The 103,507-nt window shown below is 32.3% G+C and overlaps 12 protein-coding genes, 1 non-coding gene and 1 pseudogene across 25 annotated transcripts; 10 read left to right on the plus strand and 4 right to left on the minus strand.

Annotated features, from left to right (window-relative positions):
* Positions 1-2,392: 2,392 nt before the first annotated feature.
* On the plus strand, positions 2,393-7,465 carry LOC100792205 (bark storage protein A-like). Its single transcript, NM_001289303.2, has 5 exons — positions 2,393-2,925; positions 3,075-3,142; positions 3,316-3,471; positions 4,581-4,832; positions 6,447-7,465. Exons 1-5 carry the CDS (start codon positions 2,601-2,603, stop codon positions 6,807-6,809), a joined length of 1,164 nt encoding a protein of 387 aa, NP_001276232.2. The 5' UTR covers positions 2,393-2,600; the 3' UTR covers positions 6,810-7,465.
* Positions 7,466-11,496: 4,031 nt separating this feature from the next.
* Positions 11,497-17,377, plus strand: LOC100792736 (casein kinase I). Of its 2 annotated transcripts, none has more exons than XM_003526439.5 (15): positions 11,497-11,731; positions 11,911-11,951; positions 12,426-12,495; positions 12,595-12,743; positions 12,971-13,066; positions 13,188-13,258; positions 13,818-13,879; positions 13,962-14,025; positions 14,149-14,233; positions 14,441-14,567; positions 15,162-15,244; positions 15,702-15,756; positions 16,193-16,326; positions 16,534-16,710; positions 16,791-17,377. In XM_003526439.5, exons 1-14 carry the CDS (start codon positions 11,656-11,658, stop codon positions 16,705-16,707), a joined length of 1,287 nt encoding a protein of 428 aa, XP_003526487.1. In that variant the 5' UTR covers positions 11,497-11,655; the 3' UTR covers positions 16,708-16,710; positions 16,791-17,377. The 2 variants fall into 2 exon arrangements, with proteins under 2 accessions (XP_003526487.1, XP_006581440.1); XM_006581377.4 differs by having other exon boundaries at positions 11,525-11,731; positions 15,162-15,211.
* A 742-nt stretch (positions 17,378-18,119) lies between these two features.
* On the plus strand, positions 18,120-21,989 carry LOC100815080 (VAN3-binding protein). 2 transcript variants are annotated; one of them, XM_006581380.4, is made up of 9 exons: positions 18,120-18,364; positions 18,566-18,840; positions 19,216-19,269; positions 19,641-19,709; positions 19,826-20,195; positions 20,542-20,706; positions 20,839-20,888; positions 21,610-21,667; positions 21,759-21,989. In XM_006581380.4, coding segments are annotated over exons 1-9 (1,242 nt in total). In that variant the 5' UTR covers positions 18,120-18,363; the 3' UTR covers positions 21,959-21,989. The 2 variants fall into 2 exon arrangements, with proteins under 2 accessions (XP_006581443.1, XP_006581442.1); XM_006581379.4 differs by lacking the exon at positions 18,120-18,364 and having other exon boundaries at positions 18,389-18,840.
* Positions 21,554-35,882, minus strand: LOC100815612 (uncharacterized). Its single transcript, XR_005891850.1, has 10 exons — positions 34,418-35,882; positions 24,839-24,965; positions 24,595-24,745; positions 24,372-24,481; positions 24,159-24,261; positions 23,540-23,729; positions 23,399-23,446; positions 22,898-23,005; positions 22,645-22,785; positions 21,554-22,204 (listed from the first exon to the last, which is right to left on the minus strand). It is a non-coding gene; the product is annotated as an uncharacterized protein (transcript).
* Positions 27,222-28,770, plus strand: LOC100793258 (aquaporin TIP4-2). 2 transcript variants are annotated; one of them, XM_006580945.4, is made up of 4 exons: positions 27,222-27,353; positions 27,465-27,624; positions 27,710-27,948; positions 28,265-28,722. In XM_006580945.4, exons 2-4 carry the CDS (start codon positions 27,498-27,500, stop codon positions 28,637-28,639), a joined length of 741 nt encoding a protein of 246 aa, XP_006581008.1. In that variant the 5' UTR covers positions 27,222-27,353; positions 27,465-27,497; the 3' UTR covers positions 28,640-28,722. The 2 variants fall into 2 exon arrangements, with proteins under 2 accessions (XP_006581008.1, NP_001242569.2); NM_001255640.3 differs by lacking the exon at positions 27,222-27,353 and having other exon boundaries at positions 27,485-27,624; positions 28,265-28,770.
* Positions 35,883-38,983: 3,101 nt separating the features above from the next.
* LOC100816668 (putative RING-H2 finger protein ATL12) lies at positions 38,984-40,484 on the minus strand. The gene is made up of 2 exons (XM_006581382.4): positions 39,820-40,484; positions 38,984-39,659 (listed from the first exon to the last, which is right to left on the minus strand). The coding sequence occupies exons 1-2, from the start codon at positions 40,482-40,484 to the stop codon at positions 39,092-39,094; spliced, it is 1,233 nt and encodes a 410-aa protein (XP_006581445.1). The 3' UTR covers positions 38,984-39,091.
* LOC102664390 (ISWI chromatin-remodeling complex ATPase CHR17) lies at positions 39,509-47,288 on the plus strand. 3 transcript variants are annotated; one of them, XR_414629.4, is made up of 6 exons: positions 39,509-39,648; positions 39,868-42,414; positions 42,646-42,782; positions 42,867-42,972; positions 43,386-43,486; positions 46,954-47,288. XR_414629.4 is itself a non-coding variant. In XM_006581383.4 (5 exons), exons 1-3 carry the CDS (start codon positions 42,154-42,156, stop codon positions 42,907-42,909), a joined length of 411 nt encoding a protein of 136 aa, XP_006581446.1. In that variant the 5' UTR covers positions 41,305-42,153; the 3' UTR covers positions 42,910-42,972; positions 43,386-43,486; positions 46,954-47,288. The 3 variants fall into 3 exon arrangements, 1 of the variants encoding a protein (XP_006581446.1); XR_005891956.1 differs by lacking the exon at positions 39,868-42,414 and having other exon boundaries at positions 39,511-39,648; XM_006581383.4 differs by lacking the exon at positions 39,509-39,648 and having other exon boundaries at positions 41,305-42,384.
* Positions 47,289-47,769: 481 nt separating this feature from the next.
* Positions 47,770-52,478, minus strand: LOC100817207 (carotenoid 9,10(9',10')-cleavage dioxygenase 1). Its single transcript, XM_026128782.2, has 13 exons — positions 52,347-52,478; positions 52,117-52,254; positions 51,932-52,034; positions 50,310-50,572; positions 49,821-50,000; positions 49,558-49,636; positions 49,361-49,442; positions 49,180-49,242; positions 48,943-49,081; positions 48,579-48,828; positions 48,393-48,457; positions 48,126-48,287; positions 47,770-48,028 (listed from the first exon to the last, which is right to left on the minus strand). Exons 1-13 carry the CDS (start codon positions 52,455-52,457, stop codon positions 47,918-47,920), a joined length of 1,746 nt encoding a protein of 581 aa, XP_025984567.2. The 5' UTR covers positions 52,458-52,478; the 3' UTR covers positions 47,770-47,917.
* Positions 52,479-55,408: 2,930 nt separating this feature from the next.
* Positions 55,409-60,688, minus strand: LOC100817738 (carotenoid 9,10(9',10')-cleavage dioxygenase). Its single transcript, XM_026128851.2, has 13 exons — positions 60,497-60,688; positions 60,264-60,404; positions 60,028-60,130; positions 58,030-58,289; positions 57,550-57,729; positions 57,382-57,460; positions 57,180-57,261; positions 57,027-57,089; positions 56,781-56,919; positions 56,405-56,657; positions 56,234-56,298; positions 55,811-55,975; positions 55,409-55,711 (listed from the first exon to the last, which is right to left on the minus strand). The coding sequence occupies exons 1-13, from the start codon at positions 60,605-60,607 to the stop codon at positions 55,592-55,594; spliced, it is 1,761 nt and encodes a 586-aa protein (XP_025984636.1). The 5' UTR covers positions 60,608-60,688; the 3' UTR covers positions 55,409-55,591.
* A 3,603-nt stretch (positions 60,689-64,291) lies between these two features.
* On the plus strand, positions 64,292-68,808 carry LOC100818271 (probable glycosyltransferase At5g20260). Of its 7 annotated transcripts, none has more exons than XM_041016351.1 (8): positions 64,400-64,633; positions 64,946-65,034; positions 65,188-65,329; positions 65,423-65,425; positions 65,956-66,772; positions 66,864-66,994; positions 67,414-67,762; positions 67,911-68,808. In XM_041016351.1, the coding sequence occupies exons 5-8, from the start codon at positions 66,005-66,007 to the stop codon at positions 68,574-68,576; spliced, it is 1,914 nt and encodes a 637-aa protein (XP_040872285.1). In that variant the 5' UTR covers positions 64,400-64,633; positions 64,946-65,034; positions 65,188-65,329; positions 65,423-65,425; positions 65,956-66,004; the 3' UTR covers positions 68,577-68,808. The 7 variants fall into 7 exon arrangements, with proteins under 7 accessions (XP_003527839.1, XP_040872285.1, XP_040872287.1 ...); XM_041016353.1 differs by having other exon boundaries at positions 64,989-65,034; XM_041016352.1 differs by lacking the exon at positions 65,423-65,425.
* Positions 68,809-70,236: 1,428 nt separating this feature from the next.
* LOC100818812 (probable glycosyltransferase At5g03795) lies at positions 70,237-74,612 on the plus strand. Of its 2 annotated transcripts, none has more exons than XM_003527792.4 (5): positions 70,237-70,409; positions 71,705-72,509; positions 72,618-72,748; positions 73,175-73,520; positions 73,740-74,612. In XM_003527792.4, the coding sequence occupies exons 2-5, from the start codon at positions 71,754-71,756 to the stop codon at positions 74,406-74,408; spliced, it is 1,902 nt and encodes a 633-aa protein (XP_003527840.1). In that variant the 5' UTR covers positions 70,237-70,409; positions 71,705-71,753; the 3' UTR covers positions 74,409-74,612. The 2 variants fall into 2 exon arrangements, with proteins under 2 accessions (XP_003527840.1, XP_006581449.1); XM_006581386.4 differs by lacking the exon at positions 70,237-70,409 and adding an exon at positions 70,524-70,810.
* A 957-nt stretch (positions 74,613-75,569) lies between these two features.
* On the plus strand, positions 75,570-79,137 carry LOC100819352 (probable glycosyltransferase At5g03795; annotated as a pseudogene).
* Positions 79,138-80,974: 1,837 nt separating this feature from the next.
* Positions 80,975-84,888, plus strand: LOC100527341 (uncharacterized). The gene is made up of 4 exons (XM_003526441.5): positions 80,975-81,913; positions 82,312-82,443; positions 82,552-82,622; positions 84,451-84,888. Exons 1-4 carry the CDS (start codon positions 81,740-81,742, stop codon positions 84,695-84,697), a joined length of 624 nt encoding a protein of 207 aa, XP_003526489.1. The 5' UTR covers positions 80,975-81,739; the 3' UTR covers positions 84,698-84,888.
* Positions 84,889-95,822: 10,934 nt separating this feature from the next.
* On the plus strand, positions 95,823-96,909 carry AP2-1 (dehydration-responsive element-binding protein 3-like). The gene has a single exon (NM_001254427.2). The coding sequence runs from the start codon at positions 96,062-96,064 to the stop codon at positions 96,644-96,646; it is 585 nt and encodes a 194-aa protein (NP_001241356.1). The 5' UTR covers positions 95,823-96,061; the 3' UTR covers positions 96,647-96,909.
* The last annotated feature ends 6,598 nt before the right edge of the window (positions 96,910-103,507 follow it).

Genomic DNA, 103,507 nt, shown 5'->3' on the forward strand with positions numbered 1-103,507 from the left:
ATAAGGATTTAATTACTTTTTGGCTGAATCACGCTACGTTAATATGTATGGGAGGGTGAATACTGAATACTGTACTGTAACTGGTTTATATGCATTCTATTTTTGAGCTAATCTGATACAGATTTTGTATTTTCTGATATGGCTTGGTTTTGATCGCCTCTTGTGCTCAAACCATGCTATTTTTCTTAATAAAATATATTTGTCTTTAAAAAAAATTAAAATGTGTTTGTTAACAATAATAATTGAAAATAAGAATAGTATATTATAAAAATAGTCAAAAGTGCTTTTACATCGTGATTATAAAAAAATGTGTTTGGTGAAGAACAATGCATTATTAAATTCGTTACTATGTATTATTGGACTCAATTTTTTTAGACATTGAAATTTTTTGTTGTGCTCTATTTCTTGATGTTCAATTTTCTTTGTGCTCTTTTTTTTTTTTTTTTTCCTTTCTGTAACATTGCATGAAATAAAGATTTTTTTGCTCACTACCCAACCACAGTGTCATCTTTATGCGATGAGAAACCCAACAAGGATATGACACCCACCGATCAAAGAGTTCCAATTGGCAATAATTATATTTGTAATTTTCAAAACGGTTTTCAATCATGAAGACGCCAAACGATAAACTCAGCATCCAACGGTAAAAATTCTAGAGGTATTACCCAACCGTCTTCTGATTAATAGGCACGTTGCACCATTTTTATGAGTTTTGTTCACGAATTTTCGATATTCCTCATAGCCTTTGCATCTTGTGCAAAACTTTCACTAAATCATTTGAGGCTCGTGTAAGTTTAGTGAAAGAGTTAAAGTTAGGAGATTTTTCTAATGGAGATTTTTTTTGAGAAGCAAAAGAAAATTTCATTATACACAAGCCACAAGCCAGAAAATAATCATCTTAATTCCTATGCTACCCTTTACCATAAACACTTCCATAATACCAATATATACAAACCTCAACCAAATAAAACACCCACCAAACATTCATATATAACTACCAAATAACACTATTCATTACCTAGTATACATTATCAGTCCATATATATCAACAATAACCATCATGAGCCTGAATGTCTGATCAACTTATCATCTCTGAAAAAAGAAGCAGCTGCACTGAATAAGGCAAGACACTATTCATAATATATCCATATATTCATCATTCTGCACTATCAACTGTCTACAAATACAATACTCCTATCAAACAAACCTTGACTGCAACCAATTTGAAAAACGTCATACCTTACCCATCAATAATATCAAATGATCACCACACCTTCACCCCAAAGAACACCATACATATATATACGTACCTTCGATCAATTCAAATACCACAGCAACCCAAACTCAAACTTTTCCCATGCATGCCATATATCCACCATCAATCATTCACATACATATCCAACAGTCCGGCTCAATTAATTCATTTGGAAATAATTTTCCTTAAACATTCCATAGGATTAAGCATCCAATCTGCAGTCAGAGAATAAGAAAAACCTTTTTGCCCCGACTTCATTCATTTCCACGCATATACACCTTCGCCTCTTCTAAAATGTCACTTAATTGAACCTGCTGTTGCCTGAATATATATGATTCTATTTCACTTTGGAGTTTTACTAGATAGCAAAATCAATGAAAAATAATTCACAGTGAAAATTAGTTAAGAATTTTACAATTAACGAGAATTGATCCTTTAATAGAAAAACATTATAAATATTTTTATATTAATTTATTGTCTTCTCCTTACTATATCAATTCTGAATACGGGAAAAATTGGCTTCCTTTACTCAGTTGGATCAAAGCAAAGCTCCTGTGAATTGGGTAAATTTCAGAACACGTAAACAATGGGTGATCTTTCCCTTACAATCAATTCATAGTCAAGTAATATCAATGCTTCCATTCCCAATTAAGATCAAAACAAAGCTAGGTTTCATTTCAACACAGAATAGCAGGCAACACAAGAATTGTTCTTTATTCAAGATTAAGAGATCAATTCAGAACACGTCATTGTTTTCAAGGCAATTCAAATCAAGATTTTGTTTTCTTTGCTAGTAGCCAATCAACGTATCATCGATAAATTACGATCAAAATAGAGGAGAAATTTGTTTTATTACAAAACGGATCTTGATGCAAAATAATGCTCTCGATTGTGAGAGAAAGACTACTTAGGTTGAAGAGGGATGAACAGCGGTGTAAGCGGTATTAGGGATCCGTCAATGAGTGTGAGGAAGTAGGAAATGTACACTTTATTTTTTTAATCACGTGTCAAGATTTTATTGATAGAACATAATTTGAGACATACTAGTCAGACAAGTGATTTGCGTCCCAATTTTATACGTATTTTTTTATTATTTATAAGCGCCCAATTTTATACGTTGATTCAGATATTTTTATCTTTAAATATGTTAATTATTAATTAAAATATTTTCCAGTAAAATTGAGATCATTAATTGAGAATAACAAAAGTTCAATTTCTTAATTGATTCATGACCTGAGATTTAGGTCCTTAATAAAGTAATGTTTCACTCCTTGATAATGCTTGCTTGTCCTAACTATGCTTGAGATTCTTTTTGTAGAGGATTTTTTTCTTTCCGTAAGTGTCAATGCATAGTTATGCTTCTGGTCTTTCTTTCTATAAAAACCAACCCTCGGGTCTTTCATTTCACATGTTCCATAGTTCTTGCTCTGGGTGGGTAAAGATGGAAGGTGCTAGTAGAGTCTTATGCTTGTTTCTGGCGGCATTTTTGTGGTTTAATGCTCAACATGCTTTTGTAAGTTGTGCTTTGACATTTGAGTTGCAAAGCAAAATTGCTAAAGCCAACCAAGAGGGACCTTACCTAGGTTTAATCATACCAAATTCTTTTGAACTAGACCCTCTTCTTCAGAATCCTGGCTACACAGCTAGTGACACCATCATAGACTTCGCTGGTATATATTTTTCCAAAATATTATTATAATTTTTTTAGGGTCTCCTGAACATGAAATTTTGCGAAAAAAAGGATAAGCTATATATGTATTAACTTATAGTACTTCTTAGTTCTTATTTTAAATTTTTTTATGGGTGATAATTAATGAAGGAAGGAGATTTCGCTTTGGAGCCATTGGTGACAAGCCTGTTATACTGGTCATGACAGGATTGAGCGTGGTAAGGCTTCGTTTTCCTTTCCTTTTTTTTGGTAGATTCACTTTCCTGTTTTACTTGGTTCTATTTGCCTTACTTTTACGTTGATATATATTTTAATGCCCTTGAAGAACTGTTTTGACTTTTGTGCAACATAAATTAATTGGGATTAATTTCTTTTTCATCCACTGATGTAGATAAATGCAGCTATAACGACTCAGCTTCTGTTGAGTTTATTCACGGTAGAAGGAGTGGTGCATTACGGCATTGCTGGAAATGCAAACCCGTCCTTGCATATTGGAGATGTAGCTATTCCCCAATACTGGGCTCATCTAGCACTATGGAGCTGGCAGGTATTACAAAAATCTACCCCTGATCCGTTTCGTTATATATATATATATATTTTTTATTTCTATCTTTATTAATGTTGTTATCATCATAACATTAGTGTAATTTTGATGACTAATATTTAGTAAGTCTTTTCTTTTAACCATATTGATTTTATTTATTGATTTGAACTGCTTTATTTGGACTCAAATTGAATAATAATAATAAAAAATTTCTTTTACTGGGTTTAATTTTAAAATATATACCTACACTCGGTATTCTACTAACTAATCTACAAGCTCGGTAAGAAAAAAAAAACTCAATGGTTCTTGCATCGTCTCTTATGATCTTATTTAGTTAAAAAAAAAAAACCTCACAATATTATACGTGACGTTTGTTATTTCGTATAAGAAAGGATTAAAAATATACATCTCATTTTGGGAAGATTTAGTCAGGAAGGAAGAAAGATGAGAAGAAAAAAAAAAGAGTAATTATATTTATATGTCTATTTTTTCTTTCGTCTCATCTATGTTTTTTCCAAAAATAAAAACAGGTTAGAAAGAGAAAATGACACAATTAGTATGATGAGAAAAAAATAACAAGATAAAAAAATGGAGTAAAATGAAAAGAAAAAAAAAGAGAAAATAAATATACACTTACAGTATATGTAAGGCAAGGAAGTAAGAAAATTAATGCTTTTGCAATTGTACCTTGTAGAAGAAGTACGAATAACTTCTTTGCAGAGCTGGCTTGCTTATTAAACCTGCGCGATATCCCTCGGGCGGGCACATGGGGACAAAATGAATTTTTGAAAGCAAAAATATTGCAAAATATTGTTTTAGAACTTAGAAGTGGTAAAGTTTGGAGAAATGTTTTAAAAATTAGTACATAATGTCAGCCTTCAGATATCGTTAGTTTTTTATTACTGTAAAATTTAAAAGTGCAATCAGTATCGATCGTTTTATACACCTTGATTCTGAGTATTTTCTACGAAGTTAACTAATTAATCGATGCGATCTGACACAATATAAATTCATCCCGTTTTGTATTTGATGGTTCAATTAACTAAATCATTATAGAAACTTGAAAGATTAATGATAGATTGATTTGGGTGTTGTATATATATGTTGTGCAGAGGTATGGGCTAGGGCCTGATGACACATTACCCTTGGAAGACAATGGAGACTACACCAGGGAATTAGGGCACTTAAATTTTGCAAATTTCACCTCAAACGTAACTGCTGATAGTCCATTTGATAACCAACTCAACAATATATGGTACCAACCAGAGGAGATTTTTCCCATTGATGGCGTTCCGGAAGTAAGGCAGCATGTCTTCTGGGTTCCGGTTGATTCCAAGTACTACCACATTGCCAAAAAGTTGAAGGTAAACGACCCTAACCCTAATGCTGATAGGAATCAAATAGAAAAAAATAAATTAATAAAAGTAAAATAAAGTAGAAATTATATGTTATTTGAATGAATAAAAATAAAAAAGTAATGGAAATTTTTATTTTTTTTGTGTTTACTTGGATGAGTAAAAAAGAGACTATATATAGGAATAAATAAATTATATGAAAATATTTTTATATTAATTAAAATGTATTTTTAATTTATAAATTTTTCTTAACATAAAATTGTTTACTTTTTTTTTGTGTTATAACAAATTATTCAATTTTTTAAGAAACTAAAAAAAATAAGATAGAGATAATCTCCCTTTCATTTCATGCCAATTTTGAAGAAAGTTTTTCTTCTCTTTTCTATTTTTCTTTCAAAATAAACAATAAGATCGCTCTTTTATTTTCTAATTTTACTTTATTAAGTATTTTGTATAAACAAACGGAGAGTAGGTGGGCTGGTATTAGAAGTCAAAACAAATTGTTTGTGTCTGAACATATATTAAGCGGGTATTTTTTTTTAATTTATTAAGAAAGTGGCAGAAAATATTTGTGCTGACTTAAAATATATATAAAAAAGTAACATTTTCATAGGTGAGTACAATTATATTGTCACTGTGGAAGAATAAAAAAACATATGCGTAGTTAAATAATTAATCGATTTGAGATAATGCTTCGGCCCGCCAATAATGTATTCTAAATACATAATTTCAATTTATTCTAAAAATGACATTCAGAGCGTGGAATCAAAATTAATGTTCAATCAATAATGTATATAAGTTGTTATAAATCTTGTCGATACCTTAATTCAATTTTTACGAATAAAAGAAAATTCTCAACATATTTTTGTGTTTTTCACTACTTAATGTTTTATTTTTGTAGAATACTAATTTAATTAATTCATTGGTTGTTGAATTAAAATTTTGTACAAAGTAATTGATATATATATATATATATATATATATATATATATATATATATATATATATATATATATATATATATATATATATATATATATATATATATATATATATATATATATATATATATATATATATATATATATATATATATATATATATATATATATATATATATATGATAAGAAAGATAATATAAAATATATTTTTGGTTAAATTTGTATTCTAAAAAAAAACAAATATTCTAAGACAATAGTATTAGGGACTAATTTTTAGTAAAATGTTTTTAGTTTTCTTTTTTAACTTTAATAAATGCATTGATTAGAATTTCAAGGCCACAATTTATGTTTTAATGTTTCATTGAAAACTGAAAACAAAAATATTGATTTTTTAAAATGTTAAAACATCAATTGATTTCTGATAATAAAAAAAATCATTTAATTTGGAATTGAGGGAGTATTAAGTGATTTAAGTATAAAAGTTTAATTGTTGCATCTAGATCAGTTTGTCAGTGTGATGTTTCAGTGTAGGGTTCTAGTTTTTGTTTTATAGTACTACCATTATTAATGGATGCCCCAAAAAATTATAGTCGTGAATTGGTTATAGGGTACGTTGTGTAATTAACCTAACATATTATGGTAACAGCAATTAATGTGGTAAGTATGGCAATAAAATGTTCAGGACTTGGAGCTAGAGTCGTGCATAAACTCGACCACATGCTTAACAACGACACCGAAGGTGGAGCTTGTGAATAGAGGTATTAGCCAAAGCATCTACCTAGACAATGCAGCATACAGGTCTTTCATCTACAACAAATTTGAAGTGAGCCCAGTGGACATGGAAAGTGCATCGGTGGCTCTTATATGCCATCAACAAAGGGTACCCTTCATTGCTATTAGGGCTCTCTCCGACTTGGCCGGTGGCGGCTCCGCCGAGTCCAATGAGGCCGATACCTTCTTATCAATCGCTGCCACCAATTCTGTCACTGTGGTCATTGAGTTCGTGAAGCTCTTGTCACTCCACTCTAAGTGGTGGTCCATGTAATATTCCGTGTATGGTGCACATGTAGACAACTTCATCGTACGTTGTTTCAGAGTAATAAGAATCTGTGCATTGATCTATATAAATGGCGACAACAACTTTTCCCTGACCATACTATCAAAGACTTTTTCCTAGTTTTAAAATTAAAGACAACACTAGCTATTAAGTTACCTTATAGTACAAAGTTTCAAGTTGATCAGGGTTTTTTGGACAAAGTCACATGAATTTTCTATAGAGAGGATCATGCTCAAGTGGAATAGAAATATTAATTATAAACAACGTACTAAAATGCGATTGCTATAGAAATTTTGCGTCTAATACTCTCTACAATTGCTAGGGATGCAATTGCTATAGAAATAGTTAAAAGACCAATTCCTATTTTTTGTTTTGCTCCTATGCATGCGGGGGACAGGTACTAAAATGCGGTCATAGATTATAACCCAAAGTACTAGAGATAAAATCATAAATGTCACAAAGGAGCCTGAAGGAATTTCAAAGTTCGAAGTAATGTGGCGGTCCATGGAGGACGCCTCTAGTACCAGAAATGAACCCTGACTGATGCTCACACCCATCATGATTCCTGTTGTCCAAATTGGGACTATCTTGATAAGTGCCTTGAGTTCTTCAACTTGGTCTACTGTGCAAAGGTTCCATGGATTCAAAGCTCTTCCCTCGGGGTGTTAGATCTTGTAAGGGATTTCTAATCATGCATGCTTTGTTGAGAAACCTAGCAAACACAATTACTGTATAATTAAGCCTTTGCTCTCAATTTATTAGATAAAAGCATTTTACAGCACCATCCACGTGAACTAGAAATTCAACATAGCATATATATGCTAGAGTTTCAGTTTGATGCACATCATAATTATTAGCTAACAACTACTACATAATCCACTAGACCAATATTGTAAACACTAGTTAAAAATAGCATTCCTACTTAAAGAAGCTCTAATAACAAGTAATGGACTTCTAAGTAAGTATGATAATGAAACTCGTAACCGTGGATATCCGTCTAAATTCATCTCGATTTTAACGAAAAATATCTAAGTTGACTAGGTTTGAGTTCAAAAATTACCTAACTTTTTTAATCGAGGTCGGAGTTGGGGACAAGGATGTTACTACCCGTCCCATATTCATTTCTTGTACCCACCCGATGATTACATTATTAAAATATTATTAATTACTTGTTAATTTTTTTTATATAATTTTTACATAATTTAAGATTGTTTTCTTAATGATTTTTGTAGACAAATACGCTACAAATACTTGAGCTAGCACACTTAGCATGTTCCTTTTAACCTCCACCATTACATAAAAATGGAGAAGCCAAGAAAAAAGATACAGTTGCTACAAACATTAGGATAGCGGGAATTCAAACCCCACTGCCCACCCCATGTTATCTTGAATGTAGACAACAACAGTACGTTAAACCTATCAGTGATGACAATGCAACAATAGCATAGTACCAGCTGAAGTAGCTCTCTTTGATTCCTGCATCTTTGTCCCTCTTACTCAACTGATCAACACCAAAGGCCAAAGAGGATGATCTTATGCCTCCAGCTCCAATGGACATGAGGGCAAAAGAAGAATGCAAGATCATGAGGTGAATTGTTGTAGGAGAGTTATTGCAGCTGTTGGTAAATTGGTTAGTGGTTACAAAGTGGCTTTGACAAAGGAATCATAGTTGTTAACCATAGAAGAATCACTCCCTGCACAAACCAAACACAAATAAGGGCCAAAAACCAATTTTAATTTACTGATATTATATATGCAAAAGAATCATAGTTATTTTGTCAATTTTAGACTTGAATGTGTATTTTTTTTATAAATTAAGCTTGTTAATAATTAAATAATTTTAAAAAAATATTTGCCACATGAATAATAAATAGACACGTATTAATCAACATTTACAAAATATATAAATAAATATTTAAAATTGACTATAAATACTAAAATTATAAATAAATACTAAAATAAGAGACTAAAATTATGAATTTAAGAAAATAAAAAAATAAAAATCATATTTTAGGCATTTTTTTCTTTTCAAACTCTTTTTTTCTTATTATCATGTGAAAAGTTTGAATTCCATTACTTAACATTTCTAAGATAGACAAATTTAATTTTTCAAACAAAAAATAATCTTGCATCCTAAAATATATGATGAACAATCTAAAAAAAATGAAATAATTTAATTATAATATATTGATGATGTAAAAAAAATTATATTTTCATCTAATAATAAATTATTAAGTATGATACCATCGTTAATTGTTATATTAATTACTTAAAAAGATATTTATGTGATATCTAATTATTGATAATATGATCTTTTTACGCTGAAATATATATAAAATTAAACTCAGAGTAAAAAATAATAAGTATGTCGAGATTCATATTACAGGACATGATTCTCATGGGAAGTGCTTAACTGCTGATTGCTGAACGTAGTTTATTTACTGAGCCATTGAAATAAATATAATATGTGCTGCTGTCCAAAGATTGGATTATTACATCCGCGTAGGCTAGAACTTTGGAAGTTACTTGTAAAGTTCCATGACGTCGATTACTTATTAAAAAAAATGACGTTGATTACTTCATTAGTTGTTAGTTTATTTTTTCTTTTGTTTGGTATTACTGTGTCTAAATATTTTTTTTTTCTCTCCAGAAAATAAAATATATTTTGTCCTCATACTGACGGTGTATTTTTTTTTAATCATTATCTGTAAAACTGTAACTGCATAAATGGTCATCAAGAGCTTTAACATCTATAAACCTCAAAATATGATATACAGTAGTATATTTTTTCTTTTCTAACTCTTTCTTTTTTTAAAAGAATTAAAATAAAAATACCAGTATTAGAAATAGGATCAATTTTCCTTCTTTCTTGGATTTGAAGTTGGAGTATCTAATCTGACCATTGGCAGCCTTATCCGGTTGGATTCCCTGCCGCAACAAACACGAAAAACATTTTTTTTATTATTTAAAATTTATTAAAAATTATAAAATTCTATAATACTTTTTATTTAATCAATCTTACTCACATTTTAATAAATAATATATATTAAAAGGACTGTTCGGAACATATATTAATTTTTGTAATAGTATTACTGGTTGTAATACGGCTAAAACATAAGACAAAGGAGTATATTTGATTATTGGGTAAATAGTTATTTTCGTTTCTAAATGGATAAAATATAGGTAAATTTGTTTTTGAAAAATGAAAATTTAAATTTTAGTGATCCAGAGTGAAAAAAGTACAACAGATCTATCCATCCATTAATTTTGATCTGTTACTCTTAATAAAAGAGTCAACGTAACACATTTAAGAATGAATTTGTTAACGTATTACGTGAACGGAAATGATTATTTATCAAAATTATATTTAATTTTCATCTTCTCTTTTTTTTAATCATTGCAAGCATAACATTATATTAAAGAAATAGAAAAATAAGTATAAATTAGAACAAACATAATAATAAGAATGAATTTATTAGTGCTTTATATAATGACAAAAATAATTATTTATTCTTGATTATTTTATTGATTAATTATTTATTGATCATAAGAAGTAGCAAGAGAGAATGAGAGAGCAACCACACTAATTGAGAATTGAATTATTAGAACAATTTTAATGTTTGAGTAAGGATCTTTAGTTCAAGATCTAGTCTTTTGTAAATATTTCAATAAAAGATTAATAGATATTTCTAAGGTGAAAAATATGTTCTTGTACAAGAACTCTCAAGATCTTTGCACATAATTCAAAAATAAAATATTTTTACTTAAAAATCAGACATGATCAACAACAACACCCAAGAAACACCAATAAAAAAGAATAATGATCAACAAGAAAATAACCAAAAAACAAGAAAGAAAAAAAAAACAAACAAACCATAAAACCAAAACAAAATATACATACCTGAAACCGCAAAGGGAGAGAAGAAGAAGAAGAAAGAAAAAAGGAAGAAGAAAGAGGTGGATGATAGGAGAGATGGAGAAAAAAAAATCCAAAAAAGAAAGATAAATGGACAAAAATGACAACAAAGGAAAAAAAATCAGTCGACGTCACTACAATGAGATCTATAAAAAAAACATCCAAGATCTTAAGAAGAGATTTATTACTAAAAAAATGATAAAAATTTTAAGAGATCTTAAATTTTGTGTGATACTTTAAGATCTATCAATGAGTGATCTAAGATACCAATTTAAAATCTATCACTAAATATCCACTTAGATCATCCTCTTGGATCATGCTGACTCATATTGCGTTTATCCAATGCAGATAAAGCTGAAAAAAATATTAATTAATGTTCCTTAGTGAGAAACAGAGGAGTAGTCGGTTATCTCATTTGTTTATACTTTTCCGTTTTCACACCAACAAAATTCAACCGCGTACAATTAATATTTATTTTGATGTTACTAAAATCAAAATCAACATTATTATTCTATTGATTTTTATAACCAATTTTATCGTGTAAATGAATGATTAGTAAAACAAAACTCCAATAGTTAAAAAAATTATAAATATTGGAAATGTCAAATGTGGTTGACAAAAAGAAAATAAAGTAATAATAAACAAACCGAGTTTTTGAAATTACACATGTGTTGGAACTGTTACTTGGGATTGGTTGATTGAGTTAGGTAACAGCACAGGAATGTTAAGCTGAGCTCGCTGGATTGGACAGGTCAGCAACCTACTTTTTATAAACAAAACAAAAACCAAACCCTACAATTTCCAACATTAATCATACAATACAACTTCATTCTTTCATTCTATTCCTCGTCTCAATCATTCTGATTTGTGTTCTCCCTCTCTCTCTAAAGCGCGTTTCAGCATCCGTAACCGGCGAACATGGAGAGGGTCATCGGAGGGAAGTTTAAGATTGGTCGGAAAATCGGAAGCGGTTCGTTCGGAGAAATTTATATTGGTCAGCAATACCACATATATGTTTCTTTCTGCTTTCTTTTTTGTTTTTGAACTTGATTTGAGTATGCATGTATATTATAATTACAATTATGACATGATAGGCATAGTTAACTGCTGTTTTATATCTATCTATGTACTGTTGTATTCATATGCTGATTGATTATTACTTTTTTTTTTCAGCATCAAATATCGATACCTCTGAGATTGTCGCCATCAAGATGGTTAGTCTTTTTTTTTTTTTTTTTCTGGGTTCTCGCCCCTTTATTATGTCACTCAAATTTCGTTTGTTTTGAATATTAGGACCTGCTTAGGTTGAAGTTTTGTTTTTACAAATTACTGTAAAAGTATTATTATTTTAATTGTGTCTTATATAGATCCTTGGAAACAAGAAATGGACTCAAAATAATGTTGAAACAAAAAATGGAAATGCAAAATAGGTTCTTAATTTACATAATTTTAGTCTCAGTTTTATTTTTCATGTGCGCTTCGCCAGCATGAGGATGCTGGATATGAGCGGTTGATTACATGGAGTTAGGGATAAGTGTTGGAATAGGCGTAGTCCCTTGTGCATAAATGATAAAAGCTTGTGTCTAGTTTTAATAGAGAACTTTACTTGTTAGATGTCATATTCAATTATTCAAGAAATATACCAATGATCTAATTGTGATTTATGGTGCTGTGTTCTGATCTTGTAGGAAAGCAAGAAGACCAAGCATCCGCAGCTATTGTATGAAGCAAAGTTATATAGTATTCTTCAAGGAGAAAGTAAGTTATATAGAAGCCCCTCAATAATTTAAATGCTCTCAAAAAATTTTCAGAGCGTAATGCTAATTCTTTTATTCCTCTTACTCTTTTGGATTTTAGGTGGTGTTCCAAGTATGAAGTGGTGTGGCACAGATGGAGACAATAATGTTCTAGTTATTGATCTTTTGGGGCGGAGTCTTGAGGACTTTTTTGTCTATTGCGGGAGAAAGTTTTCATTAAAAACGGTTTTGATGTTGGCCGATCAGATGGTAACCACTTATTCATGTCAGCATTGCTTGCTTCAGTTTTCAAGGAACCTGCATTTGTTCCATACTGACTTGTAATTTGTCTACTGGATATTGCTATGTTTTCTGCAAGTCACTGTATCAGTTTTGTCTTTGAAATTACATGTTTTAGTCAATGCTCACATCCATGGAAGTTTTCAATGAAAGTGCAATAATAGAAAATTAAGTCGATTTCATTAACTTGACTACAGCTGACAAGAATAGAGTACATGCATTCCAAGGGATTTTTGCATAGAGACATCAAACCAGATAACTTCCTTATGGGTCTTGGGAGGAAATCAAATCAGGTAACAACCTCAAAATTCTTTCCATGTAATGGCTAACTAAGGTGGATAGTTTTCCTCTCTGATAATCCTTTTATGCATACAATTTCTTATATATGTTTTCTGCAATTTGTTACATTTACAGGTTTATATTATTGATTTTGGACTAGCGAAAAGATACAGGGACCCTAACACAAATAAACATATTCCTTACAGGTATGTTCTGTTCTGTTTAGTTTTACTTAATATTTTTTGTATCTCTTCATGTTATGAATCAATGTTTTCCCAGGTCTGGCAGGGTCCTGTGTTATAAGGTTTTCTAGTGTCACAAATGTATTTGATTACTTTTCTGTCTCCCAAGATGCCTTTTGATTTTCAGTATATATAAGCTTATTTTTATGATATTGTGTTAACTAAAGTGGTACAGTTTTTCTTCTTTCTTCATTTTTCTTGTTCAAAATTTGTATGGTTAAAATCCAGTAATCATCATGATCATTTTTGTAACTGGTAGAACCGTTGCCTATATTACTATCCTTGCAGTGTATTTTACTAAAATAGATATTCTTTTGCTTTCTGATTTCTGATGTAAAAGTACATTGTTTTTTTAGCAATGGGAAGCTTTCGAACTTGTGATCTGTGGAATCTCAAATAAATCTTTTTTTCTGAATTCTTCTGATTGATTCATTCTTAGTATTGCTTGTGCTTTACCAGTTTTAGTTTAATTAGCAAGTATATCATTTCCTAATATTTTTTTAACCTTGATAAACTCTTCCAGAGAGAATAAAAGCTTAACAGGAACTGCACGTTATGCAAGTTGCAACACTCACATGGGAATTGGTGAGTAGAAAGAACTTTTCCTTCTCTATAACTACAACTTATAACCTACAAATTTCCCACAAATTGGTTTTTATTTTGTCAGAGCAAAGTTGTCGTGATGATTTGGAGTCTCTTGGCTATGTTCTTATGTACTTTTTAAGAGGAAGGTGAGTTTCTTCCTATTCATTGTAATTTTACAGGCATCCTCATTGAAAAGCAAAGTGGTGCATGTAAAGTACCAATGGCGCAGGCTTTTCAGGTAAAAATATGGCTTGACTATTGCATTTCAGCCTTCCTTGGCAGGGTTTGAAAGCTGCTACCAAAAAGGAAAAATATGACAATATTTGTGAGAAGAAATTATCAACTACCATTGAGGTATGTAAATATGAAAAACAAGAAAAAACAACAGCAATCCTTAAACTTAACTTTGAATATTTGACTCCTTGACTAAACAATTAAATTAAGAGCTTTTAAGGATTGCTATTATTGGGTAAATCAAATTTTAGTTCTTCTCTTGTAGATTTTCTTATTGAAGTTTTCTGTTACTCAGAAGTTTACTGATTCCAGATTTGTTCTTATTAGATGCTTTGCAAGTCGTATCCTGCGGAGTTTGCTACTTACTTTCACTATTGCCAATCTTTGACATTTGATCAACACCCAGATTATGGATACCTGAAGCGCTTGTTCCGTGATTTGTTCAAAAGAGAAGGTATTGGCTGTCTGTTTTATCATATTCTTGATTTCAAATACTTTTTCTGCTAGTGGGGAATATAGCCCATTGTTTCTTAAAGATGACACCTCTTTTATTGGTTGATTGCTTTAGATACTAAATGCAGAAGTATGATATTTTAAATGAATGCCATCAAGTATGATATTTTAAATGAATCCCATCAAGTATTTAACCTTTCTTCCTCTTTCCTCATGCCATGCCGCATTTTATGCCAAAGTATCTTTACTTTGGCACCGAATTATTCTTCATATAGTATAAAGCTATAGGTTAGAGATCAGCCCTACTTCAGTACAAAGCCATCTATCCAATTTTTATGGTTTATTGTTTTCATCCTTTATTCTTCCTCCAAAATCGTGGATTCAAAATTTTCAGGCTGTGCAAAGTTTATGAATTATTTCATTTAATTCTTAATGCTTGTCTGTATTTATGGGATTTAGTAATTTTAGTTGTATCATGCATTACCAATCTTAGGGTTTCAAAGTTTTATTTATCATGTTTTTGCTAGTCTCATGTTATATTTTTTATCTTCTCTTTTGATATAACAATTTTTGTTTGGCTGAATTTAATGAGCAGGATATGATTCCGACTTTATATTTGACTGGACCATCCTAAAATATCAGCAGGTGCAACAGACAAATAAACAAAATCAATCATCTGTTAGTACTTGGACTATCTTGAAAGTTTTGACCTCCCTTTCCCCCCTCCTCATGCGAGTCTGTGACTAATTACTTTTGACTTGAATGGGGCATATCAAGTGAGAACTTCTCTTATTGTGAGAAATGATAACTAAAAAGTTGAGCCATATATGATACATGGATGATCAAGATTATAAGTTAGTCGGTGGTCACAATGTCACATGATTACTCAAAAAGTGATGTGTTTTTCTTTTAATCTTGACCATTCAAATATGATTTAACAGCCTATATTTATAGTTCTCATTTCTCACAATAATAAGAGTTTTCATTTGATATGCTCCATATATATATATATATATATTAATTATGGTCTAACTTGCATTTACTGGAATGTTTTAAGTTATATAGATTTCTTTTATGGCTTGCATATTAAACTTTCCTGATTTTATCCTCTTATGTATGTTGTGACAATGTGCAGCCTTCAACAGCAGTGCCTAGCAGTCTAGAACCAGTAGTTATGGAAAAGCATAAAGGTAACTTCAATCTTGTATCATGTGGTTAAAGGTCTTTTTCCCAAAAAAAAAACAGTATTCTACTAAGTTTGTGATTTGTATTTTCTTGTAGATTGGGTTGAAATTTAAAGTGACTTTTAAGCTTTTAACACTTTTTTGAAAAAAAGAAATAATTGGTGCTTACACTTTAAGTGAGGTATTTTTATTGGAACTTTGTTGTCTTGGAAAGCAAACATAAGATATGCAAAGATAGTGGCCAATGCGCAATATGAATAGATATTTCCATAATAACTGTTTCTATTATTATTATTATGGTCGTTGCTGTTGTTATTGTGATAAGGAGTTTTTATTTGCTGTAATAGCGTTGAACTGATATAGCCTTACAAGTTTGAGTACAATGAAGGAATGCTCTCTATAGATCATGTTCTTATGCCTATGGTTTACATTCCCTTTTCAGGAGTAAATGATTCAGCTCATGTTACTGTAACAAAAATGTTGGCCAATCTTGAACGTCCAAGTGCACGTGCACGTGTGCAGCCTAAGCCATCTAATGTTCGGAATCTGGATGCCAAGAATCATACTGAGAAACATGTAAGCCACCTTAATGAAATTCCTGCCACTGGCTTTCTTGCCTCTATTCAATCTTTTAAAAATAAATAGTAGACCATCTATGGATTACGAACATATGGTGATATTGCTACTTTCTGCATGTTAGAGTAGTTAGTTCAATTATACTGATCTTTAATTTGAATTTTGTTTAGCTGAAGAAATACATTTGATTGACATGAATTTTTGCAGGGTGTGAACAATAGTCCATCTACTTCCTCTGCCATTCCCAAATCCTCTACAGAAAATGTCTCAAAACCAGAAAGGCCCACAGGAACCTCAAACCTTGGTCGTGTATTTGGGAGTAATGCTCGTGTTTCAAGCAGCTGGATTCCTTCGCTACGCCGAATTTCTTCTGCCAAATAGTAGGTAAGAAAATCACTTGTCTAGAATATGAAGTTGAACTCTGTTGTATTTTGACTATAACAACACTTTTGTAATAATTGTAGAATATTTGGCTGTGCCACTGCCTTGGTGTGTTTCTCAAGGCGTCACTTAGAGCTCTTTTTCTCTTTTGCAAATGTCATGTACATATGTAACTCCACCAGAGGAACATTACACTGACATGACAAGCAAGATACACTGACATGACAAGCTTCCTGCACATGACACTATTACCAAATGTATTGGCAGATACATTCTTGTTGAGTGAGGTGGATGCTCTCATTTTTTAAGAGTTGGAAAGAGGGAAAGGGAGTGTGAACGATTTTGAAGATCGAGGTATGCTGGTGGATGTCCACACGAGGCTCAGGGTAATTGGTTGGTGGGCCTTAAAATGCGAGAGTTTGGCAGGGTTACATTTTATTTTTATTTTTCTAATGATGATGAATCTAACATGTATGAGTGAGGGGAAGCATTCTTATTGTACCCGTCTTTTTTTTCTATTCATCTTTTGTTTTTTCAAACATTCACTATACAAATTTGGTTATCTTTTCCTTTGTACAGTTATTTTGTCAGCATTATAATCACATTGTACCCCAATCCCAACAAGGGAATTATTCACAAGTCAATCCCATTCATAGTTATTTGATACTAATCAGAACCATTTTTGTTCTTGTTGAACTGGTGTTGGAATCCAATCTTTGGACTTGGGTTTGTATTCTAACTTTTAATAAACCTTCCCGTGTTAGTTAGGATTAAAAGAAGTGCGACAACAAGCAAATATTATACATTTAAAATTAATATGGGACTCTACATATGCTGGTGCATGCATGTCTCTTTCAATTTTGAGAAAATGATAAGATATAATTAGACTTAAATCAAGGAATGAGCGAGTTAACTTTGATGCCTTATGCTTGGTTGTTTATCATGTAATGCTCCCCCGAAGGATCACCAACTGATTGATAAGTTAGAATGACAAATTGTAGTAATCTAAAAAAACTGTATTTATCTTAGTAATCAACTAAAGAATTAAAGAAAAGATATAGTAAAGAAGGAAAGAAAAACACCCTTTGTCGTTTACTTTAATTAACAAGACATAAGAGCCACGAGAGAACACTGTAACCAAAAGAATGACATTGTCTCCATGGTCAAGGGAAACAATGAAAATAGCACATACCTGTATAGGATAAAACATGTACCTGGATCCAATTTGCAATGCTAAACTGAGGCTTATCAAGCTATCAAAATAAAGAAACAACGTACATATGGGTCCCAAAACTCTACTTTAGAAAGTTATAGTGGTGACAAAGCCGAATCCTAGTAATGATGAACTCCGCTGCCATAAAAAAGGTCCTTAATCAACTCTTTGTGCATGAACCACTGAGAGATGGAAAATCAAAAGCAATAGCTTAAGTTGGAGACAAGAATGAGTGGCCTTTAAATTGGGTCCTTTTGCTTAGCACTAAGAATCTTTTACATTGTTTTCATTTTCCTTAATAAAAAAACTTAGAAACAACGTCAAGTTTTCTTGTTATATATCACTGTTGCTCATTAGTCTTCTCAGCATCTTGCCCTCGCTTCTTCAATTTGATTTTTCACCCTCCTTCTTCTTGAGTGATTGCCACCTAGTAAATCTTTACAAGTGAGTGGTAACATTCTTTGGTTGGTAAAACTTCTTTTCATTTCAAGACAACAATTGAATTGTCTTCTTCAGACACTAAAAGTTATCATATGAATATATAGAAACTTTGACAGAATATGACCAAGAAGACTTCATGCTTCTTGTAGTTCTTATGATTAAGTTTCATTCTGATGAAAGCACCTAACTCGTTTTCAATTTCAGTGAGCCCGAGCGCCTCTAACTCTATATGCTTAGTTCATCAGTTGGAGAACATAGAAGAGAATGCTCCTGCAGATTGGCCTGCATCATCCTGTCCCCCTCCTGATACTCCAACTGAATCTATGGAGTTCCTTGCTAGATCATGGAGTCTTTCAGCCATGGAACTCTCCAAAGCACTGCATAGCACCAACAATTCGATCTCCACTGGTATAGAGATGCCACTTTCATGCCCTTCAGGCCACCAATTTGATACCAAGTGTTCCACCGCTTCAAAAGATGTAAGAACATTGGCTGTGTTTAATTTAAGAGTTATTTATATTAGGCCATTAGCACTTCTTTTAGCTACTTTTTTCTTACTTGGCAATGCAACATGTAAACCGACAATCATGCAAAAGCTATGTTAGTTCTCTTAAAAGATATTCTATTTCTATGCCACACACACACACCTGCACGGGGGAAAAAGAAAAAAGGAGGAGATTCAAAGCCTTCCAAAAAGGGAATTTCAGGGGAAAGAATTTTTCCATAACCTAGATCCCTTTTGTTCTGGTCCTAGGATTCTTCAATATAAAGAAACATCTAATACTGCAGTGTGTGTCTGTCGCTTTTATAAGTTAACATTGGTTCTGAACTTCTGATGAAAGATTTTTGTGCAGTTATCTAACGGGTGTTTCCCTCCATTTTCGCCAAAAGACAGTAATGAAAAGAAGGTACGTTACTGCTACGTGTTAACTTATAATAGTGATAAATATGATCATAATGCGCAAGAAACAATTTGGCCCATTTTTCAGTTTCAATTAAGAATTTGAAGCCTATCATTTGGCCTTAGCTTGCTTTCATGACAAACTTCTTTTTGTTGTGGGCTAAATGAAATTTACTTTTCACAAAAAAATCATCTACTAATCCTTGGGAAATTCAGGCAAGTCAATCATCAAGTGCAGTAGATTTATTTTCCTCTTGCTAATAGCTGTGAACCATGAATTACAAACATTCACAGGCCACAACTACCAAACCTTGTTTTACACAGTGAGTGAATCTTTAGTGTGTATAAATTAATAACACAGTAATCTGTCATGTACAGGATTTACTTTTACTCCATCAAGCACTCAATCCAGAATTCCTTTCCAGTCAAAATTTGCTCAGAAATGGGGTATCTTGCAATCAACCTCATGATTATCTTCATCATTATACTCAAATACCAACTCAATCTGTTACTACTTATTTGTTTCATTTATTTTGTTATTGGTGCAAATTATTGCTCCCCAGCTTTACAGGAGCTTGCTAAGAGGGAGGACAATGGGTAGGTGGTTGAAAGATCAAAAGGAGAGGAAAAAGCACGAAATTAGGACCCATAATGCTCATTTACACGCTGCAGTATCTGTGGCTGGTGTTGCTGCCGCTATTGCATCAGTTGCAGCTTCAATGGCATCGCCTGAAATGCCTTACGCAAACCAAAAGAACCCTCCCCTGGCTTCTGCTGCAATTGCATCTGCAGCGGCTTTAGTAGCCTCTCACTGCATCGAGATTGCAGAAGATATGGGGGCTGAGCATGACCAAATCTTAACAGTAGTCAACTCTGCGATTAATGCAAAAACTAATGGAGATATTATGACTTTAACAGCTGGAGCAGCCACAGGTATCAGAATTTAAAGTTTATTTCTCAATCTTTGACCAAACTGAACTATAAACAGCTTCACTTGGTAGTTGATATAAGTAGGATGAAAGGATTCGAGTAAAAGGCATACACCAAATTAATTTTAATCTTCAGGTGGATTGCTCAATCTGCAGTTTTTACCAATTCATCTTGATCCATAAATCAACGTATGCCCAAATTAAAAACAAATGTAAAGAACAATAAATATACTTAATGAGCAACATAATGGTAAGAAAAGCTGGGCTAAAACATGTAATCTGAGTTCATTTCACATAGATATCGTCTAATACTAACACGAAATATAATGAACTAAATGCTTGGTTGGCAGCCTTGCGAGGAGCGGCTACTCTAAAGGCAAGGCTGCAGAAGGGGCCTGGAGCTACTGCAATTCCTCTAGCTGAGGAAAAGTGTAATGAAAGCAAAGAAGCAAACATCTTGACAGCACTGGACTACGTCTTTAGAGGTGGAGAACTTTTCAAACGTACAAGAAAAGGTATGTTTTTACTAACATGTTTGCAATAATGGCTTCATAGAAATGGAAAAGAGTAAAAGAAAAATGCTAAATGTTTAAAGCAATTTGCATTCCTAACGTCAGTAACCATGCTATTTTAATTGTTAATACCAGGAGATCTTCACTGGAAGCAAGTGTCTTTCAATATAAATTCAAATTTGCAGGTAATTGCTAGAAGACACTTCATATATCCATTAACAAATCATATGCATGAGTTCCAATAATTTTGAAGTTAGTTACGAGGGCATAGGGACAAGAAAATTTGACTAAATTTAAAAAAAAAAATCAATTTTGGATACATTGTCAATGTATTGGAATGAATGCAGTAGCAGCTTTAAAATTAAATTTGAAATAGCATATAGAAACTAGGTATGGCCATCTTACTATAATCTCATCATATCAATCAATTATACATTTGTTTGATATTGAAGCATATGTTAACTATAGTATTCGTAAAATTAAAGGCATCAATCAGTCAATATTTTTCTAATAAAGACTCGTAATTTTTTTCTACATCAAAGTATGAGCTGAGATTCAAGGCATCAATTTAGATACTTGTATTGCATGTTATATGTAAGTTTCTTAATACTATTTAATGAAATACTTTTTGTAAAGATGGCTGCCCAAACAGCCTCTCTCAACTCAATTGGTAAGGCTGGTTTAACTGATCCTCCCCAGATTCCACAATGGTGGGAGCCTCATGAGAATTCAGAACTGGACTTATGGCAATAATGTAATGTATGTAAAACTATTTTTATATACATTGACAGACAATCAACTATTAACTCTGTGAAAATCACTTTATAGATCAGAGAGAATCATAATTATTGGTTGTGCTACTATCTCCATTGCGTAGTTATTTGGACTAATACAAATTGACAACAGGTTGTCATCAAAATGAAAAGCAAGCATATGGCAGGAACATTCACGAAAAAGAAGAAATGTAAGCAAAGTTTCATACACAGCATCTATTTATTTTATTCTTGCCACTCTCTGTCAACAATGTTAAGGTATGGTATGGCCTAAAATGGCAGATATAGTCACCGGAGTTTGCAATGATATCCCAGTTTGGCCCGGAAGGGAGAAGGAAGACATCAATGAAAAGAGGGCATATTTTGGAATAAAAACAAAAGACAGGACAATAGAATTTGAATGTGTAAGTAAAGGAGACAAACAGTTCTGGCTTGAGGGGATCCAGTATATGTTGAATTGCCGTGTCAAAGTAACAATATAAAAAAAAAAGGATTGACATTGGGATTGCTGTATATATGCCTCTTTTTTTTTTTTTCTTTCCTTTTCCCTCACACAGTGATTGGAGGGGTTACTTTATAAAGGAGTAGAGTTGACAGTACCACTGTAAGATTTCACTGACAAAATTGTTGAGACTACCATTTCAGTGGAGATGTAAGGGATCTAGTCATCTAGAACCATGTTATTTTCACTCTAATTCCTTCAGAAAATCAACATTATCAACAAATGCCTGCAAGAAGTAATAAACAAGTCAAGTCAGGTTATAAAACAAATAGAGGCTCATGTGAATTTGAACATTTTAGGAAGGATTTCATTAGTGCATTATGCCATACAAGAAGTATTTCAACTTTCAAGGTAAATAATTAGAGAACTCTAAGTAGACAGGTATGGAAAAAATTGTGGTAACAATATCAGAACATTTGAAGCACAAATCAAACTCTAAATTTCCTCAGGTGTGTCCATTTTGGTGCTGTGCAAAAATCACTAATTTATCCATGTCATTCCTCTCACAATTACACTATCTCATTACGCATTACACATTCCACCCATCAATTCATCAACTAAACGCTTGTGACTTCATTAGTGGATGTAAGACAATTTTTTAGTGACAAAAAAAGTCTTAAAGCACATGATAAAACACATACAAGCAAAAAGATTAAAAGGTAATACCAATTTCCAACCATCAGGGTCCAGGCAAGCTACAATCTTGGTGTTGATACCTGGCAAGGGCCCAGGTTCACGGATAATCTTCCTTCCACATAATTTGATTGCTTCTGCAGTCTTATAGACATCATTTGTGCCTATGGCAATCTTTTCAAACACAAAATGAATTGCATTCTTACAATGACATGCAGAAAACATTCACGGAGGCCATACAAAAATAAAAAAATTACTCTTGAAAATAGAGAAGAATAGAATCTACCTGTGCATAACCATTTCCTTTGTCATAATTAGTGACGCCATAGTTATATGTCAGTTCTAGAACACTATTCATGTATTCAGGACCATAGCCCATAAAAGCTACTGTGTACTGGAAAACAATCACAACCATTGATCAGCAACGTCTATAGGTGGACATGGAAAGGAAAGCATAGCAGAGAATTATCACGAAAAGCATTTCACAAAATCCAAATAAAGAATTAGCACAAAATATTCACCAGGTACTAAATTTCTAAAACTCGATTATCACTTGAACGGAAATCATTAATACCTAGCCTTCAAAAATAGCAAACAGATTTCAACAGGGACAGACCTATGTCATGTTCATGATTTAGGTAGGCTAATAAGATGGAAAGCACAACTATATAGTCAGCACATCACACTGTAAGCTTTCTTATGTAGACATTATAAACATAAATCTAAACAGTTATGTTAGGAACACAAATAACCATGCAACTGATAAATAACTGCAAGTAGAAGTTACCTTCTGCTCAGGGTTGTCCCTCTTGCGGAGAAGTTTCATTCCAGCAGCCTTTGAAATCAAACAAACACAAGGAAAAACATTAAGCTACTAGTGATGAAGGAACCTTCACGATAAGCGGATAGGATCATTAAAAACTACTCACTTTTCATAGAAGGCTATGACACGATCAATATCACCTACTCGAAGCATCACTTGGCATAGGGGTTCAGATGTAGGTCTTCTCTCCAAAAGTTCAAACTTATAGCCATCAGGATCTTCAATGAGTGCAATTACTGCACTGCCATCTTTAACAGGCCCTGGTTCCCTTGTAATTAACCTTCCCTCCTTTTTCCTTTATTAGATATATTCTCTTGTAAATCTACGAAGTTGCAGTACAAAACCATAATAATCTTAATTGTCTCAGAAAAATCATACAGCATATAGATGAACACTGAACACCAAGAAATGGAGATTTTGTGCTAAAAGTCGCTCTTAACTGCCATTTAGTTGTTAAATTCCTAATTTCATATAGGAATTTTTTTCTGTGACCATAAAAAAAGAATTTTAACAACTCACCTTAACTAACGACTTCATTAATTCAAGATAAATGCTTGACAGTCATTCAACAAGTGCAACCAAAAAATACAAGTTTTTTTTGGTATTTAAAAATTTAAAATAACAGTTGCATATACATATTGAAGTAAAACAAAACCCAGAATGCATTAATGAAAATCAAACAGTTTCTGTCCTTTGCATTGCATATATGTAGTTCCAGTTGTACACAATAATGAATTATTATGTTTTAAAAAAATGGCTTAAATCTTCAACTGCAACACCAAAATGACCAAAGCCACTTCCAATATCATAGTTATCCACTCCATAATCTGCAATCTCCATGAAATAGCAAGTATGATGAGAAGGCATTTTGTGATAAGTTGAAAGCATACGCATACCGATTATGCAGAAAGGAGTGGCATTCAAGTCTGAAACTCACTGTAAGTAAGTTCAACTGTAAAATTGGACTCTTCAGGCCCATATCCAAGAAAAGCATTAGAATATCTGTCTTCTGGTATATCACGTTTTCTCAATAGCTTCATGCCAAGGCATTCAGTGTAGAACCAGCACCCCAACAATGTCATCAAATTGCATACAACATCACCGAATCGAATTTCACACACATTTATACTAAAGCATCAATGAAGCATCATTTCCAAAATTAAAGTACAGCATACTTTATAGTCTTCTCCAAGTCTCCAACACGGTACACAACATGGAGAAACCTTCTGTTGTCATTTTTGACCCAGTCAAACAAATTCTTCTCTGGTTGGGCTATTTTTTCTGCACCAAATAACTGAGCTTGTGGGAGAGCTGAATAACCAAATGGAGAAGCAGAGAACCAAGTTATAATTATGCTATTTCAGGCTTTCTGAGTAAAATGGAGAAGAAAGGTGCATAGATTACCAATGCCACCAGTGGAGACAAGGTGAAAGAGAGCAAGTCTTCTTGATGAAGCACATGATGATGATAAAGTGGTACATGGTCTCAGCATTGAAGCAGCTGGTAACATTAAGGATGATGCCATAGCTAATCAAATAATGTTGTTCCTTAATTTTCTCAGTAAGTCAGTGTACACTTTCACACTCCACCCAACATCCGTGTCTCTCCTATGTGAGTTGTAATATGGTGTACTATTTTCTTATTGGCTATTGCTATATCCAATAATCCAAATTCATGCTGCATGTGTGGGTATGTAAGGGACACAATTTACAGACTTTCATGGGATTTGGCTTATTATCCCGTGCTTAAACTTAAACCCAGAATATATATATATAGGATTATAGGATGAGAAGAGAGTGTAAACACCCTTCATTTTTTGAACACGGAATTTTTGAGTTAAAATTAAATTTCAGCTACAAGATTTTAATGTTTAGCTGGATGAACATGTCATTTGTCAATAGCCACCACGTATTCAAATCCCAATCACTTCAATTATTTATGGTAATACCGTAATATTCTTATACCGCAATTTAAAGAGTGTTAGCTAAGTAAATAGTAGGTTTATTGTCTCTAAATTAATTTATATGGTGACTAAATAACTTTGGTTTCTAAATCAGTTTCTAATTAATAAATTTGTAGTAATGAAGAAGCTTAGCCCGCCATAATGGTTGAACCTTTTTGTTGGGAGAAATAAAATTTATTTCAATAATTTATACGTCAGTTTTATGATTTTTGATTTTTGGCTATAGGATCTTGTTTTTAGAAAAAAAGAATATAGTAAAAAAGAAGCTTAGCCCGCCGAGATGATTGACTTATAAGGTTTTGCTTTTAAGTTAGCCATATTTTATTTAATTAGTTTACATGAAAGTTAAAAAAAAAAATGTATCGTAATTGAGATTTTTTAAATACCAAATATGTACATGATATCTCAATAATGTGCTGTACGTAGTAGGTAGTTTACGTGTCTGCTGCTTTTCCTTTATTATTTTGGCTCAAAGTGGAGGGGGGAAAGTAATATCGCAATAATGTGCAGTACGCAGTTTATGTGTCAGTGCTGCTTTTTCTTTATTATTTTTGGCTCAAAGTCCAAGAGGAAAAAGTAGAATCTCTGCTTGTCCACATATATCATTACTAGCACCAAATGTAACTTCAACCTTTTAATTTATATGGAGTAATTATGATCAATACTGTAATTTATAAGGACCGGTCCTGTATCTGAAATTAAATTTGCCTATAATTCCGTTGACCTTAGTGTCATGCTCTGGCGTCGGAGAAATTCTTACAAATTAGTATTAGGAAAGGATTATTCTCTTTTAAAGAAAAACTCGTCCATAAAAAATTGAGGTGGGTACAGTGACCATGTAGTGACAGATCAGAAGAGAAAGTAGTGGCATGGCACCATCGTCATCATGCATGTGAAAATACTAATTACTAAATTAAAGTCAATAGTTTTTGTTTTTATTTATCTATTTATTTTAATGTTGAACTAAAGCAGAGAGTTGATGGCCCTCTGGCTAAGTTCTAGCCCTAATTCTCTCCCTCACACAGTCAGAATTGAGAATTGATAATATTAATATGAATTTAGTTTAAAAATAAAGAAATTATAAAATAATAATAATAATAATAATTTGTTTAGATAGGGGCTATACTGACTGGTGACTAGTGAGGCTGAAACCATTTTTCTCCCCTGGCGGGGATGGTGTAAACTGTAAAATATGAAATATATTAAATTAATTGTATATTTTAAATGTAATATAAATATACTATTATAAAATATATACATCTTTGAGCTATCAAATAAATCATCACATTTTTATATACTTTAAATAGATGTATACACCCATTAGAGTGGTCAAAGTCTTTATCAATATTTTTTTGACAAAATTTATTATTCGTCTTCTTTTTAAGGTACTTTATTCATTTTTTTTATATAGAATAATTGAGCCAGATCGATATGTAACGGCATATCTTGAACTTGAATATAAATCACCTTTAAGCTAAAACATGAGACACTTTTAAAATAAGAAATCCTATTTAATGTTTTCAAATTTAGTGATTATTAGAAAAGAGAAAGAAAGAGATATTCTAACAATCAATGTCTAGTAAATGCATTGCTAAATGTAATAAGCATATATATAGTATATATTTTTTATCTGTTAAAAAAATAAAAGCATGAAATATTTTGAAATTATTATAACTTAAGTAGTTGGCTTGAATTGGACATGCAATTATGTTAATTAAATATTTAGAAAAACACTTTATTGTCCATAGGGAGTCGTCCCCCATAAAGAATAATGAAACTTACACAAATTTATAAATTTCAATAGTTAAAGAATATGTTTAAAAAAGTGTGTAAGAAGGTTATGATATTAACACTAGTCTGTGTTTGATAATAATAATTGATATTAGTCAAGTGAGGAGGACAGCATGTGCAGTACTAGCAAGCATGCAATGCATTCAGATGACTGGCACATGAGAGGTTGGACAAAATTATTAATATCCTTTTTGTTAGAGCATAATAAAGCTATTAGTCAACGATTGGATTTCTAAGCTGTGAAAGGTAATTATTAATTTGCATATAAATTGGCAGGATATGGGAAGCAAGTAATTGAGCAGAGTAGCCATGGCCAGAATCGCACTTGGAAGCACCCGAGAGGCCACTCAGCCAGACTGCATTCAGGCCCTCATCGTTGAATTCATAGCCACCTTCCTCTTTGTCTTTGTTGGCGTTGCTTCTTCCATGGTCGTTGGTATCTATCTTTAACACTTTTTTTTGTTTTCAAAAACTCTTGTTTAACTCCTAGTATAACTTGCTTTTGGTCTCCTTAATATTAGACAAGCTTGGTGGGGATGCACTAGTGGGATTGTTTGCTGTGGCCGTGGCACATGCACTTGTGGTGGCTGTAATGATCTCCGCCGCCCACATTTCTGGTGGCCACCTCAACCCCGCCGTCACCCTTGGCCTCCTTGCCGGTGGTCACATCACCATCTTTCGTTCCCTGCTCTATTGGATTGATCAATTAGTAGCAGCTGCAGCTGCTTCTTATCTCCTTTACTACCTCTCTGGAGGACAGGTAAAAATCTCATTTTTATTAATTATTTTAAATAACAAAATCTATAATATTTTTCAAATCAAATTTACCCTTAAGCAGCTCCTGGTCAGGACTTCCATCTCTAGGTTCTTGTATATGAAAGAATATCTGGTGAGAAATATTGTCCCTTAAATCAATCTTAATAATTTGAGAATTTAACCTCTAAATTTCTATTGTGAATTACTTTAATTTGCCAGATCAAATGCATCTAATGAAATGATTTAGGACATTTTAAGTAAATTCATGCACTTATGTTGTAAATTAGCATATGTATCAATGTGTATTATTTGTTTTGCAGGCAACTCCAGTTCATACGCTGGCCAGTGGTGTGGGATATGGTCAAGGAGTAGTTTGGGAGATTGTGTTGACGTTTTCTTTGTTATTCACTGTGTATGCGACCATGGTGGATCCCAAGAAGGGAGCACTTGCTGGGCTTGGGCCCACACTGGTTGGGTTTGTAGTGGGGGCCAACATCCTCGCTGGTGGGGCTTACTCCGCTGCTTCTATGAACCCCGCAAGATCTTTTGGGCCTGCTTTGGTTACTGGCAACTGGACTGATCATTGGGTTTACTGGGTTGGGCCTCTCATTGGTGGTGGCCTTGCTGGTTTCATCTATGAGACTTTCTTCATTGACCGATCTCATGTTCCACTTCCTCGTGATGAAGAAAGCTAAACAATATGATTGGCAACTTGCACTTTCTTCATTGGCCTTGCTGTATTTTCCTACTTAAGTTAATAAAATAACAATATTTCTTTTGTGTGTTGTGCATGTTTGAAAAGGTTTATTTATATATAACCATTGTTAATAATCTTTCTTTTTAAAATTTCTTCTTAAGATAGGATCACCCATTTAGTTCAGAATTGATATTTCTATCTAAACTTTTATAGATAGGAATGATTGAATCTTATATCATGTTTGGATAAATTTCTCTATTAGTATCTATAAGATAAAAAAAAAGAAATAAACCTATATATAAGTTAAAATTAGCTTATTATAAATTAAAATAAACTTTTTTAAAAATTAATATAAGAGATTTTCTACAAGTTAATTTAGGGGGGGTGTTGTTTGATAGTCAAATGTAGTCAACTAATTAACTTGTCTATAATTATTTCACACACAAGTAAGAAATGCTTCATCTACATCATACACACAAGGATGGGCCTAATTATTTTCTTTAATATGTTTTGTCGTTTTATATGTCAGAGAAACATGTTTAATTATTCAATATGGACTTTGTGATCTGATGTTTACCTAATTAAACACGACAAGATATAAACACACAGTTGTACGTTAGGCTTGTTATTCTTGTACTATACTATATGTCTAACCAAAATTAATTTATTAGCACTAATTTTTTTTTTTTTTTGAAAAAAATTTGTTAGTATGAATATTATGCGTTAATATTAACATTATTATACATTAAAAGTGTGTATAATTTTCTTACTACCAGCAAATATTGTAATTGAATCATAAAATACATGTACAGACTAACAGACGTATAGATTTAGTTCTTCAAGCTTTTTGAAAAATTATAATTTTGTAGTTTTAAAATAATTTAATCATGCATTAAATTAGTTTGAAACCATTAAGTAATATAATTAATTCTTAAATGCGGCGGAGCTAATAATCGTTGATTATTCAGGCTCATGGGAAACTTTGCTCTCACTCTTGTCAATATCGTGTTATTTATGTCCCTTTCTACTATTGGAAACGCTGAGAAGATGGGGTATATGTTTACTATCCAAAACCAGAGAGTCCAATAAGAATGTTGAATTCAATATTTTCTCTTCCAAGTTTGAAAAAGAATGTTACTATCTCTTTCCAAGGGCAGGTTTTGAAAACCCAACTCCTTGCCAAATTTAGAGCGGAATGCACTCCCATGGTCTCCACATAATGGGGTAGAAACTAGGTACGTAGGGATAAATTTGGATAAATTTATTTATAAATAAATTTACTGCTGATGGATTCTTATTCTTGTTTTTGTTATTAGCTTCAAAATATGAACCAGATGATCGAGTAATCCTGGTTGAATTTGAAACACTTTGTTTATTGGGGATCTGAATGTTAGGTGACTAATCTCCATTTTTGTTTGGGTTTGGGGATATCATTACTTCTACCTCCTTTGTTTGGCAACATACTTCATCTCTTGCATTCTTTTGCCATTAAGTTCTGGTTATGAGTCAAGCTCATTTGTTGGTTTCATGATTTCATCTAGTTTTGTTACGAGCCATGTGATGAACAAAACAAAAATCCATCAGTTTGAGAGAATGGCTAAGATTTATGTTTTATTTTAATTTTATGTAATTATATGCATTATATGAAACTAATTCATTGACTCTACACTTGACTTCTGATTAACTTTTACATGTAGTTTTACCTAACCCAGAAGCATAATTTTTCCATAGTTGTCAGTGTTACAAGCTTTGGCTTCTTTATAACTTTAGTATCTCAGACCAGAGATGATTGTTTTGGATGTTGCATGAATTTTTCTGAGTTTTGATCAAGCTCTATACATATTGCATCTACACTTTCTAAAATGGAGCTCTATACATATTGCATCTACACTTCTTTATAACTTTATTGCGGTGTGATTGTGTCTACTATTGCATCTACACTTTCTAAAATGGAGCTTTATACATATATTCATTGTGTGCAACAATGAAGAGATCGATGTGAGTCATCCAGACTTTTCAATGCGGCAAAACTCAATGGTTATATTCCTCCAAATAAAGAGATCTTAGCACTTTTCTCTTGAAGTTCCCTTTAAAATAGAATCATTCCTTTTAATTTCAATAGTAGATTTATCTCCTTAAAGCTTAAGCTATTAGGTGGAGACCATGAATGATTTTAGGAGAGAATATATAGCTGAAATTTGGTTGGAGAAAATGTTTTTATTTGATTAGCCTTGTTGTTTCTCCTAGTGTTTTTATTTAATAGGTATAGGTTATGCTGACAAAATACCAAACATCTGGACATAAGTTGTTGAAGAAACCCGTGGATATGTGGCTTTAAATGTAAATCTTCATTTTATTTGAACATTGTAGGTAGTGAAACTGTGGCAAGGGAAAAGATATAATGGAATAAGTTATAGGAGACAGGAAGACCAGCAAGGACCATTAGGTTATCAATCCCTTTACATGATGCTCAAGAATTTTTGCCTCTACCAACTTCATTATGCTTTTCTAGGATTAGGATAGGAGATTTTGAGCAACCAAACACTCGTGTTATACATATGACTACCTGTAATAATTTTATTTCGATAAAAAATTTAGGTGTAAGCTGCCATATAATTATGCATAATGATTTCAGTTGTATGACATAATTTTTTATAGTATATTAATTTCATTGCAAAATTTTGATCAAGATAGTATAATTTCATTGCTGAATTAAGTCTCATATGAGACAATTAAGTATAATTATATTTGCACATATAACTACTGTCATTATTGAACAAAAAGCACAAAAAAAAATTTAATAATTCTACATCGATTGATGACAAAAACGATATAGAAAGTACTTCATTCAACATCGGTTATTAACAAAAATCAATGTAAAATGGTACAGACTTCTATGACGGTTGAGGCCACAAACAATGTAGAAAATACACCATTTAACATTGGTTATTAGCCAAAATCTATGTAGAATGGTTTAATATCTACTACGGTTCCCACACACATGATGTAGAAAAATTGTCATTCTACATCAGTTATTAGAACAACTGATGTAGAATGATTTATGATACTATTATGATTTTGACAACGTGCGATGTAGAAAGTATAACATTCTACATCGGTTATAGGCACAATCGATATAAAATGGTTTAGAAATATTAACTTTCTATGACAATTCGACGCTAATAACCGATGTAGAATGTTCACTATTCTACGACAAGTTTTATAAGACATCCGTCTTCAAACGTGAGGTATTCTACATCGATCAAATAATCGTCGTTGTAAGACGTATGACTTTCAACATCACCTGCTATGATGATGCGTCATAACCAATATAAAATGGTAAAAAGAACCAATGTAAAAATGTTATTTTCTAGTAGTGTTAGATACAACAGCAAGATATCAATAGTATTAAGTTATTAACTTCAACAACTCCTTGGGACCGATTGGGTTCGACAAGGGCATCTTTATGAACTAGCAAAAGGAAGCATTAACTATCAAGACCCAAATTGCTAACTACCAAACACAGAAGTCTGAAGCAAATTGCCAATACTTCTAATATACGCATGAAAGAAAAAAGAGCATGTGCTGCTGTCTCCACCTCATCTTTAACATATTGTGTGTTTTAATTGGCCACGAGTTGAAATTTCTGTAATTAATTTTTTAAATTAATAAATAGTTGTTTTTTTGGTAAATACCATGATTTTTTATATATCAAAAAATCAAATACACTAGTTTTTAAAATTATAAATAATAGTTTTTCCGATAAACTAACTATGATTTTCTATCACCAAACCAAACTTAACACATTCATTTGGTCAATTGTTATTCCTCTAGTGCACTGGCCGATATGCATATAAAGAGCAATTGGGGCAATTTGCTTCTACAAGCTATTTTTTTTACTTGAATTAATTTAATAAAAATCTATTTTTCTCCCATAAAAAAGTATTATCCTCAGAATTTTTTTTTGAATGAATGTAAAAAATTATAACAATGAGATTATAATTTGTAGAAGCTTAATTTTTTTTCTAAGAAATTGTGTATTTTTTAAAATCTTATAATATTTTTCTTTTTGTAAAAATATTATTGATAATTTTTTTTTTACCTTCACTACAGAAAATTTATGGATTCATCCCTGCTCTTGTGTGAAGAATTTTCATGAATCGGTAGAATATCATGAGAAGCTCTTTCAACTAATAACGGCATATTTGATTAATAGTTCAAGAAATATTTTTTGGTTTCGAACATATGTTTAGTGAATAAATTCAGTTTCGTAACATGTTTAATTAATCTCAAAAGCATATATATTTATGCATTAAAATTTTGCCTTTTAACTTAATTTTATAGAAATAAGACTTGAATTTTACAAACACAATTTACAAATTTTAATATAACCAAAATTTAAGTTTACAAATTTTAATCAAAACATCCACAAAGTAATATCAACCCAAGAGTTTGATGAACATATATGGTGTTGGTTTACGTAAGCAATTATGATATTTTATAGATAGGTCACTGCCTAGAAAATTTGGGTGAAAAATGAAAAGAAAGAGAAAATAAATGTATAAATATATAACTATAATAATTATCAGAGACAAATCCACTTATAATATAGTGTGGGGAAATTAACCCCACAAACATTTAACTTTTCTTGATATAATTATATTATAATTACAAATTTACTTTCACAATTTGAAATATACTATAAACTAAAATAGTACCAATTCATATTATAAAAGTATAAAATAGTACTTACTGAATGCGACTGATTATTTTACCGTACTCTCTCATGTGTCATAATCACTTTAACACTATTCACCTTCCTTGGGTATACCCGTACTCTCTCACAGTCATCATGCAGTCATGCACCATTCACCTTAACTTACTTGTCTTTGCGTTGTTCGTTACATAAGTCAAGATTGCTGTCACGAAGTGGTCCATTAATGCCAATGGTCTGCACTCTGCAGCTACTTGTTGCATTCCTCAATAGCTAGCTACTTCACCACCGAAGAGCGTTGGTATATACGTAATTGATCATAAATCATCCTTGTACAGAAAAAAAACAGATGCTACTCTACGTGTTCATGATCACATGGTTTTCAATTGCAATTGCCATTTTATCATCACAATGCTTATTGACATCAGAAAATATTGCAGAAAAATGTGACCAATGCAGTAGAACCTTTATATATGTTGTGGTAGCAATAGCAGATATATAGATACGGTAATTTAAAACCTTGCACATACACATATATCAACTCATTACTCATCGCGATTACCAGAAAAAAAAATACTAACTCATTCATTTTATTTATTTATTTAATAGTAAATTTCAATTCATCGATCCTAAACCAGTGACGCATTCTATGCGTACCAATCTACTGTTTTATTACAAGACAAGGTTATTAAGCTATTTAAAGTAAATAGTAGCAGCTAGCCAGTGAACTAGCTAAAAATTTCCGTATATACTCCTATAGCTAAGTATAATAAAGAGCTAGAAGATATTACAAGAAAAATGAGACATGCTTGCTTCTGGTTATCCTTCTACTCCTTGAACTAGCGTAGGGGAAGACATACTAATTAATGACGATCAAGGTTTTTAAAAAAAACCATCGCGGTCACGGTTTCCTTGCCTTCCTTGATATTGCGAATAATTAACGTGATCACAATTGTGGTCCAGACACTCTAAAAAGCTTGATGTTGCGGCCGAAAACACAGTCGCGCCCGAAATGTTGTTTAAAACCTTGATGATGATTATTAACTAGTTACAATATTCCTACTGAAAATAGCTACCTTGAAGCTTCTTCTCGACCCAGGAAGGAGACAAAACCGGGCTCATGTCGTAGTCCCTAATCTTAACCCTAGTGGCAGCTTCACACTGGTCACTATACTGACTATAGTCCATGCACATCTTTTCATCGGGCAAAACCTTAATCCTCCATACCTTAAATGTCTGGTCCAAACTAGCACTATACACCAAGAACCCCATTACAACCTTTTCCATCTCAAGGCACGCAGCCAAGCATCTCACTGGCCCTCTATGCCCATCCAAAACCGTCAAACACTCGTGGTAGCAACTCCCTTCCTCTCTCCTCCAAACCCTAATTGTGGTATCCTCTGACCCACTGAATAACATGTTCCCAACCGTTGCTAAACAAAGAACCGCAAAACGGTGACCCTGCAAGAACCCTCCGTGGTTAAACCTATAACACAATCTCTCCTTCTCCCAAAAATTTATCATCCCATCCGAGGAACCTGAATAGAGGAAACAGTGGTTGAACGAGCAACTCAATGCAAGAGCGTTAACGGGTGAAGGTTGGAACTTGAGAGTCATGGTGAGAGTGTGCGAGTCTTCAGTGTAAACCCTTCTCCATATCTTCACCGACCCGTCAGAGGAACCGGTGAAAAGACAACCATCGTCTTGGTTCACCAATATGGCGTTGACGTTATCCTCGTGTGCCACGAACGAGTCAACGCATTTTCTGTCGGAGACACGCCACGCCTTCACTGTTCTGTCGTGGGAGCCAGTGTACAAGAGACCCTCGGAGTGGTAATAAGCCATGCAAGAAACAGAATCTTTGTGCTTTGGCGTGTTTTTCCCTCTCGAAGGGAACATAAGAATAGAGGTTTTTCTAGGGAGTGTACCTACTTTCTTGGACTTGAAGCTATCTGAAACGGTGAAGGTCCATATTCTGATTTTGTGATCCTTGTGCGTTGAGAAAAGCATGTTGCTGTAAGCCAAAATGGCTCTCACCTCACCAGAGCTTGCTTTGAGGTACCCTCTGTCCATGCAATCTGGCTGCTTCCACACGCGGATTCTACTGCTGTTGGAGCCGGTGAAGACCAAGCCCTTTGTAGAAGCTGCGATTGCGTAGATGTTACCTTCGTGGCGGTGGAGAGAAGCAATGCAGTGGTAAAGAAGAGAAGGTGAAGGGGTTGGGAGAGGGGAAAGTGTCCATGGTGAATCTGGCATCATCATAGGGAACATGCCATCGGAAGTAGTTGAAGGTCTTGGAGGACTAAACTGAACGTCTTGTTCGTTTATCTCTCTGTGGGTTTGGACGCGAAGGTGAACGGGGGATTGTGGCGGTTCTGGTTTTTCGGTGTCCATTAGGCTGAGGAGGGTTCTCTTGCCATAGAAATGATCCATGACATGGTGATGGAAGAAGAATAGGTTCTTGGAAAAATTAAAGAAAGTAAACTACTATAGTAGATAGTATGGTAAATTGGAAGTATACAATTATCCTTCACCGTTGGGATATAAACAACCATAATAAGGGTTTCGACGATGGGTGGCGCGTATTTATTAAGGTATAAATGTTTCTCAACTGCTCTCTTATTGTTGTTCTCGAATCTGCATGGTTGGACCCAAGTGACGCATCGCCCATCTTTGGTTTAGTTTTTCTTTTTTTCTTTTCCATGTTAATATAATGCTGTGCATTCCATGCAACATAACCCAATCACATAAATAAATTTAATATCATATTTTAATTTAAAATCTTAAAACTATGATTTGTGAATTTTTCCTTATTTATATGTGTTTAATTTTCTATTTTTTTCTAATGAGATACTTCACCTCACAATAGTCAAAGTTTCAAAGAAGAACCTTTTAATAAATTGATTTTCCAAATTTTAGTATGCATGTATGTTATATTATATATTGTAGGCTATATTTAATTAGTTTTAAAATGTTTTTTTTTTCATTCATGAATATAAAAGTATAATTTAATTATAATGTAATCACATATGTTTTATACTGCAAACTGGTTTTTGATTGTTAAAAAAAACTGATTATAGATTGTTACCTCATTCAAAGTGGTACAACTTCTGTGGCAATTATTGTAAAATTCATATGTAAAGTGTTATCTAATTAGTTTATATTGTAAAAATATTTATATTGATAGTATATCAATATCAAATTAAAAAATGTCACAAAAAATCTCAAGAAATTATTATTTTTTTCATTATTTCTTACTAGGTGTTTAAGGACAAATCTTGCAATTCCTAAGGTGTTTTTGTTAATATGGATGAATTATCGATGTGAAATTAATTCTAATATAAGTTAGAGAATAATATTAACACCTATGGAACAGTAACTGTAGTCCTATGTTTAGTTACACTTTACTTTCCTAATTATAGTCAACATGCAATTTTGCTTCTTAACGTACGTACAATTTTTATTTGAATTTGGTCCTTATTTTTTTTTTAAATAATACAGTTAAGTCCTTCAAATTGTTTTAATTAATTGCTATGATGAAATCATCCTATCAGTAACTATCCTTATAACTTTGTTTTACTCAAAACTTAGCTCTATATATTTTTAATGAGTCTTAATAACCAGTATCATTAAGAAATTGATTAAGAAATGAAAAGAAAATAATATTTATCATATAAATTATGAGAGTCTAAAAAAAATCATAAATAATATAATTTTAAGTATTTCAATTAAAAAATTTCTGTTTTAAATTTAAAAAAATACTGTTAACATTGGTGATTTTTAATTTGATGCCTTCATTGGACATCCACGTATTTGTCGTTTGGCCTAGATAATGAGGGACAAACGTGGAGGACAATTTAAGGTAGAAGTATCAATTGGGTAGTTCTGATCATTATCATCAAGCTGACCAACTACGAGAGGAACTTTCTGATTTCTATTATTAGTATGGCTGGTAGAATTTTAATGTTCAGTATTGAATTTCGTAGATTTATTGGTTACCCGACACGTAACTTCTTAGCACTTGTCCATGTTGAAATGATTGTTGTAACTTTAATATTACCTTGTGAAGTTATTAGGAGTGTAAATGTCACCGCCAAATTTGCGAACTCTGCATGGATTAGCATCAGATGTGTTTAATTTTTTTTTATCTGGAATTAATCAGATATGTTTAATTAACTTATAAGTAACGCTATTCTTATAACATTTTCTTTTACATTTTTAAAAATATTTGTTTATCATACGGCTTTTCTCGTATTTTTTTTCTGTTTTCTTTTCTTAGTTATAAACATTTTTTTTAGATAAGTATTCGTTATAAACATTGTTTATAAAAGGGTATCGTGTAGAGTTATACTTATACCTATTACATTGTTCAAATTAACATTTTTCTAACATTATACAGTCGTGTGAAAAAGGAAAAGGAACTGTGGTGCAGCTGCGAGTGAAATACGGTAAGAAAAGAGGTTACAGGATAAGCTCTGTCACTAAATCCTTGTCAGAGTTGGGTGGTTCAGTTGCAACTGTGGTTATAGCGTCCTACGGTAGCACTGTGGCAGTTCACAGCATTTAATGCGGTGGATGGTAGTGTACATCAAACAATTTAAATTTCATAATAATAAAAAAGGGAAATACCACGAGGCCAATTGCACTTGGGAACGTTCGTTCGTATGTAATGGAATTTGAAGCGAATTTATCATTATTCTTTTCTACTTAAATTTTTGATAAAATAATGATTTCAATTTGAATTTAATTTGATTAAAATTTACTAATATATGAAATAAAAAAAGCATCAATTCAGTTTATTAACATTTTATCGTTACCTAATTTTTTTTTATTAACATCATATATTAAAATTAAAAATATATAAATTAAGATTAAGGTATATATTTTAACATAAATTATATTAATAAAATATAATGTTGTATTACATAAATATTATTTATCAAATTAAAATTATATGGAATATAATTCAAACCCGTAGGTAAATCACATAAAGTCTAATTAATAAGAACTTAACCTCATAAAAGTTAATTTATGCTTAGAATGTTAATGGGGTATAAGATACTTACCCTTATTTTAGTTGAATTGCAATAGAGTAACGATAAATGTCTACCTTAAAATGGGTGAGTTAAGGGGGAAAGAAAAGAAATATAATTAGAAGAAAAAGACATAAATAGAAAGAAAAAAAATGAGAAATATAATAATTAATGTAATAAAAATAAAGAAAATAAAAATAGGTGAAAATGAAAAAAAATGATTTTATGTTGCATATTTTCCATTGCAATATATTTACGGTATGAAAGTTCTCGTACAAATGAATAAAGAATCAAATGTAGATGCGTTTGATATTGGTTTAATAATGAGTTGCGGAATAAAAAAGAAAATAACAGAAACTGGGCAGGCTGTTTGTACTTTGTATTAATAATGAGTTGCCGAAGAAAATTTTCCAAAAAGTTAATAAAGTTGAAAATATAAATTTGCCAAAGAAGAGAAAAGTTAGGAGTAAACTTTGTAAAAAAAAAAAATGATAAAAAGTGTAATTATTTTAGCGTGAACAATAAAAATAAAATTTTTAAAAAGTTAGAAGTCCAAAATATAAAATGATAAAGGTGAAGTACTGTACTAAAAAAATAAAAATAAAATAATTAAGTTTAATTTTTTTTTTTTTGTGAGTACACCGACAACGAAGCTGCGTTGAATGCACAAACATACACGTTACCAACAATTTAGTCGCATTGATCAGACATTTGAAGCTAAGGTTTTGTGTTCTAATTCAACCGAATTCCTTTCTTGTATCGCAAACCATTGGACCGTTCTTCGCGCAATTGGCAACCAAACCTTCCACAGCCTCTCACTGGCCCCATTAGATGTCACACATTCTCTGATCCTATTCTCCTTCCCCTTTTGTGTAAACCTCTCAGACATGCACCTCTTCTCCGCAGGACTATTCAGTGCCGTAAACGAGTTTTCTTCCTCATTAGAACTCGAAATCCCATGAAAATTTCCGCTGTCGTCGCTGGATTCCAAAGGACACAAACAGAATCTCCCACTGCAAACATCATTAAGCATCTCACTGTTCAATGACAACAGGTCCGAAGCATTAAGATCACTCCACCTGCTCCTCGTAAAAACATTAGAGATAACTATCTTATGATTCATCACGTGCACCGGTTTGTTCCACTTTCTTGTCCCACCAATAGAACTGCTATCATCAATAAGCAGTAGTTCTTGTTTCTTGCACTTGCCCACGTCCCAAAAGCCTCTTCTCGATGATCCTCGACACCGCTGGTCTAAGGGTAAATATGACCTAAATTAAAAATTTTAACAGATTTTTTATTAATTTAAATGTGAGCTTTATTAATTGAGGTCTTTTTTTCAGACATAAGTTTTTTTTTTTTTTTTTTTTTGCTTTATGAAAACTATTAATTTTGTCGGTAAATTTAAAGTTTGAGTTTTAATTATTTTACCTTTGGATCGATGCTGACCCTCCATGAGATGGCTCTCTGTGAACAAAGATTTCAAGGTTTGGATCCTCCGTGAGATTTGAAGGAACTCGGAGGAACCGCGAGCTTAATGAAAAGTTGAGGTTTTTAATGTCCCCTGCTTCAACCCTGCGTCTACAAAGAGGGCACGTAGAGTGGCTTTCAAACCACTTGTCAATGCAATTCATGTGGAAAGCGTGCTTGCACTTTGGAAGAAGTCTTAGAGTCTCTGTGTCCTCGAATTTGGAGAGACAAACGGTGCATTCTAGGCCTTCTTTGGAACCCTTGAGGGAAGAGAACTTGAAGAAAGGAAGTGTTTCAACTACTTGTTTGTCAATCCCAGAAACTCTAGACCTTGATCGAGTTAGGCCCTGAAAGTTTTGGAGATTTGAGTTTTGCCTAAGGAGTTCATGAGGGATAGTTCGGCAGAATTTAACATAGAGAAGTAAGAGTAATGTTATGGCAAACATTGTGGAGAGAACTGCTATTACTATTCCCTTGCTTGGATGAACCGTTTGAGGGAGTTCTGCCAGGTTCTGTTCTTCACTATCTTTGGCTTGGGATTGAACATTGAAGGGGAGAGAAAGAACCAGCATGAACATTATTAGCAAACGGTTCTTAAAGGGGTTGAACTTGAGGGTGTTACACATCTTCTGAAGAGAAGATCTTAATTACCAGATTTTGGTTCTCTCTTTTTGATTCTTTTCTTACTAAATAAACATTTGTGAGTGGAAATCAGAAATGGCTGCTACTACTTGATTGGCATAACATATCATAGCATCTCTCCACTGGTGTTAGTCCAACGAATGCAGACAACTTGGAAAGCTTTCAATCTTGTCTTTCTATTTTACTATAACAGTCCCCACCCTGCACGCTTTTAATGTTTGTTGGTTTTTGTAGTGCTTTGTCTTGGACAATTAATTAGAATATCTTCTGGTCGATGAAAACAAAAGCATGCATCAGCTTGGAGTCCTGTTTATTGGAGAGTATCTTCTGACCCAAAAAACGTTGTCCATGATTGACATATTATACATTTGCCATATGTGATTATCATATGGTCAGTTTCAGTTAACCATTGCTCCAGTTGACACTTGTTGAATCTGTTTTGTTTACTTTTTTTGATATTGAAACTTTGTTTATTGGAGAAAATAAGCCATGCTTATGCAAACTCGACAAGTGCCGATGTAGAGAGAGTTAGAGTGTCATTTTAAGGCATTCAAATTCAAGTACCAATTAGGTAATAATCTCTATTTGGACAACTTTTTTTATAACAAATTTGATTAACTCATTAACCAATTAACCAAACTTTTTATTCAACAACTTTTTTTCCCTAATTGAAAATTCTAATTCTTTAATTTAAAGACTCCCAATTAATTAAAATAATTAAGCACTAGATTCGAGAATCTTTAAGATCTCATAATTGTTGATATTTTTTCTCGAATATTCTCAATCATGTTGCTTTATTCCGAATCTAATCCTTATTCTAATCTCCCAATTGTCAGTAGAAAATTCAAGATCAATTATAAGTAGCTAGCTTACAAAGCCATTTAAATTAGAGACAAGTAATCAATTTAAAAGAAATGAACTTGAATTAACAATAAGAATTCAGATTATACAAGGTTAATGTTAAGGTTAAGATTCCCCGTCTTCTAACTGCAAATCCTGAGTAACTACTAGACCTCAGTCAATACCAACAATTACCTATGCTTCAGAACTTCCGTTAATCTTTGTTACTACACACAATTTTAATTATGATCATTGCAATTTTCTCTTAAAATAGCTACACGGATACACATAAAAAAAAAAGCTACTCAGATGTATTGTACATGTAATTCATTCAACAGTCCTCCTTATATTCTCTGTCTCCATATAATTTAACCATTATGTTGTAAAAACTAAGGGTATTTCTTATACTATTTTCTAAAAAAATGTAATAGAAATAACAAAATTCACTTGCTAATTCAAGAGATCACTATTAGAAAAAATGTTTTTATTGTCAGAAATCGTCATAGTAGACAACGTAGTGATAATCTTTTACTTATGTTTATTGACAAGAAAGACGATTTTTTAATAACTATGTTGAAATATTCAGTTTAAGGATGATTATTCAAAAAAAGTGTGTTGAAGAATGACTACAATGACGGATTTAAAAACCGTCGTAGTAGTCCCGTGGTTACAAAGATGATTTTACAAATCCATCTTTGAATGATCCAAGTTATTTCTCGCTTTCTCTAGATCAGTCCCCCGATCACTTCAAACTTAGAATCCTTTTTCTATTTGTCCTCGACCAAACCCTCGAATAGCTCGATTTTATAATCCATGGCGAGACCTCTCAAGCCACACTCATCTTCCCACGAAGCGCTCTCCAATGCTTCCAGTTCGTCCGAGGAAGAGGAGCAAGTCAACGAGCAGATCAGCGAAGAGGAAGACGAGGAGGAACTCGAGGCGGTGGTGCGCCCCGCCAGTTCCGACTATGACGAAGACGATGACAAAGTTGCCGGCGACAATCCACCGAACTCCGATGAATATTCCGCTGCCGCCGATGACCTGGTCAAAGTCTCCTCTTAGTCTTACCATATTGTTCGTACTTCGTTACTCGTTCTGTTTTGTTCTAGGGTTTATACTTTACTGCTCTGCTCATGCATGAGTTGCTATCGAGATTCGAGACTTGTTCTGTATTTGAAGTTGTGTTTACTTGCCTTGTGTGCCCGTGAAAATGCTGTGTATGCTGAAGAGAGAGAGAGTGAGAAGCAATGTGCTCGCGAATTTAAGGGGAAACCTAAAGCCTAAACATTTGTTGTTTGACTACAGGATGGGGATAGTGTTGATCCCGAAATTAGCAAGCAAGAGAAGACTAGATTAAAAGAAATAATGCAGAAAGTGAAGAAACAGAAGATTCAGGAGATACTGGATGCACAGAATGCGGCCATTGACACTGACATGTTACGGTTAGTTCTGTGACAATTCAACTTCTTTTTGTATTATAGTGTATTGATATGATCGCTAAGTAAATGAACCGACAACTAATGCAGAACAATCGAGGGAAGGGGGCGTCTGAAGTATCTCTTGCAGTAGACCGAGCTTTGCTCATTTTGCAAAAGGGGATCAATCTTCGTCTCAGAAGAAGTCAAGGGGAAGGTACGTTCCTAAAATTTGTGTGAATTACCCCATGTCAATTTGTCTCCTCTTTTTCCTTTGTTCTTGCTCTGAATTTTATTGCATTTGGCATCTAAATGACAATATAAGTTATACCTTCAAAAGTTTAAAGTTCTTTAAAAGGGTGCATATAAATTCTTATATGCTAGGCGGCCATGGAAATCATAGAGATAAGCTAGGATCAACTAATCAAATAATTGATACACTGTCAATTCATATATGCTCTTTAGTGTCTCAGATAGCTCAGTAGAAGCATTTGTCTTTTATGCTAACATCATAGCAAAGTCTACTGGTGGTTCTCTAAGGATCTGATTTCAGAAGAGCACTAAAGAGACAACACAGACTTCTTGCTGCATAAAGGAACTTATCCTAACATTTTATGTTTGTGCATTAAGGGGTCGCCATTCATCCAATTTCACTGAGGAAGAAGATGAAGAATACCGAAAAGGAGAAGAAGATGGTCTAGCAAACACACGTCTGGTGACACAACCATCATGTAAGTGTTCTTTCTTTCTATGCATGCTTTCATGGATTTGAAGGCTCTATTTTAAGCATCTTACATTGTGCAGTTGTACCACAAAGTCTTCCCCTTTTGTATTCAATATGCCAATGCATTAAGAGGTAGAGAGTAAGAGAGACAAATAAAAAGGCAAATGAAATAGAGTCCCGTGAAGGGTGTGAGTGATAATATGCATGCATGTATGTCTCATTGGCAGCCACTGATATTATTTCTGATTCTGACTGAGAAAGACCATCCTCTCTTATTGTTCATTGGTTCAGTTCCCACATCCCTTCCCATGCAAATTTTAACAGTCTCATAATCAAGAATATGACAACTATATCATCCACCTTTTTATGCTCCCCCTTGTTCAGTTTCTGTGATTCTTACCAATCCCTTCAACCAACTGTGCTGTGTTGTGGTCGTGGTGATGATAGCACATTGAGAGATGAGAAATAAAGTAGAGTGTACTTGGCCTTGGGTTAGCTTTTTTCATTTACAATGTAGGTACATATATATCGAGAAGAATGTCACCAACCATGAAAATCTATTTTACTGTGCATGAAACATATACTTGCCTCTGATTGAATGTAATTATACTTTTTCAAAATATAAAAGTTTTAATAACTTTTTTAATATTTATACAAACAGCGCGGCTGATGTTTCAAAACAAGTCAACATTTAATAAGTTTTTTAAGTGCAAAAATTTATTTTCTACCTTTGTTAATATGTAGTGTTAGATTGCAAATATTAAATCTGTCTAGAATATACTCCATTTAAATAAAAGAGTAAATTGCATTCATATACAATGTATTTTTCTCAAATTCCACCCGATACTTCTCCCTTGTTTTATGTTATTTTTACCTTCTTCTGTTAACGTCATTAACTAATGTTAATTGAAATATGTGAACAGACGAAATTGTTCTAATATCTTTGTTATACTCGCTGTATTTTTCTCAAACTGCACTCGATACCTCCCTTTTTTTACATTATTTTTAATCCTTCTATTAATGTCGTTAACTATTGTCAATTGAAATATGTGAGCACACAAAGGTGTCCTAATATCTTTGTTAAATACTCAATAAAAAATTAACAATTGACCTTGTGAATGCACATTTCTTAAGGCAATAACAGTTTTTTCCTTTAATATTTGACTCTTATTTCATTGTTGCTAATACTTGAAAAATATGCAGTTCTTGATTGAGACATTATATCAAATATCTAGCCATAAAAAATAAATATTTCAAAGAAAGAAAATAAAAATATAAATACAGGAACAAAACACTAAAATTTAAAGCAAATGACTATATTTAATCAATAGACATTATTGGAAACACGTCCAATAAAAACGTAGCAACCAAACGACTCTAACACGCAAAAAAAATTGAACTAAAGAAAAAAAAGAAGGAAAGGTGTTAACACATGTGCACCAACAAGGTGGATTCACGTCCAATAAAAAGCTGAGGTCACGTCCAATTAGAGAAAAGGCAAAAAGAAAGAAGAGTGTTAAAATATTTTTAGGTTAAAAATGATGTCATGTCTTTTATGGAGTTAAGAGGAAAAAATGAAGGTTTGTTAGACATAAATTTTCATTGAAGGTGATATGACTAACATGTGTCTACTTTTTGTTAAATTATTAAAATATGTTTAGGAGGGAGGATGTCTGGATGTAATATGAGCTAAATAATTAAGAGATTTTTTGTAGGATAAAAAAAAAAAGAATGCCGTATACAATTTTAAAAAATACAGAAAATACGAATATAATTTACTCTAAATAAAAACATTGGTGATATGGTTAATAATACCCACCCAAATAGTAATCTTTAAACAACTTATATTACATTTCCAAGACGTTGGTATTGATCACTTAGCAAGCAAAAAACAACTTAGTCATTGCTAGATACCAAAATATATAGGAAAATGCGTGTGGCTACAGATTCTTTAATTTTTCTTGACAAGGGGTCCAAATATACAATGTGCACAAAATCTTTTTGCTTGACTTTGCTCTGAACAACCGTGGACACTGTAAAAGCATAGTAATATAATTAAGTTATTATTTAATTAGATTATAAATAGAAGTGTCAAGCTAAACTTCATAACCAAGCACCATAAATCCATAATAGAGAAAATATATCCAACTATGGCTACCCTTATTGCTCCCAGCCACCATTCCAGAATTGAGGATGCTGAAGCCCTCCGAAATGCTTTCAAGGGTTATATTATTTCACTAACCATTTCTTGAAAAGATTGTATTATTTTGATTGACTGATTCTATGAATTTGCTTTGTTTTTTCCTTGTATCTTGAAAATCCATTAACAAAAATTTATTGTGACTTATGGAAAACTTTGTCATCATCTATGAGCTCTTCTAATAATTTTATGTATACTATTGAATCGTGTTTGTAGATGATTGATCAATATGATAACATGATACCTTATAATAAAAAAATAAAACGTGACATTATATTTAATGGTCTAGGATGGGGGGCTGATGACAAGGCCATTATAGCAATACTTGGACATAAAAATGTTCACCAAGAGGCAAGAAATCAGAAAATCTATTTTTTATGTTCTTAGCTCTTTTTTATATTTTTCAATAAAACTATGTCTTCCAATGTTTTTTATAATTAAAGTAATTTTATTACAATAGATTTATTTCAAAACAAAATTTAGTTTTTATACCAATGTTATGTGACTTATGTTTCTTTGTCTCTCTTCATTTTTTATGTATCATTCAGTCTCGTTAGTGACTTTCTTTTTTCTATGTCTCTACGTGTAATAGGTGTAGAGGTGTCAGCTACTCTTTATCTAAATTTAATTTAATTTTTTTTTTTATCAAAGTAGCAATGCTCTATTTTTATCAATTCCAAAATGGCAAGAATCCGAGATTCATCACTCCATTCACCTGCTATAAATACCCTGCCAGAGTTAAGTACTCACAAATCACAATATAACATTCACATTCACTAGAGAGGAAGATAAAGTTATAAAAAAAGACTGGTATACAGAGGGAGATGGCTTATAGGGTGCAGAAAAAAATTTCACTACGCAAAAAATTTCTCATTCTACGAGTCCTTACCTACTCAAACTCTGTAATAATGCTATCTAACTCCATCTATTTACAATCCCTCTTCCTCAATTTCTTTCCCATGATTTGAAAATTATAATAACCATTTTTCGTGCACTGAAGTTGTTTCTGTTGTTTTTTTTTTGAAGGCCAAGAGAACAAGGTATGCTTATTCTCTTAACCTTTCCTTTCCTCAAAGGCACACATTAAAAACAAGGCCAATATATAGAAATGAAAATATCTTTATTATAAATAACATGTTATAGATCCCAAGTTGACTAGTGATATGTTCTTTTTATATTTACATATCATGCTGTTTGCACTGTGATCTTTAGTTTTCATCCTTTCTGTTAGTCTAATACTGTCATTATAAACACTTTTCAACTTATGTGTGCAGTCAATTACCATTCAGTGTTTGGAAGCACTTCAGTTTTTGCAGTCTTGGACTAATAATACATTGTGACTTGAAGCCGGAGAATATTTTGGTTAAAAGCTATAGCAGAGATGTGAGGTTAAGGTCGTTGATCTGGGAAGTAGCTATTTTGAGACAGAGCACCTTTGCTCGTATGTTCAGTCCAAGTCTTATCATGCTCCTATAGGACAAGAAGGTTATTTTGTGGCTTCTATATGACAAGAAGATTGATATTTGGTCACTTGGATGCATCTTGGCAGAACTTTATACTTATAATGTTGTATAAATTATTTATTTTATATTATAATCATTTTACAAAATTATTTGAGCATATATATATATATATATATATATATATATATATATATATATATTTCTTTATTAAAATCTATTTAGGTTTAATTTTCTAAAATTGCAGGTTGGGTTTGCTGTAAAAACAAAATAAATATTAAAAAAAGTAAACAAAAATGGTTACTAAAAAAACTGTTGTAGAAACTCACATTTGAAGACAGTTTTATAAAAAACTGTCTTCATGAGGTTTTTAACATTTTTAAATAACAAATAATACAATCTATGTCAGTTTCAATAAAATTAATGTAGAAATCGAGATTTTAGGACAATTTAAGAATTGTTGTGAAAAATGTTTATTTTTCAATTCAAAGATAATTGAGAATCTTTGTCCAAAATATTGTCCAAAAGTATTTAAAAATCATCTATGAAAGGATTTTTTTTAATAGTGGGGCTCTTAATTCTTTGCCAATAATTACCATTTGCACATGAATTAGAGAAAGGACCGTGTAATTTAAGAGAAATAAATATAATTTACCCTTTTTTATTTATTTTAAATAACCGTACTAAGTAGATAATAGCATGATACACATCAGCCATCAACATTAGTGACTAGAGTTGCAAATTAATACAGACAACACAAATCACAATCCTACGGCATCTAAAAGGAGATTGGCATGAAAGCTCCGTGAAATCCATATGGAACTCTGAAAGGCATGGTAATTTTGGCAACTGCCTCGCCAGAAAACTTCTTTGTGTCAATTATATGAACCTATTCAGAAAAATAAAGAAATTAAAGTGCTAGCTAATATATGATTCTTAGCAGGATCATTAGATCGATCAATTAACTTACACATAAATTGACCTACTTGAGATATGCCGGTATCTTCATTGTGAACAAAAGTGATTATCCAACCATCATCTTCTTCAATACCACCTTCTTTAGGGACAAAGGCAGATCCAGTGCAAAATACATTCCTTTCAAACGTATGGTATTCCACCCTTATAAGCTCTTCTTGTTGTGTCTCTCCCTGATTTACACAGTTGAAAGTTGATACTTTTAAGGGGGGGAAAACATATACAAAAGAAAAAGTAATCGCATAATAAAATTCTAGCTATTTCATTCTATCTTTTACCACAGGGAATTCTGAACATGGTTCTCCAAAGTATAGCTTCGCTAAAGCTCCATATTTAGGAATATCTAAATGGTCAAACATGAAAATTATTATCAATTATGAATCTAGGTTTATGGTAATTAAGAGTTATTGTAATTAATTGTTAAATAGTTAAAGAATAGAGAAAACTGTGTTTTAAAGAATTACCTGCAGAATAACTTGCAGCGGGATCAACCACTTGGGTGTATCCGTATCTATTCTTTATTCCTGTAAAACTTGCATTGATTACTGGAAAATCCATAAACTTTTCTGGTCCAGTGAGATATTTTTCCTTAACCTCCCCACTTTTCATGTTTAATCGCCATTCATAACACCGAGAGAACAATTTAGATTCATTTAGACCATCTTCTGGTCCTGGAATTATTGAATCTAATGCTCTACAACCCCACAACACAACCTGGTACAATATAGAAAATTTCTCAATTTTGCAGCTAATAATTGCTCACTTAGAGTATCTGAAGAAGTTCTTGGTTATTTTCAAATGCTAATACTTTGCTGATAATTAAGTTACCTCATGACCATCCTCAAAGGAATTGATGATATGAAATGTGCTATTAGGTTCCACCTCAAACCACTGGATTGAGTTTTCATCACCATAGAGTGGCATTATCCCAATCCTGGCATATTCCTCCTTCTCATACTTGATTAATCTACATGCAATAATATGGAATGCTAATTCCATCTACAAAGGTTTTATCATTTTATGTCATAGTATATATGTGTGTACTCAATATATATTTATACTCACGGGCCTCTTTTAAGTAGTCTGTTTGAATCTACAATCAGTGGAAGATCCAATATCACTATATACCTGCTAACAAAAAACATAGAAATGGATCGATGCATTAATTTTAACACTCTCATTCTAGTTAATATAGCCTTGGCTTATATAATTTCATTCTTTGGTTTGATAATGAATGCTATTATACCTGCTTGTGATACCTATATCATGGCATAAAGAGCATCTGTCTAGTTTTATGTCTTCTTTATGAACCAATTCCTTTCCATCAGCTGAAAATGGTTAATAAAGGGTATGTTAACGATATTACACATCATGCACAACCATTTTATCAAAATCAATGAGTACTAAAGTATATTATTAAGAGTTTAAAGCACATATATATACCAGAAACTATTCCAATTTCAAGATAAGGTTTAGTTGCATCTACCCCAAAAATAACAAGCTCTCCTGTGCCTGGAACTTTCTGTAGTATTTAAACATATCAAGAAATTTTTATTAAGCACACAATAATTAAGAGTGTGACACAAGAGAAAATATTAACCTTCTATATACAGTTCACAGTTGTAAAATTAACTAAGGTTAACTCTTCCCATCACACTACTTTCACTAGATATATATACCATACACACGTTACATGTAAAAGAAACCTTGGGGTGACTGGCGAAAGGACGATTCCATGCTCCATTGACATCCCAGTATTTCAAAGTATTTAGTGTGAAGATGTCTATTTCTTGCGGGATGTGATTCTCCGAAACCGAGTAGAACTTGCCTGAATGCTCAAACACATTGGTGTTGCTATAATCTTTATTCAGTTGTCCAAATCTCAGCTGTGAAATCCACAAGGAGAATATTCAAAACTAACTCGTTGGTGAGATGACTCAATATACTTGCTAATCTTTCTTTTTTAAGGAATATAGTTGCTAATCTTAACTAATTCATCAATACATATATAATTGGCCACTCCATGCATGCTTATTTTAGTTTGATTTTTAAAAACAATTACTTTTTAAGTTTCCTTCGAAACTTTTTAAAAAATAATTGTTTATTTGTTCACGAAAATTATTATAAAAAATAGTGTGTTATCTTTGGAACAAATTAAGACGGATTATTTTGAGCATGTGCTTAAAAATGCTAACCCCGTTAAGAAGCATAGAAGACAAAACGGCGAATGTATCTCCTTTTACAGCAGGGAGAAACAAAGGCTTGATACTTTGTTTCTCAAGCTTGTATGTTTCAGTTTCAACGTATCTGTTGTTGTAGACGATGGTGCAGCACCCGTTGTCACTTTCCCTTTTGAAATATAAAGCATGAAGCATTCCTTCTCCTTCCACCCAAACGCTATTTGTCCTCCCCAAGATAGACTTCGATGATTTCAATCCTCCAAAGAGTGGGTTTGGTCCTGTACGTGTATAGCAATATACAAAGATGAATATAAATAATTAGATTTTAGTTCTTTATATTTATTTACTTTTTTTTACATTTTTTTTTCCTACTATCTGGTAATTCTTTCTTTTTCATTACAGTATTCATCACATTTTTCACTTGTACTTCTTCCTCTCGCTTTTCTATGTTTCTTTTCATTCTATTTCATTTTATACTCTACATTTAGATGTGAGAAAACCATTGCATTATATATATATATATATATATATATATATATATATATATATATAGTAATTAAACAAATTTGTTTAGATGATATTATTTATTTTCGGATAAAATTTATTAGAGAATACAAAATTGTAAGTTTAATTTCACCTCTATTTTTACTTATAATTTTAAAATTTTTAATACTAAATTTTGATCAATAGTTAAAGGATTGTGTTCCCAGTCCTACTCTTGTCTAGATACATAACAAGCAAACTTGAAAGGATTAAATGCACTTCTAATTGTGCTTGGTGGGCAGAGTGAAAATGAACATATATTTTGTCCTTTCCCCAGTAGTCCCGGGATGTAAAAGCAATTTATGATTAGATAGTTAGGCACTTATGTTAATTTTTCTCTATCAACAAAAAGAAATTCATCAATAGAAACTAGAGGGTATACGGGTACCAACCCTTACAAAGAGAAGTATTTGGTATACTAATATCCCGTATTTTTTTAATATAGGATAAAACAACAACTTTGAATTTAATGGTTTGAACTAAATGTCTTTTTTTTCTCAAGCTTAAACGTTATCACACCTATTTCCTTCGTCTGTAATTTTAATTTTTTTTAAAAAAAATTCAAATTGATTTGGATTATCACTTTCTAATGAGATATTCGAACCCAATTTTATCCTATAATAAATAGCGTAGTCTTTGAAGATTTAATAATATATTTATTAAAATTATGAGAAAAAATAATGATATTTTAGTAAAATTATCTCCTAATAAATGTTAACTCTCTTAAAGTACTTGTTTTTTTAGTTTGTATGAAAAACATTAAATCTCAATCATTTTGGAATAAAAGGAGTAACTCAAACCATATGGCTATATGATATTTCTCTCTATCCTCCAACATGATCTATCATCACGTGACCTGAATCCACAGTTGTAATAGCATGTCGACAAATAACACAAGTAAATTTAAGAATCAACTCCCTAAGTTTTTGTTTTTGTTTAAAATTATGCCCTAGGACAATCAGTAGAGCAAAATGAAACGAAAAGTGTCATTAAGATTGATATAATAAAAGTGCACGTGAAAGAATTTTCTTTTCATTTTCCCATCTTAATTAGCACATGCACCCAGAGTTCAAAAGTTCATAGCACGTACGGACCATTTCTAATGAAGACACCCTCTGGAAAGTGATCTGGTATGTCACCTTCAATATAAGTGATAGCCACGGGTTCCCCTAATTCCTCCACCGGAGCAAAGTTATTCTACAAAAGAACACTATATATTTTTGCACCAGTTGATTTTCCCTGCTTGAAACTAAAACACTTTAATCAGTCGGTACCTCACCTGAGATGGAAGCACAAGCTGGTCGACAAACTCAAATGCTGAATCCACAACAGCGTTAAGAAATTTCGATTTGATGTCTGTGAAGGTTTTGGAAGCATCAATTTGCCGCGGAATTTGAGGCAACGCTCTTAAGATCGGCTGTTAATTCATGAAGTGAACAACACTGTTTATGCAACTCACTTAATTGGACGTTAGGTTTTAAAAAGCAAAATAGAGACAGATTTAATTACCTTGAAGGCGGAGGAAAGTCCTGAAGTTACGATGAAGGATCGTTTCTGAACGCAGCAATATTTAGGTGCAAGAGTCATGTATGAAGTTGCCAATGCCATGTGTGTTTCCATTAACTACTAATTGCGTTTCGATGCAACACTACCATATAGTTTCATAATAAATAGTAAACCAATGTAAACATTTTTAATAAATATTAATGAGGTGTTTTTTGTAATTATCTCTAAGAATCAAACTTAAGTAACATGAAGTCTACGATAACAAAGAAATAAAAATCATGTTTAGAATAGAGAAATATTAATGTCCACTTATTATTATTCAAACATTTTACATTAAAAAAAGAAACTAAAATCATGTTTGTACATTTTTTTGCATGGCACGAGAAAGAAGTACTGTATAATAATAATAATAATAATAATAATAATAATAATAATAATAATAATAATAATAATAATACATACATACATACATAAGAAAAAGATAAAGAAAAAAAATAACGTCATCAAAAGAGGTGTAAATTTTTTTTTATAGTTTTGAACTGCATGTGGAGCTTCCCTTATATCGGAATATTCCTCTCCAAGTTGCATTTTTTTGTCTGTGAATGTCTGGACCGGTGTCAACTAGAAGTCTAGAAGTTCACTAACGTGCAATCTCATTTCCACCGTTTCTATCTATCTGTTATAAAAGATAAAAAGAAGGTACAAATTTTTTTAATTTTCTATATTATGAATTCTCGTTGGTTTAAAATGTAAAGATATGCTCTTACCAACTTGGCAATTGGTAAAATAAATTAGCTCTTAATAATATGTTTATGGTTACTCGTTTGATTATTCATCCCTTTATACATAATTTCATTTACTAGTAAGAAATAAGCTCTTAATAATAAATATCGTATATTTAAAATAACAACATAATGTATTATATAAATGATAAGATTGTTAGAAAAAAAAAGTTGCATCTACCAAAAAAAAAATATAAATGACAAGATGCACGGGTTATATATATAAAATTTTTATAATATCAAAATGTTTCTTAGCATAATGTGTCATAATGTTGGCATGCACGAATTGTGCAAACAATTTTATTTTTGTTAAATAGATCTATGTTAACAGAGACAAGCCTAATAATAAACCTTTACTATGTGGGTTTTTTTTATAGTGTTACTAACTCACATATATAATTAACCAGGCTGCAGAAGATATGATGCATGTGTGTGTAAAAAATAATCATATAAAAAATTTCTGGACATATATAGTATGTAAATAACTAATGCGGAAAGGGGTTACTATTTCAGTTTGTTGTTGATTTGCTTAGCCCTTGTCGTTGACAAGTACGTAAGTTATTATCTGTATGGGATCAATGAAGAAGACAAGGAATCAACAAAGGAGCTCTTCTATCCAATGGATTAATACACTTATATGTTTTTAAATGCATGGTTGCGATATTGTATGTATATATTCAGGTATATTTTTCCCAGTGTTGAGTTTGGATGGTTCAAAATTCGCATAGAGCTTTGAGCTGTATTTTGTTTTTAAGGAAAAAGGCATTTTTCTTGCATTGATGGGCTAGTGCCTTATTTGCCACGTCATTGTCTCTAATACGCACAAAAACTAAACAATCAAATTATAAAGTTAAAAACCAAGTTATTGAGTGTAAATTATAGGGTTGGCTATTGATAGATTAGGTTAAAATTATATATGTTTTTCGTAAGCCAAAATAATAAAGTAATTTAATAAAATTTCTTTAGCTTATTATCATGTTGATATAATCTAATAAAATTAGGTTATATTAAAATTATATACGTACTTCTCCAACGGTAGAATAACATATTTTATTGCAGTTTCGTACTACAATGATATAACCCACTTGCTTGCCAACTGTAGAATCTTATTAAAGATGTTAAAATAGCAATAAAAATACAAATGTTTTTGGAGAGAGTAAAAATATAATTAAATAATAATTAAACTTACAAATAATTATGGTTAATTTAAACGTATTGTATAAAATAGCAATCTATATGGCTTTTATCATGTCGTGATATTGGTATCAAAGTGATTTAATTTAGATATATTCTTTAAAATGATTAAATTCACAAAAGCAGTTCCACTTAAAATTAATTAATACGGTAAGGGATGCATTTATTTACTTGATTTACCATTATTATTTATATAATTGATTATTATATTCAAATAAATTATGTTTAGCATTATAAATAAATCATTTTGTTTATATAGCATGGGATATTGGGATGTATATTTTGAAAAGCTTTATGGCAAATGAAAGGAGAAAACCCCCAAAGAAAACTAAAAATCGAGACATTATATAAAAGAGGGAACAAACTTAAAAACTCTAATTTGCCTCTCTAAAGAGTGACTAAAGTTGGCTACTAATTCTTTCGTGACTTAGCTTTGTGTATATAGAGGTGTGAGTCTGAATTGCATGGACGTTTGAATCATCATGGATTTGGGGGCCGTAGTAAAAAAAAATGAAATCTTTATGATACTGACCCACTTAAACCTTCCAACAAGCAAAGCCTCTTTAATCTGATCCCACACTAATCTCCTTGAAGCCACGTTGACAGGCAATAAAAATACCAAACTTAGCATGAGCAACCTCATGGTTCCCTATATCTGCAGCATAAGCATACAAAATGTTTCCACAATAATCTCGGAGAACTCCAGCAGCAGCAGCTTGACCAGAAATCATGTGTCTGGATCCATCACAGTTCTGATTTCTGTGATTCTAGAAATTAAAAATTAAAAAAAAGGAAACCTAAGGATAGCAACCTTTTTGTTTCTTTTTAGAAGATATTCTATTTTATTTTTATATATAAAGTTAAAGTTTTGTTTTTAGAATATTCACTAAATGATTTAATATTAACTTTACTAACTATTAATGCAATAATAACTTTGCATGAATCAACTAACACGAATTGTTGAGCTTAATCAGTGCCTTAATTTTTGAGTTTTCATTATATAGTTACGTTAAGTACTTAGTGAAAGATTTTTATCGTTTATAGTAGTCCTTAACAAAGACACTTGGAAGGTTCAATAATACCAGCCATTCACACCCAAAGAATCACTAATGCTTTTGAAAACACAGCACAAATCAATCCGTACATATCAGTCTTTCAAGAATAACTTTAGGCGTTAACACTTCAGTTCCAAATATACATTTACATTTACCAGAGGGGAGCAATATGACCAATATAGATCTTGAGGCGTTTGTTGTTTTACACTCTGTAGTCCTACTGTGTCTCAAATGAAATTGGCATGAAAGCTCCGTGAAATCCATATGGTACTCTACGAGGCATTGTAATTTTAGCAACCGTTTCACCAGAAAACTTCTTTGTGTCAATTATATGAACCTGAAAGAAAAGTGGACAAGAGTTTATTAGTGTATATGGGAAATAATGCCATAATTCTCAGCAAGATCCATCATAAGATGAAGAGTAATTTCAACCCACTTCAGATATGTTTGTATCTTCATTGTGAACAAAAGCTATGATCCAACCGTCATCTTCTTCAAGACCACCATCTCTGGGGACAAAGGCAGCCCCACTGCAAAATGTGTTCTTCTCAAACATGTGGCATTCCACTCTTATAGGCTCTTCAGGTTGCTCTCTGTTTCTCTGCTTCAGAAAATCAAGTTATGGTAATTGTAGCCTAGGAATTAAAAATAAGTTTAATGGTGATGCGGTGACAATGTAACACTCCCCTTCAATCACAAAATACCATTGATAAGACTTTTTAAGATAATTATTGTAAAAATCAATAAATTTATTATACATTGTGGGTTGTGATTGGATGTTACAGTGCATAGTCTTTTTTTTTTTTTTTCTAATTAAAAATTGCTATTAGTCAAATATGCTATCCAAGCATTCTCTTACCATGGAAAACTTTGCACATGATTCTTCAAAGTAGAGCTTCGCTAAACCTCCGTATTTTGGCACGTCTGATTAACCCAATGACAACGATATTGTTATAGAATATTTACATAGGAATTTAATTATGAATTGCTAATAATTCTTGAAGAAAAAAAGGTTCTTCTCTATTGTTACCTTGAGTAGAGCTTGCAATGGGATCAACTACTTGAGTGTATGCATATCTATTCCTAATACCTATGAAGTTTCCATTGATCATAGGAAAATCCATATAAACTATGTTGGCTCCACAGAGACCTCTCTCCTTAACTTCTCCCGTTTGCATATTCAATCGCCACTCGTGACAACGAGATAACCACTCAAATTCCTTCAAACTCGGGTCAGGTCCAGGAATTAATGAATCAAGAGATCTGCAACCCCTCACTACAACCTGCTTCATACACAACCACATATTTTCAAAATCTTAACGTGGCCTTTTTGTTCATATATCTGAGAAATTTTTAGAAATCTTCTGTATTACTAATACTATTACTTCTAGTTCTAGGTAACTTGCCTCGTGACCATCCTCAAAAGAATTGATAATGTGAAAAGTGCAATTAGGTTCCACCTCAAACCATTTGATTGAGTTGGCATCACCATAGTGTGGCATTACTCCAATCCTTGCATATTCCTCCTTATTATACTTCATTAATCTACACACAGACAAGAAATGCCGAGTCACAAAACTTTTCTAACCTATTCATAGTTTAAATTGAAGGCATTTGTGATCTCATACAAACTACAAAAGATATGCACTCACGGGCCTCCTCTAAGAAGTCTGTTTAGATCAATGGTTAGTGGGAAATCCATGATCACATTGTACCTGCAAAACAAAACCCCCCACAAAATACATATTTTACAACGCAAACTTCAGAGAATAAAACCAACTCAGCACAATAGTCAACAATGCTACCTCTGTGTAACACCTATGTCATGGCAAAGAGTGCACCTGTTTAGTTTGAGGTCAACTTTGTGAACCAATTTCTTGCCATCAGCTGAAAAAGGAGAGGAAAAAGAAGCATGTTCGCACAGTTCCATAGATATTATCCGCACTATTGAAAACAAGTAATCAATACACTTTTTTTTCTTCTTTACTTTTAAAGTACATAGCATACCAGAAATAATTCCAACTACGGCAAAAGGTTTGGTTGCTGCAACCCCAAATGTAACTAGTTCCCCTGTACCTGGAACTTTCTGTGATAGTACAACAATTGAATTTGAGAGCGAGCAAACAATTTAGAGTGCTAAAATATTGATTTGTTAATACACATATAAAGAAAAACCTTTGGATGACTAGTAAAAGGACGATCCCAGGCACCATTGACATTCCAATTCCTTAAAGTTTTCAGTGTAAAGATATCAATCTCTTGTGGAATGTGATTTTCAGCAACGGAGTAAAACTTCCCTGAGTGCTCAAAGACATTGGTGTTGCTGATGTACTTGTTTACTTTGCCAAATCGCAACTGTTAAATCACAAGAATGTGACTGGATGAGGCATGCCAAGTGATAATACCATCTCTAGGAATTGTTGGTCCAAAATACATTAGTATCAAACTATTGCTTGATGCCTCACATGTGAGTTTGATTGTTAGCCATTAAATGCATGGATTTTGAGAAGAAACAACATTTTATTTGTACCTTCTAATCTTAGCTAGATCATTAATCTTAGTCATGTTTTAACTACTACTTCTTTGTAACCCAGGCTACTATGTTTTTAATGTGTCAAGAATAATACTACTACTAATTAGTATATATATGCTGACCCAATTTAGCAGATAAGCAGACAAAATGGCTGGTGAATCGCCTTCTATGGCCGGTAGAAACAATGGTTTACTTCGTTGCTTTTCAACCTTGTATGTATCGGTTTCAACGTACTTGTTGTTGTAGAGGACAGTCCAAATCCCTGGACTCCACCTTTTAAAATAAATTGCGTGAAGCATTCCCTCTCCTTCCACCCATATGTAACTTGACCTCCCAAAGATAGAATTTGTTGATTGCAGTCCTCCAAAAAGTGGATTTGGACCTGCAAAATATACATGCTATGTTAAATAAGAAGCAATAACACTTACCTGATGGTAATTGGGATGGGATCTTAGTATGCTCCTAGATTAATTTAATAATAATATCAAACAGTGACTTGCGATCTAAGGTCAAATATATTTGTTGTGACTTTTAAATTTTCGAAGTTGAGTTTTAGTCTTTTTAAAACATTTTTTCCCCTTTAATTTTGAAATACACCACTTTTAACCTTTTAATCTTTTAAGTGGTTCAATGCTTTATAAAGAAACTGAAAATAATTTAGTTAGCGTTTAAACAGCAAAAAGTTAGGCTTTTTTAGCGATTGGGGGTAATTTTTTTCCTTTATAAAGCATTGAACCATTTCAGTTCAATTTTTATTTATTTATGATATATATTTTTTTAACTTACGACTTTGAAAGTTGTAAGTTTTGTTTTTTTTTTTCTTTCTACAATTTTGAAGTCGTTTTTGGTTTTTTTTATACGTTTAAAGTTTTTAATTTTATAATTTTTTTATTTACTTATATTTTATTTTTTTTATTTTGTTTTCAATTTTAAATTTTATTTATTTAAAATATATTATATTTTTTAATATTTTTTTGTTTAATATATTTTTTATTTGAAACTTAATTTTACTTGTGTATATTTTTATAAAATTTTAAATATTGTTTTATTTAAAATATTTTATATACTTTTTAATATTTTTTATTTAAAATTTATATATATATATATATATATATATTAATAATGTTATTGAATATACAAAATATTAATAATTTACTTATTTGTATGTACAATTATTATAATTATGTTAAATATATAGAATTATCTAAATTTTAAATATACAAAATATTTTAGATTTTACATTATTTAAAAATTACATAAAATATTTAAAATAAAAAATATTTAAAAAAATATATAACATATTAAATAAAAACATAAAAAAATATACAAGATATTCAATAAAAATAATAACAAGTAAAATTAAAAATATTAAATAAAATTATTTACAATTTTTAAAAAATTGAAAACAAAATAAAAAAGGAAATACAACTAAATGAAAAATTCTAAAATTAAAAAAGAAGACTTCAAATTCGTAGGAAAAAAAAAACAAAACTTACTACTTTGAAGTTGTAAGTTAGAAATAAACATATACAACTTTTAAAGTTAAATTAAAAAAAAATAAACTGAATTCGTAAAGAAATTTAAATGATGAGAATTTCAAATATTTTAATTTGAATTCCTTCATTTTCAAAATTTGTGTTTGGATAAAGAAATTGAATTTCTTCATTTTTAAAATTTTGTGTTTGGATAAAGAAATTAAATTTTTTCATTTTCAAAATTTTGTGTTTGGATAAAGAAATTGAATTTCTTCATTTTTAAAATTTCTTATTTTGATAAAATAATCAAATGCATTCTTTTTCAAAATTTTATATTTGAATAAAACAATTTTTTAATAAAATAATTATTTTTTTTCATTAATAAATTCTTTGTACTATTTATGGAGTGTGATATTCCAATAAATATATACTATTTTAATCTATTTTAATTAAAAATATATTAATTTAACTATAAGTCGTTATTTATAATTTTAAATTTCCTCATCTAAATATATTCTTAAGAGATCCACCAGGAAGGACAAATTCTTCAGTTACTAAGATGTCACTCACATGGGGAGTTTATTAATATTATCATATATCGCTAGAAATGATGCTGCGTTAACACAAAGTTGAAAGGAATCCCACCGTTTCTAATGTAGACACCCTCGGGAAAATCATCTGGAATTTGTCCTTGGATGCTTGTCACAACTATGGCTTCACCTAACTCCACCACCGGAGCAAAGTTACTCTGCACAGTTAATGGAACACTGTTTATTAGAGGTTAATTTGAAAGAACCTTATATATTGTTTGTACTTTCGAACATGCATTGCATGAGCAAGTCAGAGTCTGGAAGAAGAGCACTTGCTCATTATATTAGTACCTGAGATGGAAGCAGTGGTTGGTCAATAAATTCAAAGAACGAATCTACAAAGGCATCAAGTAATATAGCTGCAGTTTTTGACATGGTTTTCTTAACATCATCAATTTGCAAGGGGACTTCAGGCAGAACTTTCTTGAGTGGCTGCGCAGTAAAAGTGGGAAGAGCAAAAAGTAAAAAAATAATAATAATAATAATTAAAATGTGCGCCATAGAGGGGATGTATATGATGTTACCTTAAAGGCAGGGAAGAGTGGAAGGTTGTAGTGGCGAGAATTGTCCGAGACATGGGAGGGTCTTTTCTGAATGGAGCAATTCACTATGAATGTTTTATATAAAGTGGCCATATAGGTGTGGGTTAATAATATGTAGCTTGGTGCGTCTATATTCCCAATTTGGCTAACTTCAACACACAAACCAAATAATGCCTTGAAAGCACGGTATGTCGTGTACACATCTAAATTTGGTGCATCGAAAATGGTTGTTATAAAGTTGGATAGGCGAGGTCTATTGGGAATTCACATTTCTTTACCCAACGGGGGTTTATATTTTAATAACAATAATTATGCTTGATCTAATTAAGTTAATATGCTAGACTATCAAAGAAAGAAAGTGGCACGAGCTCAATGAATATGATGGTATTATTATTGGTCCACCTTAGTATAATGGGAACTCTAATGGAGTCAATAAATAAAAAAACAGCTTATGATCTCTAATATAACTCCTCAAAATTGTCTCTTAAACATTTGGAAAGTTGCGAAAACTCACTGAGTTATTAAGAATTTTAGTTGTGGAAAATTTATAACTCCTTTTATTTTTGGTTGTGCTTTGTGATTATAATAAGCTTTTCATGTCATTCAACTAATCAATAATTATGAATCTAGTATTTATTATAATTCTTAATAATCCCTCACACGCTATAAATCTTTTATAACTTTGATGAGATTTTCGTGTATTATTTTAGGATATATATCTATAAATTTTAGTTTTTACATAAAGTATAAAGATAATATATGTTTATAGAATTCTATGATATGAACTTAATATTATTTTAAAAAAAAACTTAATATTATTTAGTTTATAATTAATTGCAGAAAAATTGCGTACATTAAATATAATCACAACTTCTCGTGATAAAATTGCAATTCTTCAAGACTTAAGAGTCTAGAGTCTATTTGGTTTAAAAAAGAAAAGAAAATTTTGTCCACTGGAGTCTGGACCCATCTTTTGTCCAATTATGGCATGGTATCGAGAAGCAAGACACAGACACGTCTATGTACACTGGCAGGTGAGATCCTCTTTTTAGACTTATTTAGAGCTTTCAATCCATTGGAATATGCCTCTTTAAACGGTTCCCGTTACTCTTTGTAATTAATTAATTTAAGACAGGTTAAATTACTCATTTTGATATCTATGATTTTACAATTTTTATATTTTTTATTCAAGTAATTTTTTTGTCCCTATAATTTATATTTTAATTCTCTTTTAGTTCCTATAATTAATTTTTATAATTTATATTTTAATTTTTTTTAATCCATATAGTTTGAAAGTAATCTTTTTAATCCCTATACTTTATATTTTAATTTCATTTTAGTTCTTATCATCAAAATGAATAATATTATCAATTACAATTAACTAAAAAAATGTTAACCAGTAACTTGTAACTAATTTATGGTAAGATAATTTGTAATAAAAAAATAATTGATAATTTATAACTAATTTGTAGTTAATTATTTTTATATTTTTTTTAATAAGGACTAAAAGATAATTAAAATACAAATTATATGGACTAAAAATATCATTTTCAAACTAAAGGGACTAAAAGATAATTAAAATACTATAAGGACTAAAAAGAATCATTTTAAACTACATAGACTAAAAGAGAATTAAAATGTAAACGATATGAACTAAACAAACCATTTTGAAACTATAAAAATTAAAGAATAATGAAACTATAAAACAATAATTTAACTTTTAACTTATCACACACAAAAAAAAAATAATTTTATTAAGACCCCCTCATGGTCTATATGCAATTATTATAGAAACATTCCAAATGAATGTCTACAGACTACATATATAGGATATGCTACGTGAGGTTGTTTGACAGAGTAACAACAATTACCAATAGCTCTACATAAAGATAGGATCTAGAAATTTAAACTTTAAAATGTTGTTACATATTGTTACAAAAATGATAGACTCAATCTTTAGTGGATAATGCCAACAATTATTGGGTATTATAAACCAAGCAACACACAAACAACATAAAAATAAAAATAAAATATATTATCCACTAAAAATTGAAGTGTTACATTGGTAAAATTAAATTTCAAACTATGGAATTATTAGGAAACGACTTGTTTGGTTTCCGTTTTTAAAAAAACTTATTTGATAAGAAATGAATAGTTATTGTAAATTGGAGAATGCAATGCAACCACTTTTTCTTACATCAACCAGGCCATTCGCTTCGGAATCCAACACCTCCCTTCTTGGGCCACCCCCTTGGCCCACTCCATTTGCCGCTCCGTCCAGGCCCAACCCAACCCCCCTTTCGTTCCTGTTTTGCTCACCCATGTCCACAGAAGCACGCTACCGTACGGTCAACCGTTGACTCAATCCAAACATACCTACCTCTAATACCCTGAGGAAACTTTTCCCCTGATTCCACACTCAACCTTTCTTTCTTTCTGTTATTATTTCAATCTGAATTCAAAACAAATTTCAATAAGTAATACATATTTTATCTATCTACATTATTGGGGGTTGTTTGATTTGGTACCGAAGACAGACGATGAAATCAAAAAACATATATAAATATTCCAAAATTACACATGGCCAATCAATCAAACAAATCTTAATCTTTTTTTAAGAATTTTGGTCTCCAAGATTCATGATTCTTAAGAATATTTATTCCTAGACATGAATATTTGCTCTTCTACCAAACGTTTCTTAAAGTAATTATTAAAAAAATTACTAAATTTACTATTAAAAAAATTTACTAAAATTTATAATTGAATGATAATATTAAAAAGAATAAAATATACGAATGATTCTTAACTTTTTTTGTATTTTTAAATTGATTTCCTAATTTTTAAAAATTCTAATAAATGCTTAGTAAAAACACAAAATAAATTAATGGACCATTCATATATTATTTTTATTTATTTAAAAGCATTATAAGTGACGGTACATTCAAATTAAGATTAAATCTCCACATAAAAAAAAATAAAGATAAAATCTCATAATCATTGTATAAACTATAAAATCAAGGAAGTCTAATTGATTTAGTAAAGTGTGTGGATTGTTACTGTCTTTTATTCTTACATATAAAAAATCAGTATAAAGAGTAATATTTAATTTTTTAAGAATTTTTAATAAATAGAGTAACTAATTGTCGGGTTTTATTATAATTTAAAAACCATATGCAGACAGGAACTTCTGATGTACGTAGTAAACAAAACGTCACACCATGCAGGGACAAGAACTTCTCATGTAAAACGTTATGATAGGTTAATCAATTAAAGAGGATTTAAGAATTAGGACCCACCGCTTTTAAACTGATCATAATACTCATTACTCATAATTATTCAATTAAAAAAACATAATAAAATATTTATAAATAATCGTAAATAATATTTTACCAATTAAGTTAAATTTTAAAATTAAAATATTTAAAGACACATTTTTATATTTAAAAAATAATTTTACAAAAAAATAGTGATTTTAAAATATGTTATATTTACCCTATAGTTCATTAATATTTCTAACTAGTACTTGTGTAATAGATAAATTATTGTTTTTAAACACATGAAAAGCCCAATTCCTCATCATAATGGTTAGAGAATGAGATTGATGAACTCATAGCAACACAAACACCCAAAGCCTCGTCATAACAAGGTTCATTACTCATCATATGAAATTGGATTTGAAAAAAATGAAAATAAAAATGTTAACGACGAGAATTTGGGTGCGCAGGGGAAAAGTTGTTGTAATAAAAAGCCAATTATGACTATGTTCAAAATTGAATGACCAGCAACAAAACGCATGGAATTTAAGAAATGATTAGGTGATCCAAAATATATTATTTAATAATTTCTAGTACACATAATTGCCCTTTGTTTTGAAATTGGATTTAATATTAGTATGTTTTTTACGGCTACTGATGAAGAGAGAGAAGAAAGTGGTAAATTTTGGCTGCTGGCTTATGCAGCTGAATGCTGATGTTGGTGGCGTTCAGTTCAGCGTATTAAAGGGATCACGGTCTACCCACTTCAGTTCAACCCTTCTGTCCCAACTTTCCAACAACAACAACAACAACAAAGTACTCCAACTTCGAGCTAGAAAACAGAAGCTTCCAACCTAGATGCCGGGTACAGTGTTTCAGTTTCACATTACTTTACTGCATTTTTTTTTTTATGTTCAACGACTTTAGCATGGCAGATAGAAGAGCTAGAATAAATTTTACTTATTTCTTATACCCCAATTAAAAAAAAAGTTGTACTTTTGACCATCTCTAGAAAAGCTTCAACGCATAAAAATAAATATTTGATACTCCTTGTTTTGTGTGTGGCTGATCTGAAGTTTCCTGAAATAGGGAAGAAATATTAAATTATTCTTGGAATCTAGTTTTACAACTGGCACTTGAAACCTACAAGTTAACTAAAACGTGACGTAATTCCCAGGAATATTTTCTTCTCTTCTCGTCTTTGTAACTCACTGTACCAGGAGCAACCTAAGGACTAAGGAGGAGTTGAACGCTGTTTATTTGTTGGTAAAGTTAACACTTTGCATCCTCAATTCTCATGTTTTTTTTTCCCAATTATTTGTTTTCGATCTTTATCATATTTATGCCTTCTGTAAAAGAATGAGAAGCAATTGATGTAATTTGGAACTAAAATTTAATGGTGCATGAGGGTGGCATCAGAATTAAGAGGTGGGTTTTGACATTTGAGGACACCGACTTTGCTCTGGTTCTGAACTTTTGAACTCTGATCGTGAATTAGGAGACTAGGAAGTTGCTCTGTGGCTGTTAATTTGTGTGCCACCCTTCTCTTCCCCCTTTCTCGGTAATTTTTAGTTTAGGGCCATTTGCTTCTATGAACTTCAACTATTTTCCAGAAACCATCTGACCTGTGCTTGACTTGTGAGTAAACATGCAGAAGGTAGATATGTTTCGTGATTGAGACATTCACATTGCTGTTACAAAGAAGTGAATTCGAATGTGGAATTCTGCATCATGATTTTATTCCATTGATGTCTGAACTTGGAACTAGGGAAAACGAGTCTGAATTACTTTACCTTCTTGCTATTGCCAATTTTTTTATGACACTGTACATTCAATTGGGTGCATTTGAGTAGTGAAACAGTGTCGGTGGATACAAAATTTCCATTGATAGACTAACCTATTTAACCTTTAGGTTCAATTCACTTCATAAAGTTTTTTTTTTTATAAACAAACTCATAAATTTTGGTAAGGAGATACAACACTTAAAAAAGACACATTTTTTCATGAAAAACCACAACCTTTCATATACTTACATCTTCCCATGAATAGATATATACTTTTGTGAAAGGATACAACCTTTCATTAATTTTGAAAATCTCTCACAAATTTCTACCATTTTCTTTTAACCTAATACAGAAATTGCCTCTGAATTCTTACTAAACCTGAGTTATTCTGGTATATCTGCAGAGTTGATATGGTAATTGGGCAGTGACGGTTGTTCAGTAATTTTAGCAAAATGGGTCAAGAATTGTGGTCAATATTTCAGCTGGAAAGAAAGAGATTGTTTTGGCTAATCGGCATTACAGTTGCAATCATATTAGCATTCCAATATTTGGAACTTCCTTATGGTGGCGTTCAACCCATTGTATTCTCTGCCGAAAACACACCAACATCGGATAGCATTAGATTCCAAGCTGCAGATCTACCATCTGAGTCTGAAACGTTCAACAACATGACATTTTTTAACAAAGCAAATTCTACTGATGAAAATGCCTTTGAGATTGCTAATGAAACTAGGACTTCTGAGGAAAAGGGTACTGTTTCAAACACTGGTTTAATCACAGAACCGGGAAGGGAATCAAGCAGATCTTTAGGATTTGATGAAACTAATGAAAGTTCCACTGTGGAAAGTATTGAGATATCAAATAATGGTTCTGCAACTGAGCAGACAGGAAAGTTTGGACTGAGCATTTACAACAATACTATTTCTAGTTCCCCTTCTCATGCAATAATACCAACTAATTTAGCTCCACCTCTAAGTCCAACAGAAGTTAGCCCAAATATTACATCTCCAATGTCATCAAATGATTATGATGAAACTGATTTCGCCGAGGAAGAGCGGTTCAAGCCATCAAAAGATGAATTCAATATAGTAGGCAATAATTCTTCTATCAACAGTGTGCCTAAGGAGACTAAAGGTTCTCAAATACCACTTCCAGAAGTAACAACAATTTCTGAAATGAATGAGTTATTACTTCAAAACCGTGCCTCATATCGTTCTATGGTAAATGATTTAATGACATTTTTCTTTTCATTTTATGACTAACTATTAAATACTCTTGAGTTCTGTCCTAATGTTGGTAACTTGTTTCTAGAGGCCTAGGTGGTCTTCGGCTGTTGATCAAGAGCTACTGCAGGCCAGATTAGAGATTGAAAATGCACCAATCGTAAATAATGTTGAAAATCTTTATGCTCCCCTTTTTCGAAACATTTCGAGGTTCAAGAGGTATCATTTGATTATTGTGGTTTTGTATTTTGTTTTGAAAAATGTTTCAGAAGCATCTCCAGGAAGAAAATTTCTATTCTTGCAATCTACAAATGTATGAATATAGTTGAAATGATAGTATCTCTTGCAATCTCCAGGAATCTCATAATTTGTGGTCTTCTGTTACCTTTACCTAAATATCTGTTGCTTGATACAGAATTCAGAATAATTCATTTAAGTTGCTTGATTTCTTGATGTTGAAAACTCTGCTGGCTATCCAGGGAAACAGAATTAAACCAAAAAAAATGTTGGATATGTGCATCTGCCTAAATGTGTAGCAAGCAACAATGATATATGAAGCAAGATTCTAATAAATACAGCTAAATGTTCTTTTAAGTTTTAACCTTTGTACTAATTATCCTGTTACTGTCTAATTGTAGGAGCTATGAATTAATGGAAAAAACTCTTAAAGTGTATGTGTATAGAGAAGGAGACAAGCCCATAATGCATTCACCATATCTTTTGGGAATTTATGCTTCAGAGGGATGGTTCATGAGGCTGATGGAAGCTAGTAAGCAATTTGTGACTAAGGACCCAAAGAAGGCCCACCTATTTTACCTACCTTTCAGTTCTCGGATGCTAGAGGAAACTTTGTACGTACCCAATTCCCATAGTTCTAGGAACCTGATTCAGTATCTGAAAAATTATGTAGACATGATTGCCGGGAAACATCGTTTCTGGAACAGAACAGGAGGTGCTGATCATTTTCTTGTTGCTTGCCATGACTGGGTATATATTCTTTTCCTACTTCAATTATGCGTCTTTTCTTCTGTGTCACTTTGCTAAGGGCACCAGCTATAACTGTTTCTTATTTGACCTTCAAAGATACTACCATTATATCTTCTCCTAAAGTAAACCTTTTGGCTATACTATGCAGGCCCCTACAGAAACAAGGCAACACATGGCTAGGTGCTTAAGAGCCCTATGCAATGCTGATGTGAAAGAAGGCTTTGTCTTGGGGAAGGACATTTCTCTTCCTGAAACTTATGTCCGCAATGCTCAGAAACCCACAAGAAACATTGGCGGAAACCGGGTTTCAAAGAGGAAAACTCTGGCATTTTTTGCAGGGGGAATGCATGGCTATGTTAGGCCAATCCTATTGCAGCACTGGGAAAATAAAGACCCTGCCATGAAAATCTTCGGGATACTGCCAAAGTCTAAGGGCAACAGGAACTACATCCAGTACATGAAGAGCAGCAAGTACTGTATTTGCGCAAAGGGCTATGAAGTCAATAGTCCAAGAGTTGTGGAGGCCATCTTATATGAATGTGTCCCAGTTATTTTATCAGATAACTTTGTGCCTCCATTTTTTGAGATGTTGAATTGGGAATCCTTTGCTGTTTTTGTCTTGGAGAAGGATATTCCAAATCTGAAGAATATACTCCTTTCCATACCTCAAAAGAGGTATCTTCAAATGCAGATGATGGTGAGAAAGGTGCAGCAGCATTTCCTTTGGCATAGGAGCCCTGTCAAGTATGATATATTCCACATGGTACTTCATTCCATTTGGTACAACAGAGTCTTCACCGCAAGAGCTAGATAGACTGAAAGAAGCTTTTCTTTAGGGGAACAACATTCGTTGGGGACAGACACAGAATAAGACTGAAGTTGGTAATCAATAAGGTCATTTTCATGTGTTTTTTTTTTGTTTTGGAGTTTTTGGTGCAATTAAATTTGTATATATTTATTCTTACGTTGTCTTGAATCATTCTTAGTCTTCCTACAAACCTTGTTGGATGTTTGGGTAGTTTATATAAGGTTAAATTCAAACCTTATTTTCACTATTGTAAAAAAAAAAAAAAAATCATAGTCCTCGTATGAGTCTTATGCTCCTGTGAGTATGGACTTTCGTAAGGGACTTAGGTACGAGGTCACACCGTTTAGTGACAGTGCTATAAAATAAAATTAATTATAATTCGTACCATATCAATTATGTAAACACGCATCTTAAATAAATAAATAGAAGATCAGAATGTATCTCAGGATCTTTGTTCATAAAAGCAAAACGTAATTAACATCAATGGCCCATTTGAGATTTGTTAAATTCGTGAATAAAAATGTACGGTGGGTTCGGTGCGCATGGAACGATAGTACAAGTGATATAACACAGACAAGTAAATGAGTCATGGTTCAGTTTTTTGTTCTATTCACTTTTTGCTAGTCATGGAGCACAACACAAAAATTATGTTGTGTGTTGTTTGATAAGTACTCAAAAGAATATGGTGATATATATATATATTATAACACCTTTGTATTGTAAATGTTTATTTTACATTATATAAAAAGACATAATGCAAAATTTTGATATTTTTATTATTTTATAATAATTAAATTATCTGTATATTTTTTGTTATATTATAGTAGTATTATATATTAACAGCGTAACTAATTTACATAATCAATAGTGGCAGTTAAAAGTATTTAAAAGATAAATGATTGAATTAAATTTTAAAAAACTAAATAACCAAATTGAATATTAAAAGGTAAAGGACCAATTTGGCCTTCAACATTTGAAGTTTACAGTTGCAAGCATTTGGTTTCAGACTTTCAGGGAAATGAGTTTTCATTACCAAGCTGGTGTTTTTCCATGTTATATTCAGCAAATTAAACTAATTAACAGAATATATGACATGTGACTGTGAGTTGACTCTTGAGTATCATCCTGTGCATGTCCTTCTTACAAGAAATCCAACTAACAATGTCTGTATTCTGCTGGAGTTATGAACTAATGGCGAAGATGCTCAAGGTTTACATCTACCAGGATTGAGACATGCCAATCTTTCATTAGTCCTCACTGGATGCAATATATGCATCTGAATTGTAGGATGGTTCATGAAATTAATGGAGGCAAACAAACAGATTGACACTGTAGACGCTGAGAAAGCTCACTTTTTTTTACATACCTTTCATTTTCTGCCTTTTCGTACCCGTTCCTCTGAACTACAATTTTCTTCATGCACTTTATGATAAAGAATATGGTGGGCACGGGAAAGATATTTTCTTCAAGTCAATTTAAAATTTGATTTGAAACAAAATAAATAAAACGTGTTAACAAAATTTTGGCTGCGAACGGGGACAACCACACAACGTATGGCCACTTGTAATAAACAGCCAATTATGATCCTGTGCGTGTTTGAATGACAGCGACACAGCGGATAAAGGTAGTACCACACAATGATTAATAATTGCCATTTATGAAAATTGGAGTTAATGTTTTTTACGGTTACAGCTGTTGCTGAATGCTGATGTTGGTGGCGTTCAGCGTGTATAGGTATCACGGTCCACCCAGTTAAGCTTTTTTAATGTCAACAAATAACACAGTTTCTGTTCTTCTACGTCGCTCGAAATTCGAACATCGACGGCCCAGGTTGGCCAGGTATTTGACATTATTTTACTTGCATTTTTTTTTGCCTGTTCAACAACTTCAACATGAAATATAAAAGAGCTAGAGTAAATTTTAGTTATCTTATATATCCCAAATTGAAAGAAAAAAAAAATACTTTTGCTCATCTCTAGAAAATCTTTAACGTGTAAAAATAAATGTTTGACAATATAGAAGCAGCAACCTTGTTTTGTGCGTGGTTGATAAGCAATTTCCAGATAGAGGGGAGAGAAATTAAATTAATCTTGAAATCTAATGTTACAACTGGCCCTTGATACCTATAATTTAACTAAAACGTGAAGTAATTCCAAGAAATATTTTCATTTCATCTCGTCTGTGTAACTGCACTACAGCAACCTAAGGAGGAGTTCAAATTCAATGCTGTTTATTTGTTGGTAAATTTATCAGTTTGTATTCTCAATTTTCATGTTAATTTGCGTCCCCCCCCCCCCCCCCCCCACTTTTTCATTTGTCAGTATTTCTTAGGCAATTTGCTTCTATGAACGTCAAGTATTTTCCAGAAACCATCTCACTTGTATTAGACTAGTGAATAAATTTGCAGAATGTAGATTAATTGCGTAATCAGGACATTCAACTAACTGTTTCATAGAAGTGAATTCATATGTGGAATTCTGCATCATGGATTACTTTACCTAGCTTCTTGCCTTTGCCAATTTTTTATGAATGCATCCATTTCAATTGGGTGCGTTTGAGGAGTAAAACAGTGTTAGTGGATGATTCTGAAAGATAAAAGATAGAAAAAGCAAGACTTAAAAGACGTGTTTGCGTAGTAATCTTTAAGTTTCATTTGCTCCTACCAGTTTCTGTGTACACTAGATGCAAAATGTGCAGGAGCAAATCTCTTTCATAATACAATAGAGTTCCCTCAATTTGGTTTGCATATCAAGGCTATAGAATATAGATACTAATTTGTGGTAATAATTTCGTTAATTTTCTCTGCACTCAAGGACAGAAAGGATGTGATTTGGAATGCAAAACAAAGCAATTTCTTGTGTAAACCTGCAAACAAAGTAGACCCCTTCATAGACCGATTCATACCTTATGGTGAAGGGATGCAATCCTTCAAAGAGACACATTCTTTCGTGGAAAAACACAATCTTTTAATATTTGCATTTTCTAGACACATACATTCATGAAATGACACAACCTTTCACTAATTTTGAAAAACTCTCATGAACAACACAAATTGATACCATTTTCCGTGATTTTATATAGAAACTACCTCTTTCTTCTAACTAAATCTAGTTTTTATTATGTATAATCCGCAGAGTTGATATCGTAATTGGGCAGTGACTGTTGTTCAGTAATTTTAGCGAAATGGATCAAGAGTTGTCTTCCATATTTCAGCTGGAAACAAGGAGATTGTTATGGCTTATCGGCATTACGGTTGCTATGGTTTTAGCATTCCAATATTTGGAACTTCCTTATGGTGGCATTCAACGCATTGTATTCTCTGCCAACAAGATACCAACATCTGATAGCATTAGATTTCAAGCTGCAGATCTACCATCTGAGTCTGAAAGGTTTAACAATATGACATTTTTGAATCAAGCTAATTCTACTGGTGAAAGTGCCACTGTTAATGAAACTAGGACTTCTGAGGAAAAAGACAATGTTTCAGGAACTGGTTTAATCTCAGAACTAGGAAGGGAATCAAGCAGATCTTTAGGATTTAATGAAACTGAGGAAAGTTCCACTGTGCAAAGTACTAGGATATCAAATGAATCAACGCATGCAGGAAATCTAGGACTGAGCAGTTACAACGATACCATTTCTCATTCCCCTTCTCGTGCAATAATACCAACTAATTTAGCTCCACCTCTAAGTCCAACAAAAGTGAGTCCAAATATTACTCCTCCAATGTCATCAAATGATCATGAGGAAACTGATTTTGCAGAGGATGAGAAGTTAAGACCAGTACAAGATGATGTCAATATACTACGACATAATTCGCCTATCAACAGTGTAGCACCTAAGAAGACTAAAGGTTCTCAAAAACCACTTCCAGAAGTAACAACAATCTCTGAAATGAATGAGTTACTGCTTCAGAACCGTGCCTCATTTCATTCTGAGGTAAATGATTTAATGTCATTCGGTTTTTTTTTTTTTTCATTTTATGACTTATTAATTTATTGTACCATATTCTTTACTTCTGCTCTAATGTTGCTAACTTGTTTCTAGAGGCCAAGGTGGTCTTCGATTGTTGATCAAGAGCTACTGCAGGCCAGATCAGAGATCGAAAATGCACAAATTGTAAATGATGATGTAAATCTTTATGCTCCCCTATTTCGAAACGTTTCCAGGTTCAAGAGGTATCATTTGATTATTGTAGTTCTACATTTTGCTTTGAAAAATATTTCAGAAGCATCTCCAAGAAAAATAATTATATTCTTGCAATCCACAAATGTATGTATATCTTTGCAATGATCGTATGAGCTGAAACTTTTACGAAACGTGAGGGGGAGTTGCTATTTATCATTCTGTTAAGTAATAACATGTAAACTCATCATTTTTAGTTTGTGTTTCATTTGCATACTTATCAGTATCTTGATTAGCTTTTAGATCATACATAATTTAGTATAATTCATTAAAATTGCTTGATTTCTTGATGTTGAAAACTCTGTTGGCTATTGTGTAAATGTGTAGCATCAATAATATATGAAGCAAGATTTTTATTGATACTGCTAATTTTCGTTTAACCTTGGTATTAATTATCCCTGCACTGTCTAAAATGTCAGGAGCTATGAATTAATGGAAAGAACTCTTAAAGTGTATGTGTATAGAGAAGGAGATAAGGCCATAATGCATTCACCGATACTTTCCGGACTTTATGCTTCCGAGGGGTGGTTCATGAAGCACATGGAAGCTAGTAAACAATTTGTCACTACAGACCCAAAGAATGCCCACCTATTTTACTTGCCTTTCAGTTCTCAGAGGCTAGTGGATGCTTTGTGGGTACCGAAATCAAGTTATGGGAACCTGATTCAGTATCTCAGTAATTATGTAGACATGATTGCCGGGAAACATCATTTCTGGAACAGAACAGGAGGTGCCGATCATTTTCTTGTTGCTTGCCATGACTGGGTATATGCTTTTCCTACTTAAATGAATGTGTCTTTTCTTCTGTGTCACTTTGCCAAGGGCACTAGCTATAACTGTTTCTTATTTAACATTCAATGATACTACTCTTAGTACTACTAATACTACCAGTTTTATTGTATGCAAAAGAAGTATGCATTGGTAAATGTTGTATCCTCTTTTGTATCTTATTAAAAAAAAAAAAATCTTGGCTAAACTATGCAGGCACCTGCAGAAACAAAGCAACACATGGCTAAGTGCTTAAGAGCCCTATGCAATGCTGATGTCAAACAAGGCTTTGTCTTCGGGAAGGACATGTCTCTTCCTGAAACTGTTGTCCGTAGTCCTCGGAATCCGACAAGGAGCATTGGCGGAAATCAAGTTTCAAAGAGGAAAACTCTGGCGTTTTTTGCAGGGCAAATGCATGGTTATGTTAGGCCAATTTTGTTGCAGCACTGGGAAAATAAAGACCCTGACATGAAAATCTTTGGGAGACTGCCAAAGTCTAAGGGCAACAGGAACTACATCCAGTACATGAAGAGCAGCAAGTACTGTATTTGCGCAAAGGGCTATGAAGTCAATAGTCCAAGAGTTGTGGAGGCCATCTTATATGAATGTGTCCCAGTTATTTTATCGGATAACTTTGTGCCTCCATTTTTTGAGATGTTGAATTGGGAATCCTTTGCTGTTTTTGTCTTGGAGAAGGATATTCCAAATCTGAAGAATATACTCCTTTCCATCCCTCGAAAGAGGTATCTTCAAATGCAGATGATGGTGAGAAAGGTGCAGCAGCATTTCCTTTGGCACAACAAGAGCCCTGTCAAGTATGATATATTCCACATGATACTTCATTCTATTTGGTACAACAGAGTCTTCACAGCAACAGCTGCATAGTTCATTTTGGAGATGTGGCAAAAGTAGATTGAAAGAAGCTTTCCTTTTGGAAAAAAACAAAATAAAACATTCTTTGGGGGACATTGAGAATTAGGAAGGGGTTGGTAATTTATCAGGTCATTTTTTATGTGTAGTTTTTGTTTTTTGGAGTTTTTGTTGTAATTAAATTAAATTTGTATATATTTATTCTCAAGTTGTCTTCAAGCATTCACTGTCGTCCTGCAAACCTTGTTTGATGTTTGAATAATCTTGAATAATTTGCACATCAGGTTTAAACCTTGTTATCAACATTTTTAAAAAATAAAAAAGTCCTCGTACCAATCTTGTGCTCCTACGATTTACAGTATGAATTTAGCAATCGTTTAGGGGTTAAAGTGCCATAAAATTAATTATATTTCTTACCTTATCAATTATGGAAATGCGCTTCTTCTTCTTCTTCTTCTATTTTTGACGAAATACTCTTCTTAAATTACTTAATAAATAGAAGATCAAAATGTGCCTCGTATATTCTGGTAAAAAAAAATGTATGTTAGTATCTTTGTTCATAAAAGCATAATGTAAATAACATCAATGGCCCATTTGAGATTTGTTAAATGCGTGAATAAAAATGTATGGTAGATTTGATGCGCATGGAAGGATAGTACAAGTAACATAACACAATAACACAGGCATGTAAACGAGTCATAGAATCATAGTTAAGGTTTTTGAATTAAATTGATTTTATAGAATTGATTATAAAATAACATAATTTTTGTTTAGACAACAAATATATATAACAAATTTAGGATAACATTGTTTGAATACTTTCAATTAAAATTGATTTTGAGGTTATAATAACCAAAATGAGTTTTTATATCTACGCACACTTTTTTATTATAAAACTGTGCATAAATATTGCACCAAAATTATTTTATATGTAAAATTTCATCAAAATTAAGATTTACTCATCTAATTATGATTTATCATGATTTTGAAATTTATCCCAACACACTTATATATTGTCAATGTCATAACTTTTTTAAATAATAAATACTACGTAACCAAGTGAGTCTAAATTGAACAGAGTGGTGAATTGTTGCAATAGAAATGCTTGTCTTCGGTTTTTTTCCTCACTCTCAACAAACAACAATGAAAAGCTAAAAAAAAGGGGGAGAATGAAAAAATAAAAGAAAAATAAAATATAAAAGAAAGCGAAAATATGAAGCATCAATTTGAACATAAGCCTTCTCAAATTGAAGTTACCGGTAATTTCACAGTTAAAATTTTGACCTTGTAGTGTCTCGGACTTGTTCTCGTACTGGTTCCATAATTTACTCGAGACTTCCATGTCCTGTTTTCTTCTTCCTTTGTTTCCTGTGATATGTTATTAGATCCTTTCCCCTGTTCGTATACATACAAAAGAGACAGTCACAAACACAAATCCCATTACCTACGTATGCCATTTGTCGGTTCGTTAGTCCAATGGCTCCGTTACACCTTAATCCTATGTTTCTCTAACCAAATGAATCGCTCATTGTGCTTCCTCATCATAAGATTCTCTCTTTCACCTTCCCATTGAAAACCCTCGCCAAAGTTATTGACTTTCTGGGTCAATCTCAATGGGTTTGCTTCAATTTCTTCTTCTGATCCCTCTGGGAGTGAGGAGTTAGCCAGTTTTTTTATTCTTTTTCTGAGATTCCCACATAGATCGTGGGTTTAGATTTCCGTCTCAGACAGAAACTACGAGATTAGTTTCATATGTAGGAATAACAATGGCTATAGTTTTAATGGTTCAGTATTCTGAACTTCCTAGTAGTAAATTCTTATCTTCTGTTACCACCAAGATTACCAGTTTCACAACGGATACATAATCTTCTGTTAATTCTAAAGTGGAGGGTAATAATTTGCACCTAGATGGTTCTAATTCAAACTCTACTCATGCATTGGAAGAGAAAGCAATTAGTCCTCAGGTACCCCAATTTCACAATGACAGAGATTCAATTACTTCCCCTGCACCAGAGAAAGCTAAAGGACTTGATGGTTCCCCAATGCGTAGTGTTCAGGGAAGAGAACTTAATTTGGCATAACCACAACCAAGGGTTACATTGCCCAACAAAGCATCCTTAGATTCAGAAACGGATTCAAGAAGTCCTGTGGCATCTGTCACTTCAGCAGCAACTTCAGTGAAATCGGATATAACCGGTTCAGTTTCTAAGGATGGAAAGTCGGGTTCTTTGCAAGGTAGTAGTAACTTGACATCCAATAATGGTAAGCCTGTGACTGCAAAGAATTCCAAAAAGAGACCATCTAAAGTAGTTTCAATATCTAAGATGAACTTGCCGTTGCAGCATAATCATGCTTCTTCCAAGCTAGTGGTATGTTTTGGATAATGAGATATGATTGAATTATATTATTAGATGAGTTTTTCTAACTTATCCTGTTGATGTTTGTAGAAACCAGCAAGGGCTTCAGCTGTCGATCTGGAAATATTGCATGCTAAATCAGAGATTTTAAATGCACCCGTCATTATGAATGATCCAAGACTTTACCCACCTTTATACAGGAATGCCTCCATGTTCAGAAGGTATGATAAGCATCTTTTTCAATGCACGGATTCTACTCTTGAGCCAAACCACTGTAATTTGGTTGAATGGCCAAATTTCTGATTGAATTATATTATTATCAACTAATTGTTTCTGAAGAGTGAACTGAATCTAATAGCTTGATCATAGAATTAAAAACTGTCTATATTAGATCTTAATAAAAGACTGGCATTTAAAATAGGTTGACCTTCTGGCATTTGGTATAATATAAATGCATGATTTGGTTTAAGTGCACCATTTCCTATGGGTTTTTCACCTGTATATATCTGATTTGATAGTTAAACATTTGAAGTTTGCACTTGCTAACATCACAAGGTGAAATAAGTCATTCATCACCAAGCTAGGTGTTTTTCCATGTCTTATTCAACAAATTAAATTAACAGGATATATACAAAGATATATGATTCGGTTACATCATGTTATATGTGGAAAAAATCAAGAACCAAACTTGGGAGGATTCTGCTTACATATTGTTCAATTAACTATGTATGTGTTTCTCTGCCTCCTGTGAGTTGAGTATCCTGCTGTGCACTTCCTTACTAAAAGAAATTCAACTAACAATGTCTGCATTCTGCAGGAGTTATGAACTAATGGAAAATATGCTCAAAGTTTGCATCTACCAGGATGAAGACAGACCAATCTTTCATGAGCCGTTACTGGATGGAATATATGCATCTGAAGGATGGTTCATGAAATTAATGGAGGCAAACAAACTGTCACTGGAGACCCTGGGAAGGCTCACTTGTTTTACATACCTTTCAGTTCAAGATTGTTGCAACAAACTCTCTATGTACGTAATTCACACAGACATTCCAACTTAATTGAGTACATGAAAAATTATGTAAAGATGATTGCTGGAAAGTATCCTTTCTGGAATAGAACTTCTGGAGCAGATCACTTTGTTGTTGCGTGCCATGATTGGGTATGATTCTTTATGTTTATGCAAATTATGATTAATAAATTTTCTTCCCCTTTCCTCAGAACCTCAATTTGCTTCATGCAACTTATGATAAAGAATATGGTGTGTGTCTGTGTTCCCAGCTCCCTCTTACTTAAATTTTAATCTGTAACATAATCTCAAATTCAGAGAAGTTCTCCCTCAATGTAACCAGTAAAATATTTGCATTATCAGGCTGTGACAAATAGCAATTGCTGCATTTCATATTATTAGTTATGGACTATAGATATAGTATTTCCCACATGACATGCCTAATCCATTATAATTGAATCATTAATTTCTGTTGAAGCAGTGTCACCAGTAATTGAGTGGCAGAGTATTTAACAAGCACCATTTCTCAGGCTCCTGCAGAAACAAGAGGGCGCATGCTTAGTAGCATCAGAGCCCTCTGCAATGCAGACATTGAAGTAGGATTCAAGATAGGCAAGGATGTTTCTCTTCCAGAAACATATATAAGGTCGAGTGAGAATCCTGTCAAAAATATAGAGGGCGACCCTCCTTCTCAGAGGCCTATCCTGGCTTTTTTTGCAGGAGGTTTGCACGTTTATGTTCGCCTATTCTGTTGAAGCACTGGGAAAACAAAGAACCTGACATGAAAATTTCTGGTCCCTTGCCGCATGTCAGGGGTAATGTAAACTACATCCAATTCATGAAGAGCAGCAAATTCTGCATCCATGCAAGGGGTCATGAAGTTAATAGCCCGCGAGTGGTAGAGGCTATATTTCACGAGTGCATTCCAGTTATCATATCTGACAATTTTATTCCTCCTTTCTTTGAGATTTTGAACTGGGAATCTTTTGCTGTGTTTGTCACAGAGGAAGAAATCCCTAATTTGAGGAACATACTGCTGTCCATCTCTGAAGAAAGATACTTAGAGATGCATAAGAGGGTGAAAAAGGTGCAAGAGCATTTTCCCTGGCATGCTGAACCTGTAAAGGATGATTTGTCTCATATGCTTCTTCATTCAATTTGGTACAATAGACTTTTCCATATAAGCCAGACATGATGATATCAATTTTGGAGAAAAATCACTGTGATTGATAACTTGATGATGGATAGATTGTTTGGGTTAACAAATGAAGCAAGAACAATATGGTTAGAGAAAAAGTTCATTGATTCTAGAGGGTCATATCTATCCCTAGAGAATAATTGATTCATAATAATGTTATTGTTTGGTCATCTAGTGAAATCATGAAGATCTGTCTTTAATTATGTGACAGCAGAAAAGAAAATTACTTATTTAAAAAAACTGCAATGAATTGACACTCCTCATGGGAAGTAGAAGCAAAAGCAATTGCCAAAAAAATAGTTTTGTACCGAAAAAATTGTTGTGAAAGCTATATCCGTGGAAACCAAAACAGCAAATGATTCTCGAAATAAATAGGAAATTGACATTTGTCAATGATTTTATGATAAAATATTTAATTAATTTAATATTTTTATATTTAACATAAACGGCCACACCAAAACCTGTAACTATAATAATAACGTTTTAGAGACAAATTACACTTCGAAGTTGCGAAATGGGTCAGGGTCTCCCATGAATCATGATGTATGAGAACTAGACAAAGTCCTGATTTGGATCTAGCAACATTTTTAAATCTACAGCCACGACAATGTTACTTTAAAATAAGTTTTAAAACACATTGACAAAATAAGTGCTTTTTTAATGGATCGGAGAAACTTTCTGCCTAGTGCTTTTTTTTGTGCTGTATCTGCCCAGTGCCCTATAACTTTCGGAGATGATCATTTTGAGCGAGTCTTTGGATATTCTCCGGATATGACTCCCTTCTACGACAGAAAGAGAAAATACAGAAAATATTATATTTTCAATAATAAGCACTAAAATCTGTTATATGTGAATGAATTATATTTTTGGTATTATACGTGGATAAATTTTCTCGCATAGATTCAAAATTTTCGGCCATGTTTTTCATTTTAATTTGTTTAATTTCTATGCCCGAGAGAATTATTACTTATTAGAGCAATAAATATATTTTATTATCGCAAATTTACATTAAATACTATGCACGATACTTTATCCTTGTTAGCACATCAAAGTTTTATGATTCTCCTTGAGAATGGGGCAATTTTTTTTTCTAATTTATTAAATGGGATATTTTTTGAATTAATTTTCAAATGAAAAGACGTAAGTTGAACGAATTTCCCACAACTTTAACACAAGTCGTAAACATTGTTTGACTTTCTTTTTAACTGAAGTCATAGAATTTAAAGTTATGTCTCTCTCAACCACTTCTAATTTATTCATTTTTTTAATATTTTATTTCTAATATTATGAATTATTATTTGTAACTTATTTGTTTTGTATATTTTTGTTTCTATGAATTATTGTTTGTAATAAGAATTAAAAAAATTGTGTAAACAAAATACTTAAGTTTAAATAAAAAAAATATGTTCATAGTTTTTTTCCAAATATTAATAATGTATATAGCAAATTCACATCTAATATTGTATGTACTTTTTAATTTTATTTTTGTACTTAATTAGTATTGTTCAGTTTATATCAATGTATTATATTGTTTTCATTTTAATAATTATTTTTATTAGTAAATTATGTTTTGTTGTTTATATTAAAATAATTTTATTAAATAAAATTGATTAATAATACTATTAAATTCATACAAAAATTATTAGTTTACATAAAATAAGTTAAAAGTGGTAGGATAAAACATGACTGTCAGATGATTGACTTTAATTTGTTCAGTTAAAAAACAAATTAAAAAATCACAAAAATCATAAAATTTCTTACAATTTCATTAAAAATAAATTTAAAAAAAAAAAGAAGTTACAAAAAGTTTATTTCCTTGATCTCTCCTTAATCTTAAAGTCATAAGAATCTATACCAATTATTCCATTTAAAAATTAATTAAAAAATTCGAAAAAAGAATTACCCCTTGCCTTTGGAGCTCTCCTTGATCTCTTACCGCGGTTCTGCGTTTATTTTTATTTTCATGAAACAAAGGGGCTTAAACGCGTATGCATATTGACCACGTTACACGTGTTCCGACTACCTTACGTGAAAATCAGTGAAGGCAACAACATTTGAGGAAGCAAACAAAGGGTGGTCCCCACCTTTAACATCTCTGTTTTCTCAAAAATCTTCCTGGTCTGGTCTGGTCTACCCGGATCTAATCCCGTTTTGAATCCACCTGTGTTTGTTTTTCTTCTGCTTCACACTTCTGATCTCATCTATACGTGAGAATATCTCTAATAGAATATCAAGATTTATAATCTTTAATAATATTTTGGTGGATCCTGTGATATCACTGTAAAGATTTTTCTTTTTCTTTTCAATCAAAAATCAATGATTTTAAATTACTTCTTGTAGATCTCAAAAGGACTTACTTCCTAATATTTAGAGTGACCCCCATGGAGGGTTGGGTTAATTTTTCTTTTTTCTGATTCTCATGATGATCTTGTAATGTTTTTCTACAAAAACAGTTTTACTATCCTGGAGATCAAACCCCTCCCTCCAAGAGTAGATCTTTAAAAAATCTGTTTTTGCATCTAAGATAAGGTGTAAGAAAGAGGTGCTATCAGTCTCTCACACCTCACCTCGTTTTGCTTTTTTAACTTTTTGATGTTACCATCTTTATTCCCTTTGGGTATCTTTACAAAGCACAGCAAAGAAATTCACTGAGAAAGAGAAAGCGAAGGGTGATGATGGAGTGAATTAAGTACAAATGAAAGATGAACAGAAAATATTGAATTGGGTCAATCAGATCTAATCTATAGAGTATAAGTAGGTAATTGACAAAGGAGTGTTATTTATGGCTACATATACCAAAAGCACTATAGTGAAGGGGGTCAAGTCAAGTGCCCAAGATGTCTCTTCCAAGCCCAAGATTGATTCTTTAGCTCTCAAGAAGAAGCTGAACACCTCAATCAAACGCCCACCTGATTCTAATCTGAAGTCTGTCACCACCACTGTCACAAAATCTGAGGTATCATTCTCAACAAACACTAATAAAAAAATATAAAAAAACCAACTTTTTGATTTATTGGATTGAATTCTTATATGATTGGTTTGAATTTGTGGGGTTCTGAATTCAGCTGCTGGTTTTCGTTGACTGTTGGATATTGCATTGACTGTTAATTTTACATGTTGCTATTGCTGTGCTTATTGCTTAGGGTTCAGAATTTCCGGATGTTCCAATAAATACATAGTGATTTATTTGGAGAACTTGCATTTGATTTCTGTTATGTAAGTATTTTACTTGTTTTTTCCTTAAAAAAATTGTGGAACCATAAAGCATTTCTTGATTCAACTTTCAAATATAATGTGTAGATGTCAGCTAGGAAGGGTTGTAAATTGTAATTTTTGTTTTGCATAAACTTGAAGGTTAAATCAAAACCGGTAACTGCATCATCAGCATCGTCCAAAACAATAACAACGACAACTACTACCAAAACCAAAGTGAGAGAGAAGAAAGTCTATAGTCTGCCTGGCCAGAAACATGATCCTCCAGAACAGGTACTGAATCTATCTCAGTTGGATCATGGAATTCACAAACCAATGTCTACATATGGCAATCGGCACGTACTCATCCTTGAGAAAAAAATTTATTTTTTCTGTTGACAGAAAGAACCTCTGAGGATTTTTTATGAGTCATTGTCAAAACAAATGCCAACAAGTGAAATGGCGGAATTTTGGTGAGTTTTCTTACAATCATACAATTATTAACCATCCATTTTCACTTCTGCAATTAGATGTTTGTTCTGTTTCTTCTAAGATATGTGTCTATGCCAACTTACATCTAGGATAGCCATTTGCTATGGTGACTCCTACGAATGTTCTGTTTTAATGAATCAAATTAATGTTTCATACCATAGGCATGACATCAATTTGCCTTAATTGTTTTTATGAAAATCTTGCATTTTCTACTGATAAGTAACTTTGGTTAAAAAACTCTGTTGTCTCTATTTGTATCACTAGCTCACTCCTTCCCTGCTCATGTCTAACATTGTCAACTTGTGCACGATGATAAAGTATGCTAACGCATTTGCCACTACTTTGTTCCTCTTTATTTCGTAAACAAGGACATTTCTTGTAGAGGGACAACTGCAAGTGTCAGTTTGCCTGATAAACTTGTTTCCTTAGATTGAAAGATAGTGCTATTAGAGATGTAAAGGTAGTTAATAGTATGCCTCTCCCGGACAAACCAAAACGTTCTTTTTTATCGCATCTTGTCAATTACAGAATGATATATTCTGTTTCTTGATTTCCAAGAAACAAATTACTTTATTTGGTTTGGTTGACCTTAGCTTATGAGATTGTTAAGGCTAACATTGAGTCCAATCACCATCTCTGTAAAATTTAAACACCAGTTTATCATAATTCTGTTTGTTATAATATACTCTGTAAAGTAGGAAACCTCTTTGTTATTTTACGGACAGTTTGTACTACTACTACAAGGAAATGGTTGCACACTTTTATTATTACACCTCTCTATGCTTTCTTGGTGAATAATCTGTCTGTGAGCCTGGCTTGCTTTGGTCCTAGTGAGCCTTTAAGACCTTATTCATCTAAACTTTAAAAACTTCGTACCCCATTGTCCAGAGACTCTTCGCTATGCGAAGGTATGGGGGAGGGATGTTGTACGCAGCCTTACCCTTGCATATGCAAAGAGGCTGTTTCCGGATTCATCTAAACTTTATTTCGATATAAAAAAAGTTAGACACAACATAAATTACTAAACACCATAATTCAGAAGTCATATCGTAAGTACTGCTAAAATCTAAGAAACTGAAGAGGAGTTTAAACAACACTCATGTAGGTACATGGAAAATTCTGAAAGTTACTAAGGAGCAATCCCACCCCCCCCCCCCCCCCCCCCCTTCCTTTTTTTGTGTGTCTGTGTGGACTATGGAAAAACAAGATTTAAATCTGGAACCTTGTGTGAACTACCAAGACCCTCACCACTAGGTCAGCCTTAAAGGGTTAGGACTTAGGAGCAAACCTGTTAAGAAGCCATCCATAGACCCATAGTCATCTGTCTGTAAAATCCATACTTTGAAGGCCTCTTTGGATAAAAGCTAGAAGAGCTTTTGAGATCTTCTAAAGAGTGTTTTAGCAATTAATATCTTTGAGAAAAAGAAAATTTTAACAAATCCAAATTTGTAACTAGTTGATATATTCCTTCCGATAGACAAGTAAAAATATTTTAACAAACCTCTGTAACTTGTTAATATTTTAATTCGTTCTTCCCAACGTCGAATTTTGAGGGAAATATTGCTTCTTGCGTTACATTGGCCAGTATAGTATTTGTTCACTTGTTTTCCATTGTATTGGTTGGAGGGGCCAGTTTGATTCCTTCAGCATTACAGATTTAACTTTAAGCAATAGAATCTGTGCATGACTCTTCAACTGATGATGTTTTTTGTATTAAGTTGGAGTCTTGTGCCGTAGTTTACTGAAGTTTATGTGGATTAAATATTTCTCAGAAATTAAAAATTGAATTATATATACCTCAATGTGCAGGTTAATGGAACATGGGTTGCTATCTCCTGAAAAAGCTAAGAAAGCATTTGAGAAAAAGCAGAGGAAGCAAAAGGAGCTTCGAACAGGAACTCCTGTTAAGGTATCAAAGCCTCCAACTAAGACTGCAATGTCACAGAAACAACAACAGGTATCAAAGAACAGTGACATAAAAGCCAACAAAAGAATTGTCGATGAGAGTGATGATGATGACGATTTCGTTTTAAGTCATAAAAGAAGAAAATGGTAAGAGGAAGGAAAGCCTTTCATAATGTTTATTTAATAAAAATAAAAATAAAAGGAAGAAATGTTGTATTCTCGAAATAATTGTTAGATAAAAACATTCTTCATGTTTCCAACTTAGTCATACAATAAGGGACATGCAATTGACGTGCCTCTCGGAATCTACATTATGACAATGGAAATTGCTTCCCTCTGTTACCTCAGTGCCTTGAAATTGATAAACATTCTGCAGAACAATTTAACTACCTCTTTCTTCCCACACAAATATATAACATTACCCTTCAATTTGAGGTCTTTGGTGGTCTTTGTTTTCCTTCTCCCACCATTACATTATATATTAACATTGAGGAATTTGTGAGAAAATTTTAAAGCATTAAGAGTTGCGCTGTTTTATTTAAATTAATGAGTTATGTTGTTTCATATAAAATAAAGAGTTGTGTTGATTCATTCAATTTAAAGAGTTATTTTCATCAAATTGGAGAGTTGTTTTGGTTCAATTCAATAATCATAATACTTCATACGAGTTGATTATAAGCATGTTAAGGAAAGAACATGTGTTTATATAAATAAACATCGTGTGTTTATTTATTCATAAGTAGACATCAATAGAAATTGTGTGTCTATTTATAAAAATATAAATTAGATAAAAGTATTTTTTTTATAAGACACATCAAGTGCTAAGCTGTAACTTTTCATGAAATACATTAAATTTAGTTAATGTGACTTTTTTTGAAAAAATACAAAGTATCTAAAAAGTACACTTTATTTATGATTAAATCCTCTCTATATTCTTAAATTCATCTGTCTTTTCCTTTGTTACATAAGAGATAAAAGAAAATGTTATTTAGTAATCTTTTATATATCCACATTTTGTTTGTCTAAGTAAATATAGGTTCTAATCATTTAAGTAAAATCTTGAATTTGAATCTTTTATGTGAAAAAATATAATTAGTAAGAAGGATTCGATTGAAAGTAGTCAATTAAGTTCTTTAATAGAAATTCTTTATTAATAAAATTAAGAGATATTTTGTACTAATATTATTGTGACTTGCAAACATCATTATTTTCATAACTTCAATTAAATATAAAAGAAAATGTTTATCCTCATGTCGAAGATATATAATTATGCATGTGTTAACGTTTCTTCTTATTTTACTCTTCAAAGATCTATTTCCAGTGATATAAAAATAAGGGCTAACTCAATTGGATACACTTGCTGACTTGCACGCCCCCAAAAAAGGAGAGGAGAATGCTTTAAGTTAATTAATCCCAAAAGTCTTGGTGTAAATCTTCAATCCCAAAAGCTTTCCATATCCTAAATATATCAACTTAGGACTATTGCATTTATCATTAATTCAATTTTCCTCTTTTAAATCAATCTTTCCAAATCTAAAATTATTCCTAATTTTTCTTATCGTTAATTTTATCGGGTTTTAGTTATAAATCACTAAATCAAACACCTGATCACAATGAAAGAAAGATAAATTATTACTTGGCAGTTGGCATTGTCGGCAATACTATACACTTATGGTGATGTAACAAATTGGAATGTTATATCTTTTTTGCGTGACTCCTTTATATATAGAAAATGTTCAATGTTCTATTATAAGTGTGAATTAGTATATTTTAATTGACCCACCTTTTTACTTAGCCTATCATTATGATAATATAATTATCCAAAAGTTGATATATACTTCCTACTATCTCTTGAGATGTATCTCTTAAATTTTGAACTATGCTTCTCATTTTATTTGAAAATTTGAAATGTTGTTTCAACAATTTCTCTCTCGATTAAAAATTTCAAATTACCACATCATTACAAACCTTTATTTTCTCCTCAACTTTGCTTTATAATCATTTTTCATCTTTTTATCCTTCTAAGTAGTAAATATTCTTCTCGTTTTTTTTATGTATATATCTCTCTTTTACACCTTATATCCTTACTTTGAACCAAAATATTCGTATTTCTTATAATGTCATCTCCATTAAAAAATATATATATATAATTGACAATACTATAAAGATAAAAAAGAGTGATTGAGATATATATATATATATATATATATATATATATATATATATATATATATATATATTATATATTTCATGTTTTTAAAATATCTATATTTATACAATTATTTATTAATACTTTTTAGCCATGTGCTTAAATAACCACAGACAAAAGTTTGGCATAAGTATCCCTACCCTTGCCTTCACAATAAAGACGTCTTATATTTTGTCAATTTAGAACAATGTGTGTGTTTGATAATTTTAAATATTCATATTTATAGAATTATTTATTAATCGGTACTTATAGCCACGTGCTTAAATAACCACAGACAAAAAGTTCGATATTTTCCCCAAACATTGCTTCCATCATAAAGACGTCTTATGATTTTGTTAAATATATGGTTAGTGGAAGTTAAATCGTAACAAGAGGACATCTAAGTAGTTAAGTCTTCAATTCATCCTTTACTTCTCATGGATTTACCTTGGCTCAAAACCCTTCCGGTTAGAGTTCAATTGATAAGAGTATTTCCTAAACATCACGATAATTAAACCTTGTTTAATAACTTGATACTATATACAAAAATTAAACTTGAAAATTTATATCTTACTTAGAAATTTAAATGTGACTTCAGCAAGAAAATGAAAAGGTTCAAACACTATTATCATGCAACTTCAGCTTTCTCACCTTCGCAAATGCGATACGAATGGAATATATTCTCACAAAATTCCATATAGTGAATGCATTAAAACATGTAAAAAAGACTATAAATTAGCATAAGTTATAAATTTATCAGACTCTCTTACACTCCTACGTTAGTAATCACACACAGTTACTCTCGATCTTCTCTTACTTTGGTTGAGATGTTACACTCAGGTGCACCTTCTTTACATCACCCTTTTATATAACAAAGTTCTTGGCTCCATCCATGAGTTTGACTTGTTGGACTTAAATTGTCTGACCTCTTCACACCTAATTCCCATTACGATACTGAATTAATCAAGGTTATATCCTTTTGAGGTTCTTACATTTCAGAACCAGTTCTTATATTCAGGATCACCATTGGTGTGCTAGCATGAGTCCTAGTTGTAAGACCTAGTTCTTATATAAGTAATTGGTTCTTATGATTAAAGAAAACGACATTTATTCTAGATAATATGCTCATTTAAGTTTTGATTATTACACACACCAGTGGAATAAAAAGTTGTTAAAGTCTTTAAGTATGACATGACATGATAGTGTCGTGTGGATTAAAGTGTCGTCTGAAATTCTTTTGATTCCTCGTGAGTTATTGGTGTAAATCTCACCTGTTTGATATGGAATCCAAGTTTGGTGTCATCTTTGGTAAGAATTCTGGACGGTTTTAGAAATTATTTGGGTCCGGTTTTAGAATTTTGTATGATACTCCTATTTCAATTCAATATTTTGTTTTTCCAGTTTAGATAGGATTCTCATTTAGGATTTGGCTGTCACCACCATTCTATATATTACATGTGTTCATGTTCTATTCAGAAGCTTCTGAATAAAAATAAATATCACCACCATCGGAAATTTGTGATTTAATTTGAGTGTTAACTATAATACTTATGCGTGTGTTAATCTGGGTCCATCCATGCTTTCAGTAAATGCACGTCATGATCAAGTCCTTGATGATGTTAAAGGAGTATTCTGTATATGTTTTGAAGACTCACTCTCAAGATTCTCTCGATCTAGGCCACGTGACCATATATGCATGGCCAGAGTGATGGAGATGGGTTAGAGATCAAGTACAAAATTGATTATCGGCTAATTGCCTCCCTAAGTCGGATCACAGACTGAACATCCAGGTTCTGTATAAAATGTGTCCTCTTAATCAATCAAATTAGTGTAGTGATCGAACACAAAAGTCAAAACAATAACGTGTCCAGTGTTCTTGTTCTCCCTTTCAATACAACCACAGGAATCCAGGAACAGAAGTCCAATGCATTCACCAACTCAAAGATCTTATCTGGGTTGCCATTATTGTCGGGCCTTACGCTGATCCATGCCTTAATGTGGCCCAGATGTCTCATTTAAGGTTCCTTAATCGTTTTTCTAAATTAATGAAAGAAAAAAAAAACATTTGTGGCTGCGGTTCGTGCCAATAGTTTTTCTTTGGTACTTGTATACTGTCCTGAAAAGTCTCATGTGTTACCAGACCTAAATATGTAGGTTGGGAAAAAAAAAAAAAAACAACTCATTTCATGGGTCCAAGTCCAAACAAGTAAATAAGTACATCACAAAAGGCAACAGCTCATTTTGGAGGTACAATATCATCGTTTGGTACTCAATACTTGAGAAAATATGGAAAGCTCACGCATAAAACAATAACACCATGGACGAACTATTTTCGTCGTTAGTAAAGCATTAAAATGTACAACCCCTAGTAGTGCCAGAAGCTAAAAAGTTAAGTTATCATCTTTTGGCCATAGACTTTGTGGGTTATTGTTATTTTCGCTTTATCAATAATACTAATAATGGAGCTGTAGATTACAAGGATTTGTTACTCTCGTCTAATCTTAAAAATAGGAAATGGGGCCTTTAATATTATGTTTGGCAAAGCAATGTCACTGCTTTGAAGTGTGGGGTTGATTCATTTATTAGAGTTAAATCACTGTTGACAAATTGCACGTGGCAAGATGGAAACACCTACAGCGCACCATATGGGTGCCATGCTAACACAGGCGTTACGCGGATGGGACGCACACGGAACAAATTAAAATAGACCCATGGGACAATATGAGTACAATAAATTTGAGTTTTTTTTTTATGTATATGAATATTGATTTTATCTTTTCATATCACCGCATTGGTTAGTAATTTCACTATTTTGAAAACTAATTTATGCTAATGAATGAGAGAAAAAAGTACGATAAGATTTCCGTCTCTGGTGTCTGAAATGTGAGTGATGATGAGATGGAGACAATTACAGACCATGAATTGGACAATATTGCCGAGGAATACTGGCAGGCCCCATCCCTTTAAGAGGGATCTAATCGCGTAGTAATAAACCGAAAAGGAGTAGGAACAAGGAGAGAAATTATTGCATCTTCTACGAGTGGCAAATTAGTATACGGTAAAAAGGAAAGAAAAAAATATATATTCAAAAGAAGGGTCCAAAAACCTAAATCATTGCTGGCCCTGAGTGTCTAGTTTTAAAAGCACTCACATGCATTGGTTGGCTTCACGATCAGTTGTAGAATAGCTTAGCAAACCCGATCGATCGGAGATCAAAGTTATTTAGATACGTACTATTGAATTACATATAGTCATGTACTAATTCTGCATTCTCCAACAAATTAAGTATTTCTAATCAAGTAATCATTGAAGTGTTAATTAACAACAAGCATGAATTAATGAGTTGCAACATGTATAAATACCACACAATTGCTTTCAACGAGAGACTTGATGTACCCCGAAGGAAGAATTGAGAGCCTCAAATCAAATTCTTGGAAGTGACAACCGTATAATGAAAAAAAATGGTGTTTTGACATCTCCCTTGGCCGGGGACACCATATGGTTTCTCTACTGTTTTTAGCTTTTGATATGATATGGAGAGAGAAGAGAAATATACATATATAAAAATATAAATAAAAAAAGGCGTGACAAAATATATAAAAATATAGGGTATTGACATTGAAAAAGTAGTGACAAAATAAAACTAGCCGTATGATATACCTACATGCACAGACAAACTAACAAACACAATTTCACCCATCTCCCCAAAAAAGAGTGAAAATCACAAGCAAAAAATCATCATAGAAAAAACCTCAACTAGATTGAGAAACAAAAATATATAAAAGTACACAAGTGGATCAAGTGGAGCTGGAGCTAGCGCGTCATTGGTTCTTGTCGTCAACCTTATTAAATTTGACTAACCAAACCTGTAGCAGCTAGTAGTACATTTTTTTAGAGTGTCAAATACTAAATTGCACTAAAAAAAATGGCAAATTATTGGTGGTAGTAGAAGGAAATGATGATTCTTAGCTATAGTTGGTTATCCTGACTGTAGTTAGTTATTGTTATTTCAGTTAGTTAACTGGCTTGGTTAATTAGTTTCTCTCTTTGTTTGTAGTAGGTATATAATACACTTTTGGACTCTGTTTGTATTTTCATATTTTTTGTTGATCAATAATATCCATCATTTTGCGCTTCTTTCTTTTTCTCTTCTCGGATTCTCCCTTTCTTTTGTTCACCAAATATGTTGAGAATGAAGTTCATGATGGTAATAGAGCACTTCAATTGAAGAGTTCTGTTGCGCATCACTACTCTGATTTTTCTCTCCATCTCTAATTGGTGAGTCTTTCTGTCACAATGAATGAAACTTTTAATCAAACACTTGATGTGCATAATCCTTACTATTTGCATCCGAGTGAGAATCCAGCAACTGCTTTGGTTTCTCCTGTTCTAGATCCAACAAATTACAATTCATGGAGTTGTTCTATGCTCACTGCTTTGAATGCGAAGAACAAACTGGAGTTCGTTGATGGAACCATTTCCGAGCCACAACGAAACAATTCGTTGCATTTTGCTTGGTGCAGGTGCAACAATATGGTTGTCTCCTAGATTGTTCATTCCGTTTCAACCTCGATTAGCCAAAGCATTTTGTGGATGGATAAAGTTGTTGATGTTTGGAAAGATCTGAAATCACGATATTCACAAGGAGATTTGATGCGAATCTCAAATCTGCAACACGAAGCTGCTTCAATCAAACAAGGTGACATTTCTGTAACGGATTTCTTCACCAAATTACGAATAATTTGGGATGAACTTGAGAGTTTTAGGCCAAATCCTTTATGTTTTTGTTCGATTCAATGTTCTTCTGGAGCACTTTTGATTGTAATGGAAAGAAAAAAGGAAGACCAAATTATGCAATTCTTGAGAGGCCTTAATGATTAATATGCTAATGTGTGTTCTAGCATTCTCTTAATGGATCTGTTACCTCCAACAAGAACGACAAACTCTTGGTAGTGCTGGTGTCCTTGGTAGTCTCAATCATGAATCCAGAGATTATTCTTCAGTTAATACTGCTAGCAGCAAGCAGTCCACAAATTGCAGATTTTGTGGTTGTCTCGGTCACACTGAAAATGTATGTTATCGAAAACACGACTTTCCTATGAATGGAAGCAATAACAAGAACAATCAGAGTTGTAGTGCTAAGATGTTCTCTCATTGTGGTAGGACTGGCCACACTATAGATGTTTGCTACCGCCAACATGGTTATCCACTAGGGCATAAATTCCATAACATCAACAGCTCAGTGACAGGTGATATGCAAGTCACTGCAATTGATCAACAAAATCAGGACACTCATGCTCCAAGCTTCACATCTCAGCAATATCAAGCATTGCTAGCCTTATTACAACAAGCAAGTCATGGTGCTTCCTCATCCACACCTCGTGTTAACCAAATTGGTACATTCTCTCCATGTCTTGATACTAGTACGTCAACCAATTTAGGTAATCTCCCACATCTCTTTTGCAATTCTGTTTCAAATTCTACTGCACCTTGGATCTTAGATTCAGGAGCTACAGACCATGTGTCTTCATCCCTAGCCAATTTTTCTTCATATGTCTCAATCAATCCTATAGTGGTTAAGTTGCCAACAGGTCAAGAAGTCTTAGCAACTCATTTGAGTGTTGTTAAGTTCTCAGATTCTTTCTTTTAACTAACATTCTCTACATTCCTTTTTTTCTCCTTCAACCTTATTTCCATTTCTAAACTCGCTTCTTCTTTAAATTGCAAACCGACATTCTTCTCTAACAAATGCTTTATACAGGACACGATCACCAAGAGAATGATTGGTACAGTTGATGTGGTTGCTGGTCTTTACAAGCTCAATGCCTCTCCCATCCTCCATTTTGTCAACAACATTGTTATTACAACTATTACTGAACCATTATGTAATAAGTTGCCTATAGATCTTTGGCACTTTCGTTTAGGGCATCTCTCTCATGATAGAATGTTTCTTTTAAAGCAATATTATTTGTTCCTTACTATAGATAAAACCTTCACACGTAATACTTGTCATCATGCTAAACAAAGAAAGTTACCTTTTCCCAAAAGTGGATCACATGCTACAATTCCACTTGCTTTATTACATATAGATATATGGGGTCCTTGTCATAAAACATTTATTCATGTTCACAAATATTTTCTCACTATTGTTGATGATTTTTCTCACTACACTTTTCTCATGCATCTTAAATCTGAAACTCAACAAATTTTAAAAGATTTTATCACACAAGTAGAAAACCAATTTGACACAAAAGTAAAAATCATTCGGACTGACAATGGTGCTGAATTTATTTTGTGCTCTTATTATGCATCCAAAGGCATTATTCATCAAACTACATGTGTTGAAACTCCACAAAATGGAATTGTGGAGCGAAAGCATCAACATCTTCTCAATGTCACTCGTGCCTTACTTTTTCAATCACATATGCCATCTAATTTTTGGTCTTTTGCTCTTTTACATGCAACTTTCATCATTAATTATTTACCAACTCCTTTCTTGAAAAACAAAACTCCATATGAATTACTTCATGCACATCTTTGTGACCTCTCCATGTTACGTGTTTTTGGGTGTCTTTGCTACACTTCCACTCTCGCTACTCATCGAAAAAAGCTTGACCCTCGTGCTCAACCATGTCTTTCTCGGTTTTAAACCTCACACTAAAGGTTATTTCATTTATAATCTTTATTCCCGTTCATTTGAGGTATCTCGTAATGTGACATTTTATGAGAATTTCTTCCCTTACGTTCAGCCCAATAATGACTTCTCTCACTCTTCAAACACATCATTCTCAAATACTTTTATCCTTTCTCCCCTTGCTTGTGTTGATGTCCCTTTTCCTTCACATGACATATCTTCATCCTCTAGTATTGCACCTCATAATCCAACTTCTCAACCATCTTCCTCACAACCCCTCATTCCTCTTCGACGTTCCACTCGTCCTACACAACGACCCGCTTTTCTTAGAGACTATCATACTGCATTCACATCAATTGGCACTGTTCCCTCTCCAGGTATTCGTTATCCACTCTCTAATTTTCTATCTTATGATAATTTGTCATCTTTTTATTGTCGTTTTGTCTTTTCCATTAGCTCTTTTACAGAACCAACTTCTTATAAAGAATCATCACAGCATGATTGTTGGCTTAAGGTCATGCAAGAGGAGATATCTTCCCTAGAAGCTAACGAGACATGGGTGCTTACTCATCTTCCCCCTCATAAATCAGCCATTGGGTGTCGCTGGGTTTATAAGATTAAGCATCGTGCTGACGGTTCCATCGAGCGCTACAAAGCTCGCTTAATAGCAAAAGGCTACACTCTGATGGAAGGTCTTGACTACTTAGATACTTATTCACCTATTGCTAAATTGACCATCGTTCGACTTCTCCTTTCTCTTGCTGCAATGCACAATTGGCATTTGAAACAATTAGATTTCAACAATGCTTTCTTACTTGGTACTCTTGATGAAGAGATCTATATGCAGCTGCCTTCGGGTTTAAAATCTGCCAAAGCTAGCCAGGTTTGTCACCTTCAATGCTTCTTTTATGGTTTGAAACAAGCGAGTCGCCAATGGTACTCTCGCTTGTCCTTTTTTCTCCTTTCTCATGGTTACACCCCCTCCCATGCGGATCATTCGCTCTTTCTTAAGAGATCTTCAGATTCTGCTTTCACAACTTTGTTGGTATATGCTGATGATATTGTTCTTTCACAAAATTGCATTAATGAGATCACTTCCATCATTGCTCAGCTTGATGCAGCTTTCAGAATCAAAGATTTAGGTGATTTACGCTTCTTTATTGGTTTAGAAGTGGCCCGTATCACAAAAGGCATTAATGTATGCCAACGTAAGTATGCTCTTGATCTCTTCCATGATACTGGTTTACTTGGTGCCAAACTAGCTAGTACCCCCTTTGATTATTGCACCAAGCTCTCCCAAGACTCTGGTGACCCTCTTCTTAATCCATTTTCCTATCGTCGTTTGATTGGTAGGTTGATTTACATTACCACTACTCGCCCAGATATTGCATTTGTTTTCCAACATTTAAGCCAATTTGTCAACTCACCCACAATTGTTCATCATCAAGCTACTTTTCGCATCATTCATTATTTGAAGCATGCCCCCGGCTCGGGTTTATTCTTCCCCTCCACCAACCATGCTAAACTCCTCGCATTTAGCGATTCTAACTGGGCTGGATGTACATACACTCGCCGTTATGGGACTGGTTTTTCTGTATATCTTGGTTCTTTTCTTGTTTCTTGGAAGTCGAAGAAGCAAGCTACTGTCTCTCACAGCTCTATTGAGTATGAATATCGTGCTCTTGCCTCAACTACCTGTGAAATTCAATGGCTCGCCTATCTTTTAGAAGACTTCAAAGTTTCATTCACCAAACCTGCACTTCTCTATTGTGACAATAAATTTGCTATGGATGTTGCTGCTAACCCCATGTTTCATGAACGCACCAAGCACATTGACATCGACTGTCATATTGTCAGAGAAAAGATCGTTACTGGACTGCTTAAACTTCTTCCTATTTCTTCAACATTACATCTAGCTGTCATCTACACAAAAGCTTTGCCACCTGCTTCATTCCACACCTTCCTCTCCAAGTTGGGAATGTCTAACATCCACTCCCAACTTGCGGGGGGATCTTAGCTATAGTTGGTTATCATGACTGTAGTTAGTTATTGTTACTACAGTTAGTTAACTAGCTTAGTTAATTAGTCTCTCTCTTTATTGTAGTAGGTATATAATCCAGTTTTGGACTATGTTTGTATTTTCATATTTTTTGTTGATCAATGATATCCATGATTTTGTGCTTCTTCCTTTTTCTTTTCTTGGATTCTCCCTTTCTTTTGTTCATCAAATATGTTGAGAGTAAACTTCATGAATGATAATGAAACAGAAGACAAAAGCATTGCAGGAAGGAAGGAACTTTCAAGAAAAAAGGATACGGGGTAGATGAACAGTGCAACAATGGTGAAAATTGGAGGGTGGTTAAAAAAAAGATAAGAATGAAGTAAATACAATATATATACGCAGCAGCAGCTAGCAAACATAACATAAGAGAAGGTTTCGTGGCAGTGGCGAGTGAAGAAGCTATGCCTGATGAGTGAGTCATTTTTTTCTCTCTGGTGGGTCCCATCCTCTTCTGCTCTGAGAACCTTTATAAGTGTTATATGAGTCATTGAGAAGTGACCCCAGGAAAAAGAAAAGAAAAGAAAAACTTCACTTCACTTGCATGCCAAATGAGAACAACCTCTTCTTAGAATAATTTCCTCGGTGTTTAAGCCTTGTCGATTTCCGAACACCAATCCGAGTTAATTAAACAATGAGAGTTTCGACAGAAAAGTTAGAGACAGAGCCGGAGAGCAAAAAGATAAAACGCATTCGTGGCGGCGGCGGCGGGGACTCGAGCAATAAGCACCCTTTGTACCGCGGCGTGCGGATGCGGAACTGGGGGAAATGGGTGTCGGAAATCCGCGAGCCGCGGAAGAAGTCGCGGATATGGCTAGGCACATTCCCGACGCCGGAAATGGCGGCGAGGGCGCACGACGTGGCGGCTCTCAGCATCAAAGGCTCCGCCGCCATTCTCAACTTCCCTCACTTTGCCAACTCGCTCCCTCGCCCGGCTTCTCTCGCGCCGCGCGACGTTCAAGCCGCGGCGGCCAAAGCGGCGCACATGGACCCTTCTTCCCTCTCCTCCCTTGTCTCCGCAATGGACTTGTCCTCTGCCTCTGACGAGTTGAGCCAAATCATAGAGCTTCCTTCTTTGGAAAGCACCGATGATGGCTCCGTCGTCTTAGAGAAAGAGTTTGTTTTTGTTGACTCCCTTGATGCTTGGATGTATCAGCCACCCTTTGGTTTTGACACCGAACAAGACACTGGTTTCGAGGGTTTGATGTGGAATTACTAGTTTCGATCCATGTTTCTGTTCTATTCTATGTCTTATGTTGTATAAATTAATATTGATCGTCTCTTTATGTTTTGCTTTGCGTGTGTGTCTATAAGCAGTAAGCAGCCACTTGTTGTTTTTCTTTCAGGGGCTGCCCGTGCCACTCGATCGCTGTCGTATTCATCATCGAGTCTATCTGTCGTCTGTCTTTTTTCCTGATTCCTCTGTTTTTAATTGTAAATGGCTAGATGAATAAAGTAAGAGGAGAAATTTTCTTTAATTAACTCGTTTTGGTACAAAATGTTTTACTCTTCTTTATAAGATAGATTGTGTAATCCATGAAATTGAGAAGGGAAAGGAACTAGTATATTTGAGTCTTTTGGTGGAAAGAGCCGTACGAAAAGAGATAGAAAGGAGAAATGGGAATGTTGATGATGAGGATGTTATTTGACCACACCACACCAAGTGTTGTAATTGTATATTTTTGCTTGTTTCAATCGTGGTTTCTAGCTCCTTGGCAGAGAGATTTTTCTCCTTTAATATTAAAGTAAAGGATCTGTGCTGTGACTCTATCTGTGTGTCACTGTGTGTACCTTCTCTTGCTGTCGCTCTATTATTCTGAGAGAGGGTCGGTGACCCATAAAGGTTTCTGGTTTTCTTTGGCCAAATGGAAGACTGTGATTGGCGCAGGAGATGGATATATGACACTGACGATTTCATTTTCATTAGAAAGGAAACGCACTCATTGTACACACTACACACACAAACCACACGGGTCGTCACACTATAGCCACATACATCTTTCCCTATCCCTACTTTTCTCATTTTCCTTCTTAATTAGAACTAGGGTCTCTCCTCAATTCAAGATGCAAATGGGTTTGGTTTCAAGGAACCTAATTCACTTTAGGGCCAACGTGCAGTGTCTCTCTTCCTTCTAGCTTTTGCTTTTGCGTCTTCACCTTCATCACTTCACTTGTATGAAGATCACTTGGATTTGACAAGTTTTTTAACTAAAGATATATATGGACACTAGTGTCAACCAACGTGTAAATTAATTGGAGCAAAGTTGTTAAATAACACAACAAAGTTTTGTTACTTGCTGTTATTCTAATGGACTCGAATAAAATTGTATTTTATAGAAAATACTTAATCACTTCTACCAAAAAGATATAACGACACTTATATATTATAGGTTAAATTAATTTGAGGTTTTTAATATAAATTTGACAATTTTTAATTAGGTCATTAAATTATTATTTTTTTCAATTGGATCCTTGAAGTTGTATGTGTTTTTAGTTGAATTTTTTCATCTAATTATCGTTCCGAAAAATTAGTTGTGTGAGTTTGTAGCAAAGTTGTTTTGGAAAAAAAATCCATACATCTTTGTAAAAAAAATATTTGGGTTAAGTGAATATGCAAATGTAAGAATACTAATTAAGGAACCTAGTTGAGACTTGCATATGTAAGAATACTGGCATGAAGAGATGAAAAGACTAACATGAAAGGTGAGATTTCTGACAACATTGGGTTCACATACTAATTAGGCCATTGTGATTTTTTTTTTTGTAATAATATATAGATAAAAAGGACTCAATTAAAAATAAATAAATAAACAAAAATTCAAGTATTCAATTAAAAAAATTGAAAACTTAATAAAAAATTGTCATTAATTTAGAAACCTACAAATTTAACCTATATCACAAGCATGCATTTTATATCATTTATTTCTCTACCTCTGTGCATATCACATATTATATATTTTTTTTCTCTTTTTCTTTCTCTCTCTCAATTTGTCAAATAATATACAATGATTACACATCTTCATTTTTTATTTAATGAAATAAATTTTTTAATCCAAATGATATGTAATAAAAGATGCCCATACATGTAAGAAGAAAAAAATCAAATAAACTGTTATAAGAATACTATTTTAAATTAATAAAAATTAAAATATATTTATTTTTTTATTCTATTTTAGTTTTATCATATTTTTATTTTTATTATCACGATTTTCTCTTTATCTTTTTTTATCTTTCTTGTTTATCTCTCTCCTTTTTACTTGAATGCACCCCACTAGGATGTATTTAAAATGTAGTTATCATTATTCTTACACTAAGGGCATGTTTGTTTTAAGAAAGAAAGTGAAAGAAAAAGAGAAGAAAAAAATAGACAAATGAAATGAAATGAATGAAAAAGAGATAATTTTGTAAGTTGTTTAGTAGGAATAAAGAAAGAGTTAAATATGAATGCAAAAGACATTAATATCCACACTAAAAAAGAAATATACAAAGTAAGACTATTTTAGTCATTTAATATAATTATTCATCTTCTTTTTCTTCTCATTTTTTAAAGAAAATAAAACATGCGAATCACTTGTTTTTTTTTATTCATTTCCTTTCACTTTTAAAATAATTAAATAATCTACTAAGAAAAAACAATCAAACAAATGAAAGTTTTTTTTTTCCTTAACTTTCCTTCCTTCCTCCCACGTACCTTCATTCCTCTTTCTGCTGCTGTTCCAAACAGAGTGCAAATGTTAAAAAAAAAGTGTAAATGGAATATATAGAAGATACTACCATGCGTAAATTGATAGATATGTTACAGAAGACTTCCCGGGAATTGCGTAACTGAATTGCAATTTGTTATCCCATTATCAAAATAAGAAAGTTTCTTGAGGGAGTGTTCTCCAAATCGTGGGCAATGCAATGTATTGTGAACTATAAAAAAGATTCAAAAATCTATTTTGGTTAGACTTTACATGCCATGGTGACCACAAATAGCACCAACGAAAATGTCCTATGCTTTGAAGATGGAGGATTTTCCTGTTAAAAGGACCTACGATAGTAATGATTAGTCATTTCTCCTAACGAAAAAAAAAAGTCAGAAGGGCAACGTCAGCAGTTTTTGACCAGGAAAATATATTTCAATGTTTTCAGTCTTAACCATATCAAGCTCAATGTCCTTTTGTTTTTATACAAAAATTCAATGTCCTTTACCTTTCCCTCGTATAAAAATAAATATAAATTTTTGGTTCATTTTAATGTAATTAAACTTTTAAGATATTATTCTCTATCAGGATATTTTATATGATTAAAAACTAGTTTTAAAGATTTATTAAAAATTAAACATTTAAAATATAGGAACATATTAATTTTGTCTCACATTACAAATATATAATGTGCATTTCAAATAATTTTTACACTATAATGGAACATAGATATAGATGTGATTCTGCTTATTAATTAAGAAAAGATGAGTGTTTTACTCTTTTAGTGTATAATTACAAGAAAAATATTAAAAATATATATTCAGCATAAAATAAATATAGTATTAACATGAGTACGGTAAGGGTGCTACATGCATTATGTCGACATCTGAACAGCTCTCCTAGCCCGCATTACATTAATGTTTCGTCAAGATCAATATTAATAGGACAACAGCCAACCGAGTGCTTTATTTTTTGGGTGATAATGAAATATGGTGGGAACCAATAGAGACGAAACATTGTTCCATACTAGTTTTTCATACATCTATAAAAATAAAAAAAATTTACAACTCAACATGATGATTAAAAAATTATTTTTCTTGCTAAAGTATATCATATGTTAAAATGAAATCATTTAATAAAGTATCAAATAGTTTTAAATTTTTTATAAAAACCAATGTTATTTTTTCGTAAAACAACATCAATTTTTAAACTCAATATTAACGTTGATACTTTAACATCTATAATTTAAACATCAATTTAATAACTGATATTAAAAATCTTTAATTACATATGTAAAAAAATCTATTTTCTAATAGTAATGAGTAAAATAGTAATCGACCAACATCCTAGGTTTGTCACATACGATAGGAACATTATTTAACCCTTGACCACTAAGATACATAAACCGTTTTACAAAGATGTTCTCATAAGTCTCGAAATGTCCACTAGATCATAATAAGATAGACACATTCAAAAATTAATATTGAATCGGTCAAGTTATAATATATTCTTACATATAGTTCATTATTTGAAGACAGACAACATTTTTATATTTGAATGTTTGTGGAATAAATCTCCTCTCATTGAGTCACGATCTAACACCACAACAATACTTATTCTAAAAAAAAAGTTAGCAAACTATTCTGACTTCAAACATTTACTAACACATTATCTACTTATTTTTTTAGAAGAGTTTATTGAGAAGCTACACTTGTTTCTATTTTAGAAAATATCCCATATATAAGCATATTAGGTCAAATTACTTCTTAATTATAATAAAAATGAAAACTATTTAATTAACATTATCAATTAACATTATTAGTTTGAATTGCATGTTTAATTATAAATTTTACAGCATAAATTGATATGAACATCAGCAACCGCCATGACAGTTCAAGTGTCATGTCATTAAATAAAAAGAAAATTATTTAATTAAAAAATCAACTAATACATAATAATATGGAAGGATCGTGGACGTTGTCCCTTCCTCAATTTAGCTGATTCTATTTCATCATATCAACTAATATAGCGAGATCAGTATACCATAAATGGCAATAAGTTCAGTACCCCTGCATCTCTAATAATTATAAGGTTTGGTGTTAAATTTTTTTTTTCCAGGATGCTGTTCATAATTAATTGTCAGGTATGCCTACCATCATTGTTTTCTACCTATATTATAATAAGCATTATGAACACGGAGCATATATGTTTCTTTTATTTTTTTAATCAAAAGATGTTAAAAGTTATTGACCAGAGAAGTATGGAAATGATAAAACTATTACCAATAATTCAATAATCAAATTACTATAAAGGGCAATAAGTTCAGTGGCCGTGCATATGTTATTGTGCGGTTTGGTGTTTGTTTATTTAAGCAAGGCTGCTAGCTATTTATAATTGTCAAGTATGCCAACCATCATTTGTTTCCTACCCCTTTTTTATAATATAAACAGAATGAACAAAGCAGATATATTTCTTTTATTATTTTTTTTTATCAACAGAGGTTAAAACTTATGGACCAGAGAAGTAAGGAATCGATAAAACTATGATAAATAAATCAATAATCAATGAATGAATTACTACAATTTGATAGAAGGGTTAAAAATTAAAATGAAGCCCTGTTGTGTTTTGATCCACCACATGTTTACACTTATAATTTACGTACGATATACGTAAAGTACAGTCGTTCGTTATCATAACGCGATACAGAGGTGGGGTCTGCTTGTGTTGTGTGTTCGATTGTCCATTAGAAAGATTTTTTTAGGGTTTAATGGTTCATCTGAAAGTTTTTTAAATTAGGGTTTAGCGAAAAACTTATATGCCCTTTAGTTAATTTTTTTAAAAAAAACTGAGATTTCGAATAAGAAATTAAATAGAATAAATAGTGGTGTTTTATTTAACATTAATTAAAAATAGAATAAACAGTAAATAGTCTATGCAGTGATATTGTAAATAGTTTTTAAATTATTATTCAATTACAAATTACTACTACTGTAATTTTATTGACTTGTACAAAAATTATTATAAAATTCATATAAAAAATATTAGTTGATTAATTAATAGTCTAAAAAAAATTTACACTAACAATAAAATTACCCTCAATTAAATTCTTATTTGTGTAAATACTTTTTATGTAGTTCCTTGTCTTGGATTTATTTGTCCGCAAGTAAAATGATATTCATATAGTAAGATTTTAATATTTTAGTATTTTGTCTATTTAAAAATATTATTGAAGTTTAATATATGTTATTTTATGTCATTATTTTTTAAAAAAATAAAGAATAATGATGTAAAATAACATATATTTAAATTCAATAATATTTTTAAATAGACAAAATAAAAACATGATATTTTTTATGTATAAATTTTAATTATTACCGTTTGCCCAAAATGATATGTCTTCCTGTTAAAGGAGGAGGAGGGAGAGAAAAAAAAATCTTCTTATTTATTTCAAGAGAAGGGAAGTAAAGAAAAAAAAAAGGGAAGGTAGGTCCTTTTATTTACTACTTCAGAAGAGAACGGAACGGAAATTTTGGATAGTATCTTTTTTTTTTTGCTGAATCTAATATATACTATCTTATTCATATTAAAAATATTTTAACAAAATTTAATAAGTATAGTTCAAAAATTATAAATTACTTTCTCACATGTTTAAATTTCCTTTAATATATTAGAGGGGAGGTAAAAATAGCAAGGAGGAGTTTTAACCCTCCTCGTTTTTTTTTCTAATTTTCTTAAAAAAATCAAATTAGGTATAAAAAATTAAAAATATTTCTTCCTTATCCTTAGTTTTCGTCAAATCGATCTAATACACTTTTAAGTTTATTCGTTGAAAATTTATAAGAAAAAAAATGTTTTTAGTTCATATAATTTTGGTCAAACGTAGTCAAGATCCATATATTTTTTATATTGATAAATTTGATTCACAAACTTTAAAAAATATGTAGATTAGTCTCTCCTCGATTTATAAGAATTTATTGCGTTTTTTAAAGTTACCAGAGACTAAATCTATATATGTTTTTTAAAGTTTGTGGATAAAATTCATGCATATGAAATTATAGGGAAATTAACTATGTTTGACTAGAACTGAAAAACATGTTTTTTCTAATATATACTATACTATGTTTCTTTCAGATTTTAATAGATTTATTTAGAAAGAAATGATGTTAAAAGAGGTTAAAAATTGATTTGTGTTTGAAGATGATATGTAAAACGTAATTCAAGAATAAATGACTTTTTGTTAATAAGTTAGTATAATCAATTTTGCTATGATTGATCTTAAATAATTGTTGTTACAGTTTTAATTAGAGGTTTTATATCAATTACCGAATATTACACGAGTCATTTGGGATATGATACTTTATTCATTTAAGAGACAAATGGTTTAAATAATGGTA

The sequence above is a fragment of the Glycine max genome, chromosome 6 (genome assembly GCF_000004515.6).
Source record: "Glycine max cultivar Williams 82 chromosome 6, Glycine_max_v4.0, whole genome shotgun sequence".
Taxonomy (NCBI): Eukaryota; Viridiplantae; Streptophyta; class Magnoliopsida; order Fabales; family Fabaceae; genus Glycine; species Glycine max.

Coding starts and splice junctions, on each gene's coding strand:
- LOC100815080 (XM_006581379.4), top strand. CDS start 18,535: ATGAAAGCACCTAACTCGTTTTCAATTTCAGTGAGCCCGAGCGCCTCT. Junction 20,196..20,541: donor AACAGCTGGAGCAGCCACAG/GTATCAGAATTT, acceptor CTTGGTTGGCAG/CCTTGCGAGGAGCGGCTACT. Junction 20,707..20,838: donor TTTCAAACGTACAAGAAAAG/GTATGTTTTTAC, acceptor TGTTAATACCAG/GAGATCTTCACTGGAAGCAA.
- AP2-1 (NM_001254427.2), top strand. CDS start 96,062: ATGAGAGTTTCGACAGAAAAGTTAGAGACAGAGCCGGAGAGCAAAAAG.
- LOC100817207 (XM_026128782.2), bottom strand. CDS start 52,457: ATGGAAACACACATGGCATTGGCAACTTCATACATGACTCTTGCACCT. Junction 49,082..49,179: donor AGACTACTTAAAAGAGGCCC/GTGAGTATAAAT, acceptor TATTGCATGTAG/ATTAATCAAGTATGAGAAGG. Junction 48,829..48,942: donor CCTTTGAGGATGGTCATGAG/GTAACTTAATTA, acceptor ATATTGTACCAG/GTTGTGTTGTGGGGTTGTAG.
- LOC100817738 (XM_026128851.2), bottom strand. CDS start 60,607: ATGGCCACTTTATATAAAACATTCATAGTGAATTGCTCCATTCAGAAA. Junction 56,920..57,026: donor AGACTTCTTAGAGGAGGCCC/GTGAGTGCATAT, acceptor GTCTGTGTGTAG/ATTAATGAAGTATAATAAGG. Junction 55,976..56,233: donor CATGTGCAAAGTTTTCCATG/GTAAGAGAATGC, acceptor TTTCTGAAGCAG/AGAAACAGAGAGCAACCTGA.
- LOC100792736 (XM_003526439.5), top strand. CDS start 11,656: ATGGAGAGGGTCATCGGAGGGAAGTTTAAGATTGGTCGGAAAATCGGA. Junction 12,744..12,970: donor TGATGTTGGCCGATCAGATG/GTAACCACTTAT, acceptor ACTTGACTACAG/CTGACAAGAATAGAGTACAT. Junction 14,568..15,161: donor TGATTTGTTCAAAAGAGAAG/GTATTGGCTGTC, acceptor TTTAATGAGCAG/GATATGATTCCGACTTTATA.
- LOC100793258 (XM_006580945.4), top strand. CDS start 27,498: ATGGCCAGAATCGCACTTGGAAGCACCCGAGAGGCCACTCAGCCAGAC. Junction 27,625..27,709: donor TGCTTCTTCCATGGTCGTTG/GTATCTATCTTT, acceptor CCTTAATATTAG/ACAAGCTTGGTGGGGATGCA. Junction 27,949..28,264: donor ACTACCTCTCTGGAGGACAG/GTAAAAATCTCA, acceptor TTTGTTTTGCAG/GCAACTCCAGTTCATACGCT.
- LOC100818812 (XM_003527792.4), top strand. CDS start 71,754: ATGGATCAAGAGTTGTCTTCCATATTTCAGCTGGAAACAAGGAGATTG. Junction 72,749..73,174: donor AACGTTTCCAGGTTCAAGAG/GTATCATTTGAT, acceptor CTAAAATGTCAG/GAGCTATGAATTAATGGAAA. Junction 73,521..73,739: donor TTGTTGCTTGCCATGACTGG/GTATATGCTTTT, acceptor TAAACTATGCAG/GCACCTGCAGAAACAAAGCA.
- LOC100816668 (XM_006581382.4), bottom strand. CDS start 40,484: ATGTGTAACACCCTCAAGTTCAACCCCTTTAAGAACCGTTTGCTAATA. Junction 39,660..39,819: donor GGGTCAGCATCGATCCAAAG/GTAAAATAATTA, acceptor TTTTTAATTTAG/GTCATATTTACCCTTAGACC.
- LOC102664390 (XM_006581383.4), top strand. CDS start 42,154: ATGGCGAGACCTCTCAAGCCACACTCATCTTCCCACGAAGCGCTCTCC. Junction 42,385..42,645: donor CCGCTGCCGCCGATGACCTG/GTCAAAGTCTCC, acceptor GTTTGACTACAG/GATGGGGATAGTGTTGATCC. Junction 42,783..42,866: donor ATTGACACTGACATGTTACG/GTTAGTTCTGTG, acceptor CAACTAATGCAG/AACAATCGAGGGAAGGGGGC.
- LOC100792205 (NM_001289303.2), top strand. CDS start 2,601: ATGCATAGTTATGCTTCTGGTCTTTCTTTCTATAAAAACCAACCCTCG. Junction 3,472..4,580: donor TAGCACTATGGAGCTGGCAG/GTATTACAAAAA, acceptor TATGTTGTGCAG/AGGTATGGGCTAGGGCCTGA. Junction 4,833..6,446: donor ACATTGCCAAAAAGTTGAAG/GTAAACGACCCT, acceptor TAAAATGTTCAG/GACTTGGAGCTAGAGTCGTG.
- LOC100818271 (XM_003527791.5), top strand. CDS start 66,005: ATGGGTCAAGAATTGTGGTCAATATTTCAGCTGGAAAGAAAGAGATTG. Junction 66,995..67,413: donor AACATTTCGAGGTTCAAGAG/GTATCATTTGAT, acceptor GTCTAATTGTAG/GAGCTATGAATTAATGGAAA. Junction 67,763..67,910: donor TTGTTGCTTGCCATGACTGG/GTATATATTCTT, acceptor TATACTATGCAG/GCCCCTACAGAAACAAGGCA.
- LOC100527341 (XM_003526441.5), top strand. CDS start 81,740: ATGGCTACATATACCAAAAGCACTATAGTGAAGGGGGTCAAGTCAAGT. Junction 81,914..82,311: donor CCACTGTCACAAAATCTGAG/GTATCATTCTCA, acceptor ATAAACTTGAAG/GTTAAATCAAAACCGGTAAC. Junction 82,623..84,450: donor AGTGAAATGGCGGAATTTTG/GTGAGTTTTCTT, acceptor CTCAATGTGCAG/GTTAATGGAACATGGGTTGC.